The 143,770-nt window shown below is 46.6% G+C and overlaps 2 protein-coding genes across 4 annotated transcripts; one reads left to right on the top strand and one right to left on the bottom strand.

Moving 5' to 3' along the window:
• Nucleotides 1–31,884: 31,884 nt before the first annotated feature.
• On the top strand, nucleotides 31,885–90,180 carry GASK1A (golgi associated kinase 1A). Of its 3 annotated transcripts, XM_044252629.1 has the most exons (5): nucleotides 31,885–32,218; nucleotides 70,806–72,101; nucleotides 87,185–87,307; nucleotides 89,044–89,147; nucleotides 89,712–90,180. In XM_044252629.1, the coding sequence occupies exons 1-5, from the start codon at nucleotides 32,216–32,218 to the stop codon at nucleotides 89,920–89,922; spliced, it is 1,737 nt and encodes a 578-aa protein (XP_044108564.1). In that variant the 5' UTR covers nucleotides 31,885–32,215; the 3' UTR covers nucleotides 89,923–90,180. The 3 variants fall into 3 exon arrangements, with proteins under 3 accessions (XP_044108564.1, XP_044108566.1, XP_044108565.1); XM_044252631.1 differs by lacking the exon at nucleotides 89,712–90,180 and having other exon boundaries at nucleotides 89,055–89,090; XM_044252630.1 differs by lacking the exon at nucleotides 89,712–90,180 and having other exon boundaries at nucleotides 89,052–89,083.
• An 8,812-nt stretch (nucleotides 90,181–98,992) lies between these two features.
• POMGNT2 (protein O-linked mannose N-acetylglucosaminyltransferase 2 (beta 1,4-)) lies at nucleotides 98,993–121,533 on the bottom strand. The gene is made up of 2 exons (XM_044252628.1): nucleotides 121,296–121,533; nucleotides 98,993–100,928 (listed from the first exon to the last, which is right to left on the bottom strand). Exon 2 carries the CDS (start codon nucleotides 100,821–100,823, stop codon nucleotides 99,081–99,083), a length of 1,743 nt encoding a protein of 580 aa, XP_044108563.1. The 5' UTR covers nucleotides 100,824–100,928; nucleotides 121,296–121,533; the 3' UTR covers nucleotides 98,993–99,080.
• Between the last annotated feature and the right edge of the window lie 22,237 nt (nucleotides 121,534–143,770).

The following is a 143,770-nucleotide window of genomic DNA, read 5'->3' as shown; positions in this document are numbered from 1 at the left end:
GCCTTCAGCTCAAGTCATGATCCCAGCATCCTGGGACTGAGCCCCTCATCAGGCTCCTTGCTCAGTGAAGAGTCTGCTTCTCCCTCTCCCTCTGCTATACTCCCAGATCATTCTGTCTCCCTCTCTTTCTCTCAAATAAACTGATGAGTTTATACATTGTTCATATACCCCTAACCTGGAGTAGTCAAGTTATTTAATTTTTTTTTTGTTTGACATAGGATTAAATAATAGAAGTTTCACTTACTTTTATCTTAATTTTTTTCTTTCTTCTTTTTAGAAAAATGTTTAAAGTTTCTTTTATTTATGTAACTAATCTCTACATCCAACGTGGGGCTCAAACTCATGACCCCAAGATCAAGAGTCATATGTTCTTAATTGAGCCAGCCAGGTGCCCCTTCTCTTCCTTCTTAATTGTTAATCTCCTCATTAATGCATTTAATTTGTACTGCCCCCATCCCCACAGCTTGCCCAACACAGTAGCTTCTTCACTTTCCCCTTCTATTTTAGTCTTCTCAGGCTGTTCCCAGTATGAGATTTCTATTGTCAACAATGTTACCCTTTCAGACCAACCACAATTTTCTTGTGTTCTTTGCATCTCTGACCATAAGATCAGACATAGGCACCCCCCTTCCCTTTTTGGTCCCAGGACTTTTGCTAGGCTTTTTTCGTCCTTTATACTCTGTGAAACCAATTTGTAAATACACAAAAGCTGTGCATTTACTGGAAACAGTCATATCCTTGATGATTCCATTCCCTCTCTAACATTGCTAATAGGTGACATTTACATTTATTATTATTATTATTATGGTCAGCTGGTGAAATCAGAGCTGAATTTGAGCTTTTGGCCTCAAAGAAGACATTTCTGATAAATGCAAGTCCTATGGCTTAGTTTCAGGAGAACATCTAAGAGACATTTTCAGGGATATAGTTTTTAAGTCACTTACAAATCAAAAGATAAGATAGGTATTCAGGAAATCTCAGAGTGGATGGAATAAAAAAAAAAGAGAGAGAGATTCAGCAGAGAAGAGACTAAACAATGAGAAAACTCCTATGGAAAATAGATGTCATCCACATAAGAAATCAGGAAAAAAAATGAGTTTTTATCACGTAACACATCTGCAATTTTCAGGTGAAGAGATTTCCTATAAATGTGATGTGTATGGCAAATGTTTCAATTGCAGTTCAGCCTTTTTTCAACATGGAGAATCCACTCTGGAGAAAAGTCCAATGAGTAGGGATCATGGCAAAGTTTTTGCCTCCAACTCTACTTCTCTTCAGGTGCTTCACTGAAACTGGGTGTGAAGGCGGAGATGCGTCCACCTGGGACAAGCAGAGTGACCCCTGAGATGACCCACAACAGGAAAGCAGTCCTATGTGTGCAAAACATGTGACAAAGTCTTTGGCTTCAGCTCGGCACCAGCAAGCCCCCATTGGAGAGAAGCCCCTTAGATATAGGGACTGTAGCAAGGCCATCAGTCAGAAGATCACCTCTGTCCTCCATCAGAGGACATACCCTGGAGAAAAATCCTATGCAGGTAATGCATGTGGTAAAGATTTTAGTGTGAACTCACAGTTCATTCACCACCAGGTACCGCACACCAGGGAAAGATCCTGTCTTTGCAAGGAGTGTGGGAAAGACTTCACTCAGAACTTACATCTCCCCAAGTACCAGAGAAAGCTTATCCATGGAAGGATTGCAGCAAAGTCTTCAAGTAGAAAGCCAGCTCAAATCCACATCAGCGGATCCACCCCAAGGCAAAACCCCCATGAGTGGGAGAAGAGCTGCCGTAAGAGTTCATCATGAGGCAGGACCAGTGGCACCATGTTGAAGAAAAACACTATGAATGTCAGGAATGTGGGAAGTCTTCATCTGGAACTCAAATTTTATTCACCATTGGAGAATTTATCCTGGAGAGAAAATTTTAAATATAATTGTTGGTCTATGTATCCCCTGAAGACAAGTTAGCAGACCTCTTGTTGACCTGATTATCCCCAGAGCACTCACTGGGCTCCAGCCATTCTCTCTACTCACTGTCTGTGGTACTCTGTTCACTGTGTACCTCAGAGCGCTTGCCTTTTCTGCTCCCCAGGTGAACAGGTGGGAACTTTACCCACCTGTTCCCTTTCTTTTTTTTTTTTTTAATTTTTTTTTAAAAATTTATTCATTTGACAGAGAGAGATCACAAGCAGGCAGAGAGAGAGAGAGGAGGAAGCAGGCTCCCTGCCGAGCAGAGAGCCCGATGCGGGACTCAATCCCAGGACCCTGAGATCATGACCTGAGCCGAAGGTAGCGGCTTAACCCACTGAGCCACCCAGGCGCCCCACCTGTTCCCTTTCTTTGATCGTAGCTACTCTTAAGACCTTTTCAAACGTGTCAGTTTGATGCTGCCTTTCTCACCACAGCCTCCTTCATCTCTGTTTTCTTAAAGAATGCCTTATTCTATTTAAAATTTGCATGCTGGGTTTTTATTATTGTTGTTTTGTATTCTTATTCTTTATTTTACCTCCAGTTGGCTCAGTATCCTTTCCAACTCTACAGTGGTAAGATTCTTCAGAGAAGGATAGGTCAGGAAGTTGTAATATCCCCAAGGGAGATTAATGAATGGAGTTGTACAGCTGATTCTTTCGAGGACTGTATCAGTTTGTGTCCAATTAGGAGACAGAAACCAACAGAGATTTAAACAAGAAAACTAAATAAAAAGAATTATTATTATTATTTAGAGAAAGAGAGACAGACAGTGAGTGGCAAGGGACAGAAGGAGAAGGAGGGAGAGAATCTTAAGCAGAGGCTTAATCTCCTGACCCTGAGATCATGACCTGAGGTGAAACCAAGAGTCAGTTGCTTAAACAACTGAGCCACACAGGTGTCTAATAAAAAGAATTATTAAGCTATGATAAAAGAATAGCCTATAAGATGTAAGAGGATGCTATATGGTACCTGAGGGCTGATGGAGATACCAAAGGAAGCGCAAACTTGGAAGGGAGGTTTCTCCCCAAGGCTGAGGTTCAAACCTGGTTGAAGAAGGTATAGCTGTAGTCCACTAGGTGGCAGAAAATCATCTGGTATGCTCAGGCTAGAGCTGGTTTATAGTTGCTGGGCATGCAGGAAAGAATGTTCTAGGGCATAGGTAATCTATAGTCAGTGAACAGGTACACAGATGGCACACTGTATTCACATTGGGAAAGTTACTAGGAACAAAGCTGGGGTGGAGATGTTTACTGGAGACTGACATGCATATTAGTGAGTGTATGGAATTAGGATTTAATACACATAGAAATAGTTATGATCACCAGGCATATATGCAAAGAAGAAAGTGGCCATCTGGGATCCCTAAAGTTTACACTAATATTTGCCACTGATGATGGGTGTCATTAAATGAATGTTTGCCTTTCAGATTTATTTATCTGACATGTGACTTAGCCTTTAGAGATTTTCACACAGTATGAATATTCCTAAATACCAGTGAGAAAGCAGACTACTCCTACACTGTTGGTGGGAATGCAAGCTGGTGCAACCACTCTGGAAAACAGTATGGAGGTTCCTCAAAAAGTTGAATATAGAGCTACCCTACCACCCAGCAATTGCACTACTGGGTATTTACCCTAAAGATACAAATGTAGGGATCTGAAGGGGCAAGTGCCCCCCAATGTTTACAGTAGCAATGTCCACAATAGCCAAACTATGCAAGGAGCCTAGATGTCCATCAACAGATGAATGGATAAAGAAGATCTGTTTTATATATATACAATGAAATATTATGCAGACATCAAAACCCCAAAATCTTGCCATTTGCAACAACATAGATGGAACTAGAGGGTATTATGCTAAGCGAAATAGTCAATCAGAGAAAGACAATTATCATATAATCTCACTGATATGAGGAATTTGAGAAACAAGACAGAGGATCATAGGGGAAAGGAGGGAAAAATGAAAAAAGACAAAGCCAGAGAGGGAGACAGACCACAAGAGACTCTTAATCTCAGGAAAAAAACTGAGGGTTGTTGGAGGGGAGGGGAATTAGAGAGAAGGGGTGGCTGAGTGATGGTCATTGAGGCGGGTATGTGCTATGGTGAGTGCTGTGAATTGTGTAAGACTGATGAATCATAGATCTGTACCTCTGAAACAAATAATACATTATATGTTAATAATAAAAATAAGTCAGTATTTTGGGGTGGCAGGATGCTGCAATGTCATTAGTCATGATGTAGCGAGTGTTAAATAAATAGTATCAGAGAACTAAAGAGGCAAAATGATCTATATTGTTTCAGTACTATAAACTGGTGAGTTCAAGGATTTCAGGGCTGATCAAGAAAAAGACTAAAGGACAGAAAGAAAGAGAAAAGAAGACCAGGAGATGGCACTATTGTTCAACAAGCTTTATTGGGTAGTCCCTGCCCTGGGATTGAAGAAAAGGGGAAATCCTTACAGAAGGGGACTGCCCAATGGGGAAAGAAGGTAGGGGAATTCTAGGGGGTGGGGGTGGGGCGTGGGGAGCCATTAGGAAGGAGGCTTACCTGTCTAGGCAATGTCACTCAGCTGCAAGGTGGGAGTCTCTGGGTCAGAGAGCTTTCAAGGCCAGCAATGGTTTAGGATCTTTTATGGACATGGGGTTTGTCTTATCTATGGATAGCAGACGTTAGGTACAGTCTCATGGGTTATGCAAAGCAGGTAGTCTCTGACATGGCTAAAAATATGCTCATTTGGTTCATATTTAAAGCATTTGGATAGGTAAGAATTTGCAAAATGTGTAAAAGTATTTAGATATGTGTGTTCTTAAAGCTTGATATAAATTCCTTATGTTTATAGGTTATTTAGACAATTATAACTGAACATTCAAAATCATCATTCAAATTGTACTAATGTTAGGGACAGTGATGTTTTGCTGAAACTAAGTTGCTTTTCTAAAATGAATATTAAACTAATCACTACGGCATAGGTTCTTTTGATTTTGCCTTGGCATATCTACTTGTGATAACTCAGTTTCTTCTGAACAGGAAGTGAGATCCAAACCCTTGCTCTCCTGTATTAAAAGATCTTTTGGGAGTGACCAGAGGAGCTCTTATAAAGGTCTGGGGTTATGCCAACCATCAAGGACTTGAGATGAAATTACCTTGAAGAGATGTGATCTAGGTTCCACACAAGGTTCTCATCAATCCTATGGAAGTGTTGGCCTCAGTTGGACATGGCTGAGAGCTGGATGTTCCTCTGGATCCAGCCTTCTTGGCAGTGTTGTGGTTTTGTGGGAGACAATGGTTGAGAGTGAATGTGAGATAAGAGTTGTAGACTTTGAGTCCTATGTAGGGCATTACAGTAACCTAAGTAGCAGCTAGGCAAATGAGGACATCTAGTAGTGGTGAACAAAAGAAACTTGCTGAACCAATCAAGATAGTCTAAGAAAGTTAAGTGGAGCCTAGACCCACTTCGTCCCGCTCCTGACTCCCCCCGCCAGGCGTACTGTTCTTCCAGGCTCTGAAGAGACTCACCTCCAGGTGGGAAATCTACCTGGCAGGGCCCGAACCTGTCCGGACCCGGAACAGGTTGCTGCCGCCTAGGGGAAGGATGCTCTATGCGGGATCTGCTCATTGGCCTGGCTGGGCCCCGCCCTCCCATCTGATAGCCAATGGAATAGTAGCCTGCTTCCTGTTTTAGTCTTAGGCTCCGCCTCCTTCTGGAGGTCTGTAGGACAAGCTCCGTCCGGGTTCCGGGTTTAGACCCCGAGGCAGGGAAGAGGCTACCTCCTCGCTTGGCCTCTCTTTTCCTCAGATGTGTCTCTCCGGAGCTAGAAGGGGGTGACCCCGAGATGTGGGGCCCTCCGAGTTCGCTAGAGAGAGTTTCAGAGTAGGTATAGGTTGGTAGAACAGTGTGTTGTGCTGACCTTCTTTCGCGCAGCGCTTACTGGTTTGTGAGGACCTCTTAGCTAGAAAGCTACAGAGGCCAGGCTCTCAAAACATTTTACATGTCTTCGCTCCAGGACACGCCATCAATAGAGAAGAGAACTTCGCGGTCGCTCCAGCCGCCTCTTGTCCCAGCTGCGGAGATCTCAGCCCTCTGCCGCGGCCTGTGTGCATCTTAAGGCTCTTTCTGCCTTTTCAGGTGGTCCTACGCTTACTTTACTTGACTGGCCTAGTGTAAACCCAATCTGAAAGCTTATTACTGTACGTGGAGCCAAGTTTGGAGAATATTGAAATAGCTGGGTCGTTTTACCCCAGGATGGGGGCTATTTACTTAGTCCACAAATTGGAGAACTTGGAACCCTGGATTTGGATTGTCCCATATGAAAGTTTAATCTAAAAATCTCATGAGTCCTATCTACCAAGCACTTAATAGGTGTCCAAAGTTTAGTGGACAAATTCATATATACAGTGTTGAAGATACAGAGAGATTTCTTGACCTTTTCACATCCTTTGTCACTCTTCTCATTACATTCTCTAAACTTTCCATCGTTGTCATAACCTAATTGTTAGGGTTCCTAACAATCAGCTTCAAAAAACTGATCCCTGGGACGCCTGGGTGGCTCAGTTGGTTGGACGACTGCCTTCGGCTCGGGGCGTGATCCTGGAGTCCGGGTATCGAGTCCCACATCAGGCTCCCAGCTCCATGGGGAGTCTGCTTCGCTCTCTGACCTTCTCCTCGCTCATGCTCTCTCTCACTGTCTCTCTCTCTCAAATAAATAAATAAAAATCTAAAAAAAAAAAACTGATCCCTGCTGTTAGTAAAATATGTTGGACTGTGATTTGTTTTCAACTTGAGCTTGTTATCTATACCAATGCCATAGTTTTGGTTTTCCTCATAGGCGAGTAGGAGGGAGTGTTTTGCAGGGTGGTCTCGGCTGCTGTTCTATTTCCAGAGAATTTGCTTTTCACAGATTGTCACCTGTGCAGATCAGACCTTTCTGTGTCAATCCTTTTGTTTCATATGTCAATATCATTAAGTATCCACTGTAAGGGACATTTATTACAAAAACAGGATGACAGCATGCTTTAAGGGAACAGGCGCACAGAACTATAAATCCCTGCTTTTTGTTACCCTGGGACAAAAACCATCCATGAGTTTAGCAGTGTTACTTGTGTCAGTTTGCATTGTGTTTTCCTGTACACCCTGCGCTTACAACTTCTCTTTTTCCTTATTGTAATTCCTGTAATTGACAAAAGGCAGTTTTGGTCTCTCCTGACAGCTCTGTTTCTCTGAGAGCCTCAACTTCATCTATCTTCATGGATGACTTTCTGGACTGACTAAGAAGGGTCGGTGGAGGAACACAGTGTACTGAGTATCTCCAGTCTTTTTTCTGATGCTTTGTAGTTCCCTGAGACTTTCATCAAACTGCAGATATGGAGTTCAAAGGGAAGTTGTTTTTAAGATCTCTAAGCACATTCACTTTTGTGCTTGTTAAATAATTCTGATCTGATAGCAGCTATTTGAATTTCAGGTGTTACCTTTAATGTGTAACCCTTTCTGATTCATTCTACTGAATGGCAGAAGGCTTGCTTCTTTTTTTTTTTTTTTTTTAAGATTTTATTTATTTATTTGAGAGAGAGAGTGTGTGAGAGGGGAAAAAGTCAGAGGGAGAAGCAGACTCCCCATGGAGCTGGGAGCCCCACATGGGACTCAATCCTGGTACTCCGGGATCATGACCAGAGCCAAAGGCAGTGGCCCAACCCACTGAGCCACCCAGGCACCCAGAAGGCTTACTTCTTAATGATGCACTATTAACTGAGCCAGAAAAGAAATTGGAACTACTTTAGAAATAAAATTGCTTTGCTTCTCTTATACTATAATATTTAGAACTTGGAGTATTTGAGATGCGTCATGAAGTTGATGGATCATTTAATATGGTAATGTGTTTCTTCTCACCACTGGCACCAAATACTATTAAAATTGAGTGAAGTTTTTATAATTAATCTGTGCCTTTAGAGGGAAAAAGAGTAGTGGGGAGACATAAGGATATTCCTAATAAACTGTTTTCAAATTCCATTCTGACTTATTAGAAAATAAAATGGTCCTGTTCTAATATTTTAAAGAACATAAGAGGAGGGACGCCTGGGTGGCTCAGTTGGTTAAGCAGCTGCCTTCGGCTCAGGTCATGATCCCAGTGTCCTGGGATCGAGTCCCGCATCGGGCTCCTTGCTCAGCAGGGAGCCTGCTTCTCCCTCTGCCTCTGTCTGCCTGTGCTTGTGCTCTCTCTCCCTCTCTCTCTAACAAATAAATAAATAAGATCTTAAAAAAAAAAAAAAAAAGAACATAAGAGGAAAACAGACCTGGAGATCTTATGGTGTTTGATGGATTCCTTGTATATAATTCATTCCTAACTGTATTGTGTGGATTCTAGAGATCTTAACTGGAGCCCCAACTTTCTTCTTAGCCCATCACATTTTATCCACTGACCACCTGGTTTCCTTTTCTGTCCTTTCCTATGATGTCTTCTCTGGATTACTGAAAATTAAGTTTTCTTGGTCCACCTTCTCATCACACATTCTTGGGATGATTTCTGTTTCCTTTCTCTGTTCCCCTCTATGCCTGCTATTTCATCACTGTGAGATAAGAATTGCCACTGATACAAGGCAGTAACTGATGAATAGTATTACTTCACATAGCCTTAAACAGGGGAGTTGGATATTGTGTACAGGAGTTGTGGTCAGTAGGGTTGATGTTACTAATGTTTCTTTCTTTACATTCAGCTCCTGAGACTTACTTTCCCCCAAGATGGGAATAAAAGAGGTCAGAGGATGACAGTAATGTCCTTAATAGCCAGCCCCCAAGTGAGCTGGGTTTCCTCTACATGTACATGTGCATGTGTGTATGTACAAATATTTATTTATATATGCATGTATACTTCCATGTATGCATATACAAATGTACATTTAATATAAATGTACATTTATATAAGTTATATACATGAATAATGTAAGTATACATACATATATAAAAATATATGCAAAATATTTTTACATTTGCATATATAAAATATATAAATTTACTTTCTCATTGAGGTATAACTTCGTTATGACACAAATCTGAACTGCATAGCTCACTTTTTGGCTTGTATTGCCATTACTCATATTAGGGCATAGAACGTTATTGGTATCTCAAAAGACTATCTCTTGCCCCATCCTGAAGCTGACCATTACTCTGATCTGTCATCATAGATTAGTTTTATTTGTTCTTAAACACATATAAATGCAGTCATTCAACATGTTCTCTATTGTATCTGCCTTTTTTTGCTCAACATTATGTTAATGAATTTCACTCTTTACACAGAGCAAGTAGTTTTTTCTTTTTCATTGCTGAATAGTTTTCCATTATACGATTGTACCACGTTTTATTTACTCATTCATGGAATGTAGCTAGACATTTTGGTTGCCTCCAGATTTTGACCACTGTGCATAGGAATTCAGTGAACGTTTTTGTGTATGACTTTTGGTGGATGCATGCGCTCATTTGTCTTGGCTATACCCTTTGAAGTCAGATTGCTAAGGCATAGGGTACACATATTCAGTTAGTTTTAGTAGGAGCTCCCCAACAATTTTCTGAGACGGTTGTTCCAGTTTATACTTTTACCAGCAGTATACTTACACCAGCAGTTGTTCCACATCCTTGCCAACACTTCTTGCCATTCATTCTTGATAGTTCATTGGGGTTTTAAGATTTCCTTCTTTCCAGTAAGCAGTGATACAGAGCACTATTTCATGATGTTTATTGGCTACATGGATGTCCTCTTATGTGAAGTCCTTGTTCAGATATTTTCCCCATTGTTTATTACATCATGTGTCTTTTCTCTGCATTGTAGTCCTTCGTTAGGGCTGTGAGTTCTTTGTCAGTTATATGTATTATGAAATAACATCCCAGTCTGTGGCTTTTTCACTGTCTTCATGGTGTCCTTCAAAAAGCAAACTTTCTCTAGCTCATCCCAAGTAGGCAGTATTTTCCTATGCCTCTCTATCCCCACTATCTTTGCATGTGGGTGGGGAGTCATAGGCAGATCTGAGAGCCTTGTGCCCAGGGTAGTAGGACAAGGAGACAAGGATGAGGGAAGCACTGGCACAAAAGCATAACTGGGAAATGGCAGTAAAATAAACAGCCCAAATAATCATCCAAAGACATTACAAGATGGGGAGGGACTTAGAGCTAGGGCAATGGCCACATCCAATTCTATGTTAGTTGTCCTTTTATATAAGTACTTTCAGACCCAGACCTAAGCCCAGCTCCTATATGGTAATCTATTTTGAGGTCACATATGTTTGGAAGCTCATAATGGAGATGTATTTGGTTCTACGGAAAAGTGTGCTGAACTCTGCCTGGCTATCTGCCTTTTATTCTGTGTCCTCTGCCTCCAAACCTTTCAAATTTCACACAAAATCTCCTCTGGCATATGACAGACCCCATGCTAAATACCTATTATTGTAGATGCCCTTCCTATGCCTCTCAATGATGGTTTTGACCATCACCAAAGTCCTGAGATCTGAGAAAGCAGGAACTTGCCCTTTCAGGAATCAGTAACTTTTGAAGACATGGCTGAGTACTTCACCAAGAAGGAATGGGCCAGCCTGGTGCCTGCTTATAGGGCCTTGTAACAGGGGTTGATGCTGCAAGACTATGGGACCATGGTTTTCTTAGGTAAATCCTTTCTGCTACTTGTGTCTGTCTGGGCCCTCAGAGGTTAAGGGTTCTCTTGTAACTATTAGCTGACCCCAAATGGCAATGCCAACGGTTGCCAGGCAAGGAGAGGCCTCCATGACTATTTGACCTCCAAGAAAGTTTTCCTTCCTTTTTACATCATAAAAGTTGTTCTCTTTTCCTATCTTTCTTTGAGGTGATTCTCTGGATAGTAGGGCTGGAGCCAAATCTTGTTAGCTTCTCCCTAGTATTGACCTTCCAGGTTATCTTGAGAGAACTCAGCCTATTAGTCTCCCTCTGGGAGATGGCCCGCTGTGTGTCTGTTTCCCTATGGGAATTTTCTATCCTCTAACCAAGAAGGTAAGAAATTTTGTTTTTCTTTAAGTAGAAATTTGTCTCTCAGAGTGTTTCAGGCTTCCTTGGGAGCACTATTCAGACATGCCTTTCCAGAACACCTCTCTGTACCTCTTTAGGGTCCTTCTTGCTCAGTTCACCCAGGAATTAATTACTGTCCTTGTCTTGACTCGTTTTGCAGCCACTGGCTGTGATCGACCACTATGACTCTGCTCAGGATAGGATACATTTCAAAACTAACAATATTTACCTACTCATCACCTTCTTTCCTTCAAGTAGTATTACCGACTTCCACACCCAGCTTTGATCACTCAGCAGGAGCAAGGGAGAGAGCTATGTGTCACCCAGCCACAGGGACCCCGAAGCAAAAGGAGCAGGAGAGTTGGTCCCAAAAGGAAAGGTAAGCAAAGTGTGATTTTTGTAACGTTTTCTCTTCCTTTGCTCTTATTTCATCAAAATGAAAGATGTGTGCTCTCTGTGCTTAGCATTAGGGAGTATATTAGGACCTTTGATCACACTTTTTCTGACTGGTCTGTTATTCACTGCTTCCCATCCCTTTAAACCATTCAAACACAACACACAGCAACCTTTGTTGTTTACATCCCAGTTTTGTACACACTGGGGTGCTTTTGTCCCTGGGGATATGTGGAAAAATTTTTCTAAATACAGGTTATGTGTGATCACCTTTTTCCAGTTTCCCCAAGCTTTACAAAATTGATAAGCTCAGTGCAGCATTATCTTGTCCATTAACCAAAAGAACTTACAGAATTTATTTTGGCTCTTTGTGATAATTAACATGTTACTAATGTAAAATAATTTTTTATGTTGACATACTTTAAGGTAGCTTACAGATATTATGGTTTTCCTCCCCTTTAGGATACATCTCAAAAATAAGAATATTTTCCTACTTAGCTAAAATAATATTGCAAGTAACAAAATTTAAAATTCCTCAAAATCTTTAATTCTGGATAGACAGAAAAAGGCTTGATTCTTTTAAACATCAGTTTTCAAAATAAGGATTGAAGAGCCGTCACAAATGCTGTTAAATGCACATTTTCTTTTTCTATAGACTCATGGATTTCCACAGATTTAATGGTTTTTTGATTCATTAAAATTATGCACAAAACTGCTCTCATGTCCTTCTTTTAAAAATAGCTTTATTGAGGGACAACTCACAAACTATACACTTCACCAATTTAAAGAGTACAGTTCAGGACACCACCACGCTGCGGGAGCCGCTGGAGGCCCTGAGGTACTGCAATCCACTTGGAATTCTTGGCTCCTAGGAAGATCTCAGCTAACAGGTGCAAGAACCACGTCCTGACCATTGGAGTCCATACCCCATTCTTGTTTTGACAGACACGTGCAGAGGGAAGCAAAGAATGTAATTCTACTTAGTTGAAGTATACAACTAGTGGCTACCATTTTGGACAACACAGTTCTAAGGAGTTCAAAAATGAATAAATGTTGGACTTGTGGACAGATGACTTCTAATACTATGTTGAACAAGTGTGGTGCTGGGAAAACTGGGCAGCTATATGTAGAAGAATGAAACTCGACCATTCTCTTACACCGTACACAAAGATAAACTCAAAATGGATAAAAGACCTCAACGTGAGACAGAAATCCATCAGAATCCTAGAGGAGAACATAGGCAGTTATCTCTTCAATATCAGCCACAGCAACTTCTTTCAAGATATGTCTCCAAAGGCAAAGGAAACAAAAATGAAAATAAACTTTTGGGACTTCATCAAAATCAAAAGCTTCTTCTGCACAGCAAAGGAAACAGTCAAAAAAACAAAGAGGCAACCCACGGAATAGAAGATATTTGCAAATGACAGTACAGACAAAAGGTTGATATCCAGGATCTATAATGAACTCCTCAAACTCAACACACACAAAACAGGCAATCATATCAAAAAATGGGCAGAAGATATGAACAGACACTTCTCCAATGAAGACATACAAATGGCTATCAGACACATGAAAAAATGTTCAACATCACTAGCCATCAAGGAGATTCAAATTAAAACCACATTGAGATATCACCTTACACCAGTTAGAAAGGCCAAAATTAACAAGACATGAAACAACATGTGTTGGAGGGAATGTGGAGAAAGGGGAACCCTCTTCCACTGTTGGTGAGAATGCAAGTTGGTGCAGCCTCTTTGGAGAACAGTGTGGAGATTCCTCAAGAAATTAAAAAATAGAACTTCCCTATGACCCTGCAATTGCACTCCTGGGTATTTACCCCAAAGATACAGATATCGTGAAAAGAGGGACCATCTGTACTCCAATGTTTATAGCAGCAATGGCCACGGTCACCAAACTATGGAAAGAACCAAGATGTCCTTCAATGGACGATTGGAAAAGGAAAATGTGGTTCATATACACTATGGAGTATTATGCCTCCATCAGAAAGGACGAATACCCAACTTTTGTAGCAACATGAACGGGACTTGAAGAGATTATGCTGAGTGAAATAAGCCAAGCAGAGAGAGTCAATTATCATATGGTTTCACTTATTTGTGGAGCATAACAAATAGCATGGAGGACAAGGGGTGCTAGAGAGGAGAAGGGAGTTGGGGGAAATTGGAAGGAGAGGTGAATCATGAGAGACTATGGACTCTGAAAAACAGTCTGAGGGGTTTGACGTGGTGGGGGGGTGGGAGGTTGGGGTACCAGGTGGTGGGTATTATAGAGGGCACAGATTGCATGGAGCACTGGGTGTGGTGAAAAAATAATGAATAATGTTATGCTGAAAATAAATAAATTAATAATAAAAAATAAATAAATTTTTAAAAAAGAGTACAGTTCAGAATGGGAGAAGATATTTACAAATGAATATTTTCTAATGGGTCATTTTAATTCCCTTTATGACTTTTTAAACTATATTTTGAGTTATTTTTCTAGTGGATTGCTCTAAGGCTTACAATATACATCTTACCAGAATTTACTTCAGATTTATAAAAGCTTAATTCCAGTAAGATAGAAATTTTGGCGATATATTTTCTATTCCCTTCTCCCCCATGTGCAGGTTATTTGGCCCGCCACCTTTTGTCCTGGTCACACCAGTCCAGGCCTACCTCTTACGTCTTCTCAAAGGCTCCCTATGTTCCAGACAGTTCTTTCTCCCCACTCTACCCTTCACATCCTCTCACCTCCTACCTGATAGCCCTTGCTCTTTGCTCTCTCCTACTTCTCTCTCCTTTCCTTTGATCTTTCCTGGACTTTTATGGGTCCATTTAGTTTGCGACTTTGATACTACATTTTGCACTATCTTATGTGCGCCCTCCTCCATCTTGAATTGTTACCTTTTCTGTAGATGGTCACATTACACTTACTACTCAATTATATGCGGGAGGTTTTTTTCCCTCCAGATTCAGATTTTCATTTCACTGCAAACAAGTTGTCACTTTCTCAAGGACAGGAATTACATGGATAAATGAAGAAAGATCAGGAAGTTTGGATATGTTCCCACTGTAAATGAATGTATGGCATGACCACTTGAGTATGGGTTATAGAATGGAAGAAGGGAAAGCTTTCCACGGAAACCGAAGGTGTTGCTTTAAGAAGCAGAGCTGTTCGTGCCTGGACCACGTAGGAAGCTATAATCTAGCAGTAAATGGAAACTGGTCTTCAGCTGTACTTCTTCAAGGGGCGATTTTATCAGGGCCTCCCCATATAGTGGGCTACTAGCTACTTGTTTCATGGGACATTTCACTGGAAATTGATCTGTTAAACAATAAGTCAATTTGTTGTTTTTCTATGCGGTACATCTTTTCTAGGTCCAAAAGATTGTTTACTATCTGATTTCCATCTGTCTGTCTCTCTCTCTCTCCCTCCTTCCGTAACAGAGTAGAGTTAGCTTCATTATGAAAAGGTATAATCCTTTGTAAGTTGGCTGCTTCTAGGTGATATTTTTAGGAAATAGTGGGATATGTTACCTCCCTTGCCCTTGTTTACCCTTATTTGTATCTTGCAAATACTACTTTCTTTTGTTGTAACCAACGGTTATGCTTGGTTGAAAGCTGTGGTTTAGAAAAATACAAGCGAGTCAGATGTTGATGACCTTGAGCCAGGACAGTCACAACCCATTTAGAGACCATTTTATCTAACGGTAGAGAGTGTGAACTCAGAACAAGGTCCAGTAGCTGAAACCAGTTATGTCACTTAGAGAAGTGGCCTAGAGGGCAGAAACGGTGAAAGGAAAGAATGAACCTCCTAATAGAGTTTCCAGGTTTATTTTAATAGTGAAGAGGTTTGGGAATCAAAGGATAGGGAGCATTTATCCACAGACTTATCTCTGGAGGGCCAGATGGCTGCCTGGAATGTGGTACCTGTGGCCTGACTGTATTATCTGGTAACTATATCAGAAGGGGCAGGTGATGAATAATTTAATCTATACATGTTCCTAGATTTCTGTTAAGAAGGGAATTTATCCTTAATATCTGTGTATTGAGAGGGAAATAACCAGGCGAAGGAGGAGATAAAGGAGACAAGCTGTCACCTCACTCAGCCCTGTACCTTAAGCTAGCTCCACTGGGTCTGTTAATTTCATATATTTGTAATTACAAGCCTGCATGGAGATCCATGTTTGGTCCTTTGAACGTGCTAGAGAACTGAAAATGTTTAGTTTTTCAGTTCTTGAGAGTAAATGTTGAGTGATCTTGAGAGTTAATGTTGGAGGGGTGAACAGCGCCCCAAATCATTGAGAAACTGGTATGCCGTGCTAGGGAACCTGAACTTCCTGGACTGAGGAAGCAAGGTCACTTGAGGCATTGATATGGGGGGAATTAAGGCTCAGTGAAATAGGAGCCAAGAAACCTAGATAGACCAGTGCTTCCTAAATGGGAGTCTGGGGACACCTGGGTGGCTCAGTTGGTTGGTCGTCTGCTTTCTGCCTGAAGTCCTGGGATTGAGTCCTGGGATTGAGGCCTGCATCAGATTCCCAGTTCCACAGGGAGTTTGCTTCTCCCTCTGACCTTCTCCTTGCTCATGCTCTCTCTCAGTGCCTCTCTCTCAAATAAATAAATAAAATCTTTAATAAATAAATAAATAGGAGTCTGTGGAGCAGTGCAAGTCCATGACAACATTTCTACCAGTCTGCCAAGTGAGGAAAATGTAGTGGAAATCTCTGTGTGTAGGCAGAGCTGTCTATGCTCACACACGATGGCCCACAGTTCTTGGTAACTTACACTGAAGTTGTCCTTTCTCCTTTTTAGCATTAAATTGATCTCTTATGAAATAACCATGAAAACAGTAGACTTTTGGTGTAGTTCTGCTTTAATGCTCTTTATTGAAAAATAAAAAGATGGTTGTGCTGTGTTTCTTTCCTGGGCATTCATGTATTTGAAACTGTTTTCGTGAAGTCAAAGAGATAGCTAACCAGTATTATAAGCTTTTCTGGGTCAGCTCTGGAAAATTTTAGTTACAAGGTTAAACTAGTGCTTCTCAGACAACAGGTAGTAAAGGATTAGTTCTCCAGCTCCTCTGACAGTCTTACACTGACAAATCAACGTTTCTGTGGTGGCACATGACTAATGACACAACTTATGTGACATGTGGTTCATTGTATGACTTCAGATCTAGGATAAATTCTGTATGAGGTGACTGATCATATGCTTGGATGTCTTGGCTCTGTCAGATTGCTATATTCTTTTTAAAACATTTATTCTCAATTTCCGCACTTGTGGGCCTGTAAGAAACAGTTCACAGTTGGCCACCAATCCACAAACTGCCTTTTGGTTGCAAGGTGTTAGACTGTATCTTTATGGATGAAATCAGGAGCCTGTCAGGTTAGTGGGCCAAGCAGTGAGGAAAATTGTCAATCCTGTGGTCAGAATACCTTAAGGGAAAGTCATTACTTCTCCTGGGACCCTGGAGTCTAATGGGGAATCTCTGCGACCTTGGAGAGGGAAGAAGTGTGACTGGATAGAGAGTCAGGAGTTAGAAGCTGGGCCGCAGAGTACAATTTTCAGAGGGATGATTGCAACCATTAAGGGCTCCTCTTGTATAACACGTGTGCTGATTGCGATCATGTTATTGTGTTTTATTTGAGCCGTGTACTTTGCATCTCCCACATTGTCGGTAAATATATGCTCTTTTTTTTTTTTTTTAGAAATCTTTTTTTTTTTCAATTTATTTATTTTCAGAAAAACAGTATTCATTATTTTTTCACCACAAAGATATGCTCTTAAATGAGCTGTGAGTGTGTTGTGAAGGGGGTGCTGTGAAGAAAGGCTACTTTAGAGATTGAGTCAAGGCAGAGGTGGCTGGACTCGGGCTAAGTTTGGGAGCTTCCTTGGAGTGTCCCCTTTGGTTATATGGCTGACATGTCAGATGTCCATTTGTGATGGAATCAGCAACTCTGCCTGCCATTGGTAGACCTGAATATCCTTGTGGGGTGTAGTGCGTAATAGGCGAAGGGCAGGTGAGAGGACATGTTTGGGGAATGCTCAGAACAAATTGCTAGCATGCCCTACCCTTTCCTATTGAGACCCATATGATGATATGATACTTATGTGAGTAGAGGGCCTTTTCTGGAGACTAGGGCTATGCAGGAAGTCCTCTTCTCAGCAATAACTGAAATAATAATAGTTATACTTCCATTTATTGAGCACTTACGAAGAACCAGGTACTATGTTATGGATTTGTAGGCTTGATCTCAATTTTATAATTGTTCTGTGAGGTAAAGGGTTATTATTGCCACCAGTTCATAGGTGAATACATTGGGATTTATTGATAAGTCGGAATTGAAACCCAGAAAGTGAGACTCCAGAACCCTTGCATATGATCGTGGTGGTACCATCTCCTTTATTCATATACCCCTGTTTGTTCTTTGTGCCCCAAGCTAGGATCTTTGAAGTCAGGGTCCCTAAACTTCTCTCTTTTCCCTACTTCTGGACTCATGCCACTGAAAGAACTTCCTTGATCCTACAGCAGGGCCAATCACAGTTTCTGTCTACCTTCCCTGGAAGCAGCTGAAAATCTTGCTCAAGGGCCTTTCTGGTGCAGAGTTGAACAATTACAGAAAATAATGGGAGTAAGAGAAAGAAGGATTGGGGAAAGCAGCTGCAGCCTTTATCATAGCCTGGGGATGAGGAGGAAGGTTATGGAGAACAGTGTTGGTTGGAAACCGATGGTACATAAATGAAATTATATGTAAGGATCTGACTGTGTATGTAGCAAAGCCAACTGTTGAAATAGGCAAATGTGCCAAGGAGATGATAGCCAAAGTCAAAGAGATAGCTAACCCGTATTATAAGCTTTTCTGGGTCAGCTCTGGAAAATTTTAGTTAAGAGGTTAAACTAGTGCTTCTCAGACAACCTGTAGTAAAGGACTGGACTAGCTAAAAATTGCATTAGTTGTAAATGATACACTTGGGTCTCACTTCCGTTTGATTATGAGACTGTTATTATGTAGGCTGAGCCTACATAAAGGTTTGTTCATGCATTATGAGTGTTATCATAGGAGAGTTTAAAAAATTTATTTATTTTTTTCAGCGTAACAGTATTCATTGTTTTTTGCACCACACCCAGTGCTCCATGCAATCCGTGCCCTCTATAATACCCACAACCTGGTTCCCCCAACCTCCCACCCTCTACCCCTTCAAAACCCTCAGATTGTTTTCAGAGTCTATAGTCTCTCATGGTTCACCTCCCCTTCCAATTTCTCTCAACTCCCTTCTCCTCTCCATCTCCCCATGTCCTCCGTGCTATTTGTTATGCTCCACAAATAAGTGAAACCATATGATAATTGACACTCTCTGCTTGACTTATTTCACTCAGCATAATCTCTTCCAGTCCCGTCCATGTTGATACAAAAGTTGGGTATTCATCCTTTCTGGTGGAGGCATAATACTCCATAGTGTATATGGACCACATCTTCTTTATCCATTCATCTGTTGAAGGGCATCTTGGTTCTTTCCACAGTTTGGAGACCGTGGCCATTGCTGCTATAAGCATTGGAGTACAGATGGCCCTTCTTTTCACTACATCTGTATCTTTGGGGTAAATACACAGTAGTGCAATTGCAGGGTCATAGGGAAGCTCTATTTTTAATTTCTTGAGGAATCTCCACACTATTTTCCAAAGTGGCTGCACCAACTTGCATTCCCACCAACAGTGTAGGAGGGTTCCCCTTTCTCCACATCCTCTCCAACACATGTTGTTTCCTGTCTTGTTAATTTTGGCATTCTAACTTTGATTTACTTTTTAAAAATTTTATTTAAATTCAATTAGCTAACATATAGTACATCATTAGTTTCAGATGTAGAGCATACCATGACTATTATTTGTCTGTTTTGCCAGTTATCGAGAAGCATATTTTAAAATTTCATACTGTGTTTCTGGATTTGTCCATTTTTGCTTATTTGCTTACTAAATTTTGAGGCTTTATTTCCAGGTGTGTCTAGGGCCTCGTGGGTCTGGATAGGCAGTATTATGTTTAGATGGGTGGGCAGACTCCACACACTGCTGTGTTCCTGAAATAGTCCTGAAATAGTGTGCTCTGGGTCTTTTTTCCCCCTCTTAACCTGGGGCAGCAATACTTTCCTGCTGACTCTTGCTGGGATTCTGAGACTGAGGAAGGGAAAGTTGCAAGTTGGTTAAAAATTAGAGGAGGGGCGCCTGGGTGGCTCAGTGGGTTAAGCCGCTGCCTTCGGCTCAGGTCATGATCTCAGGGTCCTGGGATCGAGTCCCGCATCGGGCTCTCTGCTCAGCAGGGAGCCTGCTTCCCTCTCTCTCTCTCTGTCTGCCTCTCCATCTACTTGTGATTTCTCTCTGTCAAATAAATAAATAAAATCTTAAAAAAAAAAATCAGAAGAGATAGAGGAAGGGTCAGGAAGGCATAGCTGCCAAAAGATGGCCAGGAGGAGGAAAAGAGGCCGTTATTTTGACAATGTTTTCAAATATTCTCAATTGTAAGAAAGAAACTACTTTGGGCAGAAAGTTTTGAAGGCCTCTCCCTATCATTTCCTGCCATGCCTCCTAATGGTGCCCATGTGCAGATGGCCTTTTGTGTCCTTCAGATCCAACACACACCCTATTTTCTGCTCTGCGAAGTCCAGATCCAACCCCATGCACATCACTCAGTTCCCTTTGACAAGAATGCATCCCCTTCCCCCATTGCTCACCTGGAGAACTGCTACTCATCTAAAACACTCAGCTGGCCGCAAGCCCTGGAAGCATTAGCTCATCTATTCAAGCAGATTTAATTCTTCCTCCTCCAGGTGTCAAGAGCAGCCCGCTCATTTATTTCTGATAGCTCTAGTCATATTACTCACTTCCACACACCCTCTCTCTCCTCTGGAGATCCTCATGGACAAAGGCCATGTCACCCTGGCCCCTTACACAGTTTTTGGCACATAGGAGATACTTAATAAATATTGAATCAAGGAGTGAGTGAGTGAAGAGATTTCAGCAATCAGTAGATATGATATATATTGGACAGTTCTATCACTTTAACATTAGTTCACCCAGGAAACATTTACTAGGCTCATTCTCCGTACTAGGATTACACCTGTGAATGAGTTAGTCATGGCACCTGCCTTCATATTGCTCAGGAAAACCACAAGAAGAAAGGCAACCATCTTTGGGGGAAAGCAAGGACTCTGGTAAGAAATGTAGTTTCGTGACTCTCATACTGGAAGATTGGCTGGTGGTGATAAACAGTGGGGTGGGTCTTGCTCAGGATAAGATTTGTGAGATGCCCATGGCAAGGGGTTGGTTGAATTAGAGTCTGTTGGAAGGTAGGAGGCACCTTGAACACACAGCTACAAGTCTCCTCAGTGAAGTACAGATTGTAGGATCAGTTGTACTCATTGCCCTGTATTTGTCTGAGTTCTGTCTCCACCCTTGTGAGACTAGGATATTACACCGTAGCTAGGAAAACACCAAGACTGAACCAGGGCATAGAACAGCTTCCACATGGAAAATTGATCATAGACTAGAACTATTTTACTTCTTCAGATCCTCATTACTTAAAACATATCTCTCTTACTTTTGATTTAGGAACTAGCCTGAATGTGTCAAATCCTGCCTGCCTGCCTTGAGACTCAGTGCATTGCCTCCTTTTCATTCCTTTTGATGGGGATTGCTGTCCATGACTGATGAGAGAAATTTGGGATACCCATTACTATGAGTCCTCAGAATTCATCTTCAGATCTTAAATGGCGTGGTCAACTAAATAGTATCTCCTGAACTTGAAAGAAGTGTTGGCATTAGGAAGCATGTTGAGCTGATGCTGCCCTTCATTCATTCTCTACATTGCTGCTTGGGTGCAAGAACAAGGTAAGAGAATCATCGTTGTGTTATTGAGGGCTCTCTGAGCATGGCCTTAGTGAGTGTGGAAGAGAAGAAAGCTGTCATTGGAGGGGTGCCTGGGTGGCTCCATCAGTTAAACCAAGAGCTGGATTTCCACCCAGGTCATGATCTCAGTGTTGTGAGGTTGAGCCCAGCCTCATACTTCATTCTCAGCAGGGAGTCTGCTTGAGATTCTCTCTGTCTCTCTCTCCCTCTCCCCCTACCCCTGCTTGCATGCTCTCTCTCTTTCTAAAATAAATGAATAAATCTGGGGAAAAAAGGGAATCTGTCATTTGCTGAGCACCTATTAGGATTAAGTTCCTTCCATTCATTGTTTAAGATTGGCTAACAAACTTCACAGACAATGGGGAAGCATTATCCCCATTTGAAAGATGGGGAAACTGAGGCCAGATGGGTTCATTTTTTGGTCCAAGATTACACAGCCATCAGTAACAAAATTCAGCTTTAAACCTAGGTTTGACTATCTCCACAGGTCCAAGTTCTCTTTCTTCATGTGATTTGTGAGACAAAGTTCCCACACCTATAATATTTGTAATTTACTTAGAGAGATAAGATTTCTAAAATTATGTTTCATTAAAAAAAGGTGACAGCAACTTAAAACAGATAAAACAGAGCTACTTTTGTTGACATGCTAAGTGAGGAAAAGCAGGCTTGAGAATAGCAAGGTAATCTTCAGTGGAGACAAACCGTGAGACAGATTATGCCCACCACCCAGATTCGGATGGCACAGAGGCTGCCTTGTGGGTCTTACTGGTCAACCTCCTCCCAAGGGTTAACCATTCTAATACTTTCTATGACTTTAAGTCGGGGTTCTCTGTTCTCCATACAAATAAAATCATTTAGTATGTACTTTTTAATGTTTAGATGTCTTCACCACATTTTGTCTGTGAGATTTTATCCTTATTGCATATACCAGAGGCTTTTAAAATTGCTGAGTATTATTCAATTAACTGACTATACCACAGGTTGATGGATATTTAGGTGGTTTCAGATTTGGTGCTATTGTGAATAAACCTACTAGGAACATTGTTTTAGATGTTTTTGGTTGCCCTATTCCCTCATGTCTCTTGAATATCTATCGATCAACTGATTGATCAATATTTATATAAATTTGTATTAATTAATTAATTACTATATGGTGGGATTGTAGCCTCCTAAGTTGGGCATATGTTTAGCTTTAGTGGGTACTGCCAAAAGCTTACAAGAGTCAGAACGATTTATACTGTTTCCAGCAATGTTTGAGAGTCTTTGTTCTGTGTTCTCTTCCTCCTTAGTGTTTTAAATAGTAGCCATACACTGGTGGCAGTGTAGAGGTAGCTCGGTGGTTTTAATTTATGTTTCTCTAATGACTAATGAGGTGGAGTACGATTTTCATATGCTTATTGGCCATTTGGATATTCTTTTTTGTGTGGGGAGTAGAGTTTGGGTGAGGGTATGTAGTCCGCTTATGTTGTCCTGTTTTGCATAGAATGGACTTCTCACGGGCACCAAGTAGGGAGCCTGCAGGGTCTATAGGTCTGTCCAGGTATGGGGCAATAGGAGAAGATGAAAGGATGGGGCTTAAAAGCTGTCAGCAATCAAACATCAATAATGGAGTGATACTTGTTATTACATTCTCTCGAAGATCTGTCATGGTGAGAAGGTAATAAACCTTAATATCTGCTGAAATAATCAATACTCACCTTGTTGCATGTACCTGGAACACTAGATAAACAAGGATGAAAATGTGATACTGATGATCTTAACTCTTTGGGCTGCCATTGAGAAAGGAGACAGGAAAAGTAAAAAATATCCTATTTTATCATGGGACAGAAAGAAATGTATTGTTATTCTTTATTAAATATATGTATCTATTTAACTAGTCCTATTGCATTTATTGCATCTATGTTCTCTTAAAGTCTTACACTTATGTAGCTTAAGAATATATAATAATATAGTCTATGTAAATAGCCATAAAGATTTTAAATAAGTAGCTATGTCAAAAGAGAAAAGGAGATATATAAAATATTATTACATTTTTCTCACACATAATTTTAATTACTACAAGTTACTCTTGCTAACTAGTCCTATTATTGTTTTGTTTAAATAAAAGCATTTGTGAAGCAAAGAAAATTTAATTATTAGGCTAACCTAACAAGAAAGAATCCATTCATAGTTTGCTTTACTTGCTGGATATTCTTACCAAATTATCTAGATGAGTCTTCCATTTAATTAAAAAAAATTTTTTTTTTAAGATTTTTATTTATTTATTTGACACAGAGATCACAATTAGGCAGAGAGGCAGGCAGAGAGAGAGGAAGAAGCAGGCTCCCTGCTGAGCAGAGAGCCCGATGTGGGGCTCGATCCCAGGACCCTGAGATCATGACCCGAGCCAAAGGTGGAGGTTTTAACCCACTGAGCCACCCAGGTGCCCCTCCATTTAATTTTTTAAATTGAAGTACAGTTCACAGTGTTATATTAGCTTCAGGTGTACAACATAATGATTCAGCAATTCTATACATTAAGTGCTCCTCACGGTAAGTGTATTCTTAATCCCCTTTATACATTTTATCCATGCCCTACCTCACTCCCCTTTGGCAACCACCGATTTGTTCTCTGTATTTAAGAATCTAGTTTTTTATTTGTCTCTGTTTTCCTTTGTTTGTTTTGTTTCTTAAATTCTACATATGAGTGAAAGCAAGCATATGATATTTGTCTTTCTCAGTCTGACTTATTTCACTTAGCGTAATACCCTCTAGGTCCATCCATGTTGTTGCAAATGGCAAGATTACGTTCTTTTGTATGGCTGAGAATATTCCTGTGTGTGTGTGTATGTGTGTGTGTGTGTGTGTATACATATCTTACTTATCCATCCATCTGTGGATAGACACTTGGGTTGCTTCCATATCATGACTATTACAAATAATGCTGCAGTAAACGGAGGGGTATAGATATCTCTTTCAATCAGTGTTTTTGTTTTCTTTGGGAAGAACTTGCATTTGAAAGTCAACCGAATATTTCAGACAGTTCCTCTGGAGAGCTAGTTAATGACTACTGCAGCAATGAACTTACTCTTATACTTCTGTTTCTTGACAAAACCTCTTGAAAGACTCTCAAGAGGTTTAACAACATTCATAGAAACAGACACAATGTTTTCAGGATGGCTGGCAGAGTCATTGATACCAGGTGACACCACTGGATGTTGAGATGAGAAGCATGTTTCTTCATGAAACCAGCAAAACCAGCTGTGTTGCCAAGCATCACAGATGCTCTCTCTGAGCCCACAGTGCCAAGATTTTTATTCTGCTTGAGTTTGGCAAAGAATTCTCCACCATGTTAAAGACATTGACTGCAGATTCGAAAAGAAGTTCACAAAGCAAGCAGTTCTCTCATGATTGTAAGAGCTTGCAGACAGAGGTTGGCTTTGGCTATGCAAATTGGGCTATCATTTTTTATTGTTATATCCAAAAATGAGATATTAAATGTCAGAAAAAATAGCATTGATGAAACAAAAGTAAATGATACAGAATAATACATAATTTTTAAAGAACAACAATTTCCATATTTTTATGCTGAAGTGATAACACATTTATAATAATTTGTTATATATTTTATTATTATGGGATTTGGAGAGTATAACATGGCACTTTTTTTTTCTTTTTTTAGGGGGGGGGGCCTGGCAACCCTTTTGTCCTGGGTTGGCTCTCTAAAAGCTTAACCATCCTACCTATATCACTCAACTTTAATCACAATAATGCTCTGTAACAAACCTCTCCAAAGCTCAGTGGCTTCCAACCATAAGCATTTGTTCTCATGCCTGTGGGTTGGCTGGGCTTGGCTCCAGGCAGTGAGTGAGCCTTGGGTCTGTCCCACATGTCTTGTTCTGGGGCTCAGACTGGAGGGTAGGGGCTACCCAGGGCTTGTTCTTTATATGGTGAATCACCAGAATGAAAGCCATGTGATATTGCATACTACATACAGTGCCTCTGTTTGCTTACATTTTAGTGGTCAGAGTACGTCCATGGCCAAGGCCAGCAACACTGGAGCAAATATACATGCTCTGCTCACAGTAGAAGGAAGGGGAATGCACATTTGCTGAATAGTAACCTAAGGGACCCCATCCACTGACTTCCATTTTTTTCTCAGTGGCTGTCCCTTTCTGCAAGGGAGGATATGAAACATAATTTTGAGGGGCTGAGTACACTGCTGCCCCCTAAAAGCTAGGGATTCCATGAATGAAAAGAGAGAAGGTAAATTGGATGCTAGCATTTTCTGCTGCAAAGGAAGTTTCTCATTTATTCATTCATGGATTAAACAAATGTTTTTCAAAGTTTACCACGAGACAGGTAATGTTTGGATAACCTAACTTATGTGGACATGTTACATGGTTGCAGGAGCCCAGGAAGTGGGGCTGGACAGGGATGAGGGTCCTTATTTGTCAGAGGAGGAACCTTGAAGCCAGCAGGAGGAAGTTGCTTTCCTGAGTACCCGGGCTTTGTGAGCAGTAGCTTCAGAATTGAGCCCAGGTCTTCTCTCTTATTCTTTCATTTAGAAGCATTATTGAATAGTTACTTACTCCTAGGCAAATGGAGGCAGAAGGCCCCAGGATGGACCCTTTCTCTAGGGAGCTTAAGGTCCATGAGAGAGACTAACAAGATCGTATTTCCAATAGAGTAACTTCAGGAGTCATGCTGTATTGGGTCTTCAGGACAGAGAAGATGCAGGGGTGGGAATGAAGGGGTCACAGTTGGAGGTTTGTCAGGTCAGAAAAGGCTTTGAGAGGAGGAGACCACTTAGAAGTTTAAGAAATGTGTAAGATGCCTCTAGAGGTAATTAGGAGTCAAGCTTTGAAGGACGTTGAAAGCCATGCTGAGGAATTTGCATTCAATCCTGACAGTTATGGAACAAGCCAGTGGCAAGTCCACATTTCAGCTAGGATGTGCAGGATAGATTGGAGGAAGTAAAAGGAGAGCCTGGCACACAGGTCTAGGGGTCCCTCCAAGAGTATCATGAATGAGACAAAAGTTTGGGCCAAGAAGTAGCAGTGAGAATGGATAGAAGGAGAGAAATTCCAGGGTCATTTCGAATGGCCATTTGGACATGAGAACCAAGGAGGAGGAACTGTTAGCTTAGCAGTTCTCGGCCCTAACTGTGCTTTAGAATTAGGTATGGTGCTTTAAAACAAACAAACAAACAAACAAAAAACCCAGATTCTTAAGCCTTGGAAATTTTGATTTAGTAAGTCTGGGATAGAGCCAGACAAGGAACGAGAGTAAAGAATGAACCAGTTGGGCAACTGCCTGGGTTACAAATTTACAAGGAACCTAAAACATCATTAGGGCAAATTGGAAATCTGATTCCTTAGAACTGGTGAAGGGAAAGATAGACTCCCGTAGAAATAGTAAAATATTCCTCACTAACGCCAACCTGTCACAGCTGAATGTTTACTACTTGCCACTAACGCCAACCTGTCACAGCTGAATGTTTACTACTTGCAAAGTCCACTGTGTAATCAGAGGCCCTGCCAGCATCCTGGGAGCAGCCAACTGCCAAGGAAAAGAATAAATGAAACAAGATGGGATCAGGAGGGAGACAAAACTTAAGAGACTCTAAATCTCACAAAACAAACTGAGGGTGGCGGGGGGTAGAGGGATAAGGAGAAGGTGGTAGGGTTGTGGACATTGGGGAGGATATGTGCTATGGTGAGTGCTGTGAAGTGTGTAAACCTGGCGATTCACAGACCTGTGCCCCTGGGGCTAATAATACATTATATGTTAATTTTTAAAAATCTTAAAAAAAAAAAGAAATACCCTGTGTTTTCCTTCATCTAGGTTCTTTCCATAGTTTGGCTATTGTGGACATTGCTGCTATAAACATTCAAATGCACATGCCCCTTCGGATGTGCAGTAGTGCAATTGCTGGGTCATAGCGTAGCTCTATTTTCAACTTTTTGAGGAACCTCCATGCTGTTTTCCAAGAGTGGTTGCACCAACTTGCATTCCCACCAATAGTGTGGGAGTGTTCCCCTTTCTCTGCATCCTCGCCAGCATCAGCACAGGGTATTGCAGTCAGAGGGAATAGTAAGTGCAAAGGTCCTGAGGTGCCGTAGTGCCTGGAATATGCAAGAAATAGTAAGAAAGAGAGTGTCTCCTGGAGCATAGGCAGTGAGAGAGTGCAGGTGGTGAAGACAGACAAGAGGAGTGTGGAAGGACTTGTAAGGCTCCTGCAAGACTTGGGATTTTTTTTTACTCTGAGAGGGATGTGAAGCCTCTGGAAGATTCTGAACAGAGGACAAAATCCAATTTATGGTTATTCTCAAGCAAGCCTTCTCAAAAGTAATTTTATTCATGTGATTAGGATGGATTGAGTTATGCTATAGGAAGAGTTTTTGAATCTTGATGGTTAAACACACAAAGTTATTCTCATTCACTCTCACATCCAGTGAGGACTTGTGGAGGCTTTGCTCATCATGGTCCCCAGAGGTCCATCTGATGGAGGCTCCTTCTTTATTTTTTTAAGATTTTACTTATTTATTTGACAAAGATCACAAGTAGGCAGAGAGGCAGGCAGAGAAAGGTTCCCCACTGGGCAGAGAGCCTGATGTGGGGCTCCATCCCAGCACCCTGGAATCATGACCTGAGCCAAAGCAGAAGCTTAACCCACTGAGCCACCCAGGCACCCCTGGAGGCTCCTTCTTGACAGAAGATTTTAAGTCACTGCAGAAGAGAAGGAGCATGGCCAGTCATGGGCTGGATTTTATAGCCTCCACCCAGAAGCGATGGCTCTTCCACTTAATCTCATTGGCCAAAGCTGGTCACAAGACCCCAGCAAACCTCAAAGTGCAGGGACATACATCCTATTCATTGTCTGAAAGATGGGGTGCTAGATGCTTGTAAATAGCTCTAGTAGCTACCATAATCCAGCTTCTTCGAAACACAGCCTTGCAAAATATCCCTTTCATTAGCGAGCTCTGCATGACCAAGAGCGCCATTGGTACATACATGTGGGTACAGTGTGTGTGAGTGTGTGGAAAGAAACATTTTTATAAAATAAGGAGGTACACTTAAGTAACTTATAAATATGCAATGCACATATTGGGGAATACACTCAAAAACTTACTGCTACCGAGGCAAGTAACTTAAAATGTTTGGAGTCTTTTGGGCTAGATTGTGAGTCCTTTGAAGCTAGAGACAGGATGTGCTCTTTTTTTGTTTTTTTTTTTTTAAGTATTTATTTATTTATTTGACAGATAGAGATCACAAGTAGGCAGAGAGGCAGGCAGAGAGAGAGGAGGAAGCAGGCTCCACGCTGAGCAGAGACACCCCCCCCCCAATGTGGCGGACACCGGGATCATGACCGGAGCTGAAGGCAGAGGCTTCAACCCACTGAGCCACCCAGGCGCCCGATGTGCTCGTTTTTTGTTCCATATAGCTTTTTATTGAAGGTTAACATACATACAGAAAGGTGCACAGATCCTAAGTATATTAACAACTCAGTTTATTTTCATCTGCATTGATGAAATTGGTATTCAAATTAGTAGCCACATTGACAGACAAAACACTCACAGCACCACAAAAGCCCTCCTCGGGTCTTCTTCCCAGTCATGACTTTCCCCTGGGTAACCGTTCACCTGGCCTCTAACAGCAGAAATCAGCATGGCCTGTTTGTGCGCTGCATCTAAATGAAAGCATTAGGCCTATTTTTGTGGCTGGCTTCTCTCCCTTTACAGAATGTTCGTGTGTGGCTGTAGTTCATGAATTGCCATTTCTGTTAAACACTCCATTGTGTGAATACACCACAATCTTCTTGTTTCTACTATGAATGGATATTTGGGTTGTTTCTTATTTGTGACCATTGCAAACAATTGGCTGCAAATGAACTTCCTTGTATGTACATGGCTTTTGATATGTGTAGGTACCTCTGTTGGGTCAAGGTCTAGGATTTGCTTTTGCAGGGCACAAGTATATTTAGTTTTAGTAGAAAGCCAGACAGTTTTCCAATGCAGTGCTACCTCTTACTTGTTCTTGATATTAACACCAAACACAGAGTATGCAGCAAAAAATGCATGGAGAGTGAGGAAGCAGGGGGACAGGAAACAAAAAGGTGCATGTCAAAGATTGTGGGCCTGCACACCTGCAGACCTGTTGAGCCACAGCCATGGTCATGGCTGTATGCAAGAGGAAGCTATCAGGGAAGTCAATGTTTACATTTAAGATATTGTGGACCAGTGGTCTTAATTATAGCACTGCAGACCCAGAAGGAAGCAGGAGGTAGTAGAGAAGGGGGAGTTGCTTTCTCTAGGCAGGACTCTGTGAAGGGCAGGTGGAGTCACTGAAGATCCAGGTGTGTCCTAGTTTGACAGTTCCAGAACTGTTTTACCGGCTTACCCAGCTGCGGTCATTCCTGGAATACTGAGTGCTCACATTCAATCTGGGTTACAAAGGTGCAGTTGTTCACTTACAAATGGAGTTCCTACACTCCGGTCTGGGCACCTCCTTAGCTGAGCCGAGTATCCTGTGAACAAAATGATGCTGATCTTGGGAGTCTGGCTTCAGAACGTAGGACTTTGACTCCTGTTCTTATGGTGACAATTCAGAAACCTGGGCCAGGTCCCAGCGCAGCTTTTCTCAAGTGTGTCCTGTGAGACCCCAGAAAGAGTTCAGCACCCGGTGAACGTGGAAAAAACTGAGCACTTTCCAACTTTCTCAGGAAATAGTGCACATTAGCATTGACGTTTCTGATGAGTACTACTGCTAAAAAGAGCAGGGGAGGGACAGTCCATTTAACTGTGTTCAGTGTTCTCAGTCTTGGCCAACAGAATCCCTGTCTCTTCAATTCCTTTTATACATAACAGATAAATTCTGCAGAATACCACAAAACCCTCTGAAAACATTAATTTTAAAAAATAATATCTGCTCCACTCAACAGGGTTGTGGTTTTTCAAACCGTAGTTATTCATGGATATTACTGAAATAAACATAATGATTTGAGACCACCATTACGAATAATTAAAATGTAACAAAATAGAAGATATCAAAGTGCATTACATGTAATAATGTTTTATAAAACTTGGTTTTAGGGACATTTAGACATGTATGTTTGTGTGAAGGGTCACGGCATAAAGTGTACATCTTATGTGGGTCGCAGTCAGAAAAGTGGACCCTAAAGACCACACTGATGTCTGAATGACACAGTCTGCAGGATCACCCCCCAACCCCGTCCTCATCCAGCACTTACTCGATGATCGATGATTGATGATCGATGATCACTTGCTCAGATTCTTCTGTACTCTCTTACACCCTAATCCCAGGCAAGCTGCAATTTTTTGCACTGCATCCTGCCTCCCGTTCCTTGCTTATCAATTTCTTCCTTTTCCTCTCATGTTCTAACGAATAGGCTTTTTGTTTTGCTAAAAACTACTTACTCTCTGGCTTTAGGAAAGTCACTTCCACTCCCTATGCCTCAGTTTCCTTGTTTGTAAAATGATGGTAATAAATTTTCTCTCTTAGGATTGTTTGTAATGATGAAATGAAATCACCTGCAGAAAGCATCCAGAACATAATGACTGAAGGAATACTTTCCCTTCCCTCTGTCTCCCCATCCCCATACACACTTTAAAGAGATCTCTGGATATTTGTTCTCCTTAAGAAGTACTGTCATCAGTGACAACCTCAAAGCACTCTGTTGCAAGGTGACTCCTGAGAGATGGTTTCTGTCCATCTAGTGACAATTCTTGTTAATTTCAACCTCAGAGAGTAATTTGTCAGCCTGGTTCCCAGATTCTCTCAGGGCACCCTACTGCTGACTGCCCTCACCTCTACCTTCATGCTCATAGGCTATTAAGAATCCTGAGGGACATAGGTCTCAAAGACATCCAGGCACTGGTTGAAGGTGACTCAGCTATTAAATGTCACTCAGCTGTGAACAGAGGGGCCAGCCCCCAATTACAGGACTATAGACTCTAAGCCCAGACTTCTCTCCAGCAAGGAGCATACAGATCCTCAGGTCCTGCCTACTATGGGTGACCCAGGGGACACAGACACTCTGCATCCGTAGCAGAGGGGTCGGTATGAGCCACTTACTCCAATGACTTAAACACTGGTTAATTCTCAGTGGGGGAAAAATTGTCCATTGTTATTGACCTTAGGTGGTGAAAGGATTTTCCTCCCATATTTCCTTCCCAACCGCCCTTGGAGACAGAGCCCAAATAAGGTTAGGAGATGCCAGCGAAAAGACTTCTCTTTCTGTGGCTTTGCTTGAGAGAGCACCAGTTTTGGCGACCCTCAGCGGGCCAGCGAGGGCCCATCCTTCCCTTTCTCCATCCCTCCTCCCGCCCACGACTGCCCAGGACTCACCGAACACGCTCACACCTCGGAGGCCGGATTAGGGCGATCTGCCCAGACCCTGCTCGGCGCTGGCGGCCCAACCTCAGATCATCTCCTGGCGGGCCGGACCCATTCCTTCCTAGCACCTGGGCCCCTGCTCTAGGCGGCTCTGCCCGCCTAAGCCTGGGGCAGGGCTTTTATTGTGAAAGGAGTTCCCCCCCTCCTTCGCTTTCGGGGAAGTGGGGAGGCTGGAGGCTGGGCTGGGACACGCAGCAGGGACTTCACAAACTCTGCAGAAGTCCCTGGCTGATCGGGGAGGCTTGAGGCTGTGGGAAGGCTCTGGCAGAACTGCAGACCTTAGACACGCAGATCCCCCGTGGTCTGGAGATCTCAGACTTTCTCTAACAACCCCACCTGCAGAGCATCCCTCAGCGCACCGCACACCCGGGAATTGTGGGGCCACTTGGCCGCTGGGGAGCTGTGAACCTTGGGTCTGGGAAATCCGCGTCCAGGGAAGCCTTGGAGAGTCACGGAGCACGGGGGCAGACCCCGGGGCTGTGGGATGAGCTGGAGAGCCAGCTGAGGTCGCCGAGGAGCGGGTCCAGCCACCACAGGGGACATGGTAGGAAAATCGAGAGGGGACAGTAGGGTGGGCAGATCGGGTGGGCACCCAGACAGGTGGCCACAGAAAGTGCACGCAGCTCTGGGTGTACACAGCCTGCACAGAGCCTCCGGGAGCCAGAATTGTTCTGACAGTTTGCTTGGGGTCGCAGGGACTCTTAATTTTTGCACCTGGGACTAAGTGTGGTGGGCAAGGAGTGGTCAATCAGCTTTGCCGCTTCCCTTGGAGGAGATGACCGAGGGCGCCTTCATTATGGACCTGTACACCGTGGCTGAACCTTAATCCACGAAGAAATAAATTGGGTCTGGAAAAGGTCCAGTGCCTGGCACCATCTCCTGGACCGTCGGGCAGGTGTGGAAGCGCTGGTTGGTCTGGGACGTTCTTTAGGAAGTTGGAGAACTTGCCAACCGTTGCCTTTCTGTGGATAGAACTCAAAGACACCAACACGCAGGGAAGCTAGATCATTTGAGCACGAACCAGGCTTATATGTAGCCTCAGGAAGGGGGCTTGTCTCTGGACTGGCTGCTGCTAAGCTCTGCTTCTGGTAGAAGTTGCCTGCAGCCCTCACCCACTGTTCCTACAGTTCGCTGTCCTACGCTGGGTGGGTGGTGTAGGGGGAGGGTGTCAGACACCAGAATGAGTTTGAACTCTGAAGGAGCCGATAGGACTCTTCCATCTGCTTCTGTGACCTGCTCCCTCTCCCCACTCTGAAAGTCACGGAGGCCAGATTGGGGCTCACTGAGATTCTTCTCTGGGAGCTTAGCTGTGAGCCTGGAGATTAGAAGGATGCGTAGAGATTCTCCTGTAGGGTGGAGAGTGTCTAGGAGAATAGTTCCTTGGGCGCAAAGGTGTTCATTCTGGTCTTGTGGGGACCAGAGGTTACAAGCTGGGGGCGCGGGAAGAGTACCAAGAGGCTATGTGTGTTTCACCCTCCCCTCTTAGGACCCTCTCTCATAGTGTGTCTTTCTCAGTGCTGCTAAAAAGAAAGAAATAATGGAATCTTAGGGTTGAAAAAGGGGAGTGATCAGAGGTACAGGATGTGAAACTGAAAAGTACGGTGATTTTTTTTTTACCACAAAATTCTATGTTCAGGAGCAAGAATATTGTCAGAAGAGATTAGGGGCCAAAGCCATCAACCAGAGGGTTCTTAGTGGGTATGCATGAGTCTCCTGATTTTATTTTATTTTTTTTAAATTATGTTCAGTTAGCCAGCATATAGTACAACGTAAGTTTTTGTTGTAGTGTTCAGTGAGTCATTAGTTGCGTTTAAATCTCAGTGCTCATCCCAACACGTGCCCTCCTTAATACCCATCACCTGGTTACCCCATCCCCCACTCCCTCCCTTCTGTAGCCCTGTTTGTTTCCTGGAGTCCAGAGTCTGTCATGGTTTGTCTCCCTTTCTGATTTTTTCCCATTCTTCTCTGATTTTCCCTCTCTTCTCCTGTGGTCCTCCTCGATACTCCTTATGTTTCCACATATGAGTGAAACCATATGATAGTTGTCTTTCTCTGCTTGACTTCTTACATTCAGCATAATCCCTTAAAGTTCCATCCATGTCGAAGCAAATGGTGGGTATTCATCCTTTCTGCTGGCTGAGTATGTTCCATTGTGTATATGGACCATATCTTCTTTATACATTCATCTGTTGAAGGGCATCTCAGCTCCTTCCACACTTTGGCTATTGTGGGCACTGCTGCTATGAACATCAGGGTACAGATGGCCCTTCTTTTCACTCTTGAGTTTAAAAATGTCTCTGACGGCATCTCAGCCCTCCTGCAATAGCGATGGAGTGCACAGGGGATAAAAGTGCCTGCCTCCTGCTCTAGCAGCCTAAGGGTGTATGGATGTGTTTGCTCTGCTGCCAGTGTGGGCTTTCTGTCCTCATGAGCCTGCAGTCTCCTGGCTTCTCGTTCTCAGTCCTGGGGTGTTAGGAAGAGGACTTGAGTCAGAATTTCACTTGTGTCAGGGTCCATTTGCCAGAGAGAGGGGCAGCCTGATAAGCAACCTCTGTCAGCAAAATGGCCTTGGAGATCCGAAGGCTTCCTTTGCTTCTCCCGCTGAATGAAGGGTCCTGTGGTCCAGAGGCCTGGGGGACCCAAGGGACTGCGGGGCACTGACTGGAACCAGCATAAGAGGAGGTGGGGGGCTGGGAATCATTGAGGGCTTCAGTTTCTTCCTCTGTAAAATGAGAGATTTAACTAGATGTCCTTAGAAATTCCATTTAGCGAGCACCTGGGTGGCTCAGTGGGTTAAAGCCTCTGCCTTTGTGGCTCAGGTCATTATCTCAGGGTCCTGGGATCGAGTCCCGCATGGGGCTCTCTGCTCAGCAGGGAGCCTGCTTCCCTCTCTCTGCCTGCCTCTCTGCCTATTTGTGATCTCTCTCTCTGTCAAATAAATAAATAAGATCTTTAAAAAAACAAAAAAGTTCCATTTAGCTTCAAAAATGGATGATACATGAATGATTCTGAGGTTGGAGCCCAATCTGGTGTTGACTTCTTAGCGTGGACTCCCTCAGGATAGTGAAAGGAAGATGTGGCTCTCAACCCTGGCTCTCACTGCTCCCCAGACCAGATCCAGGCTGAGGGGTTTGTTTTTCAGGCTGCGCAGGTGATCCCAGTGTGCAGACAGGACTGAGAACCACAGGGTTAGGAGGCGGAGGGAACAGGGATTGCACTTCCCTGGATGCCCCTCAATCTGTCGAGCTGCTGTCCCCTTAGATAGTCCAAAAATAGAAAGTGTCGATGAACTTGATCTGCAAAGGATACATCCTATATGCCCCTCTTGCAGGATCATTTCACAGAGAAACCTCTCTTAATTCATTGAAATGGAGACGTGAACTTCCCCAGCTTGTCTGAATATGGTCTTCGTCCAGTAATTCCTTAACACTGTCATGTTACTGATCCGAGGCACATAAAAGGGGAAACCCGGGCTTAGAAATATAAAGCTAAAAAGTCTGGAATCCTTAGATGTCACTTTGCGAAAGTGAACACTGAGCTTCAGGACCCATGAGGGTATTTTTGATCATCCTAGAGGGGAAGTCGTTCTCTGAGAGGGCTTGGTGTGTGCGTTTCTGAAGCTAAGATTGGGACACTTGCCCATAACTTAAAATCATGGCAGGAGACTTGGTGTGTGCCAAGACTCAGAACTTGGATAAAGAGCCTGGGTGGCTCTGTCAGTTAAGAGCCTGCCTGTGGCTTGGGTCATGAGCTGAGGGTCCTGGGATGGGGCCCCATGTGGCACTCCTTGCTCAGATGGGAGCTGGCTTCTCCCTCTCCTGTGCTTCCCCCCTGCTCATTCTCTCTCTCTCTCTCTCCCCCAAACAAATAAATTTAAAAATCTTAAAAAAAAAAAAAAAAGAATATTGATAGAAGAAGTTAAGACTATTATTGCCAATTTAAAAAAAAAAAATGTTTCCTTCCTGATTCTTTAAAAAACACAAAGTTTTCTTCCTGATCGTGTATTTGGCCATACTTCCAACCTCTGTCCATAACCATGGGGTATCATTTTGGCATATCTCCTACTGTCTCTGAGTATTACTGTAAAAAGTTGATATTATACCAAACATGCAATTTTATAGTACAATTTGTTTTACTTCACTTTTTGTCAAAGTATGTTCCATGTCTGCATCTCCAAAAAATATTCATAGCCGCACTTTTCATGCTCAGTACCATGATTTTGATAATCATCTCTCCGCTTGTGGACTTTATGTGGTTCCCACTTGGGAGCTGTGTTCAGTGGCATGTGGCCAGCTTCTGATTACCCACAGAAATGAGGATTTGAGTGCCTGGCTAAGTGGAAATCAGACAAGCTCACAAGAACAAATTGCTTCAGCCCCTTTATAAAAGATTTTACTGCAGTTACCTTCGATGGCCCAAAGTGTGGGTGTGGGAGGTGTTTCCTCTTGTCTGTCTTCACTGTGTTGTGGGAATGTCAGCAGACAGGCAGACAGGGAGGGAAGGGGATCCCAGAAGAACCCACATGTGGGTCAGTTATTCTCAAAAAAACTAAGAGCTAAATTCCGGGGTAGTTAAGACAGAGGGGAATCTTGGGGAGAAGGAGCTGAAATCAGAGAAGGATGTGACCTTCTCAAGGTGACTCAGAGCTGGGTTAGAGCCCAGGTCTCCTAAGTCTTTCCACCTGCCCCACACAGGTCCCATCATAGACACTGCACCCCCTGCCCCACACAGGTCTCATCACAGACACTGTACCCATCATAGACACTGTCCTTCCTTGAGGCATTTGGTACAGCTTGGAGTGACGGAGAAGCATGGGGTTTGAAATCAGAAGGAGGTTTGTGCCAGACTAGGGTACTGCATGGCCCTGGGTAAGCACTCCAGTACTCTGAGCTTTGGACCCCTCTGTAACCTGGGGTTGTAATAATAGACCATTATCAGGAGCAAATGTCATCATGGAAGTGATAACACTTGGTACCCCAAAGTTGCTATAAGAATGGGGGCTTTGCAGAAGACCCATAAAATAAGTTTTCTTTTTGTAAGAACCTAAAACCAATGGTAAAGAAGTCACTGATGCGTTTTTTCATTCACTGCCAATGGTGGGGGTGGGGAGCTCCTGGGCCTCTCCTTGAAGTAGGGATCACATGCAGAAAGATTATATTCTAAAACGGTTCTCTTGCTCCTTTAAATCTTTCTTCTCACCAAGAAGGAAGTGCCCAGCCAGCGGGAGATAACTTGCCCTGTTTGTGTGCTCTGGGCCCCCTTGTTGAACACTGGGTGAGAAGGCAGCCCCCACTCAGTCATAGGCCCCGGAGGTCTAAAGCTGGGGTGCTCCAGCCGATCACCTTGCCCAAGTTCCTGAGGCTCAGCTGAAGAAAAGAGGTTAAACTGGTTTTGAAATCAGAACTGGGAACCACGACATCCAGTCCTTGGAGCCTGTGGGGTATTTGATACCCTCTCTCTTGTGGGCACCCCCTTGACCTGCGGCGTACAGGAGCCAGGCTCTGCATGGGGCTGGCCAGGGAGCAGAGGGTTTTTAATAATCTACTGGCCCTATCCAGCCCTAGCAGAGGTTGGTTCAAAAAAGCAGTAGGGAGGGAGTGTGAGAAATAAGCCTCACAAAGAAATGAGTTCCTTAGCTGTTTCAGGGGCTGGTGAAAGAAATGTGCTTCAGATGGGCCTCCCAAGAGGCGGACAACCCCTCAGGACAGACCTAGGAGACCCAGCCCTCTCTCCCCACCCAAAGTACCGATTTAGAAACAGAGTGCATCAGGATTCCTTGAGGCCCAGTTACTGTGAGCAACCTGGGCTATCTGCTTGGATCCCTTTTTGATGTGACTGTGGAAGTGTTTCCTTCTGGGGCATTTGGGGGCACCCCCCCTCCATATTGTCTGGGTGTGTCTACCCAGGTCTGCACCTAAGGACCATCTGGCTCACGAGTAAGGACAGAACAGTGGTCTGTGGGTGATCCCCAGGCCACCTTTCTCTGTGGGGATCCCCACCTCCAACAATCACAGACAGATACAGACACATATTCTTCAAAGTGGCCTGGGATCTGGCTATATCCCCAAGGCCCAGCCTGGTGGCCCTAGAGTTGCCTACTAATAGAAGCCAGGAGGTGTTTTGAATTCGGTGGTGGTGTTAGGAGTGAAAGGGAGGGAGGAGGGGAAGTGGTGGGTGAGCAAACATTAGGAGCCTCACACTGCCTTTAAGCACGGGGAGTTAGGGCAAGTGTGCATTTCAGAGAGCAGCTTTCCAGGGAGGGAGGCTGCAGGGAGTGGAGGGGAGCATCTGGGAAATGATGGCGCTGGGGGAATGGGCCTGGTGACTGGCCTGGCCGAAGGTGGGAGGGATGTAATTGAGCAGGAGAACCTCTAGTTCTTGGTAACCTCAGATAGGGAACCTAGGCAGGTCAAAATTGACTTGTTTCTTGTTCAGGCATGTGGGTATACAGACCTCTGTGTGTCTTCCTCTTCATTTTTATTTCTCCTACTGTATCCTTTAGTTACACTTAGAAGTAATCATGCTATAGCACTGACTTATTTAAAAATGATACCAAGGGGCGCCTGGGTGGCTCAGTGGGTTAAAGCCTCTGCCTTCGGCTCAGGTCATGATCCCAGGGTCCTGGGATGGAGCCCCACATGGGGCTCTGCTCAGCAGGGAGTCTGCTTCCTCCTCTCTGCCTGCCTCTCTGCCTCCTTGTGATCTCTATCTGTCAAATAAATAAATAAAATCTTTAAAAAAAAATGATACCAATCATTTTAATTCTATAAAATCAATTATTATTGATGAAGTTCTAGAACCTAGGTGAGGTTCGGTGGGCTGAGGTCCGGAGCCGATGACCAAGAAAGAATTCTTGAGACATCTTTGGTGCAAAATGGTGGTTTATTAAAGCACGGGGACAGGACCCGTGGGCAGGCAGAGATGCAGCCACCCCCGGTTGTGAAGGATGGCAGGTTTTGTACCCTGCAGTTGGGGGAAGGTGAGGGGAAGGGAGGTTTCAATGGAGTTTTCATATGCTAAAGGGGGCCTACAAGGTGCCAGGATGTCTGAGGCCTACCGGAGGCCTTGCCCTTGCGGCTTGATCAATGTTGTCTTTAGACCAGCTATTAACATTAAGATAGCTGGGAGACTTTTTGGTGGGAAGTCACAATCCTGCTATCAATCGCCTTTGTTAGTGAGATTTAGGACATTTGTAAGCCAAGGGAGACTAGCAGGATTGTGAGCTCTGCAAGTTAACTATTTGCTTCTTGTTCCTGGCTGTCAGGGCTGCCTGAGGGATGCTACACATATGACAGAGGGGGAGCGGATGGAGAGGGGGGTGCAAGGCGCCAGCTTTTGTTTGGTCTTCAGCCAGCCCCGTGCTCCCTCATCAATTATGTTATATTTTTAAGAGCCACAGGGAAGGGTTTGGCGTTTCTCCCTTAATCTTCTACATTGGTTTTGCCCTTATTATCATAACAATAGATTAGGGATAATCTCAAGAGGAGTAGGTGGTGGTTATGTTACCCAGCCACCTTGCCCCTGGTCGCTGGTGCACTCTGCCAGCCAGCCTGTGGTTCCCCCGGCTCTACCTCCAAGTTCCCCGCCTGCCGTGTGCTTTAGTTTGGGTTTCTGCTAAGTGGCTGCAGGAAGGGGCTGTGTCACAAGCTGTTTACTTGTGGGCAGGTTTTGTTTGGCTTTCGAGGGTGTTTGCTTGCAGTGAGCAAACAACCTCTTCCAGAACCACGTGGAGAATTCAGATCTTTCATCTTGGCTCAGGCAACAGGTTCATGGTTCTATGTCTAAGAGCCAAGTGGAGTAGGGATTTTTTCAGAAACGTTATCGGCATGGTGGAAGACGTCAGAGGGGAGAGAGAAAGGGAGAAGAGTCAGAGCCGGAGATGTACGGATGCGAGATAAGGGGACGGAGGTTCAGAGACTAAAAAGGACCGGCCCTGTGGAGGCCCTTTCCCTTGCAGGGGCACTGGCGAAGGACCAGACAGGAGCTCCTCACAGCCTGTGATCATGGCACTCGGGGGACACAGGGCTCTGGGACTAGCAGGCGCAGTGTCCCAAGCTGGGGTCAGCAGTGGGTTGCCGTCTGGCAGAGCCGTGACGTTTTCCCCTGCCACTGCCTCTCAGTGCTTCGGATGCCCTGTGTCAGCCCTGTGCTCCCGCTGAGAACAGACTCGGCTTACCCAGCGACTGGCCTTGCCTTTGTGCAGACTGGTTTTGCACCAGTGCTATGAGGTCACTTCCAATGCACCAGGCATTGCAGGATTGTCATGACGTTCTGTTTCTCCTTTCTCATTTTTTGCATTTCCTAGGAGATTGTCCATATGAATCTACTCCTTCATATAGATAAACAGCATATATCCCTTTCACTCATTTCTATGATCCATCTAAGTACTAAGACGAGCAGTGTTGTCTAGGGCCATCTTCCCATCTGGACTATAAAGGGAAGGCAGAGGCCATGCCTCTCCTCGTTGTTCTGGCAACAATTTAAACAATTGCTTTGTAGCATGCTTGGTGCCGTGCTTGAGATGGGAATGGAAGACCCAATGATAGTCAAATCTGTAATATCAGAGGGTCATAATCTCAAAAAAGATGGGACCTACAACCCCCTTCACTCTTTTCCCCAGAGGAGATGAGTGAACTCCAGCCCCAAGGATAATATGATAACCCACGACCACCCACAGGGAAGAAGCATGGTGGGGAGGGCGGGGAGGACTGAAGGGCTCAAGCTGTACCCAGTTTGGGATGGGGCTCCGGGTGGTGCTGCCTGGGATGCCTGAGCGCACTGGCGGTGGAGGCTGCAGGCAGTGTGAGGACTGGAGGCCGGGCTGCCTTCTGAATGGGCCGTCTGGGTGTCCATCCCTGTGCTCTGAGCTAGGTGGGCAGGACACACAGGCTTCTTTCTCTAGGACAGAGTGGCTCTGTTGTCTGTCCACACAGAGGCCCAGTGTGTACCTCCTGTGGGAACTGGACCCCAGCTCAGGGACTGGCTGGCGGCAGGGGTGGCCTCCTGGACAGCACGAGCCCTCCCCCTCGGCCTCCCCGTACACCTGGCCACTGTCTGCAGGCCCTGCTCCCAGTCAGCTCAGTCAGTCAGCCACCAAGTTCTGTCCCTCCCCTTCCTCCCCCCAGCTACAGCTCACTTCTCCTCGCACTCTAGAGATCCTGTTGCAATTACAAAGATGCTATTGTATTCCTTTTTTCCCCAGAAGTTCTCTCTTGAAATGCTAGTTAAAATTTCTTCATTTCCTGTTGGGGAGGGGGTGTGGATGGCTGCATGGGCAATGCCTCTGTGTGTAGTTACCTCACCAAGGGTCAGGAAAGGCTCCTGGCTCCTTGTTCACCTGCGCTCAGTCCTGGGCCACTGGTGCTCCCTCCCAGGGAGAATGGGCTTCAAGTGTAATTGTCACAGTAGCTTCCTTGGTATAGTTTTAAAGCATGAAGCATTCAAAAGGCTGTTTGGAATCAGAACTAAATTCAAACCTTGGGCAAGTCACTGAACCTTTAACCCCTCAGCCTCAGTTTCTTCCCGAAGATAACACTGTCCTCTTCTGAAGTTGTGTGCTCGATGTTTTATTGAGCATAAAGCAACTCGTACAGTAGTCATCAGCATGTGCTAAGTGTTCAGTTAATGGGAGCCGTCCCCAGACAACAGACAGGGCTATAGATGCGTCAAGGCTGAGCCTCTAAGATTGTTAGTAGGATCCTTCAGTGCATCAAGGGGAACGGGAGTTGGGGGTAGCCTTGGACCCTAGCTCCTGTGCATAAGGTGTTTTAGAATTGGAGAACATGTTCTCTAAAGGGGCTTCCATGGTATTGAAAGGGTCCGTGGACAAAAGGACGAGACTGATAGAAAGCGAAGGTCAAACAAAGCTTTAATTTCACGCCAAGCATCGAGAATGAAACTGACCGGCCAGGGCCGGCTCTTGCAAAGAGGCGACCCCTCCCAGTCTCACAGACTAACTTTTCTAGAGCAAAGGCCATGTGGTTGAGCCTGGCCACACACAGGTGGCCAATTGAATTACAATTCACCCTATAGTAGTTATTTCAACTAGCCTATCACTCTGGTCAGAATTGGTGCCCAAAAGGCAGGGCCCACAATTTTGGGTGGTTAGGGAGGTGATTTCCTGATTGGATGTCTCCACCTGACTTGGCTCATACTTGGCTCATCCTTGGCGGGAAGGGAGGTAATACGTGCGCTTTCACTGATTGGACGTTTCCACTTGGCCGGACACGTCCTTGTATCTGGGCCCAGCCTGACATGTCCTGGTATCTGTGCTCTGTTATTGGGGGCTATTTGGCCGTATTTCACCAGTTCTGTTTCTAAGTGCTTTCCTCTTGGGGGAAGGGGCAGGTTCAATCTAAGTTTACTGCATAAACAACAAAACCGCTCGCTCTGGCTAAGTAGGCCCTTACATTATCAGTCACGTGGATCCATCTGAATACTGGTGAGCTAGAGAAAAACACAGCTGAATGGTGGAGGTAAAAAGGAGCCTAGTTCAAGGGCGCTTGACCTGGAGTCCATATGTAAAATTCAGGAGAGACTTCAGCTTGGTTGAAGAAAAGTTATATCTTGATTTTCACTCATCTCATGGAAATTCGGTGTTTCTTTAATAATGAATGTAGGCAATAACCACAGTAGTGTTAGCAGGACCTGTGACTTTGTCATCAGCAAGAATCATAGATATTTCATTTAATTTTTTTTGTTTTTTATTTCTTTTCTTTTTTTTTTTTTTTTAAGATTTTCTTTATTTGTTAGTGAGAAAGGGAGCACAAGCAGGGGGAGGGGCAGAGGAAGAGGGAGAAGCAGGTTCCCCACTGATCACAAAGCCCGAAGCCAGTCTCAATCCCAGGACTCTGGGATCATGACCTGAGCTGAAAACAGACGCTTCATCGACTGAACCACCCAGGCGCCCCTCATTTTATTTTTTTAAAGATTTATTTATTTATTTCAGAGTAAAAGAGAGTGAGGGCGGTGGGGAGGAGCAGAGGGAGAAGGACAGGGAGTCTTAGGCAGACTCTGCACTGACCAAGGAACCTGATGCGGGGCTTGATTTCATGACCCCCAGATCACAACCTGAGCCGAAACCAAAACACTTAACTGACTATGCCCCCCAGGCACCCCAGGAATCACAGGTATTTTATATCATAACAATGGAAACACAGAGTTTGAAATACAGTCTTTACTCCTTCTACTTTGAGAGTCCATTTGTTATTAGAGGTGTTGTTAGATCTTATTATTTAGTGTATTAATGAAGAAACATTATTATTGTTATGCCCCAATAATGGGTCCATGATTAAAGGAGCGAGACTGATATAAAGTGAAGGTCAAGCAAAGCTTTAGTTTGCGCCAAGCATCAAGAGTATAACAGAACGTACAGGGACGAACCTCTTACAAGAGAGGGCAACCCTTCTGGTTCACAGTCTAGCTTTTTTTTTTTTTTTTTTTTTATTTATTTGGCAGAGAGAGATCACAAGTGGGCAGAGAGGCAGGCAGAGAGAGAGAGAGGAGGAAGCAGGCTCCCTGCTGAGCAGAGAGCCCGATGCGGGACTCGATCCCAGGACCCTGAGATCATGACCTGAGCCGAAGGCAGCGGCTTACCCCACTGAGCCACCCAGGTGCCCCCACAGTCTAGCTTTTAAGGGCAAAGCCATGCAGTCGGGCCTGGCCACGCACAGGTGACCAATGAGATTTTAACACACGCAGGAAACTCCACAGTGATGCTAGGGGACCGATTGAGTTACAATTTAGTAGACGTTTGACCCAGCCTATTACACCTTGATTAGGATTGGCGCCAAAAAGGCTCCCAAAGGGCGGGGGCCCATACTCCTTGGTAGCTAGGGTGACAGTATGCAACCCCCCACTGATCTGTTTCCACCTGGCCTGACCCACCCTTGTATCTGGGCTTCGTTACCTGGAGATGCTTTCCGGGACTTGTTTTTAAGTGAATCCCCTGGGGGAAGGGGAGCAGGGACAGTTTAAGGGTTAAACAACAAGGTTTTTGTTTAACCTCAGTGAAAGCCTCTTGCTAAAATATAAAAATATAAAATAGGTCCTTACAATTATTATACCATAAATTTATTTTTTAGGGTATTTTCATAACTGTATTTCAGTATATAATATATCTGATATAATACAATGTATTCAATATAATTAATTGTTTTTGAAAAGCTATGTCTTTTATTTTATACATTTTAAAAACACATCCTGAGAAGAATCCATGGCTTCACTAGGTGGCTCGAATAGTCTTTGGTACTAAAAATACCTCTGCTTCTCTGTAGGTATTCATCTCTGTGATTTGATCTTGAGAGCTTGCCAAAAGCTCTTTATCTAAAGGGTCTTTCCTCAGCCTCTACTCCAGGATCACTTAAAAAATAGTTTTCAACAAACTTCTAGTGTGTGCTGTGTGTCAGAATATAATTTCCCCTTAATATTATACCCACATGCATTTGCACCGGGCTTTGTGGCTTTCTTATCTATTACCTCATTGAATCCTTCACCCTCCACCTGTTGAGGCTAGTGTAAACCCATTTTAGAGATCAGTAATAGAGTAATTTAGAGATTACTGCTGCTGAGTGATGGCCGGGTCACACACTGATAGACATTAAGGACTTCAAGGTGGGCCCTCCTAAAAATGTTCACAACTTAGAAGTAGCCCTTTCTTTTTTTAATTATTATTTTTTAAAATTTATTTGACAGAGATCACAAGTAGGCAGAGAAGCAGGCAGAGAGAGAGAGAGAGAGGGGAAGAAGCAGGCTCCCTGCTAAGCAGAGAGCCCGATGCGGGGCTCAATCCCAGGATTCTGGGATCCTGACCTGAGCTCAAGGCAGAGGCTTAACCCACTGAACCACCCAGGCACCCCTCAACTTGACTTTCATAGTGTGTTTTGCTTAAGGAGCCTCAAAAATGTGGGACTCAGCCCCAGATATCTAAAGCAGCATCTCTGGGGCAACAGAGGGTCCCCATTTCAGGTAGCCTCTGACAGGACTGCCTGGAACTGGGCCCAGAGCACACTGTGATGGACAAGCAGAGCATTTTCTTTGTATCACAGAAACAGAGATCTGCTCCCGTTCTTGGGCCCTCAGCAGGTTCTTGTAGCAAAACTGGGCACTTCCCACTGTCTCTTGTCCTTGCCTATGGCTTTCTGCCTTGTTTGTGAACCCCTGAAAGACAGCAGCTTCCCCACAGTGTCCAGTGCAGATGCAGAGGATGAGCGCAACAGGTTTTTTTTTTTTTTTTAAATAAAGATTTTATTTATTCATTTGACAGACAGAGATCACAAGTAGGCAGAGAGGCAGGCAGAGAGAGAGAGGGAAGCAGGCTCCCACTGAGCAGAGAGCCTGATGAGGGGCTTGATCCCAGGACCCTGGGCAGAGGCTTCAACCCACAGAGCCACCCTGGCGCCCCTCAACAGGTGTTTTGACTGGCTGGTGTACTCTTGTATCTTATATTTAAATCTTCCCAGAGCTGTCTAATATAACTTTCCAAGATGATGAAAATACTCTATGTCGTGCTGTCCATCATGACAGCCACTACTCACAGGAGGCTCCTGAGCACTTGAAATGTGGCTAGTGGATCAGGAATGGAAATTTCAAATTGCCATTAATTTAAATATAAACGGTCACATGCGGACGGTGGCGCTTATATTGAATGGTACGGCTCTGGATCAAAAAGTACAAACCAGGGCACCTGGGTGGCTCAGTGGGTTAAGCTGCTGCCTTCAGCTCAGGTCATGATCTCAGGGTCCTGGGATCGAGGCCCGCATCGGGCTCTCTGCTCAACAGGGAGCCTGCTTCCTCCTCTCTCTCTGTCTGCCTCTCTGCCTGCCTGTGATCTCTCTCTCTGTCAAATAAATAAATAAAATCTTTAAAAAAAAAAAAAGTACAAACCAAAGTGTTGATGGAAACTGGGCCTTTGGCATAGTGAGTGGAGAAGCTGGATATGGTGGGGAAAGAAAAATGACGCTGTGTTTTCTCAGGTTTTGTTGAGCTGTGGTCAAAGAAATGTTTATCTTCTATGAAAAAACCATTATGCTAGTGAGATCCCAGAGGCAAATGTCTTTCCTCCTCGGCTTTGGGAGACAATAGGGAGTGCTGGGGCCTGTGGTCAACTGTAGAGAGCATGTCGTTCAGAGAGAGCTCTCCTCGAGCCATGTGACAACATGGGCCCAAGCTGTGGCTAGAACTTCTGGGTTTTTTTTTGCAGGAAGCCAGAAATCTGGATTTTTTATGCGAAATATCCTGGTTTTTAAAGATTGGCTTAAATTTATTAAAAATACTTCAGGCCAAGCAAAACACATCTGTAGGCCAGGTTTGGCCCATGATCCCAGTTTACCAACTCTCCTCTAAGCCTTATCCTAGAGAAGTCCATAAAACCTTAAGGCAAGAGTGAGGGGGACTCTTCCCTTCATGTCTTTATTGGCTCAGTTTCCCCTGTTATTACAGGTTTGGTCAGAAGAGGGGAGGAGTGTGTCTGGAAGACCAACCACCCCCTTTTCTCTGGGGTTGTGTCTTGTCCTCTGAGCGGCCAGGGAGTAGAGTGTTCTGGAAGGCTGGAACAGAATGGTCCGGAGAGAAACTTGCTGTAGTTTTTAAGCAGCAAAACCTACTCCTCTCCCACCCCAGCCCCAGTGCTAGGCTTGAGAGCCAAATATATGGCTGTTAATACAAGGGCAGCCAGAGAAAATTTCCAACAAATGACAGGGTCTCCAAAATTCCATCTGGCCCGCAGTGTTCCCACACTGGTGCTCTTGTGAACTGGAACAAAATGGTAATTCAGTGGTGGGTATAGAAAGGGCTCCTGGGGCCAGCAGGGCTGCAAAAGCCCCAATGTACCATCAGTGTAGAGAGGGCAGCAGCACAACCCGCAAGCAGGGAGGAGGAGATAAGGGACGTATGCTTAACTCCCTCCTGTCTTAGGAGTAGGAGGCCCACCGATAGGGTCTGCATTCTCAGTGCAGATTCTGGGAGCCTGACTATGGAGGTAATCCCATGGGCCTTGCTAGAAAAATATTAAGAATACTGATGCTCACTGAACGTAGCTGTGTCAGGCTCTGTTTCGAATGCTTTGCCTACAATGGCTCGTATAACTCTTGCAGTACTTAGTGGAGTGTTTTTATTTTTATAAATGACAAGTCACATTCTCCCCCCTCACCAACCCTCAGAGGGTCACCATCACAAGGGTAGTGATTTGTCTGTTTTGTTCACGAGGTAGCTCTTCTGTCTGGAGGAGTGAGCGCTTGAGTCGGGAATATCTGCTAAATGAGGCGATGAATGCTCCACCTTACGAAGGAGGTACTATTCTTACTGCCATTGTACCGATGAGGAAGTTGAGGCCCAAGTTCACACAGCAAAGACACACGGAGCTGGACTCCAGATCCAGGCAGCCTGACTCTGAGCCCACGCGTTACTCATGGGCCAGTGATGGTAGGCAAGCCTGACAGGCTGCTGCCTCCCTCTGGGCCCAGAAATGAAGCTTGTCAAACAGCTTGGGCCTAGAGAAAGGTTGTAGTGAACAGATTTGTGCTGGGGGCTGGATCTGTGGTCAGGAGCTGAGTGGGGTTCTCAGGGGCCATTTGGGTGTGCGGTGCTTAGTCCCTTACTTAGCCTATGCCTGTGGGCTGTGGCCATCCATGCTGAGCTTGAGGACTTGTGGCCTCCCTGGAGAAGGTGTGCAAATTCTGAGAAATGGTTTGTCTTGCTGGTGACAGAGAGGTGGCTCTGTCCCTAGAGCAGAGGCCTGTTGGCTATATGAGTTGGAAGCCTGTGTAGAACCACACATTCTACACTCTGTTCATTTGCTGAACAGTGAGTTGGAGCTGAGGTTGGAACTTGGGCTAGAATCCTGTCGCCTCTGGGGCCGGGGTGAAGGGCCCTGTGATGGGCAACTGCATGAGCCAGGGTTCCTTACTTGGAGCAGGAAGCACAGAAGTTTTCCTTTCTGTGAGGGACAGAAACTCCCTCCACCCTCTGAGACCAATACCGTGGGTGACACTTGCAAGTCCCCTTGGGAGAACCACAGGAAGGTGGTTTTGTATGGGATCTTCAGAAATGGGAGAAACTTCAGATTGAAAAACAAAACATTCTTTCAAAAATATACCTCCCTCGGGCTTTTCATCCATGGGCTGCTCCGACCCTGACTGTGCCGACTCTTCCCTCTCCAGCTGAACCTCACATGACATTGGCCGTGGAAACTGCCTCCTAGCTGACATTTATTGAGCATCTACTGGGAGACTGGAATCCTTGTAAGCATTTGACATTGTCTCATTTAATGGGCCTAACTGCCTTATAAGGCTGTGTCTTGGGTTGGCTTTTTCCAAAAGCAGACCTTGAGACAAGGATTCCAGTGTGAGTAATTTTTTTGGAAGTTGTCACTAGAAGACAGCAGCAGGAGGGGCTGGGGTGGGGTTGGTGGAATAGAAAGTGAGACGGAGAAGGCAGCTGATGCTAGCAGCATGCTTGAAGGAGCAGCTTTCCCTGCAGGCTGGAGCTCGTTCCTGCAGGGACCTTCCAGGGCACTATGTAGAACAAGCCTCAGAAGTGGCCTACCTGAGAGGTAAAGCAGATGGAACCTGTCTCCACTGGTTCCATGTCTGTCTGAGGTTAAGGGCTGGTGCTGGGGGTATTAACTTCCCCAGAAGGCATATGCCAGCATCAAAGAGAGCCTGAAGGCAGGGAGCCAAAGCCACCTGTGGGAGGAGTTATGGGGTGGGGCACAAACAGCCCCACCCTAGTAGGTGGGTGTGTCTCTTTTCCCTGGTTTACAGGTGAGGAAATTGAAGCACATTCTCTATTAGTGGGTCACTACCAGATTTTTTTTTAAGAGAAGGGAAAGGAAGAGAAGGAAAGAGAAGGGAGAGAGAAAACATGAGTCATTCCATCTGTTAAGGGTATCATTTCATGAAACTTTTTTAACTTCAGTTACATACACACGCACACACATCAAGTCACAATGTCAACTGCATTCCTGTGCATATTGGTCAAAAGAAAGTTTGAAAGCCAGCGGTTAAATGACATAGCTGCGGCAGTCTGGATTTGGTTAGAAGCAAAGAGGGTAAGTAACTCGCCCAGGATCACACAGCATGTAGATAGTACTGCTGGGATTTGAACCCAGGTAGCCTGACTCTAGAGATTCTGCTGAACTTCTGTGTGGTTCGTTGGCCACTTCTGAAGTCCTTTAAGTGGTTCACGTCATCTCCTGGCTGTTCAGCTGTATGGGAGGATGCCAGTTGTGAGCAAAACTCTGTAGAAGGAAAACCTGGAAGAGCAAAATGTGAGGGGTCCCTACCCCAGAATTGGCTGGATGAAGATCCAGCTTTGGACCATCCCGGGGACCTCAGGACCTCAACTTCAGAACAAGAGGAGGCTGAAGGAGAAGAAGTGGGAGTGGGGGTGGGGCGGGGCAGGGACAGCAGGGCGGGCATGCTCCGAGCAAGCCCTCCTGAAGGAGGTAATGGCTGGTACGTGGCGTCTAGGGATTGGCTCTGCAGACAGCGACTCAGCCCAGTTTGTCCTTTGTTGTAGTTCACTCTTCATGGGATAACAATAATGGCGACGACCATCGTGGTGGTGGTGGTGGTGGTGGTGTTTTTTAAGATTTTATTATCTGTTTATTTGAGAGAGAGAGCAAGCCAATGGTGGGGGGGGGGCGCAGCAGAGAGAGAGGGAGAAGCAGGCTCCCCACTGAGCGGGAGCCTGAAGCAGGGCTCCATTCCAGGATCCTAGGATCATGACCTGAGTCCAGCAGACTCGTAACTGAGCCACCGAGGCGCCCCCTCAGCTACCATCTTTATAGAATTGCTGTGTCCCTGCAACTTCTTTATGAGTTTTAAGCACATTAACTCATTAACACTCGCATCAATCCTGGGAAGTAGGTGCCATTATTTCTACCACTGTAGAAACAAGTGAAGAGCTACGGTACCTGGCCTGGAAGTCTTCCCTGTCTACCTGGGCCTGAAGGCTAGTGTTGCGGGCATGGCCCTATAGGGTAGCCCTTTTACTTATGGCTCTTCCTCTCTACCGGTTCACTACACCTGTCCGGGACCTTTGTGCTAACCTGGCGTTTGCTGGTGCGAGTTTACCTGATACCAGCAATCTGGCCATGACTGGCACTTACGTGTTCTCTGTGGCCATTGATGGTATCCAGATTTGTGGGGAGAGGACTCTTCCCTCAGTGTCAGCTTTTTTCAGGATGCACAGTCAGGGAAAAACCTCTGGTTCCTTATCAGGCCCTGACTGCCACACCTATTTCATTTAACCCACTGGCTTTCAATTGTTGTACTGACGAGCTTAGCAGTGCGTTTGGCATGACAACTCAATGTGCGTGTGCCTGTAACTCAGATAAAGCTTTCACGAAATTATACTTACCCGTATGAGGTACAGGTACTTTTCTCTTTTATTCCTTTCCTTTCCTTAAAAAATCTGAGAGTGATCCAGTCACAGCTAACGGGTTTTCAACCCACAAGGTGACAATCTGACTGAACTCTCCCCTCATTTTCATAGAGCTGTTCCCCCTTCGTGAGCTTGGTTCATTTTCCTGGGAATGAGGCCATTTTGGAGTTTTGGAGGCAATGTGCCTGTTGTTGCATTTTCAAATCACTGCCCCACCCTGCCAACATATATTCTACTTTCTGGGCTGAGTTGGGCACACTGGTGCTTCTCCATGGGCCGCTGTCCTCCCCAGCCAGCCAGCTCCAGGGTGAAGGTGCTCAGATGCCCCTGATCTTGACCAGGTGTCAGCCCCAAGGCTGCCTCCCTACTGTCCCAGCTGGGGTAGGCTTCAGGGGAGGAGGTGGTCTTTGACTCTTCTGGGCTGCCTCCACTGACTGCCCACCTTGACACACACATTCAGATTCCCAGGGTGGGGAACCCTTGCTGCCCACGGTGGGAAGACATCTAAAAGGAGGCCCTATGGCCGATCTCTGCAGCAGCCGAGGGAAGGGTTTGATTAGTTTCCTCTTGCTGCTGTCACAACCTATCACAAATTTGGTGGCTGAAAACACCAGTTGTTCTCCTACAGTTCTGGTCAGAAGTCTGAAATCAGTTTCACTGGACTAAAGGCAAGGTGTCAGCAGGGCTGGTTCCTTCTGGAGGCTCTAGGAGAGAAGCCTTTTGTAGCTTCTAGTAGCCACTGCATCTCTTGGCTTGTGGTCCCTTCCTCTAACTTCAAATAGCATCACTCCAAACTGCTTCCCTCATCACTGCACCTTCTCTTGCAGTGAGATCTCCCTCTGACTCCCTGTTATATAAAAACACTTGCCATTGTATTTAGCACCCACCAAGTAATCCAGGATAATCTCTCCATCTCAGGAGCCTTAACTTAATGACACCAGCAAAGTCCCTCTTTCTACATAAATTTCACAGCTTTGAGGGATTAGGTCCTAGATATCTTCAGAGGCCACAGGAATCATCCAGGCCCTGCTTTGAGCACCGTGAGTTACTGGCCCTCCTCAGCGAACCTAGTTCTGTGAGGTCAGGCTGGAGTTGTGTGCTCCTAAGGTTTGAGTTAGACCAGCATGACCTTTAAATGCTTCCCCACTCCCATCCAGTGAAACAAACAAATCAAGAGTTATCAATTACTTAAGAAATAACTACTGTGTTCAACCACATCCAGCGTTAGTTAGGTTTACAGCTCATCAATAAGTTCATTTAGGGTCTGTGGAAATATAGGGGGCTGCAGAATCTCATAATTGGGAGGAACTTAGAGCTCACATAAACCAGGGGTATCAAACTGGGGCCAAATCAGCTATTCTCCAGACTTGGCTTCTGATGCTAAAGAGAGAGAGGAAGGAGTCTGGGGAATCTCTCTATGCAGCTATGCATACAAGTCCATGAATTTCCGTAACTCTGTTTTGCATGTCAGAAAGTGAACATTGGTCTAACCCTTTGCATCTCTTTTGTAACATTCATCTGTAACACTTCCAGTAGGCGGATGAGCTTCAGCTTATCTGGTTCTTAGGAGTCCAGATAGGAAAAGCACATTAATACTTTGTAAATTCTAAACAAACAAACAAACAAACAAAAAAACCAACTTTGTAAATTCTACTCTTACTACTTTTGTTGTTTTACGCTGCTCCTCCCATGAGATTAACCATATCATTGTCCAAAAGTGGCTGGGGTTATGGACAATTTAGTTTTTAGTTGTACTGGGGAGCAAGATGGATAATGAAGGACACTGAAGACTACTTTCTTCTACTTCCTAGTTTTGCCTTTTTTACATTTTCTTTTTTACGTTTTCTTGAAGATGAGATTTTCATTCTTTTGGGCCTCCATAGCACCACAGTACACCCGTAGAGGTACCCACTGGATGTCTATCATGGGAGGCAAATGGAATTTACCTCCCATTTCCCTGCCTGGGCGAATTCTCTCCTTGGCTCTTCTTCCCCTTTTCCACCTCTGCTGCTCCCCTGTGGACCAGATACACCATTCCAGATGCCCCAGTATGGGGAACACCCAGCACCAGATCTTCACTTTGGCAGAACTCTAACGAGAGCACTGACATTATGGGACTAGTCCAGAAAGCCTGCCCTGGGTCCTATATAGAAAGAAGGAGCACTTCATGACATAGAAGAGAAGAAGAACTCTTCCAGCTTCTTTTCTTGGTGGAACTTGGTGATACATAGTCCAGAATAAGGAATCATTCCTTCTAACACTCTGTGCAACCTAATCCAAACAGCATGTGGTCACATCCAGCCTGGAATGGATTTGGCCCAGCCAGACCAGGGCAGGAGGCCAGAACAGAGGAAAAGGAGCCAAATGTTATGAAATATTCCTCTGTGCTCAGAGGGCTCACAAAGGCCTTAGCAAGAATGTGGACAGGGATGCAGTTCTTGCTTATTTATTCCTGAACACAAAGCAGAAGATGGGGAAATGTTGATTGGCTTGATCCCTTTCAAAAGTGAAGAACTAAGATTCAAGGTAGGGGGGCTGGCTATAGCTACTGACTTCCAGGAACACCTAATTTTGCCAAGAACCTCAGTGAGGAATTACAGGAAGTGAGGAAGGTAGGGGTGAGGGGAGGGGAGGGTGAGCTTCTTTTTTTTTTTTTTTTTTTTTAAATTTTTTTTTTAAAGATTTTATTTATTTATTTGACAGAGAGAAATTACAAGTAGATGGAGAGGCAGGCAGAGAGAGAGAGGGAAGCAGGCTCCCCACTGAGCAGAGAGCCTGATGCGGGGCTCGATCCCAGGACCCTGAGATCATGACCTGAGCCGAAGGCAGCGGCTTAACCCACTGAGCCACCCAGGCGCCCCGGGAGGGTGAGCTTCTGGAGGTATAACTAGAGCACTGGCATTGGACACCTCTGAGGCAACAATGCATGTACTTTAAAAATTTTGTGTGATGAAGGGAAGGCAATCAAACTCTTTGGAGAAAGAATTTCTGAGAGGTAGGGAGACTTCTGCTCACTGGATCCTTGACTCACTTCTTTTTCTTTTTTTTTTAGGATAATTTTCTTCTTATTATTATGTTATGTTAGTCACCATAAAGTATGTCTTTAGTTTTTGATGTACTGTTCCATGTTTCATTGTTTGCATATAACACCCAGTGCTCCATGCCATACATGTCCTCATTAATACCCATCATGGGCTCACTCATCCCCCCAGCCCTCTCCCCTCTAAAACCCTCAGTTTATTTCCTGGAGTCTACAGTCTCTCATGGTTCATCTCCCCCTCTGATTTCCCTCCCTTCATTTTTCCCTTCCTATGCTCCACAAGTAAGTGAAACCATATGATAATTGACTTTCTCTGCTTGACTTATTTCACTCAGCATAATCTCTTCCAGTCCCGTCCATGTTGCTACAAAAGTTGGGTATTCATCCTTCCTGATGGCTGAGTAATATTCCATTGTGTAAATGGACCACATCTTTATCCTAATTTGTCTGTTGAAGAGCATCCTGGGTCTTTCCACAGTTTGGCTGTTGCAGACATTGCTGCTATGAACATTGGGGTGCATATCACCCTTCTTTTCACTGTATCTATTTCTTTGGGGTAAATACTCAGTAGTGCAATTGCTGGGTCATAGGGTAGCTCCATCTTTAATTTTTTGAGGACTCTCCACACCATTTTCCAAAGTAGCTGCACCAACTTGCATTCCCTCCAACAGTGTAAGGGAGCTCCCCTTTCTCCACATCCTCTCCAACATTTGTTGTTTCTTTACCTTGTCAATTTTTGCCATTCTAACTGGTGTAAGGTGGAATCTCAATGTGGTTTTGATTTAAATTTCCCTGATGGGGGCGCCTGGGTGGCTCAGTGGGTTAAGCCGCTGCCTTCGGCTCAGGTCATGATCTCAGGGTCCTGGGATCGAGTCCCGCATCGGGCTCTCTGCTCAGCAGGGAGCCTGCTTCCTCCTCTCTCTCTGCCTGCCTCTCTGCCTACTTGTGATCTCTGTCTGTCAAATAAATAAATAAAATCTTAAAAAAAAAAAAATTTCCCTGATGGCTAATGATGATGAACGTTTTTTCAGGTGTCTATTAGCCATTTGTATGTCTTCTTTGGACAAGTGTCTGTTCATGTCTTCTGCCCATTTTTTAACTTATTTTTTTGTGGGGGTGTTGAGTTTGGGAAGTTCTTTAATCTTTGATAGCAGCCCATTGTTTGTAGTGTCAATATCTTCTCCCATTCTGTGGGTTGCCTCTTTGTTCTGTTGATTGTTTCCTTTGCTGTGCAGAAGCTTTTTATCTTAATGAAGTTTTTTCTTCCCTTACCGTGGGGGATCCAGGGATGAGGCCTGCTGCCTCTCCCCTCACCCATCCCCTTTCCCACCTGAATTGTGTTCCCTGCTGCCCTTGATGTAGCTCCCTGACCTCCTTTTCTCTTGTTACACATACCCTCCTTTCCCTTTTGGATTCTTTTTACTACTAGAAACTTTGCTGATTAGAAATCTGGTGTTAATTATAACTAATCTCCTTCTAAATGTTAATAGAGCTAGGTAGGTCTGTGTTCAAATCTTCCTTTCCCCAAATCCCTTGTTAGATGGTCTGATGGGTTTCTTCAGACGGATCAGTTTCAGAGGCTGAGTGTTCCAGAAGAATTTTACAACTGGAGACAAAAGGCAACATCTGTTCTAAGGTTGGAGGAAAAACCAATGTGTATTAGTTTCCTTCTAAAGGGATTTTCAGGGGTAATGTTGATTAAGACTTAGTTTTTTCCTAATTTGCTCTATTAGAATCTAACCTTCCTCTGTACTATAATTGTTATGCTTGACTTTGGGTTTGTTGGTGCCTTTTATCCTTTAGTATAACACTTCTCAAACGCTGTAGATTCCTGAGGTTTCAAGGATCTGTGCCTCAGTTTAGATCTGAGCCATTCAGGATGGTAGCCACCAGCCACATATTGAAACGTGGCTGGTCTGAGCTGTGATGTTCTGTATGTGTGAAATACACACTGGATTTCAAAGACTGATTACAAAAAATGTAAAATATCTCAATAATTGTTACATTAATGATGTTGAATTGATACTGCTTTGGATATATTTGGCCAAATAAAAAATATTATTAAAGTCAATTTCACCTAGATTTTTCCCCTTTTTAAAATGTGGCCTCTAGAAAATATAAAATTTCATATGTAGTCAGCATTATATTCTTATTAGTCAGTGCTGAGTTAGATAAACACTGGCTCAGATCAGAACCTCATTCTTCAGTTCTTTTATCCTTAATAGCCAAGCTCAACAATTCCCCATTTCTTGCTTCCTGACCTTTGTTCTGATTTTTGTTTCTGGACATTTGGGGACTATAGGTATTCATTAGGCTCTGATCTTCTCATTCTAATGTACCTGGACTTTATTTGATTCATTTATTTCTGAGAAGAGTCTCTAAACTGCTGACCTTAATTTTGATGATTCTCCTAATTTACAAAAGAAAATATTTATTTTATTTGGTCCCATATCCCCTTCAAATCATCTTTAGCACATTGTGGTTACCTACAATGCATTTTTTAAAAATAACATATGAGCACAAACTCTGATTACTTTTTTCCAGAGTCATTTTGTGTGTGAGGAAGCAGACTGTTTCTAAGTTAAAAGTCTGCAAAGTAGGGCTCACTGGCCTCAGAGGTACACTAGACAATCCACTGGGTTACAGTATAAAAAAAGATATTAGAACTTCTTTTTTAAAAAAAAATATTTTATTTATTTATTTGACAGAGATAGAGATCACAAGTAGGCAGAGAATCAGGCAGAGAGAGAGGGGGAAGCAACCTCCCTGCTGAGCAGAGAGCCCGATGTGGGGCTCGATCCCAGGACCCTGAGATCATGACCTGAGCTAAAGGCAGCGGCTTAATCCACTGAGCCACCCAGGCGTCCAGAGAACTTTTTTTTTTTTTTAAAGATTGTATTTATTTGAGAGAGAGAGTGAGAAAGAGAGCACAAGAGGTAGGGAGGGTCAGAGGGAGAAGCAGACTCCCTGCTGAGTGGGAAGCCAGATTTAGGGCTCCATCCTGGGACTCTGATCCTGGGATTCCAGGATCATGACCAGAGCGGAAGTCAGACTCTTAATGGACTGAGCCACTCTGTCACCCTTAGAACTTCTGTTTACATTTGTTTTACCCAATCTTTTTCTGACTCTTCGTTTCTTGTTCATGTTTTCTAATGAACATATTCATTTATAATAATTTGTAAATATTGGGAAAGATGAGGTGTAAGTATTAGAGGGATGTGCTCAAAATTTTTACTAGTAAGGGTATGTCATCAAAAGATTTTGAGACTACTGGTTCATAGAAGGTAATTTTTCCCTCCTTGTGTAAATTGACTCCCACCACTGTGTTAGTTACTCTTTTGAATATATGCAGTTCATTCATTCATTCATTCATTCACTCACTCATTCATTATTAAGGATCTACTAGGTTGTCGTTGCTTTGCTGACATTTACCTGACCTCTGGGAGCCTGTATTCGGAATCTTGTTTTCCTGCCTCATGGCTGGAAGAAGTTTCAGCAGCCTTGAGGTGTTTGGGGGTAGAAGAATGAGTGATGGTGGCCTTTTTCTTGGGCTTGCCAAGATAGCTTTTAGGACTTAGCATGTCTTCACTGAGGATGTCTCTAGATTTAACATTCTTCTCCTTATTGTTTTTTAAACTTGTATTTTCTGGGGCTCTTCTCCCTGATTCAGTTCTCTTCCTAGACTGAGAATCATCACTTTTTAAGACTTCTCAGGTCTTCATTCCCATCTCATGCACTAGTTATTGCCATTTGTTGAACCAGGAAGTTTCTGTCCCATCACAAGGTGACCACATCCCTGAAGTTAGACTATGGAAGCAATGCAGCAGAACCTGGCCAGACATTCATGGAATCATTTGCTTGGGGTAAATGAGATTAAATCTGAGCCTCAGGAGAATTTCAAATTACCCCCTGCCATGAACTTCAGTCTCCATCTCTGCCATAAATCCCCCAAGGCCAATAGCTGTAAGTGCTTTTACCTCTTCAAAATACTTGCCTTCAGATGTGCCAAGGAGAGCATTTACTTGGGCAGGTTAAGAAGGGGTGGGGGGAGGGGAATGAAAAGAGATTTTCATTTTCAAGAAGGATTTTTCTCCTTCCTTAAGAACCCATTGTGCAGACCACCATTTGCAAGAGTAAGCTGGCTTCTTGGATTTAACACCCTTTATGGTCCAACAGCACATCACATGGTCCCTTTGCCATGTTTAGCCCCTCCCTAAACTCACCTTGGTCTCTCAAGGCTTCCTTCATCATTCTGTGGTAGAGTGAAAAAGTACATGGGCTTTGGGAAAAATTCAAATCCTGCCTGCCACCGACCAGCTTTGTGACCTTGAGTAAGGTACCTTTCTAAATCCCTCTCAATGCTATAGAATAACTATAGTTGTAGAAATTGTCATCTTAGTACATACATCGTGGGGTTTTGAGACTGCCTGCCTAGCACATGCTATGTGCTTGGTAAGTAAAGTGGCTATTATTAATAGAGATCTGCTGGATCCATCTCTTAAGTCAGGTGTGTTCAATTTCCTGGCTAAAGTCTTTTATTTTTTTACTTGAAGTGTAGTTGACACACAGTGTTACATTAGTTTCAGGTGTACAACATTGTGATTCAACAAGTTTATACTTTTTTTTTTTTTAAGATTTTATTTATTTATCAGAGAGAGAGAGGGCGAGAGAGCAAGCACAGGCAGAGGGAGAAGCAGGCTCCCTGCCGAGCAAGGAGCCCGATGCGGGAGTCGATCCCAGGACGCCGGGATCACGACCTGAGCCGAAGGCAGCTGCTCAACCAACTGAGCCACCCAGACGTCCCAACAAATTTATACTTTATGCTTTATTCACCACAAGTCTATTGCTGGCTTCTCTCTCTCTCTCTTTTTTTTTTTTTTTTAAAGATTTTATTATTTATTTGACAGAGAGAGATCACAAGTAGGCAGAGAGGCAGGCAGAGAGAGAGGAGGAAGCAGGCTCCCTGCTGAGCAGAGAGCCCGATGCGGGACTCGATCCCAGGACCCTGAGCCGAAGGCAGCGGCTTAACCCACTGAGCCACCGAGGCGCCCTCCTGGCTTCTCTCTTAAGAACGCTTGAGCTAAAAGGAACGTGGGTACCATCTGGTTCTGGAAGGAGCAGGAGGCATGGCAACCTGTCTGGTTTTGAGATCAAGCCCTAGACCTAATTTGAGGATAACAGATCATAAGAAACTGCTTCTGAAGTTACCTCTCAAATATGCCCAGATTTGACTGGGTCAAATGGCAGGATTCTCTCATTGCTCTTCATTGCTCTTCTTTTATTTAATGAAGTAGGATATGAGAGAAAACAGTTATTTTCATTTTGAAAGAAAAATAAATGTAGCCCCCAAACATTTTTATTTTCCCCCAATTTTCCCCGTTACAAAAAAGGCTGCCACCTACCCTTGACCTCATGCAAGCTCCATTTTCCAGATGAACTGAGCAGTCCCAAAGAGGTAAGCCTCCTTTGAAGGCAGGGCCTCTCCCTGAGACCCAAGTGCAGTCTTTTGCCATCGGGGCTGGAGCAAGGACTTGAGGTGGCAGCCCCTTCCCAGGGTCCTGGAGCCAGACTGTCTGGGTTCATGTCTTTGTTCTGTCCTTACATTCTCTGTGCTTTGTTTCTCTTACCTGTAAAACTTAATAATAATACTAATACCTATCTTATAAGACTGGCATATAGATTAAATGAGTTAAGAGAAGTAAAATTCTTCAGACAGTCCTAAGTACACTGTATAAGTACATATATATATATACACACACTTTATATAGTATATACTTTATATAATATATATATATATACTTTATATAGTGAACACTGAATAAGTGTTAGTTATTGTTCATTAGTGTGTGTGTGTGTGTGTGTTTATTTTCCCTGGAAATTGTCTGGGTTAGAAATTACAGGGGCAAAAGTCCTTTCTTGTCTTGGGGTTGCTGACATGGAAGGAAATCACAACTCTCCAATGAAGCTGAGCAAGGGGGCCTGGCTAGGTGGTGGCTTGGGAGACAGGCAGTCTGGGATTCTGCCCACAGTGGAACAAACAGCTCCAGCCTCCTGGGACCCAACAGATCTTACTGGGAGAGGGACACTGTGTGCCTGGAAGTTACAATGGGCTGTGCCTGTTGCCTTTGCCCCCAGGCATATGTTAGACAAATTTTCCCTGCCTGGAGCCTGACTCTGGGTTCAGCCAAGGAAAGCAGAGCTTGACCAGGTCTAGCATGCAGTGTTGCTCCCAGGACTAACATGTGGTTTTAATCCAGCCCTCTGAAAATATGCTTATGTATTCCCTTTCATGCGAGTCATGGTTTTGTTATGAAAATTATTTAACTGATCTTTAAAAAATGGAACAGAAACTCTGAGTTCAAAATCTCTGCCAGCCTGAGAGTCTGAGTAGTAATGAATCCATGATCAGCCAGTGTGGATTATTCAGTTTAAAAGAGAGCAGAGGGGGTGCCTGGGTGGCTCAGTGGTTGGGCCTCTGCTCTCTGCTCAGGTCATGATCCCAGGGTCCTGGGGTCATCGGGCTCTCTCTCCGTGGGGAGCCTGCTTCTCCCTCTCTCTCTGCCTGCCTTTCTGCCTACTTGTGATCTCTGTCAAATAAATAAATAAAATCTTTTTTAAAATAAAAATAAAAATAAAAATAAAAGAGAACAGAGGTCGGGGGACAGAATGGAAGGGCCTTTGACATCTTCAGTGATGACTCCAGAACCAAGGCCAAACCTAGGTTTTGTTACACACACACACACACACACACACATCACATGGCTTCCCTCTGCCCATTCTCCTACCCAGAGAACTCCCACCAAGAAACACTTTACAAATGCTCTATAATTTTCTCTGATTTGATGGGGAGAGGAACCTGTGACCTCTGTCTTCTCTCCACCTCCCCTGCCCAGCATGTTATCCCATTATTCATGGCACGTTAGTGGAAGTCCAGGGTTTTGTCATCTCTTTCTGACAAAATTTAACTTGGGAATTGAGAAAAGATGGCTATGCCTCTGTTTCTGCCACTTGGTTCCTGCTCAGCAGCCAGTGGGAATCTCAGAGGAGGGCATTCTGGGAAGCGATCTGGGGAAGGGAGAGCTAGAGCCCAAAATTCAATCCTGGCTGGATTTTCCCGAAATAGATGAGCATTTCTTCCCCTGTGACCCTTTAGAAATGAAAAAAAGGTCTCCTGCTGGCTGTTACAATACAAACTGTATTTGAGTCCTTTCCTCCAAGTGTCCTTGTTTCTAAAATTGTCTCAGTACAAAGGCCACCAGGTTTGTGTTGGAATTCTTCAAAAAGGTCCTTTTCAAAGACCTCTCTGGTTTCCATTTAACTGAAATTTCTCTCAATGCCATCTACCCAGTTTATAAAAGTAACTTGTTCATGGGATATATTTGTGACCAGAGCCCTCTATTATTATCTTCATCATAGCCTAAGCCCATCTGTAATGACAGCACTATGCCCTTATTAGTCAAGGGAAGGACACTGTATTTCATTACTAAACTGCCTTTCTGTTATCTGACCAAGGGCACACACTAAGCCCAACAGAAACCACCATAGGATCTGTATTAATTTAGTTCTGCTGTAATAATGCTGCATAATAAACAACCTCCCAATCTCAATGGCTTATGATATTCACCAATGTCTGTGTAGGAGGGGCCCAGTGGGCGCGGCCGGTTTGGCTGCAGTCCAGGGATTGGATTCAGGTCCCTTCTAGGTGCCTCACCTCGGGCATATGCCTCTGGTGGTGGAGGAAGAGCATGCAAGGAGGCAAGTCAAACCATACAAAGCACCTTCAAAGCCTCTGGTAGGATGTGGCCTATGTGATGTCCACAAACATTCCATTGGCAGAAGCACATCACGTGGCTAAGATCAGAGACAGTGGGTGGGGAGGTATTCTCTGTCTTCAGTGAAGCCATGGCAAGGCGAGGAAGAAGGAAGAATAGTGAACAAGTAATACCACCTAACCCTGTCCTTCACTTCTTGTTGAATAGCGGTCTCCCACCCTCTATGGAGGCAGTTATAGGGAGTTTGGTGGTGGCTCCTGTCCCCAGCCCAGCCCAGGTTCCCAGGTTCTCGGTGGGCTGGGCTCTTTTCAACACTCTCGGCTTTCCTTTCCACGGTGGCTAGGGAACCCAAACCCCAGTCTTGTCAAAATCTCGGTCTTTTCCTTTAGTCCCTGCACAGATTTCCTTTCTGGCTCCTACCCTTTCTCTCCTCACCTTCCAACTTACTTCTAGGCCCAGTGATTCCTTCCTGTACCGTCCTTGATATCTTTGGATGGAACCTCTGTAGGACAAGACCTCCCCCACTGCCAAGGTGGCCTTTTCTTAGCTTACACTTGTAGTTCTATGATGAAAGAGTTTCTCATTCTGCCTCCAACTTGAGCTATATTCCCAAATATCCTGTTTTTTTACTCTGATATTACAATATGCCCAATGCAAGAAGGGGGAGGGGATTTTTCAGATCCCAAAAAGGTAAAGGTAGTTTAAAAAGAGGAGGCAGAAACATTGATCCCACTACTCATTTAAATGTACCAAACCATGTGGTAGACACTTCCCATATTTTGACTCATTTGCTTCTTATGGCAATCCTTGGAGGAAGGAATTACCTCATTCTCCCCCATTTTATGATCGAGGAAATGAGCCAGAGAGGTTGTGTAACTTGCCCATTGTCACACAGTTCAAAAGAGCAGAAGCTGATCTAGAACTCAGCTCTGTTTTCCTCAAATGCCCTTTTTCTCTAGCTACCCCCTTTTTCAGTCCTCTTCCTCTGCAGCTGTGGGTGGATGTGACTGCCAGGCCAGTGGTTATTTTCTTTGAGGATTAAGGGGAAGGAGGGCGTCTTGGAGAAAGGGTGGATGTGGGGGTTGAGGAGGGCAGGAGAAAGCGAGCAGCTGGAGAAATAGTGAAGGTCACACCAGTCCTCTTTCAACGCAGGGCAGAAAAGATAATGTGTGTGTGTTTGCTGGGAGCTCTGGGGCGGGTTCAGCTGGCAAACGTGAAGCGATGGGGTCTGTTGGGTCCCATCCCAACTTTCTAGTATATCATGCATCATTCCCCTTTCCCCTTCTCTGATGTCCTCTTTGTTATTCAGCTGAATATTTCTCTTCAGAGGATGTTTTTTCAATTTGATCAAAGCTGCTATTCTTTTCCCAAAGCTTTACTTGGGTGGCCCAAGTAAAGGACATCTTGCGGACATCTGCCCATGACTGTTTTGAACCTTTCTCTCTCTGCACAGCTGCACAATTGCCAACTTTCTCCAGGTTGTCTGAAGCCAAGTAAGACCGAGAAGAGGATCAAAACAGTCTGTCTTCTTCAAACATGTTTGAAAAGATGATTTATTTTTCCTTAGTGGTATCCAAAAGTTAGAGAATACAGATTAAAAATCCAACATGAAAACATATTTTTCTTTTTAGAAGGAAAAATAAAAACCCAACCAGGTTTCTTTTCCTATAGCCATTTCTCTTTATAGTTTTAATTCAAAATATTGGTATTCTTGCCAGCTGTGGGACCCTGGGCAATTGTTAGCACTCTGGACCTTTATGTTCTCTCAGCTGTAAAGTAGGAAGGAAATAATTTCTATTTCCCTTGTATGCATGAGGATTTAATGAGATAATAACTGATATGATGAAGTTAATATCAGTAAGGAGTGGGACCCAACGACTTCATCTCCTGGTGTCGCCTGTACAGAAATGCTCAGTTTTCCCCCAGAGCTGCATGTTCTGTGTGTTCCGTGCAGCACTGTTTGCTGTAATAAAAATTCTCCCTGTAGAGGAATGGTTAAAGAAATTATGGAATATTCACATTATGAACTATTAAGCAATAATTAAGTAACTCTATATAGACAAATAGGGAAAAAGCTTCAGGACATCTTATTATGTCCAACAAGCAAGTTGTGGAATGGTCCTCTTTTTTATGCTAAAAGTAATTACCATGTGTAGTAGATGAAAAAGTAATCCCCCAAAAGACATCCATGTATTAATCCCTGAAACCTATGGATGTTACCTTATTTGGAAAAAAATGGTCTTTGAATATCTAAGGATCTTGAGATGGGCTGCTTTCCTGGATTGTCCACAAGTGAGCCCTAAATGCCATCATGCGTGTTCTTATAAGAGGGAGACAAAGAGAGTTCTGATGCACATAGGCATTGGGGCACCTGGGTGGCTCATTAGGTTAAGCATCTGCCTTCAGCTCAGGTCATGATTCCAGGGTTCTGGGATCAAGCCCCAAGTCAGGTTCCCTGCTCAGTGGAGAGTCTGCTTCTCCCTTTGTCCCTCCCACCACTCATGCTCTCTCTCTCTCTCAAATAAATAAATAAAATCTTAAAAAATAGAGACACCTGGGTAGCTCAGTCATTAAGCCAGGGCCTTCAGCTCAGGCCGTGATCCCAGGGTCCTGGGATGGAGCCCTGCTCAGCAGGAAGCCTGCTTCTGCCTCTCCCATTCTTCCTGCTTGTACTCTCTCTCTCACTACGTCTCTGCCAAATAAACAAAAAAATCTTTCAAAAAATCTTTAAATAAATAAATACCCTAACTTAAACAGTTTAAAAAAAAAAAAAAAAAAAGGAGGCATAGTGACCACAGATTGGAGCCTCCAGTCAAGGAATGCCAGCAGCCACCAGAGCTGGAAGATTGCCCCTAGATCCTCCGCAGGGAGCTGGTACCTTGATTTTGGCTTAGTGAAACTGATATTGAACACATTTCTGTTATTTTAAGCCATCAGGTCTGTGGATGTTTATTATGGCAGTCACGGGCAATGACTACTTCATGACAGGCGTGCGTGTCTTAATGCAAAGGAAAGAAACAGGCTGACAAAGATGCATTTCCAGATTATGACTGTGGTTCCCTCCAGGGAGGGGAAAAAATTTCACATTCTGTTTGATTTTCTTAACATTATTTGGGGTTTTCACTGTGCTTATTAATACATGTAGTGTGTGTGTGTGTGTGTGTCTGTCTGTCTGTCTGTCTATCTTTTAAGTAGTAATAAAGACCAAATTAAAAATCTATCTAATCAGGACAAAATTTAGAATCTCACTTCAGGAAACAAGAGGTAAAGACATCTTATGAGGTGACAAGAATCATCTGTTTTACAGAAAAGAGGCTCATTTCCATGTCTCTCAGAATTGTCCCTCTGAAGGATCGTCACTGAGCATTTATCCATTGACTTTTGTCCCCTTTGGGCTGAGGGTTGTCACCAAGGATATTAACTTCCCCTGTGCCTCCCTGCAGAGCAGGCAAGAAAGTAAAGTGAAAAGCTGGTAGTGTGCAAGGGGACTGTCCACTGTGGGGGCTGCTGGAATCTGTTGGGGTACAAGAGGACCTCAAATTGGTTCACCAAAAGCATCTTCTATAGAGAGGAAGTTCCTGGAGCCCCAAACAGGGAAGAACCGCAGAATCAGACATGCCCTTCTTGCCAGCAGACTTGCAGTGCCCTGGGCCATGGAATGGTGTTTGTCCCTCTTCGAAAACTCCTCTTATCTTGAGGACTCATTTCATACGGAGCTTCCTGTGTGACAGGCACTGTGATAGTCCCAAGACATAACAGCAGGGGAGCCAGAGTCCCACCTGTGTGGATCAACAGGCTCTAAATGATCAAATATAGTAGAGTAGTGAAAAGCTGTGCTCAGGGAGGAGCAGCGTGTTAGGGAGCACATAGCTAGGGCATCTGGCCCATGGAGGGGCTTCCCAGGGAGGACCTAAAGAATGAGAATTGTGGGGAGAGGGATGTTCCAGACAGAGGGAACAGCATGTGTGAAGTGGAGATAGAGAGGGCGCTGATCAGGAATTTAAAGAAGTTGAGCAAGGCTCAAGCACTTCAGGCATTTAGACTTTCTCCAAAGACGCTTTGAGGGATATGATCGAGTGTGTGGAGAGTGGAATGTAGAGGAGCAGGAGTGGAGGAAGAGACCAATTAGGTGTCCTAATAAAGAAGGGGGTGCCTCAGCCCAGGTAGACACAGAGTGGCCAATGAGAAATGAACTGATGCCAGAGATATGTAGGAGGAAAATTTGCAAGTCTTGGATGTATGGGCCAGAGGGAAAGTTGGAATGGAGATTAGGCCCAGATTTCTGGCTTGGATATCTGGGTGGATGGCACTACCTTTCAGCAGATTGGAAACAGGAAGAGCACTTTAGTGCCGCTTCCAGTCGGCGATGGGAGAAGAATTAGGCACAAACAAGTCAGCTGCAAGAGACTGGGAGCAGGGACAACAGTCGGAAAGGACGGCTGCCACGAGCAACGCCACAGTCTCACTTTTATTGGATAGAAACAATAGCCAACAGAAGAACCGATGAAGGTCAAACGTTAGTCACGTCTTGCAGGCAAGCAAGGAGGAGGATAAAGTTTAGAGTTAACCAAGCACACTCAAAGGATCCATCTAACTAACGCGAGCACTTCTGGGAAGAGAAAGGAGCGATAACGGAAAAGGGAAGCAGGCGGTTTTCTTTCCACCCTGAACTGACCGGGCGTTCCCGGGTGCTGGCTTCCCTGAAGCAGGCGGCGTTCCGCCCTGGGCAGGCCAGGCGTTCCAGGCTGCCTGGCTTCTGTGAAGGAGCAGCGTTCCACCCTGAGCGAGCCGGGCATCGCCAGCTGCCCAGCTTCACGGTTGTACATCATCCTTCTCCCCAAAGACCTGTTGCCAGTATATGTATTTCTTAAGGCCATATCTAAATGTGCTTGGTAACTAGTAAAATCCTCCAGGGGTTACAGTTTAACAAATTGTTCCGAGGGGCAGCAGCACTTTAGAAGTGGGGGAGATGGTAGAAATCACATAAAGTAGGGAACATCTGGTTGACCTAGTGATCCCTTCCCCTCTCTGTGACTCCGAGAAATCTCACTGTGATAGGTGGGCCACCTCTCTTCCTGCTCCATGACACTCTTGAAGGGTGGTCTCTTGGGGGTGGTAAGTGGCCAGTGTACCTGGGGGCTGCACTCCATTCCCACAAGGCTAGTGACTAGATGTTGTGAACATGTACAGAGGGAGCCAAACTCTTGGACTTCCAGAGCTGTTTGGGTGCTGTGGCTCCGGACCACAGAAGTTGGAAGAAGTTGGTTGTTCTGTGGCCTGGCCCAGTCACTGCATTCTGTGAGGGCATATTACTTTCTTCTTAAAAATGTGCCACTAAGGCCTGTTACTATGAACATAAACTCTGCATTCTTGCCACTGTCTCCTGGAAACCATCTGAAAGCAGCAAAGAGAATGGAAGACAAAATGCACATTTCTTTTTCCTTTTTTTGAAGCAGAGGAGAGGATACATGAAGAACCTGCTCACAAGCCAGATTTGCAGGAAGTGCTCTGGTCACGATTTCAAATTCAGCTCAGGCTCCGCTATAGGAGCCTCTTTCAAATGACTCATCCAACTCATGAAAGGAATTCGACCTCCATATAGAGACACTGTGAGAAAAAAAGGGAACAATGAATAGCAAAGTTTATGAACAGATTAAGGTCACCCTGAAATAGGTGAAAATTTTGAGCAACTGCTTCATTATCAATTTTTTTTCTACCGCCCACCTCCCATTATCAATTTTTAAAGCTTAATGGAAAAATGCCCTCTATGAAGAAGCATTACAAAGAGAAATGCAAGAACTCAAGAAAAAATGGTAAGACAGTAAGATAGCAGGAAGAAGTGAAATATGAGCTGGAAAGAAATAGGAGAAAATAGAAATTAATAGGAATTTGGTAGAAATTAGAAAGTACACAAGGATGAATGAATATTGGGGAAAACACAATCAGCTAAATAGAATATAGGAACAAGAAAAATGAACAAACGGAAATGAAAATGGTTAGGATCAGAGAGAAGATGAAAGATAAACACAGGACAGACAAAGGAGGTCCGACACATATGTAATTCGAGAGCCTAAAAAAATAAAAATAAAAATAAAATAGTGGAGTGGAAAACATTTAATATTTAGTCTAAGAAAACTTCAGTGAAATAAAACATCTAAATCTGCCTTTTCTAACAAGGTATATTATGCCCAGCAAAACTGACTTAGGAAAGTCAACACTGAGATATGTTCTGTTAACACAGGGACTTCAAAGTAAACAAAAGATCACCTCACACCTGTCAGAATGGCTCTTATCAAAAAGACAAGAGATAACAAGTGTTGGCACGATGTGGGGAAGAGGGAACCCTTGTGCACTGAGGTTCCTCAGAAAACTACAAGATAGAACTATCAGATGCTCCATCAATCCCACTTGGATGTATTTATCCGAGGGACTTGAAATCAGTGTCTTTTTTTAAAATTATTTTTATTAACATATAATGTATTATTAGCCCCCGGGGTACGGGTCTGTGAATCTCCAGGTTTTACACATTTCACAGCACTCACCATAGCACATATCCTCCCCAGTGTCCATAATCCCCCCCCATCTCCCTACCCCCCACCCCCCAGCAACCCTCAGTTTGTTTTGTGAGATTAAGAGTCTCTTATGGTTTGTGTCCGTCCTGGTCCCATCTTGTTTCATTTATTCTTTTCCAACCCCCCAAGCCCCCCACGGTGCATCTCTGCTTCCTCATATCAGGAAGATCATATGATAATTGTCTTTCTCTGATTGACTTATTTCGCTCCACATAATACCCTCTAGTTCCATCCACGTCATTGCAAATGGCAAGATGAAATCAGTGCCATGAAGAGACATCTCTACTTCTATGCTCATTGCAGCATTATTCAAAATAGCCAGGATTTGGAAACAACCCGTGTCCACTGATCGATGAATGGGTAAAGAAAATGTATACATACGCAACACAGTATTATTCGGCCATAAAAGAGAGAGAGAGAGAGAGAGAGAGAGAAAAGGAAATCCTGCGTTTGTGACAACATGGATGAACTGGGAGGGCATTAGGCAAGTGAAATAAAGCAGGTGGAGAAATACTATATGGTACTATATGGAATCATTTGTATGTGGAATCTAAAAAAAAAAAAGAAAGAAAGAAAGAGTAGAACGGTGGTTGCCAGGGCCTGGGAGGGGGCAAGGGGAATGGGGAGACGTTTGTCAAAGAATACAGAGATGTTATGAGGTGAGTAAGTTCTGAGGATCTAATGACAGCAGGTGACTGTAGTTAATACCGTATTGTACACTTGAAATTTGTAGAGAGTAAATCTTGAGCATTTTCTTTTCTTTTTTTTTTTAAAGTTTAAGTTTTTTTTAAAGGTTTTATTTATTTATTTGAGAGAGAGAGACAATGAGAGAGAGCATGAGCGAGGAGAAGGTCAGAGAGCGAAGCAGACTCCCCATGGAGCTGGGAGCCCTATGTGGGACTCGATCCCGGGACTCCAGGATCACGCCCTGAGCCGAAGGCAGTCGTCCAACCAACTGCGCCACCCAGGCATCCCATTCTTGAGCATTTTCAACACCCACCCACAAAGGCAACTAGGTGAAGTGATGGGTGTGCTTCAAAACTTGATTGTGGTGATCATTTCACAATGTATATGCAGTCAAATCATCCCATTCTATACTTCAAATATATGCAGTTTTATCTGTAAATCGCACTTCAACAAAGCTGGAAAAAAATGTAAAGAAAAAGAAAGAATTCTTACAGCAACCAGGCAGGATGTGGAGCAGGACCCACAAGCTATTCAGAGAAACTGGGCCAAAATATTTTCTTTCTAGCCAAACTTTCCTTCGGGTGTGAATGCTGCAGAAAAATAGTTTTGGGAAGGCAGGAACTCAGAGAATTTTGTTCCCATGAGCACTTCTTGAGGAAATTATGGATTTTTGGCTTCTGTCAACCCAGAAATATTGAAAAACTAGGGCAAAAGGGACAAGAGTATGAAAAGAATGTACTTCACTAAAACCTGAACAAATGCGAGTATTGGACAAAAGGGATAGAATGTACAAGTTTTATATTCTAGCAACATAAAAATGATACAAGTATACCAATTTGGAAGGGGAATTAGGGAGGAAGAATAAACACGCTATTCATTAGTAAGAGCAGAGAACCAAAGAATATCATTGAAAGACCCCAAATATAGTAGAAATGTAGGCATATTTACTTATACAAAGGCAAACATTAAAATGATAATGCAGGTGGTTAATATTGAATAGCAGAAGAATGGTAGGGGGCGGGGAAGAGGAAAGGTGCTAATTTTGATTGTTCTTGTAGGGATTCAAGGTGACTGTTTTGTTTTGTTTTAAAGTGAAATACTTTATTTTTTTTTTTAAGATTTTATTTATTTATTTGACAGAGAGAGGGATCACAAGTAGACAGAGAGGCAGGCAGAGAGAGAGGAGGAAGCAGGCTCCCTGCTGAGCAGAGAGCCCGATGCGGGACTCGATCCCAGGACCCTGAGATCATGACCTGAGCCGAAGGCAGCGGCTTAACCCACTGAGCCACCCAGGCGCCCTCAAAGTGACTGTTTAAAGAGCTAGACAACTAAGGGCATACAAGCAGCAAAGTATACACCACTAAACAAAATAAAGGTAACTGAAAACAGAGTGAAAGAATTCCAAATTATAAATAGAAAAACTATGCAGTAAAATTTAATGACAAACAGACTAAACATGTCTAGCATATCAAGTAACATAAATGGGCTAAACCTACCTAGTGAAAGAACACAGAGCTGTTCTGGTGGGAGCGTGTTTGTACATATACATGTGTGTGTCTATATGTGTATATATGTGTATGCATTTGTGCGTATGTGGCGGGGGAGGGGGAGATACAGAGCACACAAAAGTCCTCTCCTAAACCTTTACTCCACCGTAGACCATGAAGGAACCCTCTGGACGAGTTGAAAACCAATGTTTGAGCGCATCTCCAGCAAGCAAAAGAGATTCCAGATGGAATCCAGGTTTGTGGGATTGAATGTGAGAATCCAGCCCACACTGATGAGGAAGATCTCCTCTAGGCTTTGTCTCCCTGCCCTGTGGCTCTGGGCCCTTGCCTGGAGAGGGAGGAAATCCGAACCCTGCCTTCCTCTGATCCCCCATTGCTATTCAGCATGCTAGCCCCCACCCTGCCCTGCCTGAAGCAGGGTGTTCAGGATTGGGACAGCCCAACCTTGGGACATAGACCCACCTGTCGGCCCCAGCAGCCTAGGCACCTCACAGTGAGATGACGAGGGGTGGGGCCTGAGAATTCGCTTTTCCAGCAGGTTTCCAGGTAATGTGGATGCTACTGGTCCAGGAACAACATGTTTAACAATCACGGCCCCAGAGTGTGTCCTTGCTGACACACAAGGAGCTGGTGCTACCACATCTGTGTGCTGAGAAAGGCCAGGGCACCCAACTTCCATGGGAGCAAGATTCCAGGCAAGGACTGAGCCACATGGCCACAGAGAGGCTGGGCAAGGTCATGTGCAGCTGGGCAGCCTCGTGCCCAGGAAAAGGGAAAAGCACATCTGGGAAACTATTAGGGATCTATGGAGTGGGCTCAAGGTCTCACCTGGAGATGAAGAGAGGGGTGAGGGACAGGTGTGAATAAGAGATGCTTAGGGCGCTTGGTGACTGGTGTCATGATGGTGGCTTCTCTGAGGTGGGAGAAGCCCGGATCCAACTGCGAGGATCAGCAAAGGCTACCCTGGAAGGCAAAGCAAGCTCAGCTTTGAAGCAGAGGCTGACTTGGCTATGGTTGCCTTTCCTCCCTTGAAGGCAATTAAGCGTACTGTGCCATCTCTTCCCTCTTCATACACCCAAGCTGTTGCATTCACTGTCCCTGTTGTGTTGTGGATTGGGTCTGACATTTTCCCAGGTCTCAAACTTTCTTCTTCTGTCCTGTCCCCCAGGCATCTTGGCTCTGGAGAAAGCTGCGTGGCAAGAGGCGGTTGGTGATGGCATTCTGCCTCTTGATGACTCTGTCTGTGGTGACTGTCACCCGCTTCCCCCCACATCATCCGGCCACTGGCCCAGATGCGGGTCCCATGGAGCCCCAGGATGTCACTGGAGCCCCTGGCCCCCACAGCTGGCAGGCTCTGAGCTCCAGCTGGAGGCAGCAGGCCAGAGACCTAGAGGTCTGGAGGGGTTGGCCCTTGCCTAGGAATTCCATCTCGGTGTGTGCTAAAGAGCAAGGCCACAGAGGGACATTGGACAGAAGCAGAAGGTTCCTGAGAGGGGATAGCAGGCATCCAGGGGGGGTCAGGAGGGACATGACTTTGGCCTCTCTAGGAGATATGAGATTCAGTAGCTCACGTCTTGTGCTCCTGAGGGACGATGAGGACAGGGGTCCAAGAGCCAAAGACTTGAGTCCCCTCTGGCATGACGATACCATCGGAGAGACCCAGAATGAGACTGGCACCCCAGCTGGCCCTGTCACAGGACACAGCATGACAGCTTTACAGGCTTGGAGAGCGGCTGCTGGACTAACCCCACGGCCCTACCCAGCGGCAGGCAGGAATCTGCCAGGAGCAAGGAACAGAGCCTTGATGGGTAGGCAACCAACAGGGCATCCCACCCCGGCTACAGGGGCTCGTCGGTGGCCTGGCTCTGTTGGGGAGCTGCAAGAATCTTTCTGGTGTGATGCCAAGACCCCTGAGCTTTGGCGCAGCTTGAGGACCAGCGGGCAGGTTCCCCCATGGCTCACAGAGCATGATGTGCAAGCGCTCCAGCTGTTGGCCCAGGGGCAGGTGGCAGGCAAAGCCACGGTCCCCGGCCACGGGCAGGTGCTGCAGGTCGGCTTCTCCAGTGAGGGTGCCCTTCCGAACATGTCCTCTGGGCTCAGCCATCTCTGCTCCCAGGGGCTCTGTGGCCTGATCAAGAGGCCAGGAGACCTGCCAGAGGTCCTGTCCTTCCACGTGGACCGGGTGCTGGGGCTGCGCCGGAGCCTACCTGCCGTGGCCCGGAGCTTCCGCAGCTCCCTGCTGCCTTACCGATACACGGATGGCAGCCCCAGGCCCGTCGTCTGGTGGGCGCCGGATGTGCAGCACCTGGGGGACCCAGACGATGACCAGAATTCTCTGTCCTTGGGCTGGCTGCAGTACCAGGCCTTGCTGGCACACGGCTGTAGCTGGCCGAACCAGGCCCCCTGCCCGCCCATCCACCACACTGAGTGGGCCCGCCTGGCGCTCTTCGACTTTCTGCTGCAGGTACGCAGGGCTGGGCAAGGTGAGGGTGGAAAGCGGGGTGGGGGTGGGGGGGTGTCAGGTAATGGGATTTGGGATGAATTGAGACCCTGGAGTTGCCCTCCTGAGGACAGTCTAGGGGACTCCCCCTCCCGTCCTTGTCTTTTGAGCACCAAGCCCCTGTCCTTGTTCTTCTCCTATTCTTCCCCTGTTCTCCCATTTTTCTGCCTCTGTGTTTATCCTTCTAGTAGTGTCCTAGAATCTACTCATGTGGGCTTCCAAGAGCCGAATGCCAGAATTTTCAGGAATTGTGTGACCTGGTTGAGAAACACAGGCTTATTAAAAGTGAGGTGATATCAAGTAATAATATAATCAGTTATATTAGAAAAAAGCTGATAAATACTCAGAACTCATTAATTCCTAATGATTTCACTATATATTACTGCTCTCTGTACTTTTTAGGTTATTTGCATCTATATAGTAAATATTATATAATGGTGAGCTGCTGCTCATGTCCCGTCAACTCCATATTCAGTTGTGTTGGTGGCTTGCAACTGGCCGGGGGTGGGAGTATTGCCACCATGGTTGCCTGTGAATGCTGCTAATCAGGACTCCCCACTACTTCTGAGAGCTAGGTGTCAAACATTTACCAGCACATCCCTGTTGATGACATGATATCCTTGAATCAACAAGGATTCAAGACTATTACCTAATTCAAAAAAGAAAGTGATTGTGGGGAGACGCAGAGACCCAGGAGGATAAAGGGGCGATTCTGGGGCAGGGAAGTACGAGAAAGAATTCTGGCCCCGCAAGGTCAGCTGAGGTCCCTGCCGTGCCAGAAGTTAACCCTGGAGTTTCTGGGGATTCTAGGGAAGGATCAGGTGGTCGGGGCACAGGGTTAATGGAGGGGTCTGCAGGCACTGGCTGTTAACCAAGGATGAACAGTGTGGCTGTGCTGGGGCTGGTCGCATGTCAGCTGTGGAGACCCATGTGCGGAAATATGTCCAGAAATTAAGACCAAGAAGAAAAAATCTCATGACAGGTGGAATTGTGTGCTAAATGCAGACTGAGCCCGCCCCCGTTTCTCCAGGGATGCCTACTGAAGAAAGACACTCACGTGAGCCCTGAGATTCACGGGCTGGGGTGAGTGGATGAGCCACACAACAGGGTTCGGGCAGCCACAGGCCCACTGTATTAGGTCCATCCGGGGTTGGTTCCCCTTGTGTTTTTAGAAAATTCTTAGACAACGTGTAATACTTTGGAGATGGCCCATAAAATTCCGACTTCCTTTAAAACGTTGGATGGTTTAGTAACATTGGGCGTCTATTCCATATGGCAGTGATGAGCCTGAGCTGAGGAGGGACGCCTGCTTCAGGGGCTGCCTTGCTCTCCTTTTGGGCATAGGCCCTACCCCTTATTTTCTGACACCTGCCTACCACCCCATCTCCGGAACCATGGATGATGCTACCTGTCGGCCGGTGGGTGTTGGTTTCCAGTCCGTGGGCTTTGCTGCTCTCCTGAGATACTTCTGGCTTCTCCAGCCTGTGTCCACAAAGGTTGCTTTGTGAACAGAGAGGAGTGTGTAGCCTCGTGGTCAGCATGGGTTTGGCATCAGACAGAGCTGGGCTCAAACCCCCCACTCGCAGACCCCTTCTGTTGGATGACCCTGAGCCGATTACTTTTCCTCGGAGATTCACTTTTCTTACATCGAAAATGGGACTGGATGCCTTGACCTCACCCCCTTGGGTCTGACCATTAAAATGTGCGGTACCTTCTAATTGCCAGCAACTGTGTCTGTGGGCTTACTAGGGGTGACAGGTGACAGGCTGGATGCTGGGGAGCTAAGGCTCTCCAGGTGGTGTGACCAAACATCCAGGTTAGGAAGAAGTTTCTTAGACCACAGGACCTACAGTCCTGGGCAAACAGGGCGGGCTGGTAGTCTGTTTCCAGGAGCAGCCTCCGGGCACTGATGGGAGCCAGGGTATAAAACCCCACCTCCCTGGTGAGGGTGGCTGTGTGCGTGCTGCGTGTCTTGCAGAATCCCTTACCAGGACTGAGCCCTGATTACTCACAGTGGTCACTGCTCACTCTCTGTGTCTCACAGCCTTGAGATTAGAGGCACCTCCTTGCAAAGCCCCAGTCTAGCTAATGTGCACAGCGAGTGCATTTTTTCTGCTCCACACAGAGCCCCTGTGTGCATCTCCCAGAGTCGCTGTGTGGACCCTTCCTCGGCTGCCAAGCCCTGTTGTGGGGACAGAAACCTCAGCAGCCAAGGCACACTCAGGTTGGGTGTGTGGTCAGATGCTACTTGGCTGGCCTTGTTCCACCTCTTCCTTGGTTTGCTGAACACCAGTCCAGTCCAACACTCCTGTCTGGCTGGGGCTGCCTTCCTAGAGGCCACTAGCAAATCAGAGAGAGGAAGTTTTCAGGATGTGGGTTTCCCAGCACAGGAACCCGAGGTGCCTTCTGACTGGGAACTGAGTACAAACTCCGTATACTGCCTGCTCATTGGTTTGGCGTTATCCCATATAAACACTCGCTTTTTTGTGTTTGTGTATCATAAATACCATTTCCCCAACAAAATACACAACCACCGCACACATCTGCATTCCTTGTACTCCCACAGATAATACTCCATGCTCTGTAAACCCCATCTAACACCTCATATTAGTGATTGCAGAGATGCTAAGAAACCTACCCAGAACTCAGTGTCTTAAGATACCAGCTCTTTATTTCCATTGAGGGAGGGTGTACAACACACACCAAAGTTGTCTCACGTGGGGGCCAGAGCTAGGTTATTTACACACTAGCTCTCAACTGTCAGCGGCTGAGACAGCTCGTAAGGGCATCGACCTCCTGGCTCCTGTGGTCTGGCCCGTGTGCTGGCCAGCCAAACCGGATCCCTCAGCCAGAAAGGGGCCATGGCAGAGAACTGCCGCCCTTGTCCTAGAAAGCCATCAGTACATACGGGAAGGGTGGGTCCCAGGGGACTAGTGGGAGGACACTCACAACATCTGAAACTCCTAATGAAAAAGTCAAGAGCAAGTTCTGGCAGGCGGTATGACCGGGACCGTGCTCTCAGCTAATCAGTGGTTTGGCTACGAGAGATGAAGGACTAGTTGTGAGTAGGTAGCAGCCCACCCACTCCAGGCTGCGTCATGCAAAGAAACAGGACCAAGAGAGAGTCCGCCACTTCTGAACAGATCAGTGCGAAGCTCGTTCAACTCAGGTGGACAAAACGGGTGGGAGCGTGTGTCGGTGTGTTCGTTGGGTGGGACTCAAGGTCGGGGGGCGTGGGGGTGCCCTGCAAGCAGAGTTGTATTCACTCTGGTAAAATGTAGAAAGGTCTTCTCCTCTTGGGCCCGTGATGATGGCACAGTCAGGCCCTGGTTAGGAAGAGCTAATGACCATCACATTCATGGTGAGCCAAATCCAACCTGAGAGGAGTTGTGCCTGGGACCCAAGGGGGCCTTTGACCCAGAGGCCAGAGTGAGGGCAGGAAGTGCTAGGGGAGTTGGGCTCATTTCTATTTTTTTCTCTTTTAAAGGGACCTCTTTTCTCACACTGTGCTTCCTCTTAGAGGGCGTGTGATTGGCTAGATGGTGGGTGAGATGTGGAGAATTCAGACTGGGAGTTGGCAATTTGGGCTCATGAGACCTTTTCTACAGCCCCTGTTGTGAAGGGGCTACAGGTCCCCAAGAGTGGAGATCCCAGGAAGCCTCACCTGCCATCATCTCGGCCCAGGTCATCATCTTTCCTTACCTGGGCTAACATGACAGCCCTCCGATGTGTCTCCCTGCCTCCACTTACGTCCCCTCCAATCCAGTCGCCTTACAGAAGTCTTCCCCAGGCAGACCCTGAGCCCAAGATTCCAGGGAGGTCCTTTATCTGTGGGACAATCTCAGGAAACGCCTGAAGGGAGGTGGGAAGTGAGATGACAGGACAGACAGCTGATAAAGGGCATGGTATCAAGCAGGCCACCACGTGGGTGACTGGAGCTTAGTTCCACAGAGAAATGGTATAAAATGCATGCTCAGAATTTGCCTACCAAGAGGTGAGGGACTCAGGTATTTTTAGCCAAATATCCCATCAATCTTTGGTTGAGGGATGCTCCTCGTGGCCTTTTTCCAAATTCTCCCTGGAATTTGGGGAAAGCCCCAGACAAAGCCATAGAGCAGCTGCAAGTTGGAGGGTGAGCTATGAAGTTCACACGGAAGCGTTCAGATGCAGAGAGCACACTTCTAAGATCATAAATCAGATCGTGTCCCACTTCCCCATTAAAACAAGGTAAGGCCTTCTCAGTGCCCTCAAGATCAGGTTTTCCAAGGCCCCATATTCTTCAAGGACCTTCAAGGATCTGTCCGCAGCCCCATCTCTTGGCACTTGGCCTTGATTAGTTTCTAAACACACCCAGCTCCTTCTGGTGCAGGGCCTCTGGCTTAGACTTGCTTCTGACTCCTCCTCCCCAGGCTTCAGCAAGTCTGATCACTCCTCATTGTTACTCTCTTTCTCTTTCATGGCATCCTGTCTAGTCCCTCTCTGATTCCCAGCACAGTATATAAGTATTTTACTTATTTGTTCATGTGTTTATCATATGTCTCTGTTTTGTTCATCACCACAGCCTCAGAACCTAGCACAGAGCCAAACTCTTGGCTCAGTCTCCTCAATAAGCACTTGTTGAATGAATGAATGAATGAATGAATGAACGGATGATGAATGAACTTCCAGGGTCTCTGTATGAATATCTGTCTAGGTGTTACCGTGTTTTGATTCCTCAAACACCACTTTTTCCTCTAGACCAAAAAGAATCCCAAAGCTTTCTATAGGTCTCTCTTATAGGGTCTGTATAGAATCATAGAGGTAGAAGACAACATTTTTCATGCTCCTGCCTTCTGGCCGTTAATTAACTTACACTTCCAGGACAGATGCCAATGCCCTTGCTCACTGTTTCAGCACTTTGCCTGTGTTAATGCATAACAGACCTTGGAGGAAGAAAATATTCTTAGCTTCATCCTACAGATGGGGAAACTGAGGTTTAAAAGAGCCAAGGAGGGGTGCCTGGGTGGCTCAGTGGGTTAAAGCCTCTGCCTTCGGCTCAGGTTATGATCCCAGGGTTCTGGGATCGAGCCCCGAGTCTGGCTCTCTGGTCAGCAGGGAGTCTGTTTCCTCCTTCCGGTCTCTCTCTCTCTCTCTCTCTCTCTGCCTGCCTCTCTGTCTACTTGTGATCTCTATCTGTCAAATAAATAAATAAATCTTTAAAAAAAAAGAATTAAAAAATATATAAAAAATAAAAGAGCCAAGTAACTTGCCCACAGTCAAAGCCTTGTTTCATCCAGTGCCACCTGGCCCCAGAGTGCATGGTCTTGCCCTCTTTGCTATACCAAACTGGCTCTAGAAAAAGTATTTATTGAGCCTCTTCTGGGTGGGACTGGCCCATTTCCTTCCCAAGGAGCCTGTTTTCAGTTATTTGTGATCCTGTGTGCATTCCTTCTGTTGAGTCCGAATCTGTGGCTTCAGTTCATGTGTATCTCCTCTGGTTTAGTCTTCCTGGGACATCAGGTATTCTGTCAGTTAGAAAGGACCTCAGATTGGTTCCGACCGCTGACGTTTCAGGCTTCCAACCAGAGACGTGACATATCAGAGTAGCCATTCATAAAGGACCTACGGCTGTCTGGCAATGTCTGACCAAACCACACACATGAACCCATTTAAGTCCGACAACAGGCAAAGAGATGGGAGCTGTGTTCCACCCCATTTCACAGATGGTGCAGCCAACTACAGAGGATGGAAACCCCTATCTGGACAAGGCTGACATTGAGTATCTACATATATTTAAAAGCAGGACCTCAACCAGGATGAGGTATGAGGGACAGACTCTAAGATGATCCTCACAGTTCCCACCCCGCTGGCATTAGCCCCTGCCCTTGAGTTTGGGTGAGACCTGTGAATATGATGGACCAGCACTTCAATGATTAGGTTACCAATCATTTAACTTTGAGTTGATCAAAGGGAAGATTTTCCTGGATGGGTCTGACCTAATCAGGGGAGTCTTTCAAAAGAGATGAAGTGTTTAAAGAGTGTCCTGCTGGCTTCAGAAAGCAAACAACCATGCTATGAACTACATGGTGGAAGGGAAGGCCTCTAGGAGGACCCTGAGATCCCCGGGACCTAGTCCTGCAACCACAAGGAATGGTCTCTGCCAACAACCTGAACAAGCTTAGGGGATGACCCTGAGCTACCATGAGACGCGGCACCTGGCCAACCCCTTGGAGTTCAATGTGGTGAGACTCTGAGTGGAGAATCTGGCAAAAATGTGGTGGACTCCTGACCCACAGAAACTGCAACATAATAAGTGGGTCCTTTGAAGCCACTAAACCCCTGGTCATTTGCAGTGCAGCAGTAGAGAATGAATTTATGAGCCCAGGGTCCAAACGTCTTAAGGAGATACAGCACCTGTCCCGCGTGACAGGGACCGTGGGCGCCTCCCCGTTTCTTCAGCCCCAGCTGAGTCCTGTCTCTGTTCGAATTTTTCTAACTTTTTTTCTTCTTTGTCTGTCCATAGTCTTTGCCCCATTATCTTTTGGGTTGTCGGCCTTTTCCTTAACGATTTCAAGAGCTTTTTATAGATAAAGGCAATTAGTCTTTCGTTTTACTATATGGTAATATTTCAGGTTCTGTTGTCATTAAACATTGTTTATAGTCTTTCTGCTATGCAGAAATGTAAAAGATGTTATGTTGTTAAAATTATCCAGCTTTTCTTTTATGACTTCTGGGTTAGTATGTATTTTAAAAGGCCATCCTCACTTCAAGGTTCTTTTTAAAACTCCCCCATGTGTTTTCATCTATCTTTGATCCATCTGGAAGTTATTTTGGAGCAAGAGATAAGATGCAAAACAACGATTTTTTTTTTTTCAGATGGCAACCCAAATGTCTCAGTACATTTGTTGAATAATCAACCTTTTCCTCCATCTGAAATGTTGCCTTTACCATATAGCCAATTTCCATATGTATGTAGGTCTATTTCTGGACTCTTTTCTGTCCCAGTAAAGGTTCTGTCTATTTTTATGCCAGAATCACAGTTTTAACTGCGCTTCGTATTTTATGTTGATAACCAAACCAGTAGGGCTTGGTCTTCCTCATTGCTCTTTCTTAGAATTTTCCTGATAGTCTTGCATACTATTCTCGTAAGAAATTTAGAGTCAGCTTGTCACTCCTTCTCCTTCGCAAGTCCTTTTGGGATTTTACTGGGATCAAATTAAATTTGTGTGGACTGTAGAGAGAATTTATATCCTAAAACATGAAGTCATTCTAGCCAAGATTTGGATATTGTTGGTTCACAACCCACTCTGGACCTTCCCAGGTGTAATCTGAAAGCGGACCCTCTACATGGAGGGCCGTGAGAGACCAAAGAGGCAGACCACTCCAGGTTGATAGGTGGTGGGTGTAATCAACAAAGAGAATTTATATACCAGCCTTGCCTTTAACAGCAGCCAGACAGAAGATCTCTGTGCCCACCTACCAAGCCTTAGAAGTTTATCGAAGGCCTTAACCAGGTTCACTCATGTACACCATGCAGGTGTTCTCAACACCACATCAACATCTCAAGGCCATGTCCTCGGAGCAGCCTCTGGGAGCAGGAAAGGCAAGCGAAGCTCACTTTCCCAGGAGGACAGTGGAGGGGGCAAGAGGCCTCCGAGTGCCCAGGTCCAGCTCTCAGGTCATGTCTCTTCAATGACGTTCTCCAGCAGCTATGTCTCTCCCTTTATTCATGTTCCTCAGAAGCATCTAGATGTCTTCTGTTCGTGTGGGGTTATTCCCAGGGAGTTCATCTTCCTGTGGCCACTGAAAATGGGATCTTTTCTTCCATTAGATGTTCTGGCCAGTAGCCTCCAGGCTGAGTGAAGGCTATTCTTTTTGTGTTTTAATGTGGCGTCTAAAATCTGCTCAGTTAATCCTCTGGGTTTTCCAAGTATCCCAGCGTTTCATCTGCAGTGAATGCCCTTGTTCTTCTCATTGCCTCTTGCCTCATTACATTCGCTGGTGGCTCCGGGGTGATTGGGAAATTTTAATGGCCTGAGAGACACAAGCTATTGCTACAGATTTGGGACAGTTTCTGTTGTTTCACCATTAAACATCACAGTAGTTTTTGACTAAAGATATAATGAGGAACTATTCATTATTCTTGCTTTATTAAGAATTTCTCTTGTCAGGAATGGATGCAAAATTTTATCAAATGTCTTCCAAGTATCTGTGGAAGAGGTCACAGCCTTTCCCTTCTGATGTGGGGACTCTCTATTATGTAGGACTCTTGTGGAAGGTGTTCTAATGGTGACTCACCCTAGCTTTCTCGGTTGGAAACTTCTTTGCTGTGGTGGATTTATCTTTTCACGGCTGTGGTGTTTGTGTTGCTGTTAGAGTTTTAGACCAATCTACATATGTCTTTTTAGATAAGATCTAGTTCTTCTCAGTGCATCTCCTCAAAGCCTGTTAGCCAGTCTGTTCACCCACATCCCAAGCGGGGGCCACAACCTCTGACCTCAGGCTTGGGACAGATGCAGCATCCAGATGTTCCTTCCCGAAGCTTCCAGGAATGATTGCCCTTTGTCAGGACACATGGGGAACACTCCAAGGTGAGTCCTCAGAGGGAAGTGGGAGCAATACCCATTAACCCACTCCTCTCCCTCTCTGACCTCCCCCAAAGAAGCCTCAAGAATTCTCTGTCCGCCCCTTGGGCAGGGTGGGGCCAGATCCTTGCCCTCTGTGGAGAGAGATGCTGCCACCTCGTGGCAATCTGATCGCCAGGCAGTGAGTCGGCCCTGCCAAGAGCCACCCTTTCCACCCAGAAAGACCCAGGCCTGTCACTACTCCCAGCCGGGGAGAAGGTCCCTGAACTGGGAGCATGGGCCAACAGGAACAGCAAGCGGTCGTCCTAGAATCCACCAGACCCAGATCAGGCACAGGCCGAGGAACTCTTCTTGGCCCAGGAGCCTGATGGGTCAGTTAGGGGACTCTGGCCACCTTACCTACCCTGTGCTGGCTCCCCCCAGACCTCCCCTCTCCCATAGCCAGACCTGCTGTCTCTTGCTGGCAGACTGCTGTGTCTTCTCTCACCCAGATGTCCTGTGTGGCGGCCACAAAGCCAGGCCTCCCGCCGGACACTTCTGGTGTTGGCATCTTGGCCAGAATGGTAGACTTTAAGTGATCATAGTCCCCGTGTTGTCAGCCAGCCACGCATGTCATTCACTCACTCTTTCACTCAGAAAAACCTCAGCTAAGGCTCTGGTTGTAAAAACAAGTGTGGGTGCTGGGGACAGGACCAAACCATGTCTTCATCTTTGCCAGCAGGGAACTTGGAAGCTCTGGTGCCACAAAGCACGTGTGGCCACACCCCACTCCCCCTTACCGGTCAGAGACGGACCACTCGGGTTCGAGTCCCGGCACCTCCACTTCCTTGCCGTGAGACTTCGGCACATCACCGGGACTCAGTTTCCACCTCTTTGAAGTGGGAATAATAATGGCATTTACCCCTTGGCTACCGGGAAGGAGTAAATGGGTTGTCGCATGGAAAGCACTGAGTGAGCTTTCCAATGGCTTAAGTAAATGTGAACAGACTTCAGTCCCCGTCATGGGCATGCAACGTTGCTGGGTGGGTCAGAAAAGCAACACTGCAAAGGTTTATCATTTTTTCTTGGTAACTGCTCATTTTTTCAAAACAGGGAAAAAAAATTAAATCCTGAAGGAATGTGAGAATGAAACTTAATCTTGGTCCCATTTGGCTGCTAGCCCACTGCTGTTGAAATTGAATTTCTCTTCGGTGGAAAAAAAATAACCAGACGATATGGCAAAATAATCAAACTGGCAACGGGGCCTGGCCAGACCCTTCCCGTTAAACATTCAGATGGGTACTGAGTTGAGAAGCCAGGAATATTGGATGGGCCCATGTTCCTTGTGGCTTCCTCTGGAAATAGATACTATAAATTGAGATCCGCACAGAATGGCCAGGAAACGGGGCTGGGAAGGGCTTGGCGGGAGAAAGGGGGCTTGGCTGGCTGGGCATTAGGCATAATATGAAATCCAGAGCAGTTACCGTGTCAGTCTTGCCAAAACTGCCCTGGCTTTTACTCTCCCAGCCAAAGAGAACCCAGCAGGTGGTGTGTGTTGGACAGATCGGTCCAGAAACTGGGTGTACCCACAAGAGCGTGGCTACCCTGTTGTAACTTACTTTATTTCAGATTCTGGTTCTCTGGTCTGTAGCACTGGGTGAAGCTGGGGCTTCCTGGTGTGTGTGTGGGGGGGGTGTTTGGGGGAGACCCCTGAGATCCCTGGAGGTCTTTGGGCCTGTCACTCCCAGGACAGACACAACAGAAGGCTCTTCCTCAACAACCACCCCCTGCCTCACAGGTATCATTATTGGATGTGAGCCTCAGGGCAGGTCCATGGGAGGGGAGTATTGCTTCCCCCATTTTGTTGATGATAAAACTGAGGGCTATCAAATTTAAATAACTTCCTCAGGTCATATAGTGAGAACACAGCAGAAGGGAACATGATACAGGCTTCAAGTGGCTTTAAAGCTACCTGGGAGGTGGGGTGGTCTGGAGGCAAGCTGCAGGGCTCTGTCCTCAGCCCTGTCCTGGTCAATGCATTTATTAGTAGCCTGAGTGAGGACACTGCAGCTAAAGTAGACTTTCACACAGAGCCCTGATGTGATTCACCTTCTGCCCATTCCCAGGTCTGGGGATCAGTGCATCGCCATCTTCCACTGGCCACCCTTGGTCAGGGATGTGTGTGACCCGATTTGGTTCAGTCAGGTTAAAGGGAAGGTTGTTGGAAGAGAGGTTCCTTTCCCTTCTGTCTGTCACTCTGTCTCTGTTTCTCTCATTTGTCCTCTCCTTCTCTCTGGACATGAACAAGGAAGCACATGCCCACAGCGGCCACCTGCAGGCTTCCAGAGACAACACTGTGATGTGAACCTCGTGGGTGGGGAGTGGAGAGCAGGAAGAGTCCTGACCACGACAATAAGGAGCAGCCGTACCTCTAGCCTGCCCGATCTAGGGGCTGATCACTGACATTGAAGATCTTAATTTTCCTTACGGTTAAAACCATTTTGAATTAAGTTTGTCTGTGACTTGTGGCTGTCGTTATCCAAAGCCCAGGCAGCCAAAGCAGTGATGGCCCATGTCAGGGGTCTTGTTAATGGGCTCACTTCATGCCACGCTGGACCCACTGGACCAGTCCTCTGAGCAGCGCCTGTGGGTGTCTTTGGCCCACCGCCCCTAGAAACACTCCCTAATGGGCCCTCACAGAATTGCCCTCAGCCTGTTTGGATGACTGGTCTAGGCCCCGACGTGCGACTTCTCCATGCTGAACTATTGCAGAACAGAACATGTTTTGAGACAGGAGTTGGGACTCTAACGCTCTCATTCCTGGACGTCTAGTTTTGTGACATTGATTGAACCATAGTTATGTTGTTTGTGTTGGAGGAGATCGATTCTGCATTTTTTCAGAACATAACGTGAGTTTTCCTGTCCAGGGATATGGAAACGAAGCAAGACCTTTGACTGGCCAGAGCTGAGCCGGGCTGAGTGGACTGGGCGGTAGCTTTGAGGAGTACTGCCTTTCAGAGGTGACAGACTGTCCCCCCTCTGCCCCATTTGTGGAGAGGGGTGGCTGTGCCAGTGGGCAGAGGGAGGCAGGATGGTAGTGCTGGCCTGGGTTGGTCACCCCCAGTGATCACAGATGAGAGACATGGGCTGTCCGAACCCCACCATGCCCGCGGCTGCCTCAGTTGCTGTCATGGAGGATGACAGGCTCTGTGTTTTCTCATTCTTCCCCTTCCTCCTTCATAGTTTTGAAAGCTCTTCTGTAGCCTTAATTAGCAAGGGTGAGACCATATTAATTAATTAATCTCATGAAGAGTAATGATGGAGACCTCATTTGACCTCTGTAACTGGCTCCCATTTCCTGATTTTCAGGGAGGCAGGGCAGGATAATGCCAAGATCTGGCCTTCTAGCCAGGCAGACCTTGGCTCAAATCCTAGCTATGTGACTTTTACATTTATGACCTTGGGTATGTCTGGGGTCAGTGTCCCCATATGTAAAATGGGCTCATAGCATCTCCGTAGCACAGCTGCAGTGAGGAGTGAAGGAGCTGGGGATGGATGGTGGTTTTCATGGTGGTGGTCACCAGAACGATGTTTTGGTTTTGTTTTTGTTGTTGTTGTTGTTTTTAAAGATTTTATTTATTGATTTGACAGAGACCTCAAGTAGGCAGAGAGGCAGGCAGAGAGAGTGGAAGGAAAGCAGGCTCCCCGCTGAGCAGAGAGCCCGATGTGGGACTCGATCTCAGGACCCTGGGATCATGACCTGAGCCGAAGGCAGAGGCCTCAACCCACTGAGCCACCCAGGCACACTAATGTTTTGTTTTGACATCAATTCTCCACCACCAACTGGTGTCCCACAATGCAATTCAATTCTGACACAGTCCACCTGGATACCATGTCAGATCCCAGACAAGCTAAGGGGCTCAGTCCTACAACACTGTCCCACTTCAGATCCCAGTCAAAAGTCCTGGGCTACCCACACTTCTGACCAACTGGCTATAAACCAAGGGTTCTCATGACAGCCCTCTGCCCCAGGTTGGATAGTTTGATAGAATGGCACAACAGAGCTCAGGATAACACTTTACTTACATTTACAGGTTTATTATAAAGGATACATACAAATGAATGTCCTGATGAAGAGGTATATTGGGTGAGTCCAGAAGGGTCCCATGCCCAGGAGCTTTATGTCCCTGTGGAGCTGGGATGCCACCCTCCTGACTCATGGAGCACTTCCAACCCGGAAATGGTTGGAAGTGCTCCAAATCTCATTGTTCAAGTTTTTATAACCCCATCTCCAGCTCTTCTACTCTTCCTGGGGGTTGAAGTATGGGGCTAAATGTTCCTATCCTCTCTTCACTTGTCTTTCCAGTGACCAGCTCCCGTTCTGAAGTTATCTGGGGTTCCCCTGCATCATCTCATCAGCATAAACACAGATGTGTTCAAAGGGGCTCTTTATGAATCTCTCAGGAAATTCCAAAGGTTTTAGGAGCTCTGCACCAGGATCAGGGGACTGTGACCAAATATGTTTCTTACTAGACCACATCATCATCATCTCGGAGGGAGACCCTGTCATTGCTGTGTCAGATTAAAATGCCCCCTGCATTTGCTGTAAACCTGTGACTGTCCTGCACCGTCACCACCACCACGGGGAGGCAGGTGCCCCAGATTCCCCCAAGAGCTAAACCATGTGGGAGAGCAGAATCACAGAAGGTTCCCGAGGACTGAGAGAGGAAGCAAACCCTTTCTCTCTGTGGGGTTCATTACCCGATTGCTGCCCTCTGGCTTCCTGCTTCCCTCTCCCTCTCACTCACCTTCACCCTGACTCTGTCCCCTCTGTGCCCTTGGCCTGGACAGTTGCCCCAACCAGAGTATGTTACCTGGAGCTGATTTCTAGATTCCCAGGCTGGCACCTGCCTCTCCAGGGGTGTTCCCAGGCTTCCTGCACTAGACCAGCCATTCTGCAAAGTGGGATCTGGGTCTCACTGCTGGGTCTTGCACACACCAGGCTCTCTCAGGAACTGCATTTCCTTCTCATCCTGAGAGTTAGCTCCTGTGTGATTCCCCATCCTCCTTGGGGGGTCCCGGAGTCCTCCCTCTTCTGTGACCCTGACACTATGTGGGCACTTAAGATCACTCAAACCCCGGGCCCCACAACCCAGGAGGATCTGGTAGACCTTCCTAGGATTTGGGCAAATCCCAGGCAGCTGACTGCTGCTTCGCCTGCCTCTATTTACCCCACACTAGACCTGAACTCAGAGCTTAGCCCTTTCCTCAAGGCCAGCAAGCATTTCACAAGGGTGGCCACTTGGCTGGGGGGAGGAGGGGTCAGGGAGGGCACATCTCACACCCTCAGCCTCCTGCTGCTGCCTGCTTCACTTCTCTCTTCCTCTCCTCTCTCTCCTCCCCCTCCCACAGCAACAAATGGATTTTTCCTCTTGCCCCAAGCAAAGCAAGTCCTCCCACACCCAGACCTCTGGAGATCTCACCTTCTGTCGTTAGCACTCCTCAAGGTATTGTATCAAACCAAATTCCTCCCTATGAGGAAAAAAGGTGCATCTCCTCCAGCTCACCCACCCTGTGACAGGCACTCCCTGCTATCCCCAACCTCACCCTCTCTCATCCACTTCCTAGCACACCCCAACCTTTTCCACACCACCTCCCCCTTTCCTGTCTCTCTCCCTACAGCGAGACCCTCCCTCTCCCACCCAAGAGGACTCTGCCACTTCTCTTTTTAGGCCTCTCCGTTCTGGACCTCTTTGCGTTTGCTGCCCATGGCAGATAACTTCTTCAAGTAGGTCAGGGCGGGGGCGGATCCCTGTTTCTGTTTAATTCCTGACTTGCAGGCTGCAGCTCATTCCTTCTGAAGAGAACTCCTGGAAGCAGGTGAGTGGGATTATTATGAGAATCCTGTGACACTCTGAAATGTCATTTACACGTGTGTACGTAGGGGGTGGGAGGCAGAGCTCCTCAGAATTGACCCCACATCACGCTTGAGAATTCCCACTCGAGGCATCCAGTGGAAATTAAGCCTGTGAGGGGAATGCCCTCCTCCCCCCTTGATTTTGATTCCGGCCTCCCCGCGGAGTGGGAGAGGTGTCCACTCCAGAGCTGTCTAGATGGTCACTAAAGCACATTTAGCTCCACGGAAGGGAGGGAGCCCTGCTGCACCACTGGCTGCTTAAACAAGGAGTGGAGTCCCATGAGGATTTCCCCAAGTACACGGATTGTCAGCGCTGGGAAGCCCAGTGGCCTCAGGCCAGAGTTTGGTGGAAAGCTGTGCTGGCCTGAGGTGTGAGCCAGCAGCTCCTGGGGTGCAGGGCGAGCTGGCTAGAGGAGCAGAGCAGAAGCTCCCTCTCTGGCCAGGGGCCAGCAATGGGCTGACGGGCACTGGCGGCCACCAAGGACTGCCCCCAGCACAAGGTCCCCTGGGCCAGGCCGCCTAAGTGCTGGGCCCTCGGGGCAGGCAGACCCTGAGCCGCACCCCTCACAGGCTGGGTGTCCTCGCAGGTGCACGACCGCCTAGACCGCTACTGCTGCGGCTTTGAGCCCGAGCCGTCGGACCCCTGTGTGGAAGAGAGGCTCCGAGAGAAGTGCCGGAACCCAGAGGAGCTGCGGTTGGTCCACATCCTGGTACGCCCCCTGTCACCCCGACTCCTGTCTTCCGGTCTCCTTTGGAAGATTCGGCTCCTGAGTTGCGGAGATCACATGACACGGGACGTTCCCAACACTGCTCTTTTCAGCAGCAGGAGCCTTTGAGCAATGTTTCTTGGAAGCCACCCTACGTAAAACTGACCCCAGTGGGCCTTTGCCGATACGGCTGAGATGGGACCACTCCACCATCCTCTCGAGAGACTACAGGGGAATTCGAGGGCCCCTGGAAGCAGGTGTGGGAACTGTGTGTCTGGAGAGCCGCCCCCACCCTCCCAGCCAATGTAGGAACTGTGGCATGGAAAAGGGAGGGCAGTTTCCAAGGGCAGTTTCCAAGGCCGCAGGGCTGGGCAGTGGCAGTGCTCACAGGCTCGTGACAATCTGAGGAACCCTGGGCTGCCTCCTGTGAAGAGCAGAGCCCAGGGTGGGAAGTGGTGTGCCGAGGCCTTCAGAGACAGGGACAGGAATGGCAGAGCAGCCACTTCTGCCCAAGGAGCAAGGGGCCACCCTAAGGAAGGGCTACTCTGTCTTTCGTCCTTGATGTCTTCCCCTGGCCAGCTGTTTGCGGAGGGTTGTCAGCATGGTGTCCAGGCTGAGCATCAGGGAGGCCACACCAGCCGGAGGCTTGGGCTGCCTCATGAAACCGCGGGGTGGTAGGAAGTCTCCAGCTCTTGTCCTTAGAGCCCGCTCCCCTCTTCCCTGGTAAAAGGCACTCACACGGGGAGAGGTAAGGCTTTTATAACTATCATTCACACTCCGGGAGGCAGCCATTTCACAGATCCCCTAGGACAGCAGATTTTGGAGAAAGGAGTCATCAGGCTTCAAAAAATAGATGATCCCTGATGTACAGAGAGGGGCGAGGGGGAAGAGACAGAGGGAGGGAAAGCTAGGGTCCTGGAGGCAAAAGTTCGTAAGTTAAGCCGAGGGTGATAGGGAGAATTATGGGAAAATACCATGGAATCCTGGAGAATGTCTAGGAATGGGGCGGATGAGGGTGGGAGAAGGGAAGACCTGGCCTCTCATTCCGAGCCACACCATAACACCATATTTTTTAAAGTGCTAAGGTATTCCTTTTGCTGGTTTTAGTTTTCAAGGGGAGTAGGAGTTGCTAAACTCCTCTCTGGGGATAGAGGGAGTATGGCGCCCAAGGCTGGAAGGTGTGTGCGTTCTTGGTGACACTCAGGGGAACACGCAGGCACAGAGCAGCCACCAGTGGCCCAGAACGGGTGAGGGTGTGTGAGCATGCGCATACGCAATATGCCCTGAAGCCACAACCTGATGGTGGGCTCCCTCCACACCTGCCGGTTCTCACCCATGCTCCTCACCCCCTCAGCTACCAGAGCAGGAATCAGTCCCTCTGCCTTGCAGTTTCTCAGGGTGTGTCTTCACAGTACTGGTTCAGGTTGGACCTAACCAGCTACTTAGCTGTGTGACTGTGTGCAAATTACTTAACTTCTCTGTGCCCCTGATTCTGTAAAATAGAGCTGATGCTAAAGGCTCCCTTCTAAGGTTGCTGGGAGGGTTCACTGAAACGGTGCCTGGAAGCACTGAGCACAGCACTACCATAAAGTCAGATTACAGCTCAGTGCAGGGGAACCTTCCGGGCAGGTAGCAGGGTGCATTGTGGGATTGTCAGACCCTGAACACTGACAGAAGCCATGGTACGAGCTAGGCTGCAACCTCACCCACCCCTGTCCCTGTCTGTCTTCTTCCCTGAGGTCCGAAGCAGTGAGCCATCCCATCTGGTTTACATCGATAATGCTGGCAACCTTCAGCATCCTGAGGACAAGCTGAACTTCCGGCTGCTGGAGGGCATCGCTGGGTGAGGGTCTGCGGGATTGGTTGGAAGTTTGGAGGCGGAGGCCCAATAGCCCTATTGTGGACTGTGGGACCTTGACCCATGGTCCTGAGTGCTCTGCAGCCTATTAGACAAAAGCTGCTGGATCTGAGCCCAGGAGGAGGTGGGGAGCTGGGAGGACACAGTCAGCAGGCACCCCCATTTCCAGAGGGCCTCCTTGTCCCAGAGGAGGAGCCCGCCTTCCCTGCTCACTCACTGCAGGCGGCTAAGCCTTCTTCGGGCTTCTCTTGGCACTTGCCAAGCACAGCAGCTGGCATTCACCTGGGATAGCAGAGCTGGTTTCCCCAGCTTCTCTGTGGGATGGGGGACCCATCCAGAAGCCCTGTCCCCTGCCTGTTTTCACAGCAGAGTTGGTAGGAGGGTTCTCTGAGGACGAGTCAGCAGGCGGGCCCCAGGCATTCTGCAGGACACCTGTGTCAGGCTGGCCAGCCGTGCAATTCCTGGCCAACTGGCTTCACCGGTTCCGGATATTTTCTGAGATCACTTTTGCTTTTCCTTTCTGTCCTGGCCCGGGGCACCTGCCTCCAGGTTTCCTGAGTCGGCCGTGCAGGTTCTTGCCTCAGGATGTCTGCAGAAGCTGCTGCTCCTGTCCCTGCGGATGGACCCTGTGTTCTGGGAGAGTCAGGGTGGGAGGCAGGGGCTGAAGCGGGTGCTCCAGACCCTGGAGCGGCGAGGCCAGGTGCTGCTGGAGCACATCCGGAAACATAACCTGACGCTCTTCAGGGACGAGGCCCCGTGAGCTTCCCCGCTGCCCAGGCAAGGCTCTTGTCCCGCTGGCAGCACCCCCTGACCGGATGAGCTTCCATCCTCGTGGCCACGTTCTCTTGGTTTCCCCCAACCTGAAGACAAATTGGAAAAGCCTGAAGAAACCAGGGGATACCGTGGGTGTCCCAGATGTCCCACCTGCTCGGGCCGGTGAAGGTGGTGCAGGGTGGGAGGGTTTCTATCTTACCGCCTTCCTTTCAGCCTTTTCTGCTCTGGCTGTTTACTCCCTTGCACCAATAAATATGTTCAAGAATGTTCTAATAACTGCTCCAGATACTATAAAATTGTGCCTCCCACATGCATATGGAGGGTGGACGCATGCGCGCGTGTGTGCGTGTGAAGTTTCCCTCTAAAGATACCGAGCCAGAAGCTTGTCAGTAGGCAAGACCTGAAGCTGCCAGCAAGCCCTTCTATGTTCTGATGTGAAGAGGTGTGCTCAGCACAAAAAGGCAAACGTATAAACAGTGTGTGACCCTGCCCGGCTTGCCCAGTGCACATCGACCACCCAGGGCACGGCGGGCACACAGGGTCCAGAGCTCTTCTCAGCCCACTCAGCGGAGACCCGTCTCCAGTGCAGCCCTCAGCACGGGCCTCTTCCTCCCTTAGGGGTGGTAGAGGGTCGAGGGAGGCTCCAAGCCCAGTTCGCCTGCCTCCTCTGAACTCCAGGGCTGGGCCTCCTACCTCCCAGGCTGCTTCTCAGTCAAGAGTGGCTCTGGCCAGGGGCGCAGGTCTCTTCGAGGTGCTGTTCCTCCATGGGTAGCCCTGCCCTCCCACCCTTCCGCCTCTGAAGACCTTTTGAAATGTAGGCACCCTTAAGGTTTTTTTCTCTTTTGATTTTCAGAGAACTGGACTTGAATGAGGGAGCTCTGGGTTCAGATCTGGCTGGGGCCACTTCACGGCTGGCAAAAGACAAAGGTTTATTGGGCACCAGCCGTAATGACTAGTAACATTTCCTGGGCAATGACTGTGCACCAGGCACTGTGACCGTGGTTTACTGATGGGTACGTGTGATTATTAGCATCTCTGCTGTACAGATGAGGCACAGAAGGGTTAAGGAATTTGTTCAAGGGTACCCAGCTCGGAGTTGGAAGGGTCAGAATTTGAACCCAGGCAGGACTTGTCTTGAGCCCATAATCACGAAAGCGCTCCCCTGCCCTGCCCGATCACTGGGACAGCATCTCCTCTAGTCCTTTTGGATTCAGCACCGCTGATGAGGCGAGGCTGATTGCCTGGAATATGAAGCTGCACACTTCGACCCCTGGGCCAAGCATGGTCACAGGCATCTGGCTCCCTAACCATTGCTCTTTGCTCCTTAATGTCGGTTCAGGCTCTGAACTGTATCTTTCCTGCGAACCTGAGGCTTCGGCCACTTTGCATCCTTTCCAGAGAATACTCTCAGCCACATGGTGCCCCGCATGCCCTCTGCCTCCCCCAGCCCTTGCCTCTGGAATAAGAAGGATGTGCCCAGCGAAGCAAACAGCTAAGGCTTCGGGAGGGGAGAGCCATGAGGGGGCTGCGGTGTGGGGGGTCTGCTCACCTGCACAGCAGTCCTTGAGAAACCAGCCGGCCACAGGGTCTGGTAAGGCCATCCCAGTCACCTCACCCCAGGCCCGACCCTGTTTCTTTGTACTTCATTCCAGAAGGGTTGTTCCAAGGAGAATGATAGTGTTTCCAAAGGGGAGCGGCTGGTGATAGTAACAGAGGTTCATAGCTCTCTAAATGCAATTCCCAATTCCTTGGGGATTCCCAAGCCCTGAAAATCAGAATCCTTTTCCTATGTCCAGGGCCAAAACTCATGTCCCGCTCAGCTTGAATATTCACACACTATTCCTATACCGTAGAAATCCACTGTGCTTGGTCATCGTGTTTTGGAACCTCAGACTCCACCGAGAGTGTAGCATAAAACACAAATAGGTACCATGTTACCTCTCTATAGCTGAAAAATCCAGAATTCGGAATGACTTCTGGCCTCCAAGGTTTGGCTATGGAATTCCAGACCTGTAATAACTTATTTATTACAAATCAGGCATGGTGCTGAGGGTTTCTACAGGTGATTTCGTGAATGTCTTATGAAAATCCCAGCTGCATGATTGTCACTCTACAGGTAAAGAATGTCAACTGGGGAGGGAGGGCATTGCCGTACAGCTGCCCTGATCCTGGGGAGCACCACCTCGCATGAGGTGAATGCAGAAGGTGGCCCACACTGTGCCTCGAGCTTTACTATGTTCCTCATCGCAAACCTTTGGAGTAACTCCAGGAGGAGGGCATTACTGCTCCCATTCAGCTGAACAGGAAACAGAGGCCCAGAGAGGTTGAGTCACTTGCCCAAGGTCACAGAGCAGGAAGCTAGTGGAGCTGGGATTTGAACCCAGGCCCCTTTAACTCCAGAGCGCCTGCCCCCTCTCCCACTATAGCATCCTTCCTTCTTCATTCGTTCAGATGTTCCACACAGAATATAGAATTTGGAAAGAGTCCGCGTGTGCGGCACATTGTGGTGGCCATGTGTCCCAGATGTTTGGAGATAATGTTGTCAGGCCATCAAGCATGTGTCCTGGCATTCTGCTGGGTGAGCAAGGTCCCCATGGCTGAGGATATAGGAAGATTCGGGGCAGCATGTGGGCAAGAGGGGCTCGCAGAGCTCTGCCTGAGGGTGTGGGGGGCAGCACAAGGAGATGCGGGAGGCGAGACCTTTGTGAATATTTCGAGATGGTTCCCCCTCATCCAGGGCCTTCAGATGAGTGGGCAGGTCCCCCCAAAACCTCTGAGGCTCACCCGCCAGCTCCCGCAAGACACTTCCTGCACTGCCACTCCTGGGCCGCCTGGGGTTCTGGTTACCACGGCTCAGGGGATGCCTTTTTGGGGAGTGGGGTCTGGCAGGGCATTGGGGTATTATAGGGGCTGGAGGCCTTTGGGGCAAGAGGTGGGGTGACCTCTGCCACCCCTGGCATTGTCCAACCGAGGAGAGGAGTCACTGAACCTCCAAGGAAGCAGACCAGAGCAGAAGGCATCTCGATGTAGAAGGTCGGATTCCATGCAGTTCACACAACAGCAGAGGCTGAGTTTGGTAGGAAAATAGCATGGGGAGTCGTGGGTCAGTCTGGAGACATGGCAGGTGATGGGCTAGGGCATGCTGGATGGCAGGTCCACTGGGAGAGGCCTCAGGGGGGAGGAGGCAGCACCCAGCCAGGAGACACAGAAACGAAAGCCCTGGGCATCGAGCCACAGAGGTGGTGGGCTTTGATCATAGGATTGCAGGGGGCCCTGGAGAAGCCGGGCCTCCAGGGTGAACCAGGCTTGTCAGTAGGGAAGGCAGCCCACGTGAAGTATGATCTGAGGAATGCTTCTGTTAGTGTCTACAGTTCCACAGCACAACTTAGCTCCTACTGGAAGATTTCTCGGGAGCATCTGGCTTTCTGAGGGGCGGCCGTCAGGAGCAACACACCCCACCCCAGAGGGCAGGCAGAGGTAGGGTGATCTCTGGAGGGTTCCCAGTGCAGGCTGTGAAGGAAGTACAGGTCAAGGGCACCGGCTGGTGGGAGGCCCAGGAGACAAGATGAGTGAAGTAACTTTTTTCAAGCTGATAGGTGTGAGAATAGGGATTTTTGTCAAGTTTCTTGTGTGTCTGTCTCCCCAGTGAAGGATCATTTGCCAAAGGATCATTTCTACAGACCCTGCATATGCCTGGGGGAGGGACTCTGACCATGACCCTGGAGGCTAGTGCATAAGGCAGATCCAGCGGTGACTGCTTTCTGTGCATCAGATTGCCTTGTTCTGGTGATAACTGCCTTCGTGGAAAACACATGCAGGGTCGGTGGGACCCCAGGCACCTCGCGGACTCTCGTGCTGAGAAGGACTGGAGGCATTCCTTCCTTCCCTGCCCTGCACACCTGGAAGCTCTGGCGCCCCACAAAGACATGTTTAGTCCTGGTGGGTGTTAGGGTGGGTGCAGGATTGGGGCAGGGTCGTCTGACTTCCGCCCACCCACCTACGAAGCTTCCTGCAGGACCCAAGCGGGAAAGCTGCAGCTGCCATTACCCAGACTCCCTCGAGGCCCAGCTGGGCTCAGTACGCAAATTAGATTCCAAGATATAGGTGCACTCAAGGGTCACTTGGAAGGAGTGAGGTGGAGGACGTCTTGCACCTCTCAGCTATTCTCAGTTACCAGCTCTGTGATGGTGGTTGTTAACAGTGGCAGGAACTATGACAGTGACCGTGACACATCGTGAGCCTGGAGCCCGGACCTCTCATCCTCCCAAGGATTATTTTTTTTTTCTCAACTTTTCATTATGACATAATTATGAATTCATAGTAGTTGCAAAGACAGTACTGGGAGGTCCTGCGTACTCTTCACCCAGTTTCCCCCAGGGGTTGCGCCTTCCGTAAGACGTTGGTGTACTGTGTCTCATTTGAGCACCCATGGATTCATTAACCACCACGGCAATCAAGACACAGAACTGCCCCAGCATGGGGATGCTTTCCTTCCTGCCACCCCTCCCGCCGCACCCACCCCTTCACTCCCACCCTCATCCGCGGCAGCTGCACATCTGGTCTCCACCTCTACAATTTTTATCATTTTGAGAATGGTATCTAAATGGAATTGCACAGCATGTAAATTTTTGAGAGTTGCTTTTTTCTCTTCCCTCCGCACAACGCCCCTGAGATCCAGCCAAATTGTTGCTTTTACCAATATTCTGTTCCTTATTTATTCCTGTTCCTTTTTATTAGTTAGTCCCCCGTGGTCCAGAAAGACCACAGTTTGTTTAGTGTTTACTGAAGGACATCTGGGTCATTTCTCATTTTTGGCTAATACAATGAAAGCTGCTCTGAACATTCTTGTACTTGTTTTTGTGTGAACAGAATATTCTTTTTTTTCTTTCTTTTTTTTTTTTTTTTCTGGGGCAAATGCCCAGGAGTACAGTTTCATAGTAATATGTTTAATTTCTTAAGAAACTGCCCAACTATTCCCAGGCTACCATTTCACTCTTCTCAGCAATGTAGATGAGAGATCTGGTTTCCCTGCATCTTTTCAGGCATTTGGTATCGTTCCTATTTCTTATTGTAGCTGAGGCAGGAGTGAGGCCTCCCTCCCACCAGCGCCTCTGCATTTCCACTGGGAAAATGGGAGTACGAGGGATTATTAACCTCGTGGTTATACAACAAACCTCCCCACCTCACATTTTCCACTAGTGGGAAAAAGGTAGTGTTGCCAAACACAGCACGAGATTATAGCAATACAGCAAATACAGCACCCAAAAACCTGTTACATGAAATTCAAGTTGGAGTGTTTTTCTAAAGCTTAGCAATCCTAGAAGGCTGCCCTACCTGAACCTGGGAAGTCCCAATAGTACAACATTCCAAAAGAGATTATTGGATTATTTCCACTAGATGTAAGTGGCCAGAAAGCAACTACATCTTTTTGTGCTTTTTATTCCCCAAACAGGGGTACATGCTGTTGGGTAGCGCCTGGGGTGGGGGCAGTACTCCCGGAGCGCCTGACTACACAGGGATGGCCAAGCGGGGTGGACAGAGGCTACACAGCTGAGGACTGAGGGACACCTCTGAGGGGTTTGCTTTGGGCTGGGGGGTCCGTGTGTGCTCCCTTCCCAAGCCTTGCACTGGCCCGCTGCCCCCCCACCCACGGCCGATGAGATGCTCTCAGAACTGACGCGTGGGGTGCAGAGGTTGCCACTGTCTATTGGGATGCATTTCTGTCGGAGATGCTCCTGGGCACCCTAGATCCCAGCTCCCGGGGTCTCCTGCCATCATTGTCCCCCTGATTCTTTGATGCAGCTGTGTGAGGACACTAATTTAAAACAAACAGTACCAACAAAATGGCATACCCTTAATGTTAAATGCAGCTCTTAATGTTAAATGTAACCCCTCTATGATAACAAAAAATAATTCTTGCCTGCTAAATTTCCAAAAGGCAAAAAACTGCAAATATGGGGATAATAGCAATAATGTACACCTTGCAAGGATCTGGGGTACGAAGAAGTATGTATGCATGAAACCCATGAGACTGTACAGTGAAGATCTGTGCAAGTCACTAGAAATTAACTAAACATCAATAAAAGAAACATGGTAACAAAGCAGCAGCAAAAGCAGAAACAGGTGTCAAAGGGCCTGAGCTGGGCTGCTGGCTGTGGATCCAGGCTCCTGCCCCTTAACAAATGCTGTGACCTGGGGAAAAGGGTAGCAACTTCTTTGTGAGCCCATGCAGTGGAATGTTCTACAGTCAGCTAGAATCTTGTTTTCAAAGAATAACTTTCAGTGACACGGTAAAGCGTTCATGTTACAATGTTAAGAGGAAAAAACAAAACAAAACCAAAAAAACCAGGACAAAGTTTCAAAGGATCACAAATTTGCAAAAGCAATATGGACACAGGCAGAAATCCATTGTTTGATGAACAAAAGAAGCATTCGCAGAGCTCCTTGGCATCAGGGTCCACACACACAAACACCCATGTTGAGCCTCTAGCCGGTGGGCAAACCCTTGTGGGAGCACAGTACCTTCTAGAACACGACAGGGCAGCAGAGCTGGGGTTTGGGGGATGCGGCAGGCCTCATGACTGGGGAGCTGGAGAAGACACACACTGCTTTCCAGAAGAGTTGCCCCTTGGACCGAGTTTTTGTTTCTGTTTAACTGAGGTCAATAGTGACGTACATAAAGGGCACTGATCTCAAGTGTAAGCAGATGCCTGTGACATGGATGGTCGCCGTGCAACCACCAGCCAGATCAAGACATCCTCGGCCCGAGTTTCCTCCTGTCCAGCTCAGTCTTGACCCTTCCCAGGAGCGATTCGGACGTCTCCCGCCACAGGTTGGTTTACTTATTCCAGCGCTTTGTGTAAATGGAATCGTACAGTATATATTGTCACTCAGTATATATTTAATACTCCGTGAGATTTATGGTTGTGTGTACCCATATTTTATTCCTTTTTTTTTTTAAATTGTTATGTCCTGGGGCGCCTGGGTGGCTCAGCTGATTAAGCATCCGACTCTTGCTTTCAGCTCAGGTCATGCTGTCAGGGTCATGAGATTGAGCCCCGTGTGGGACTCTGAGCACAGAGTCTGCTTGGGATTCCCCCCCCCCCCACTATTTCATGCTCTCTAAAAAAATAAAATCTTAAAAAAAAAAGTTGTGTCTTTTGCATGAATATACCTGTTGGTGGAAACTGGTCTGGTTTCGCTTCTGGCTATTTAGAGCTGTATTTGATACATGTCTTTCAACAGCATTGGCACTTCTTTCTCTGGGGTATACATTTAGCAGTGGAATCGCTAAGACCCAGGGCAGCTGTGTTCAGCCTTAGTAAAAACCACCAAGGGGTTTCCAAGTAGTTTTACCCTCACATCTCAGTGTTAGAGACTTCCAACTGAACTGAATCTTCACATGTGCATCAATGTGACAGTCTGAGAAGGCGGTCGATGGAGAGTACAGTTAGGGACAAAGATATTCTGGGTAAAGGTAAGGTCACAGAGGCCCCTGGTGACCAAGAAAACATGCCACTCAGGTCTCCTGCTCTGAATCCACCACCGACAGGCACCGAGGCCATTCTTCCCAGACTGCCCTAGCCAGGGACCTGCTACTCATCTAACAGACCACTTCAGCTTGGGAACTGTCTAGCTTGGTGCGACAACCTTCTAGCTGAGCTACAGCCAGTGGCTCTCCCTCCTGGACCCCCTTTCCTGCTCTCCTTCCCAGGAATCAGACTTGGAGCAGGGTCCCTGCTGATCTTGGATTAACGTTCTAGCTGTTTCTGCAGAAGCCAGAGAACATTGGAATGACAGATGTGCCATTCAGCAAAGTTAACAGTACAAATGACCTACAACAGATGAGCTATGTCCACACTGGAAGCGCTCTGCAGGTACTAGTGTCTGGGCAGGCACCAGAGCAGCAGGCTCCACTGAGCGCAGTGTCGGGGGTGGAAAGGGTTAGGGGGTTGGGGGGTTGGGGGTTGGGGGGGTGGGCTGGGAACCATGTCTATTGTTTGGAAGACAATGGCTCCCATGGGGCTTCTAAGCTACTGACAGTGGTCTTTCCTCCTCACCCTCGAGCAGCAATTCGCAAAACAGGGGGAGAATGGTCCCCGGGCTGCCGTGAAAATCCTCCTGCTGAAGAAGAGTGCTCCGTGCTATCTTGCTGAATTCCCTGCCCTCCTCCTAAGCCAACAGGATGCCAGTTTGGTCGGCTGTGGTCTTGGCTGGATGGCCTCTTTAGCATAAGAGCGCCCCCTGGTGGGCAGTGCTCTTCTTCACCGAAGACCCGACCCTAGGCTTCCAAACTTGGACCCCACTTAGACTGGAAATGTGACATTCAGCTGGCAAGTTGCAAGACGCAATGCAACCAGCCTGCCCACTTCGCGGTCCTCGCCACTTGCCCATCGCCACATCTCCTCGGTTGATAGCTAGGATGAAAGAGCACACGGGCACCGACTACCAGCCCTGCTTCCAACTACCCAATAATAAAAAGACTTGCCCAAGGTGTGCCTAGATAGGTCAGTCGGTTAAGCATCGGCCTTCCACTCAGGTCATGACCCCAGGGTCCTCGGATTGAGTCCAGCACCGGGCTCCCTGCTCATGCTCTCTCTTGCTCTCTCGCTCTCTCTCTAAACATAAATAAATAAAATATTAAAAAAAAAAAAAAGACTTGACCAAGACGTTTATAATCATTTAATGAATGTTCCAAACACACCTTCACTGTGCTACAGGTGAATTTCATGATGATGGAAGCTGATGAACCACCCACCCAGGCAACCACATGATTTACTCACAGTTTCCAGACATTTGGATATCAACCAGAGAGATTCAGTAGGGTACAGCAGGATCTCTCAGCCAGGGGCTCCTTAGGATTTTCACTTTCCTTCTCTCTCCTCCCACTGAGGACCTTCTCCAGGGTACGAAGGCTCAGGACAGGAGAAGGGGGTTGGGAGGGTCCCACTAACCCGTGCAAAAAGTGCTGGGAATGTCACACTCTAGACCCAGTAAGAAGACACGGAGGCACACGCCTGGGGCAGGCCTGCTCGATAAATAAATAAACCCCAGAAGCCACCGCAGGGCACAAGTGGGCCCCGGGACACTGCGCCGGGGGAGCCATCCCCGCTCCCCAACCACCGCCTGGCCACAGCACGCTCGCTACGTGTTGCACACCAGCACATCTGCAAAGGGTCCTAAGAGGATCTTGTTGAAGATGCAGCGGACCCACACCAGGTAGGTCGTGAAGGGCTTGATGTTCTCGGTGAAGGTGTGGTTCTGCAGGGCCAGGATATAAGGCACGTAAGTGTTCTCCCCCTGCTCCTGGAGCCACACCTCGTACTTCACCTCCCTCACCTTCAGGTACTTGAGGTTCCAGGGGATCTGCCAGGAGACTGTGAGGCGGGCCTCGGAGGCGCCCTGCACAGACGCCTGGCACCGCGCCTCCCGAACCTTGCCTGGGTAGAGGCCGACGGTCCACTTCTGCTTCCGCGGCCCAGGCCGGCCCTTCACCACACGCCGCACGGTTTGGATGAGGGACGGGATATCCACCTTGGTGTCCTGGTAGATGCGGAAGAGCCACTCGGGGTTCCGGCAACAGAGATGCCGCGGGACCTCACGGCTCTGGAGTATACGGGCCTGCTCAGCCTGGTCCAGGTGGGTGATGCCCCCCTGATCCCAGGGCCGCTCGGGGTGCGTGACCGTGTTCTCTAGCATCGTGTTCCGCCAGGCTACGTACTGGAGGTCCATGCCGGGCAGCGTGGCCAGCGTCTTATAGGGGGTGTAGTGGTCCGGATTGACCGCATAGGGGAAGAGCTCGACCACGGTTGCCCCGCGGGGCAGGAAGAGGGCAGTGACCAGCTGGGCCCCGTGCATGCTGACCAGCATGGAGGCATTGCTGACCAGCCGCACAACGTCGGCGAAGGAATGGTCCTCTAGGGACACCGTCACCGTCTTCATCTGGAACTCCTGGGCCAGCGCCAGCAGCAGCTCTGCCTCATTCAGGATGAGTCTGTTCTGGGTGCGGCTGAAAACCAAAATGTACTCTTCGCCCAGGGGCGCCCCCGCGTGGCTCACGTTCAGCTTTTCCATCATGAACCGGGCAAACTGCCGGATCTCATTGCCGGACACGAGGATGTTGGCCTTGGGGCCCTGGGGCTGGACGAAGCCGTACTGGTACCAGGTGGTGATCTTAGAGAGACCCACGAACGCGTGGGAGAAGCACAGCAGCCGGCCCAGCGCCTTCAGCTGCGCCCGCAGGAGCGGCTGCTTGGGACTGAGCAGCCTGTACAGGTCAAAGTGAGCGCCCTCGCTCCAGCCCTCCATGAAGAAAAGCCGTGCCTCGTGCGCCAGCCCTGGGAACTGCCTCAGGGTGTAGAAGAGGGGTAGTAGGTCGTCGTGGAAGACGTGCATCAGGTTGTCGGGGTTGAAGCGGTTGGCGATGAGGGCCACGTCGGGCACGAACACAGGCTTGGGCATGAAGCGCAGGGCGGCGGCCGGCAGCTCCACGAAGTTGAAGTACTGGGTGTTGTGGTCCTCCACGGTGGACAGGTCGAGGAGCGCCGGCTGGAAGCGCCGGGACCCCAGGTTGGGCAGCATGACCGAGGCGTTGCCGTGGAAGAAGATGAACTCCTCGGCCTCGTTGGAGTAGCAGAGCCACTTGAAGCGGCACACACGGTCGGTGTGCGTGCGGCCGCTGCACACCATTTGCGTGCCGCCCTCCGCCAGGAGCTGCAGGGCCTTGGGGTAGTCGATCCTGGGCGTGGGGGCGGGCTCTGGGGCGGGGCGGCCGGCGGCCAGCTCCTCCTCCAGCACCGCCGCATGCTCGCGCAGCCGCACGTGCTTCCACAGCACCGCCGCCAGCACCGACACCAGGAGCGCGTTGAACACGGCCGACAGGTGCATCCTAACGCCGTGGTGGGGCCCTAGCGCCAGCACAGCCCCCGGGCGGCGCCACTGGCCTGGCGGGCTCTACCCATCCCCGCGGGTGCCCTTAGCGCCAACACAAGCCTGCGGGAGACAAGGAAAGGGAAAGGTGTTGGCCCCATCTGTCCATCCGTCCATCCGCAGCCACGTTGGGCTCCTGTCGGGCGCGGTGCCCGTACCGTCCCTGCTTATTCTCGCCCTCTCTTCCCCACCGCTCCCGTGGGGGCGGTATACATCGCTGCGCCCTGCCTTGGTACTTGACCACATCACTTGCTTTGGCCAGTGAAATGTCAGCAGGGAAAACAAGATCAGACGCTTGAAGAGAGCTTGTGGGACTGGCCCGGCCTCCTTCATACCTAGGACGTTGCTGAGGGGAGAATGTGCGCCGCCTAACTTCCTGGTTCCAGGACGAGCGACAGGAGAGCAGTGCGGAGCTACTGCAGCCAAGCCCAGTCTAACCCAGCTGACCCCTGGTTGGCCAGTGACCCTGACACGCAAACAGCTGGGCTGGGTGAGTGCTCACTGTTGGATGTCACTGAAATCCTGTGGCTGTTTGGTATGAGGCACTGCTACTGCGGTAAGAGCTAACCAATGGGGCATCTGTGACCAGAGCCACAGGGTCTCCTCCAGGGGCCCGGCATTCCTGGTCCTGTGAGGTAAGGACTCTTCCTTACATGGGCACAGAGGCCAGGCTGTACACCAGGAGCCCGGTGTCCCCTTCTTAGTACCCATGGCACATATGCCCAGGGGATGTGGGGGATCATCTGCTCTTGCTTAAAGCTACTGTTTGGAAATCATGCCTGCTGTCTTTTAGATTCCCATGGAAGGATGGGTAGATATTTGCCCCATCCCTGGTCCAGTAAAGGAACTATATCTGGATGGCACCACTGACACGCAGGCCTGCAGAGAGGCCTGGCTGGGCTGGTGGCATTTGCTCCATTTTCCTGCACTAGCAGGAAAGCTAATATTCTTGCTCTGAAGCCCAGGACTGCTCAGATTTGAGGGGTCTCACCCTGTGCCCTCATAGGAGCTGCCCAGGGAATCCCCGGTGACTGGCCAGCACTGCCCTGGGGTGGGACTGGAACCACCCCTTTATTCCCTTGGGGTGAGTTGGACTCTTGGGGTCTTGTAACTTCTCTTTCCCTGCAATCACAAAAATCAAAGTGCAATCCTGCCCAGAAAGAGACAGGGGCTTAGACTAGTTTCCCTCAGAAGCAGAATCGGAGACAAGGATTTGAGCCAAAATAATTTCCAAAGAAATCCCTGTACCAAAGAAATCCCTGTAGGAGAGTGGGAGGGAGGAGTGACGCCAATACAGGCACATTAATGAGCAGGTCACTATTCTGAAGAGGCCGGGCTATTCGCCTTCCTATTCCTCTCCGGCACTAGCTGAAGGCCATTCCTGGAGGCACCATCTCTTCCAGCGGCCCTCATCTAACGGTTCAGCATGCACACATTCATCATACGCACACGTCATACTGCACCCCCAAAAGTTCATGAAGAATTACTCTGACTGGCTATAATGTACTCCAGTGTTTCCTTTTCTAGTCCAGTATATTAACTTTGTTCTAAAAAGGTGGGGGGGGGGGCATGTTCCTCTTAACTGAATTTACAACCAAAAGGGTTGGCAATTTGCTGTTAAAAAAAATAAAGGTCTAAATTATCATATGATCTCCCTGGTATGAGGAAGTTGAGGCAACGTAGGGGGCTTGGGGGGGTAGGAAAGGAATAAATGGAACAAGATGAGGTCAGGAGGGAGACAAACCATAAGAGACTCTTAATCTCACAAAACAAACTGAGGGTTGCGGGGGCGGGGAGGGAGAGGGTGGTTGGATTATGGACATCGGGGAGGGTGTGTGCTATGCTGAGTGAAGTGTGTAAACCTGGCCATTCACAGACCTGTACTCCTGGGGCTAATAATACATTACATGTTAATAAAAAATATATTTAAAAAATTTTTTTAAAAAGGTCTAGGGGCGCCTGGGTGGCTTAGTCAGTTAAGCATCTGACTCTTGATTTCAACTCAGGTCATAAGGGGTCGTGAGGTCAAGTCCCACATTGGGCTCCAAGCTGAGCATGAAGAAGATTCTCCCTCTCCCCCCTGCTCCTCCCAGCTGCCCCCCTACCCCCACACACGTGCTCACTCACTCTCTCTAAAACAAAAACAAAAGTAAAAACTGGTCTAGACCACAGATTCTCAAACCTGGCTGGTTCCTGAAATCCCCAGAGGCCCTTGCTAAAACCAGATACTGGCAGGCAGGAATCCTGTAGGTTCTGACTCAGTAGGAGGTCTGGAGTACGGTTTAGGCATCTGCATCTTTTGTTCCTCTGTTTCATTTTCTCTTCTTCTTGCAGATTATCTGAATTCAATTTTTAGGTACAGTGTTTCTGAGTGTATTTCTCGGTGCAGATGTTTTAGTGGTTTCTTTAGGCACCATACAATGTATATGCAACTTAGCAGCGTCTACTGGTAGTGACAGTCTACCTCTTTACTGAGGACAGACACCTGATCTTCATCTGGGCTCTTTTACCCTCCTCCCTTATAATATAATTATCTTCAGTGTTTCCTCTACATGCATCAAAATCCGCCTCAGACAGTGCTCTAATTTTTGTTTCAACTGTCAAGTGTAATCTCCTCAAGAGGGAAAGGAGAGTTCATTATATTTACCCACATTTTTACTCTTCCCGTTCTTTGTCCCTGATGTCCCAGGTTTTCTTCTGTTATCACTTCTCCGGTGAACTTCCTTTGGTCATCATTTGAGGGAAATTTGCAGAGAGCAAATTCTCCTGGTGTTCCTTCAGGTGAAGAAAATGTCTTGATTTCACCTTCTTTCCTACAGGATATTTTCAGGGACAGAACTTCGGCAGGACAGTGCTTTCTCTTAGCAGACAAACGCTTAGGCTGGGCAGCCTCCCTCTAGCCGCCATGTTTCTGAGGAGGAATCTACTGTACGTGAAGCGCCTTTCCCCTGGATGTAGTATGTCCTTCCTCTCGCATGGCCCTGAAGAGAGTTCTTTTGTCTACTTTTCAGAAGCTTGATCATCAGGCCTTTAGGTCCACGAATGCTAAATTTTAAAAAAGTATTGTCCTAGAGATGTCTAAGGCTCCACTCAATTTGTTTTCCCAGTCTCTGCAGAGTTTAAATTGGATAATTTCTACTGTTTGTTTTCATGTTCACCGGTTCTTTCTTCTGTCATCTCCATTCTTCTACTGGGCCCACCAGTGATTTTTTTTTTTTTTTTGTTACTACATTCTTAAGTTCTCAAATCTCCATTTAGTTCCTTCTATCTTCTCTTTCTTTGCTGAGGCTTATCCTGGAGCTTATATTAGGTTTTCCATTTCAGCAGGTTTTTGCAAGAACCATGCTGGTGGGGAAGGGAGAGTGCTGACTCTATTGTTGGGTAGGGGGAAATCCACGCTTCCTTGCTTGGCCTCCAGCAGCAGCACTCTGGCAGGGAAAGTGAGAGATGCGGCATAACCGCTGAGAAGGGGTGGAAATCTAGGCTCCTCAGCTGGCCTCAGTAACGGTGTCTCATCACCACTGGGTGGGGGTCCAAGTCTAGGCTCCGGTGAAACCTCAAGGGGACCGTGGTGGCAGGGAAGGGGGTAAAAAGGGATCTTTTTACCTTTGGGTTGTGGTAAAAGTCCAGGCTTCTCATCCAGACCCATGGTCGGGGGGAGGTGGTGCTTTGCTAAAAATGGGAGGTACCTGGTTGGTTACTGCAAAGCAAGGATGGATGTCTGTCTATTCAGCCTTTACTAAAGCTGGAAGGGAGGGGAGAAGCAGTTTTCCCTGGTGTTTTATGGGAATAGGGTACTATTGTCAAAAAGGTATTGTAAGGCTGCTCCTCTTCTAGTCCTTTGATGAGTGACAGTGAGCTTTCCCTGGGGCTTTTTCTGGTCTATGCTCACTGACATTTCTGGGTTGGTTTCTTTAGCATACAGTCTAGGATACACAGGAGGCAAAAAGAAAACCCAATGAACTGACCACTGTGTTGTTCCACATTCTTCTACCTTTCAGTATTCTCATGTTTTATACCTAATGTCCTGTGTTTTTAGTCCTGTGTTTTAGTGCATGGATAGGGATACATGTGTCCCCTCCATTTTGACCAGAACCCAAAGTCTCATTGGTATCTGCTTTTTTACCAAGCTCCCAGGTGATTCTGAGGTATAGCCACATTTGAGAAAAACCAAGAAGAGACTCTTAACCAAAGAACCAGGCCATGAGTCTCCATAGCCCCCAAAGTCTTAACTCATTCCAGCATCAATTCAAAATTCTAAGTCTAAAGTCTCATCACCATGGGATATGGTGAACTAGGGTTTCTGGAACCTTGGGTACCTAGTGGCTTGCAGACCTGATTCTTGGAGGCTGCCAAGGCTGGTGGTAGCCAACATGGACATGAGGCCAGGGTCTTGGGCCTCCATTTACCTCCAAACAAAACCAAGCACCTTTAATTTCTTATATTTAGGGGTACTATAGTGGGTTGAATAATGCCCCCCAAATTCATGTCTACCCCGAGCCTCAGAATACGATGTTATATGGAAATAGGGTCTTTATGCATATAGTAAGTTAAGGATTTTGAGACGAGATCGTAATCTAAATGAGGCTCTAAATCTAATGAAAGTGTCCCTGTAAGAGGCAGAAAAAGTCACTGAGGAACAGAGAAGATGGCCACATGAGGGCAAAGACAAGAGACTCAAATGACGTAGCTATGAACCAAAGACTGCTCGGGATTACCAGGAGCCACCAGACACTAAGAAGATGCAAGAAAGGATTCTCTCCCAGAGTTTTCAGAGGGACGTGGCCCTGTCAATAACTTTATCTTAGACTTCTAGCCTCCAGAACTGTGCAAGAATAAATTTCTGGCCTTTTAAGCCACCACATCTAGGGTTAAATGTGTTGCAGCAGCTCTAGGAAACTCATAGGAGTGCCACAAAAGTGTATTTAAAAATGGGGTTCTTCACTAACAGGAAGGAATTCCACTGTCAGGTTAACAACCACTAAGCAAGTCCTCATTTTAGAGAGGTGAAGAATTTTCCCCAAATCACCCAGCAAGTCTGTGACGCAGCCAGGATTAAAAATGGAGGCGTCCTAATGAGCTGGTGAGCGCTGCCTCCTGAAGACAGGCTGGGGAGAGCCAATGGGCAGGTGCAGGCCTGGCTGGGCAGCTTCTGAGCTCAGGGTCTAATGAAGGTAGACCCTTCTTGTGCAGCCCAGCCTCTCCGCGTCTCCACCCCACCGCCTCCCTCTAGGGCCAGGCCATATCTGATATGGATGAGCTGCTCTGAAGTTCCTTGGGCACAGCTCTGCTCAGGAGGGCAGGCCCACAACATCCCCTGCACCCTCCTCTGCCCAAGGAAACTCCTGTGGAGTCCACCCCTTGCCAACGCTGCCACACCTTCTGCTAACTCTCCCTAGAACGGGGAGACAGGTAGTCCACATGCCTTGGACTTAGGGCATCAACTCCATCTTACTCCCGTAAGTCTGACTGACTGGTTTGCTCTTCTGGAGACACCCGATCACCAGGAGATCTCACATCACACCCCAGACCAACCTGGCTCTGAGTGCCCGCTGCATTACTGGTGGTCGGTAGTTCCTGGGAGAGGATGTGCGCTGTCTAGGAAAGTTTAAGGAAAAGGCCAAAAGTCTCAGGTTCAAACCCCAGCTCCCTGACTTGACCGTGTGGCCTTTCTGAAGGCAGGTTCCCCATCAGCAAAGGTGAATGTGCAGCCCCCACTACACAGGGTGGTGGAGAGGGTCAGAAATCAGGTGTTAGTTGAACCTCATGAATACCGAGAGCTGACTACTTCTGCAACTGCGTGCAACTGCGCACGATTAGGTTCAAACTAATGAGTGTCTAGCAGAGGGGAAAAGAAAAAAAAATTGGGGCATCAGATGGTTAATGAAGGGCCATGGGGATGCACGATAAGGTCTGGCATTTTAAAACCTTCTGGACATACTTGGCTGCCTTCATCTGACTTGAAGCAAAAGCTGACCGCCGCCGAGGCGGGATCTGTCACTTTGCATTACAGTCATTTGAAACAAAGCGTTTTAAATCTAAGAAGATTCCTCCCAAAGATGGAGACCAAGACAAGATATGCTGTCACCTGTTGGTACCTTGGGCCAGACGGGTCACCAGCTCTGCTCCTTGGGCTCCCAAGTCAAGTGTATTAATAAGTGACAGAGGGGACATTGTTTCTACCCAGGCTTCCCACCCCTTTACCCTGCCTAATAAAATTCCAGGTTTGGCCAGGAGCCAGCCCTTTCCTTGATACCCACCAGGTGCAAACAAAGCCAAGATCGACCTCCCACTACCAGAAAGCATGCTTCTGGAGCCAGTTACTGGCCCAGGGGAGGCCACTGCCGGAGTAGAACTGAACAGAGCAAAGGGGGAGGAGTCACAGTCCATGTTCCCACCCACCGGAAAGGAAAGGAGGAGCTATCCCAGGGCTGCCGCCTGCCATCTGCTGACCAGCTGGACGGTGAAGCCAGGATGCCAAGGACAGCATGATGGAGGAGAGAGACAAAGGACCCCACTGATGTCTCGGAGCCCTACTTGCCTGGACTTCCGGCTGTGAGCTTTCCTGATTATCAAGCTCAGTTTTGGTTTCTCCAAACCAAGAAAACCTGAGGAGAACGTCTTTACAAGCTGTTGTGCAGGAAGCAAACGCATGGGGGTCTGGCCTGTGCCTTCTGCTTCTGAGCTCTGCTCTAACCTAGTGGGGCTATTTGGCATCAGTTTCCCCACAACCCTTCTGACTTTGGTAAACAAAGCCCTCCGAGAAACTCTTGTATTAGCAATTAGAAAACAAGCATATTCATTGTGGGCCGAAGTGGAGCTACAACTTTCCACATGGGTTCCATGGGGTAGGGAATGTGAACTAAGGTAACCTTAGTGTCACAGCATAGGCAGTACGTGGGGCTCTGGTCAGCCCTGCAGGCTTCCTCTGAGGAAGAAATGAATCCTTCTGGTTTGGCCATTCCCTGGAGCTTTCAGAGGAACCAGAAATGTCATCTCCAGGGTAGAAAGAAAGAAGGTGGTGGGGAGTGGGCATCCAAAGATGCAGGAGACCACACAGTCTGGTCTGGTTAGGTAGATGGTTCACACAGAGGAAAAGCAGAAGAGAGACTTGGGAAAATCAGCTAAGGCCCGAATGTCAATGGCCTTGATGCTGGGTCAAGAAATCTGAACTCTACCCTCTAGGCAAAGGGGAAATACTGAAGGTCTCTGAGCAGAGTAGCGTGGAAATGGGGGGAGAACAGAGGTAGAAAACCCAGTGACAAGCTCTCAGCCTCGGTGTCTCTTCACTCCTGTGGGAGAGAAGAAGGGGTTCCCCAGAGAGGGAGTTCTGCATGAAGTGGTACAAGGAACATGTTCCTTATCACAAGTCAAGTCCCAAAGTCTGCAGACGACTTATATGAAATAAATTCCCGTGAACTCAAAGCTAGTCCTTTAACAGAACTCTCACTCACCCAGTCCCATTGGGTCTTCTTGGCCTGCAGGGAAGAGGATAAAGTCACAGCTATCCTGAGAGCCCATGAACCCCATGTCCTTCATGCAGGTCTTTAAGGCCTTCACAGAACAAGAGCAGAGAACTTCTGGTCCAGCCCCAGAATCAGAGGAGAGGGTGCAGGTGGCTGCCTTCCTGGCTGGGGTTTGCCTGTGTTCCCATCAGCCCTGTTAATCTCCAGGGGAAGGTCTTTGCAAGCCCAGAACCTAAAGCCAAGAAATGTGCTTAAACATCGTGTTTCCCTGTCTTTTCAAACCTAAGGGCCCATTGATAAAAAAGAGAAACTCTTTCATGTTCCATACCAACCTGTAAAGCCCAACATCCCCTTCCCCAAGCATGCCTCATTCATAAGAAATTTTCTGCAAGCTCCACTCCCAAGATTGAAAGATTTCATCAACCACTACCTTCTGAAGTTGGTATCTATACCAACTTGTTGTATCTATATCTGCATATGTAAAATCATATGGCTGCATATATGTTTACAAAAACATATGCCCCCCCCACCCCTTGGAATTCTCCAGGCAGCCCCAGCGAAGATCTACTTCCCTATTAGGTTGAATCATGGTACATTACTGATACCTGACCAATTCTGACCATGTCCCATGGTTCCACCACGGGTGCCAACTATCCTCACCACAACCACGGTACGGACAATACAAGACTGCTCAGAAGGGAACACCTGCATCCTGACCGTGACATGACCACAGCTGTGGGTTCTGACGAGAAACAAAAAGACACAGAAAGAAGCCCGGGGATGGTGGGGAGGGAGAGTTCATTCATCCTCAAGGTCAGGAGAGGCCAGAAGGTCAGCATGTCTCACTGGGAAGCCGGGGAGGCTACCCTGGAGACCTTAGCTCAGATCTGGGCCAGGGAACTGAGGAAGGACCCAGGCTGACATGACAGGAGGAGTGTGGGCAGGAGGAAGAGCTGTGGGGGCGGGGGGAGTGAGGCGTGCACACACATACATACAGCTCCTAGTTCTGACCCATGGGAGCACCTGGGAGCAGGGACATCATACCTGGTATAAAGGTCTTGCATTCTAACATTGGCCCCTCTCATGAAGCAGGACTCTGTGGAAAAATCACTGTTTCCATGGCACAGGCAGGGAAAATACAAGAGTTGTTGGGAACATCTTGTACTACCAGAATGTAAGTTCTCAAAAAGTGATGAGGACATATCAAGAAGGCACAGGAGCTAACCTGAAGGAGCTAAATTTGGGGCAATGTAATGAAATTAAAAAGCAATAGTTATGGATTATAACCCACAGAATAAAATAAGCATGCATGAGTCAATATTGATATGAATAAATAAGGAAGAAGGAACAGATCTTTCTTACAGTAGAACTCCAATTAATACATGCAGAAGCAATGATGGAAATAGAAAATCACCGTTTGGCAAGCATCACAGTAATAATGGTCTCAGGCAAGATCCACTACTGGATGCTAAAATTAGTGGGTGGAAGTTTGAGAGATAGGATATTTGCATCCTCTCGACAATCTCCCTGGGAGATACATATCTGTTACAAAGGCAAAAACAGAAAGTTTATGGTACCGAAAAAAAAAAAGAAAGAAAGAAAAAAGAAAGGATAAAACTTCATGATACAGAGGCCTGGCAGACAGCCCCTCAACAAAGTAACTGATGTTAATATCACCGGGAACAATTTCCTGGCACCATGTACCCCTTGATATGGTGCCCTAAGAAGGGCACCTGACTTCTGTGATTTTCTTACCTGAAATACACAACCTCAGTCTGTATGTCCAAAAGGGGGAAAAGGGGTCTAGCACCCCTGCTAGTTCTGAATACAGTGTATAGATAAGTTAGTAGAGAAAACATTAAACCCAAATAGAAGGACATTCTACAAATTACCTGACCAGGACTCTTCAAGAGTTAAGGTTGCGGAAGACCAGGAATGACTGAGAAGCTGTCCCAGACTGAAGAAGTCTAAGGAGACACAACAACGAAACATAATGTGGCAATTTGGACCCAGAAAAGAATGTCAGTGCATAACTGGCAGGATCTGAGTAAGGTCTGTGGTTTAGGTAGTGGTGCTGTGTTAATTTTCCGCTTTTGATCATGGCACTGTGGTTATGTAAGATTTAACATCAGGGGAAGCTGAGTGAAGCACTTATGGTAACTTTTCTGTAAGTCTAAAATTATTTCAAAATAAAAAGTCACAACAAAATAGGTAACAGGCGCCTGAACAGCTCAGTTAAGTGTCTGACTCTTTTTTTTTTTTAAGGTTTTATTTATTTATCAGAGAGAGAGAGAGGGAGAGAGAGCGAGCACAGGCAGACAGAATGGCAGGCAGAATGGCAGGCAGAGGCAGAAGCAGGCTCCCTGCTGAGCAAGGAGCCCGCTGTGGGACTCGATCCCAGGACGCTGGGATCATGACCTGAGCCGAAGGCAGCTGCTTAACCAACTGAGCCACCCAGGCGTCCCAAGTGTCTGACTCTTGATTTCAACTCAGGTCATGACCTGATCTCGGGGTCCTGGGATGGAGCCCTGCGTTGAGCTGTCTGCTCAGCAGGGAGTCTGCTGCTCCCTCTCCTCCTGCTTTTCCCCTGCCAACCCTCCTCAACCCTGCTCGTACTCTCTCGCACCCTCTCTCAGATATGTAAAATCTTTAAAAAATTTAGATAACTTAAGAAAGAAGAAAGAAGAGATTAAGAGTGGTTATAGGTAAAATGACACATACATGGTTTGTCCAAAGATACTCTAGCAAAGGGGCTCCTGGCTGGCGCAGTCAGAAGAGCATGCAAGGGGTGCCTGGGTGGCTCAGTGGGTTGAGCCGTTGCCTTCGGCTCGGGTCGTGGTCTCAGGGTCCTGGGATCGAGTCCCGCATCGGGCTCTCTGCTCGGCGGGGAGCCTGCTTCCTCCTCTCTCTGCCTGACTCTCTGCCTACTTGTGATCTCTCTCTGTCAAATAAATAAATAAAATCTTAAAAAAAAAAAAAAAAAAGAAGAGCATGCAACGCTTGATCTTAGGGTCGTGAGTTCAAGCCCCGCATTATGTTAGGCACGGAGCCTACTCTAAATAAATAAATAAATAAATAAAGATATTTCAGCAAAAAAAGGATGGAAGCAGATGGAACAAGACAATAGCAAATAGATCACTGTGAAAAATGGTGATGGGGGCCTTTCTAAGATCCTTTCTTGTGTCTGTTTAACGTTTTCCATAATAAAAAGTCAAAAGGTTAAGGATAAAGAAGCAAACAAATCCCTATTTACAAATGGCAGAGTTCCAGAGAGCGGCTGAGTAATAAATGAATATTTAGACAATATAAGATAAATGGCCGTCCCCAGAGAGAGGAAAGGCAGACGAGCAGGGCCTGAGCAGATGCATGTTCTGCTCCCATCACAGACAGAAATGCTTCCAGCAGCAGCTAAAGCCACAACAGCCACACCCAGGGGACATCACAAAGCAAGACCTGCAGGGAAATGAGCAAAAGGGAGAGGAAAGACCAACCTCTGACCTGAGTGGGCACCTCTCTGATGAGCATTCTCCCACCTGCCCCTCTCCTAGGCCTCCCTGTGCTGGAATATAAGCTTGGCAGCAGGCAGGTGAGGGTGTGGTGTGGGGCCACAGCAGGAAGGGGCCAGGCCTCTCCTCTGGACCTGGGGGACCGTGTGTGCAGTAGCCAATCTCCAGGCAAGCTCGGAGTAGAGCTGGGGTTGGGGGTGGGGAGTGGAGCCAAGCTTACGGGAACCAGGAAACATGGGGCTGGGGCACTGTGGGGCAACTAGGCAACCAGGCAGAGGCCAGCCTTTGAGCCTGAGCCTGGGGAGTTGGGGGGTGGGACACTGTTTCTAGTTAGATGCTAAGTTACCAACCCCTCCCCAGGACAGCCAGAAGAATGCAGACAGAAAGCAGGACAGATACAGACTGGCTCACAGGGCCCTTGAGGCTCTCAAGTTGCCTTCCAAGGGGGAAAATGGGAAGGGAATTTTTCTGGGGTTGGACAGAGCATTTCACTAGAAATCGTGTGGTGGTTGAAGCATGGGGCCCAGAGGAGGGACCGCCTGGGTTTCTAACTTTACCATGTACCAGCCAGGCAACCTGAACCAACGTCGGGTGGGAACAGTTACCCTCCCATGGAACAGCTGAATCACTTACAACACTGCAGGTTCACTCTCCTGGTACTGAAATATAAGTGTGTGAGTAAATGAATGAATGAATGAATACCCCATTCCCATGCTGTCCAGGTTGGAGAGTTCTGAGGCATGTTCTACACTGGCTCCAGAGCTCCCTAACAGATGGGGTGACTGCCCGGAGTGGGCACTGGCCTGATGCATGCCCCCTCTTCCCCATCTCTGGTCTCAGTTCTTCAGTCCCTTAATCATGTCTGTTAGGAAGGAGTGCTAATAATCTCCTGTACTTGCATCTCTGTCTCAGGATTTACTTCTGGAGGAAAGTGAACTAACATAGTCATAACTGTATTTTGCCACATGGAGACAGGTGAAAAACCACCTTGCATTTTCCCTTGCCGTGAAGTAGCCAAAGTGCAACAGGAAAAAGCCAACAGGTACTTGGGCAACCAGTGGTAATTATAAAGTCCTTTCAGTCTATTTCCTGTACTCCCCCTTCCCCTGACCCCCGACTGCACTGCAGCAGCTGTGTAAGCCAGCAGAGCTCAAGGATCAGGCAAAACGTTCAGAAGAGTTTTCAAAAGATACGGATGGAGGCAAAGAGCTCATTAATCAGACCACTAGCACTGAAGAAGATGAAAGCGGCCTTTTCCATCACTGTTTCAAAATATTTCTGAATAATGAACTCTAGGAGGAAGTTCAAAATGGTGAAGAATAATGGGGCCACGATGCTTCCTGGACAAAGGATCCCATGATGTCCCCTTTCTCCAGGCCAATTTTCAGTGCTCCTGGAGAGGCCACCAGTCTTGGTGACAGTAGGGCAGTGGTAGGGAGATGGGGTGTTAAGGGAGAACTCAGGTCTCCATTCCTGGCCCGGGAGACTAGAAGAAACACTCAGCCAAGCTGCTACCTTCTGCAGGACTGCGGCCTGTGTGGCTGATAGGACAGCTGTGTCCAGTCCTGAGGTCTGACCCACTGCTTAGTGCCTCTCCATGCACTTGAAGGACCCAACAATCTCGGGCCTTGCGTGCTTGTTTTTCCTTTAGAAAGCAGAGAAAATGAAACTTGGAAAAACCATCGCTGCCCATGACCCCTCTCACTCCTGCCCTGAATAAACATGATGAGACTTCTCCATCACCCCGGGATCCCCAGCCAGACATCCCGTGGTGTGCCTCCAGTTCCAACACCCTACCTGCACTTGAAACGGATCCCCAGATGACTGCCAACTATCAAATATACACCGCTCTGACCTCCAGACATATAATAAAGACCATGCAGAAGAAAAATCTACTGCCCATGCAAACGGGCACCCCAACTCAAGCCAACTTCTCTTTAAGCTTATCTTCCTAGAAGAAGAGATGGGTCGTTCTAGTGCCCCAGAGTCTCCTGAGTCCTGTTGCCATCTGAGAGGATACAACTTTTCCACACAAGGCACAAGGCTGCTGGAACAAACCAAAGGCCAACCCAAACCTTGATTCTACTCCTCAACAGAAATTACCTCCATGGCTCCTTTTCCACTTGTGTGGCCAACGCCTGATTGTTAATCTGTGTTCTTTGGAAATAAACTTGTTACGTGGACAAGGCAGTCCCTGTTGGACTCTGAAGGTTCTGCACCAACAGCCTACATCCCGCTGCTTCCAGCAAGCCTACTCCCTGGCAGGGAGGCCCCGAGGAGGGTATTATGGACAGACCACCCTTGTCTCAAATTACCTGTCAATCACTCTGCCCCAGCCGAAGCCTGGTCGGGTGCAGTGGGCCCCCCAGGAGAGTAAGGAGCAGGAAGAGAAGGCAGGGAAGGTTGCACATGTTCACACAGAACAAGGCTCTGGGACAACATAGGGACAGGGGCACTGGCCCCGAGCTCCCATCTTCTGGCTGACTCAAGCTCTGAAGAGATCCCCAAAGGAAACTCCTCCTGGAAACATCTGCCGAGGCCTGGATCCCTGGCCCACAGTGGAAAGCTGTGCCCTGGAGTCATTCTTGGTGGAGGCTCTTAGACTCCTTCCTTCATTCTCTCAAAAACAGGCTTGGGGCGCCTGGGTGGCTCAGTGGGATAAGCAGCTGCCTTCGGCTGGGGTCATGATCTCAGGGTCCTGGGATCAAGCCCTGCATTGGGATCTCTGCTCAGCAGTGAGCCTGCTTCCCTCTCTCTCTCTCTGCCTGCCTCTCTGCCTACTTGTGATCTCTCCCTCTCTGTCAAATAAATAAATAAATAAAAATCTTAAAACACACACACACACACACACACACACAAAAACAGGCTTTGCTTAGACATGGACAGGCATGACGTGGAACTTAGTTAACAACCAATAGGGCAGAGTCACTGACCAAGCAAGAGGGCTGCCACCGCCCCCCCACCCCGCCTGCCCCCTAGCCCCACCCCCGCACGGGGGCGCCCTGGCCCTCCTTAGCTTCCCGCTGACTCCGCCTGAGCGAAGGTACCAGGTACCACAGGAGAGAAATGATCTGTATGCATCTCCTCCAGTCGTATGTGTATTTACTCATGAACCTCGGTCCCAAGTCTTAAGAGGGCATGAAGAGAATGGGGGAGTGAGGCTTTGCATCAGCCCAAATTAAGGTATGTGCAAAAGACACAAACTTGAAAAAAAAAAAAATGTCCTCAAGGCCCCCACTGTGGCCGAGGGAGATCAAGAGACTGTTGTTCAAACCCGATGGGCCACAACTGCTGTGGCAGAAGGGCATGTGTGCTTCCTTGCCGGGGCTGGGGTGGGGTGTCACCGCAAGATGACCTCCTCCCAGCCCAGGAATGTCGGGGAAGCCTGGGATGCACTATGCGCACACCACAGCCCTTCCTGGGTCCGGCAGACCCAAATCCCCGTCTGATCACTCCCTGCACCATCCCAATGCACGGTCACTTAACCTTACCTAAAAACCCCTGCCTTCACCGGTCTTGCCAGAAGGGCTCCCAAGAGGAAGAGCGCTGTCAGGTGGGTAACAGGAGGATCTGCTTGGGAAGCCAGAAAGGCCTGGCTGATCTCCCACCCACGTCAGCGCACTCGATCTGGGCTAAGTGCAGGCACGCGGGCACACAAGATCACTGAGGAGATTTCAACCCTCTTCCCTGATGGTCGTGGCCAAGAATTCTTCCTGGGCCACCCGGCTCACACTCACTTTCCTTCAGACCCTAGGTATGAAGCCATTTTAACACCTCAAGCCTCAATGCCCTTATCTGTGAAATGGGAATAATAACCTCCATTGGGTGCTGTGAGAATGGGGTAATACATGGAAAGTACCTGAATAGACCTCAAAACACATCAGCTGCCAGAATCACATTTCAACAGGGTTCCTCAAATTAATAATGAATGACACACAGGTACCAGGCCAGCCATACAGCCCCAAATCATTCCTAAAGGGACTGAATCCCCCAATGGCTTTGGGGTACATTCACCATCCCTCCCAGGTTCGCTCAGTCTTCCTAATGACTTGCCTCCCTTCCCCTGGGAAGAGAGCCTCCAAGCAGCCAGTCCCCAGCATGAAATTAACCACTTCAGCCATGGCTACCTTCAAGACAGTATGTTGGCAGTGTACTAGAAACTGTTGTACATCTCCTCATTTCATCCTCAAGCCAACCCTAGGGGGCTAGCCTAGCACTGTCACGTATTCCCCATCTGCACGTCAGGACACAGAGGCCAGGGAGAGCTAAGTACATGAGTCCCAAGGGCCTCAGGCTGTGTGGAGTGAAGTCAGGATCTGAACACCGAGCATGTCAACACTGCCTATGCCAACAGCCCAGGCACCATTTGGCCCTCATCTCCCTGGCCTGCCAGGGCACAGAAACTCAGCGGATGCAATTATCACCGCCTTTATTGTTCTCTGCCTTCTCTATGTTGGGCACCAGATTTTAGGACCCAGCTGGTGTGGGGCACAGAGCACATAGTGACTCAGCCACAAAAAGCGTGACAAAGCACAGTGAGAAGGCAGCCATCTGCAAACCAAGACGAGGGGCCTCAGGAGAATCCACACCTGCCAGCACCTCGAGCTCGGATTTCTGTCCTCCAGACCCAGAAGACATAAATGTCTGCTGCTTGTCACCCCAGCGGCGGCACGTTGGTATGGCAGCCGGAGCTGGCCGAGACGAGGAGGTAGCACCAAGCCACTTTCCTGCCAGGACTTCCTCAGCTTGAGCTTTCATCTGGCATCTGGCCTCCCAGTCCCAGGGCCAATGCCCCATTCGCTCGCCCCATGCGCTCTTAGCTCCAGTGAGTGTGGGAGTTCGTGCCTCCTGACCTAGACCTTCTTAGACCCCAAGCTCTAATGAATGGCTTTTCAGGGCCTAGGTCTGGAACTGGCCAGAGCCCCCCAGAAGCAGACCCTGCACCCAGTGCTGGGTGACCAGCCACAGAAGATGAGCCAGCGTGGCTGGCAGCCTCTCGTCCAGCTGCCCAGCTCTGAGCCTGCGGGTGTGGCAGCACCATGGACACCTGTGTCCAACACTTGTTGGAATGGAGGGGGTCCTAGAAAGGAGGGAGCACTAAGGCCATGGGGTTCTAATAATATTTGGCTGCTCCAGGAGCTGAAAACTGCCAGAAGCAGTTTTCAGGGGCAAATTGGCAGCACCCTTCTATCTGCCTCAGTTTCTAAAGGGCCTTTTTTTTTTTTTTTTAATCTCTTGTTTATTTCTTTTTTCCCTTTTCTTTGAAAATAATTGGGCACAGGCCTTCCTGATAATTGCAATAATAATGGTAATAGAGGCAATTCAGCAGACCAAAGGCTCCAACCTCTCCCTGATGCTTGGCTCAAGGCTGAGTACCCAGTGTCCAGCCTGGAAGGGGCCCTGTGTTATGCTTTCAAAATGGGGAAAAGAGACAACTCTTAGCATTAAGATCGTACTGATGGTAGGATACCAATGGCAGTGAAAGGTCTGATTCTCTGACAGAGGTCAGGCCCTGAACAGGCAGCAGTGAGGACATGGGAAGCCAGACAAAAATAGAAGGATCCATCAGTGTCCTGGCTAGCTCAGGAAAAGAGGGTGTTGGCTTCTGGGCAGGGGGTGGCAGTTAATGCTACCACCAGCTTCCTTTATTGAGCACCTCCTGTGTAACAGGCACCATCCTAAGCCCCTTTCCTGCCCCTTTTCCATTAAGGCTCACAAAAGCCCTCCAATGTAGGTACTAGAACTAGCTTTGTTTTCTTTTAATATGAAAAAAAAAACACAAAGTTTGGTGAGATTAAGATGCTTGCTCCAGGTCTTAGAGCTCAAGCAGGGGCCCCAGGATACAAACCCATGTCTGACTACCAGGGGTCTTATTCACCGTGCTTCAGACTCGGCAGTAGAGTCAGTGACAGAGGAGCAAGGCAGACGTCAAGGCAATGAGTTTTTGTCACTCAAGGGCAGAGCAGGTGTGGATGACTGCGGAAACGCAGACCCACAGGCCCACCACTGTAACTTAGCAACGCACTGCTGCCTTGTGTAATTCCTCCCCACTGGGCCAGGCAGAGACACCCGTGCTGGCAGGCAGCTCAAGGGAGCTGTGGCCATTCTCTTGCCCCAAGGGAAGTCTGGGTAACACAGGGGGGTAATAATTATCCCACCTGCCCTGTTGCTGGGCTGGGAGTCCACTAATTTAAAGTGACAAAACCTTCTATTTTTAGAGCTGAAAGAGCCGTTAGAAATGATCTGCTCCATCTCTTTACTTTATAAAAGAGGTTGAGAGAGGCAGCGGCCAGGGCAGCTGAGCTCTCAAAGGCTGCCAAGATTCAAACAGCAGGTGCTCTCAGTCCAGAGCTCCTTGTCCTCACACCCATGGCTCTTGGGTGGCTCTCCTCGCAAAGGCAGAGATCAGGCCCAGAGAAGAACTCTTCCTGGCCCTTAAACAAGATCACTTCTTCTCAGAATCAAGCTCTCCAGGCTTCACCCAGATGACGCCCTCCACCAGCCCTGCGGTCCAGGGGCCATAGGGCCGCACTTCTTCCTAACACCTCATCCCCCAGGCTCACTCACTGGATGTGGCCTCCAGCCTCATCCAACCTCAGGCATGGAGAGGAAGCACAAACAGCCAGACTGTAGGGTCCCCACCTTGAAGACCCCCTGCTGCGATGCTGGAGGCTGCCCTCTGGCTGCCCGGCCCGGCCCCCACCCCTTCCGGTCACAGCCAGGCCTCAAGAACTGGGAGGACCACAGGCTGCAGAGAAGTAAATGGCACTGGTTCTCCAGCTGAAAGGCCAGAAGTGAGCTCCTGTCCCGTCACTTAGCAGCTGCATGATCCTAGACCAATTCTTCTTCATCTTCTTCTTCATATTCTTCTTTTTGACAGACAAAAAGTTGTACATAATTAACGTGTAAAACTTGATGTTCAGAAGCAGGTATACACCTGTGAAACCATCGCAATAATCTATGCCATAAACCTGTCCATCACCTCCAAAAGTTTCCTCCCACCCTCTTATTATTTTTTGTGATAAAAATATTTAACATAAGACCTACCATCTTAGCAAATTTTAGAGTATAATAGTAAAGTCATATTAACCACAGGCACTACGCTGTACAGTAGGTCTTTGGGACTTAGTCGTCTTGTATACCTGAAACTTTATAGCCTTGACTAATGCCTCCCTGTTCCACCTCATCCCAGTCCCTGGCAACCACCATTCCACTCTCTGATTCTATGAGTCCGGCTATTTTAGATTCAACTCATTAGTGATAGCATGTATTATTTGTCTTTCTGTGGCTGCCTGGGCTAATTCTTAACCCTTGCAAGTCTCCTTTTCCTGGTGTGAAAAACCAACACAATTATACCTACTTTATAGGCAAAACAATGCCTATAGTATTTATAGTATTATTATTATTATAACGCTCTACTGCCCATTCAGTGGCTCTTACTCTATGCCAGAAATAGCGCTAAGTGCTTTAGATGAACAACCTCATTTATTCCCTCCTACAAATCTAAAATAAGTGCTATCGATTTCATCCCACATTTGAGGAAGTACATCCATTGTTGTTAAGTGAATTGCCTACCATCACACAGCTGTGAAGTGGTGGGGTTGGGATTCGAACCCACGTCTCACTCCAAAGCCTATGCTGACATTTGTGGGCTATGCCTTTCATGTTCATTATTTTACCCAATTTAAAAACACCTATCAGGGGCACCTGGGTGGCTCAGTGGGTTAAGCCTCTGCCTTCCGCTCAGGTTATGATCTCAGGGCCCTGGGATCAAGCCCTGCATCAGGCTCTCTGCTCAGCAGGGAGCCTGCTTCCCCCTCTCTCTCTGCCTGCCTCTCTGCCTACCTGTGATCTCTGTCAAATAAATAAATAAAATCTTTAAAAAAAAATAAAAATAAAAACACCTATCAGGTGTTAGGCAGGTCCTGGGGGAAAGTATCCACTGACAACCAAAGACTGCCACAGACCCTTGGGGAATGGAACATTTGGTAATTTAATTTTCCAATTAGCTCCATATGCACTAGAAGCCTTTGTTTGTTGCTCAATATTTTCTAAAGCCTGGCTCAGAGCAAGAACTCGCCAACCAGAAGGAAACTTTGAACACTGCTGCAGCTGCTCTGTCACTGACACTTCCAGGCCACCAGGATGCTCACGTGGCCAGAGGGTGGCCTGGGGGAACTCTGTCACCAGCACCCCATCCTCCTCTTTGCTGAAGATCTCCACTCTGTGCTTCTCTCCTCACCCTCCTGGGGCCCAAGGCTGGCCATCCCTGGGGAAAACGGGACCCGTGTCCTTTTCTGGCTCTAGCACTAACTGGGACTCAGATGCTTCTTCTGTAATGTGAAAAGGATAAACTGGAAGATCTCCAAGATCCATGAGAGGCAGAGAGAGCAGCTAGTTCCAGTACAAAGACGGACCTGGGTTCCAGCCTCACCTCTAACATTTGCTATCTCAGCAACCACAAGTGCTACCATCTGCTGCACAACCACTGTGTACCAACACTGGACTGAGAGAACTTGCACAGCATTATCTCATGTAATCGTCATAGCAAGCCTGTCATGAAGGTACTTTCATTCCAATTTTGCAGAGGAAGAAACAGAGGCTCAGAAAGGATAAGTAACTTGCTCAAGGGCACTTATTAGCTCAAGCTAATAAATGAGAGCCAGGATTTGAATGCCCAGCACATGTAACAGTAAACATTTGGTGAATAAACTCTTTTCTGTCTGTGTTCTTAGCCACTACGTCCTATCAAGCTCACCCAGTAACCTTTCCTGTGCTGGACCTTGCTTCCCCCGAGAGTACTCTCTGAGAGTAAGTAAGCAGACCCTAGCCGCCCACCACCAGGTGCAGGGCTCTGGCCTGAGGACCCTAGATCTTAGCAGAGGATTCTCATCAGTGACCAGGAGATGGGGTCTACCACAGGCAAGGGGGCAGGAGTCCAAGTGGGTCCCTCCAAAGGCTACCCTGGCACTGTCAAGCAAGTCGTGGCAGGCTCTTATCACCGGGCCCTTATCACCCCAAAGAGCCCAGGGATCAGCGGCAGGCCTGCCCAGTTATACTGCCTTCCAAGGGAGCTCCAGGGGCCCAAGCCCCTTCGCGCACGTCGCTGGCTCCCAGCCAATCGTGCTATTCCATTCCCAAGCTGAAGGGCGTGAGGACCTGCTGCCAGTGCCAGCCAAGAGCTAAGGGATTCAACGGGCGTGCCTGCGGGGCGCCTCCCGGACCCCGCGGCAGCGAGACCCCGAGGGGCCACCTATCCTCACCCCCCGCCCCCATCCCGCGCCTCTGTCAGTCCGCATCATCCGTCACTTCTTGGTTCTGCAAACTTCCCTGGGCTCCTCTTTACCCCAGGGCTCGGCGCTCCCGCTGATCCCTCCCGCGGGAGGTCCGGGGCCGATCCCTCAACTCCAAGCCCAGGGGTGTCGCGGAGCCCCGGCTAACCCCAGCGCGCGTCTCACCTGCAGCCCGCAGGCCGGGCTCCGCTGGGCTCAAGCGTCCAGGTGGGCCCTCGGCGGACCCGGCTTTGGCCCAAACAGCTGCCGCCGCCTCCCCCTGTTCCCGCTACAAGACCGAGAGGCCCAGGCATGCAGGGCAGGTCCCGAGGCGCCGTCCCGTCCGCGGCCGCAGGGCTCGCGGGTGCCCGCCTTGCGCCAGCTCAGCTGGCGAGCCCTACGCGGCAGCCTTTGCAAGAGCGCACGCTTGCGGACTCAGCGGCCCCAACCCTTGGCCAGAACCACCCCCTTGGCTAGCGGGATTCTGGGAATTGTAGTTTGTCTCCGAAAACACCCCACCGCTTCAACCCACGGAATCCTGGAAGTTGTAGTCTCCTCCCGTGAGAGTCACAGTTTACTTGGTGTTAGATTTTTACAATTATAGGAGTCTTGATAATAAATGTAAATTCAAGTTAAACCAACAGTCAAATATCATTTACAAAATCAAAATACACCACGTTTTTAAAAATATATATTACTATAAAAACAAATAAATACAAAAGCCATATCCAGTTCCCCATCCCATCCCATCCCATACCTCTCAGACCTTCCTAAAATGGGCAAACATTCCCAACTCTTATGGTTGCTGCGTAAGAGTGCCGCCCACTCTGAAAATACACATATGACCCTATTTCTGGATTTATGAATTTTAGACCTCATGGCTTTTTACTAGGATAAAGGAGAATTTAACTCATTTAAATATGTTCACCAACCATTACTACCTGCACCCCCACTGAGTTATGAGACATTTTTTTCTTTCTCCAAATTTTTATTTAAATTCTAGTTAGTTAACATACAGTGTAATAATACACAGTGTAATCCTGCTTGTGTCTTCAGGAGTAGAATTTAGGGATACATCACTTACATACAACACCCAGTGCTCATCACAAGTGTCCTCCTTGATACCTGACACCTATTTAACCCATCTCCCCACCCAATCCCTGAGTACTGCTCAGTTTATTCTTTATAGTTCTGTTTCTTGGTTTTCCTCTCTTTTTCGCCTCCATGTTCATCTGTTTTCTTTCTTAAATTCCACATATGAGTGAAATCATTTGGTATTTGTCTTTCTCTGACTGACTTACTTTGCTTAGCATAATAGTTTCTAGTTCTAACCACATCACTGCAAAAGACAAGATTTCCTTCTTTGTTATGGCAGAGAAACATTTCACTGTATAGATAGATAGATGATAGATAGATATATCTACACACACACACACACACACACCACGTCTTCTTTATCCGTTCATCAGTTGATGGATATTTGGGTTTTTTCAAACATAATTTGGCTATTGTTAAACTTGCTATAAATAAACATTAGGGTGTATGTATCCCTTCCAATCAGTATTTTTTTTAATCCTTTGGGTAAATACCTAGTAGTGCAGTTGCTGGATCCTAGGGCAGTTCTATTTTCAACTTTTTGAGGAACCTCCACACAGTTTTCCAGAGTAGCTGTGTCAGTTTGCATTCCCACCAACAGTGTAAGAGAGTTTCCCCTTTCTCTGCATCCTTGCCAACACCTGCTGTTTTCTGTTGTTAATTTTAGCCATTCTAACTGCTGTTAGGTGATACCTCATTGTAGTTTTGATTTGTATTCCCCTGATGATAAGTGATGTTGAGAATCTTTTCATGCGTCTCTTAGCCATGTATGTCTTCTTAGGGAAGATGTCTATTCATGTCTTCTGTCCATTTTTTAATTGGATTATTTATATTTTGGGTGCTAAGTTGTATAAGTTTTTTATGTGTTTAGGATACTAATCCTTTATCAGATGTGTCATTTGCAAATAACTTCTCCCATTCTATAGGTTGCCTTTTAATTTTCTTGTTTCCTTTGCTGTGCAGAAACTTGTTATTTTGATGAAGTCTCAATAGTTTATTTTTGCTTTTGTTTCCCTTGCCTCAGGAGACATATCTAGTAAGAAATTGCTATGGCTGATGTCAAAGAGGTTCCTGCTTGTGTTCTCCTCTAGGACTTTGATGGTTTCCTATCTCACATTTAGGTCTTTCAACCATTTTGAACTTATTTTTGTGCATGATGTAAGAAAGTGGTCTGGGGCACCAGGGTGGCTCAGCGGGTTAAGCCTCTGCCTTCGGCTCAGGTCATGATCTCAGGTCCTGGGATCAAGCCCTGCATGAGGCTCTCTGCTCAGCAGGGGGCCTGTTTCCCCCTCTCTGTCTGCCTCTCTGCCTACTTGTGGTCTCTCTCTCTGTGTCTAATAAATAAATAAATAAATAAATAATCTTTAAAAAAAAAAAAGTGGTCAAGTTTCATTCTTTTGCATGTTGCTGTCCAGGTTTCCCAACACCATTTGTTGAAGAGACTGTTTCTCTGCCCCCACTGGATATTCTTTCCTGCTTTGTCACAGATTAGTTGGCTATATAGTTGGGGGTTTGTTTCTGGGTTTTCTATTTTACTCCATTGATCTGTGTGTCTGTTTTTGTACCAGTACCATACTGTCTTAACAATTACAACTTTGTAATACAGCTTGAAGTCAAGAATTGTGACACCTTCAGCTTTGGTTTTCTTTTTCAACATTACTTTGGCTATTCAGGGTCTTTTCTGGTTTCATATAAATTTTAGGGTGGTTTGTTCCAGCTCTGTGAAAAGCGCTGGTGGTATTTTGATAGGGATTGCATTAAATGTGTAGACTGCTTTGGGCAGCAGAGACATTTTAACAACATTTGTTCTTCTAATCCATGAACATGGAATGTTTTTCCATTTATTTGTGTCATCTTCAATTTCTTCCATCAGTGGTTTGCAGTTTATGAGACATTTCTATTGTAATTGGTTAAACCTTGTCTTTCATTTATAGTTATTTTAAATGATAATGCCCAGTGTTTAGGCAGTAAAACTTAGTAAATTTATGCAGGGCAATTTGACAATATAGTCATAAGCCTTTAAAGACATGCAGACTTTGGGGGTAACTGGGTGGCTCAGTTAAGTGTAGGACTTTTGGTTTTGACTCATACCATGATCTCACAGTCTTAAGTTCAAGCACCATGTGAGCCTCCACACTCAGCTTGAGGTACTTTCCCCCTCCCTTAACCTCCCTCCAGTCTTCCCTCCAGTCCCACCACTTGCTTATACACACTTATACACGCACTCTCTCTCTAAAATAAAAAGATAACTAAAGTCTTTTTAAAAAACAAGCAGACTTTTAACCAAGAAATTCTCATAATTGTAGATGAGTACAAAGGCTGAACAGTGTTGTTTGTAATATAATAAAAGGCTGGAGTGGCTATATTAATTTCGGATAAAGTAAAGAAAAATTACTAGGGAGAAAAAGGGGGTATTATGTAACCACAAAAGGATCAATTCACCAACAAGACACAGTAATCCTAAATGTGAATGTACCAATAACATAGCCTTAAAGTAAATGGATCAAATACTGATAGAACTAAAGGCAGAAATAGACAAATCTGCAATGTTAGGTGGAAAATTCAACATTCTTCTGTCAAAAATTGACAGAAAAACTAAACAGAAAGTCAGCAAGGATATAGAAAAACTCAACAACTTTGTAACAGTTGGTTAAGGGACCAACTCTTAGTTTCAGCTCAGGTCCTGATCTCAGGGTCATGAAATCGAGCCCTGCGTCAGGCTCTATGCTCAGCAAGGAGTCTGCTGAAGTTTCTCTCTCTCCCTCTCCCTCTACCCCTCTACCCCACCCCCCCAAAACAAATAAATAAATCTTAAAAAAAAGAAATAAAAGAAATGTCTCAAAAACAGCAAAATCCATTGGAACTAATCAACATTTACATAACACTCCACTAAACAACAACAGAATACACATTCTTTTTGAACACCCAGAGTATATGCATTAAAAAAAACTATATCCTGGGCCATAAATTTCAAAATTGGCAAGATATGAACAGATATTTTACTGAAAGGCATATATATACATAAAAAACAAACACATGAAAAGATGTTCAACATCACTAGCCATTAGGGAAATGCAAATTAGATACTACTACACCCCTATGAGAATAAATTTTAAAATAATGACAATACCATGGTTAGCATACAAAGAACTGGATCTCATACATTGCTGGTGAAAATAGTTTGATAGTTTCTTAAAAACTAAACTCGCACTTGCCATATGACTCAACAATTGCTCTCCTTGGTATTTATCCCAGAGAAATGAAAACTCATGTCCACACAGAAACTTGAATCCATTGTTCATAGATGTTTTATTTGTAGTACCCCAAAACTTGAAAGGAAAAAAGTCCCTCAAAAGGTAAATGGTTAAACAAGATGAATGGATGAATAGCATATCCATATCATAGAATACAATGAAAAGGAATGATATATTCAACAACTTGGGTGGGTATCCAAATCATTACAAGAAGTGAAAAGAAGTCAGTCACAAAAGGTTACATGCTATAATTCCATTTACTTAATGTTCTTGAAATGACAAAACTATGGAGATGAAGAATAGATTAGTGATTGCCAGGAGTTCAGGATGGGGTGGAGAGGACAGTGGCATGTACACTGTACAAGGGTAGCAAGCTGAAGACCTTTGAGGGGATGCAATAGTTCTGTATCTTGTATGTGGTGGTGGTTACATGAACCTACATGTGTTGGGAGGATAGAGAACTATGCACCAATTTATACCAGTGTCAAATACCTGGTTTTGATAATGTACTATTACTATAATCATGAAAGACATACCATCAAGGGAAACAGGATGACTTCTATGTACCATCTTTGCATCTTCCTGTGAATCTATAATTATTCCAAAATAAAAATGCTCAAAAGAAGAAACAAACAAAAACAGGGAAACTGCTTAATTCCTTAGCCATACAGAATTGGTTAAATAAAGCCATGGACCATCTTAAAAAATCACTAAGAGGATGTTGCAAAATAATACTTAATGCTGTGAAAGATATTTCACACTATATCATTTACGTTTTCTAAAGATTTTATTTGTTTATTTGAAAGAGAGAGAGTGAATGAGAGAGAGAGCATGAGCAGGGGGAGGGGAGAAGAAGACTCCCCTGCTGAGCAGGGAGCCTGAAGTGGGGCTCCAAACCAGGACTCTGGAATCATAACCTGAGCTGAAGGCAGTTGCCTAACTGAGCCACTCAGGCGCTCACACTATTATCATTTAATGAGAAAAATACCAAAATAGTCAATATAATCCCTTTTAAAAAAGAGTATATTTGTGCATAGAAAGGATATTTAGCATAGACTCTGTGTGGTAAGATTATGGATGCCTTTTATTTTCACAATAAGTGTAATCGCCATCTATCACCATACAATGTTATTACAACATTATGAACTATATTCCCTATGCTGTACTTTTCATCTTCATGACTTACTTTATAACTGGAAATCTGTACCTCTTAATCCTGTTTATCTATTTTGCCCATCACCCTCTCCCCCATCTCCCCTCTGGCAACCATCACGTTGACCTCTGTATTTAAGAGTCTGTTGTTTGTTTGTTCACTTGTTTTCTTTTTAGATTCTACATGTAAGTGAAATCATATGGAATTTGCCTTTCTCTCTCTGACATATTTCACCTAGCATAGTACCCTCCAGATCCATCCATGTTGTCATAAATGGTAAGATCTCGTTCTTTTTTTATGGCTGAGTAATATTCTGTGTGTGTGTGTGTGTGTATAATGTATGTATGTAAAATAGATATATAGGTTGAATAATACTACATATATATAAATCTCTCATATATATGTATATGTATATTATGTGTGTGATTTTGTGTGTGTGTGTGTGTGTGTGTATGTGTATTTATGACATATCTTTATCCATTCATCCCCGGATGTGCATATTTGGGTTACTTCCATACCTTGACTATTATATATATATTATATATATATATAATAATTCTGCAATAAACAGGGGTACATGTGTCTTTTTGAATTAGTGTTTTCATTTTCTTTGGGCAAATACCCAGTAGTAGAATTATTGAATTATACAGTATTTCTTTTTTTTTTTTAGAGAGAATCTTTTTTTTTTTTTAAAGATTTTATTTATTTATTTGACAGAGAGATCACAAGTAGGCAGAGAGGCAGGCAGAGAGAGAGAGAGGAGGAAGCAGGCTTCCCGCTGAGCAGAGAGCCCGATGTGGGACTCGATCCCAGGACCCTGAGATCATGACCTGAGCCGAAGGCAGCGGTTTAACCCACTGAGCCACCCAGGCGCCCCGAATTATACAGTATTTCTATTTTTAATTTTTTTGAGGAATCTTCACACTGTTTTCCACAGTAGTTGCCTCAATTACATTTCTACATTTCTAACAAGGATTTCTTTTTCTCCACATCATCACCAGCACTTGTTGTTTCTTGTCTTTTTGACACTGGCCACTCAGACTGGTGTTAGGTGACACCTCACTGCGATTTTGATTTGCATTTCCCTGATGATTAGTGATTTTGAACATCTTTCCGTGTATCTGTGGGCCACCTATATGTCTTCCTTGCAAAAATGTCTATTGAGGTCCTCCACCCATTTTTAAAAAATTTTAATCCCAGTGTAGTTAACATACAGTGTTATATTAATTTCAAGTGTACAATATAATGATTTGACAATTCTATAGTTACTCAGAACTCATCAGAACTCATTAAAGAGTACATCATGTGTACTCTTTAATCCCCAACACATATTTTACCCATCCCTCCCACCCACCTGCCTTCTAGTAACCATATTTGTTCTCTATAGTTAAGAGTCTGTTTCTTGGTTTGTCTCTCTTATTCTCCCTCTTTTTTCCTTTGTTCATTTGTTTTCTTAAATTCCACATGAGGTGTAAGGACTGTTTCCTCAGGGCCAACTCCTTAAAACAAGGAATTCCCAAACAAAGTATGCACCACGCCCTGTGCCTGGAAACTCTGCAGGCTGGAAGTGTCCATTAAGTATCTTGTCCTAGGCCATGGAGCTAGCAAATGGAAAGATGAAACCTAGCTTGAGGTGACTCCATACCAGCCTTTCTATTCTCTCCCAGACCACTTTCACCCCTTCTGCTCCCTCTCTTTTCTCAAGTTGTATAAATTCCTGCAGTGGTTATCCTCCTTACCCCCATCCTCTTCTAACCTTGCTTCCGCTGTCCTCATTCAGGGCGGTCCTCCAGAAACCTAGTATAACTACTTGGTTTGAAACCTATGCACTTGGGGCACCTGGATGGCTCAGGCGTTAAGTGTCTGCCTTCGGCTCAGGTCATGATCCCAGAGTCCCAGGATTGAGTCCCACATTGGGCTCCCCGGTCAGCAGGAAGCCTGCTTCTCTCTCCTACTACCTCTGCTTGTGTTCCCTCTCTTGCTGTATCTTTTGCTGTCAAGTAAATGAATAGAATCTTAAAAAGAAAGAAAGAAAGAGCCCTATGCATTTATTAGCATCTTCAAAAGGAATCCTCAGACTCAACGCAAATGGAGAAACAGGAAGCCAGATAATCTCAGTGACCTCTGTGCCCAGACCAGAAAATGAGGCAAGGCCCAGAAGAGCTGAGTTGAGAGAAGAGGCGGAGAATGAGAGCCCTTCTGGCCTGCCATCAGACCAGGGCTGCCTTCCCCAGATATGCCAATGGAATGAAGTTTTGAAGGGCTTTAAAAATATGCTTTCTAAAACTTAATAATTATGTTTAAGAAAATTTAATGTCTGTAAGACTTTATTGTCTGTTTTTAATTCAAGGTTATATTTGTCCATCTTCCTGTTGGTGTGATAGGCAGTTTTGCTAACATTTGCGCTTACCACGTCTGTTTGCCATGGGGGTGCTCCCTTTTTCCTCCTGTGGTGAGCACTCAGAGCCAGCTTAAGCAGGAGATGTCATCAGGGCTTTCTTAAGGCTCCCCACTATGCACTGGCTTGTATAGATAACTAAATGCTACCTAGGGAAAAGGATAGTTATAAAAGACACATTCATTTCCTGAAACTGAAGCTTAAATGATCGCATTGTCTTTAACAAACCTTAATTTTTGGAGGAGGGATTAAAACTTACATAATTCAAAGTCACCCCATTCCTTATCTCCTCACCCCAACACTGTCCTTTCCCTTTTCTCCTGCCAGGGACCGTTATTTGGCTTGTCCTGCCTATGCAGACTTGTGGAAGATGATTTCACTCTAAATGTGAGAGAAAAGTAAGGCACATCTTTTAATGGAAGTGCTCAAGTTACATCGAAAAAAAAATAGTGCATATGGTACACATACCTGGGAAATATATCACGGAAAACACTGACCTGGGCTCCCCAGACCCTGCAGGACCATGTTCTGTCCCTTGCTTCTCTATCTCTGTTGGTTCTCTTACTCAAATAGATGCAGCTACCTCCTGAATACAGCTGCTTCTGAAATCTCCAGTTCAGTAATTTGTTTCACTTTCTGCAGCCTCACATCTTGAATTTCTTGGTCAAAAATGGAGTACAATGGCCAAGTGAAGTAGGTTAAAAAGAGAAAGACAAATACTGTATGATCTCATATCTATGGAGGAAAAAATCATATGTAAAAAAAAAAATCATAGGTACAGAGAACAGGTTGGTGGTTGCCGGAGGCTGGGAGTAGGGAGTGGGCAAATGGGTGGAGTCCAAAAGGCACAGACTTCCAGTTATAAAATAAATAAGTCACTGTATGTAATGTACAGCACATTGACTATAGTTCATAATACCGTATTACATATTGAAAGTGGCTAAGAGAGCAGATCTCAAAAGTTCTCATTGCAAGAAAAAATTCTGTAGCTATGCATAGTGATGGATATTAACTAGACTTATTGTGATTGTTTCATAATATCTATAAACATCGAATCATGTACACATGAATGCTATATGTCAGTTATACCTCAATAAAAAATAAATGCTAAAAAACATAAGATACTTTGTGATATGTAATGCTGATAAGAATATTAGGGGAAAGGTGCTATTGGTGAGAATGTGGATTAGTGTGAATGGAGGACTGTGTTGGACTATTAGCATCAGAAGGCTGCCTAAAGTAGCTTAGATCAATTAGGACTTTGTTTGCTCCTGTCTGAGAAATAGCCCAGAGCTGTTTGAAAGCTCTAAGAGGACTTTCAATGGCCCAGACTTAACTGGCCTTCCTGCTCCCCTCTCCTTAGTGCATGGCTTTCATCCTCCAGGTCACAATAAGGCTGCTGCAGCGCTTGCCATACAACAGAGACCCATGTAGGAAGTGGAGGAAGGACTGGAAATTTCCTGGAAGTCCCACTCAGAACTTCCACTTATGTCTTGTTGGCCACCCGTATCTGCCAGGGAGTTGCAGAAATGAAGCTTTTTCATTATTGAGAGAGTAAGGGAATAATAAATATTGGGTAGATTACTAACACCCTCTGCCATGAAGTTCACGCTTCTTGGAGGACAATTCAGAAATAGCTATCAAAAGTTAAAAATTCTTTTTTTAAATTTATTTATTTATTTATTTGACAGAGAGAGAGAGATGACAAGTAGGCAGAGAGGCAGGCAGAGAGAGAGAGAGAGAGAGGAGGAAGCAGGCTCCCCGCTGAGCAGAGAGCCCGATGTAGGACTCGATCCCAGGACCCTGAGATCACGACCTGAGCCAAAGGCAGTGGCCCAGCCCACTGAGCCACCCAGGCGTCCCATGCAAGAGTGCCTGGGTGGTTCAATCATTAAGCGTTTGCCTTCAGCTCAAGTCATGATCCCAGGGTTCTGGGATCAAGCCCGCATCAGGTTCCCTGCTTGGTGGGAAGTTTCTTCTCCCTCTCCTACTCCCTCTGCTTGTGTTTCTCTCTCTCTCTCTCTCTCTTACTGTCTCTTTCTCTCTTAAACAAATAAAAAATCTTTTTTAAAAATTTAAATGCAAGTACCTCTTGACTCAAATCCCCCTGCTAGTAATTTATCCTAGAGATGTGTTCTCACATACAAGCATTTGCTTACACACTACAAGCCGTTACTTGCAGCAGGAAGCAATTCATGGAAATGCATTTTCACTGAGTGCAGTGCCTCAGGTAATGTCAGGCTCTGACCCATTCAATTCCCAAGGAGGAAGTGGGTAGAGACAGGGAGCAGGAGTCTGGGCGGAGGTCTCTAAAGCCAAGGAACAAAAGTGGGGAGATGAGCGAAGATGTCTCCCTGCAACGCCCCAATGTAACCACTTCACAGGGAATAAGAGGGTAGGCAGATCATCTCTGAGACTAAAAAGGGTTGGTTCAGTGTCTGTAAATAACTGTCTTTCTTTTGTGCTCTTCTGGGTAGAGGAAGCAGGGGAAGCAAGGCTCAGAAGGCGACTCTTAACATCCAAGACTCTTGAAGACAGTCGAGTCCGCTCTTCATCTTCAGAGGAGGAAGCTGAGATCGAGGGAGGTGCAGGGCCACTGGGGGTGCAATTCTTCTGGGTCTGCTTTTTGGTGATCATCTGCTTTACAGTAGGTTCTCAGACACTTGGAGGCCATCACAGCTACTCCACGGAGAGCAGTCATCACTTAGCATCACACTCCACACTCAGAGGGGCAGCTGGTGGGCATTTCATGAATGGGGGTGCTCAGCCCTCCAGAAACTTGGGCTGAGTCTTGAAGGGCCCCTGCCCAAATGTAAAGACACAGCAGTAGTAGCTCAAGGCAAAGGGCTTGCCTGGTGGCTCCCTTCACCAAAGGCTCCTTCTAAGCAAAAACCTGAAAAGACCCTTGGAAAGAGTTGATGGAGATTTGCATGAGAACAGCTCCATCTACATGGAGGAATAAGGCTTGAGTTATAATCTAACTACAGCTTTGTATTTTCTCCAAACTAAAAAGGCATTTGAAGAAGAGGGGCTCAAAGTGGGATACTATAGATACAGTAGGAGGGAAGGACGGGAGGACAGGAATGGTCATTTTTATAGCCCTGACTGTTCAAACAGCCACTGTAGGGTGGACATTTTCATTGGAGAGTCTTCCTATAAAGTACTGTTAATCCATACTATGCTATGCATAGGGGCAGGGAACACACATGCTGAAAATAACTCGTGCTTCCCCCACCCTCCTCTCTCTCCATGGAAACCTCCAAGGCCTCAGCAGGTGGGGGAGAACTTCACCACCTGGGACATCTTTCCACCTTACCTTTTCACCTGACTCTCAGACAGAACCCACTCTGACCTCTCCCTCCACCTACCCTAGGGCCTGGCTCTGGACTATTTTTCAGCTGATGCATGCACTTTACAAGGAAGCAGGGATGGTTTGGAAATCTTTTGGCATGTATTACTGTGAGGAATTTGAACAACTTGGAAGAAACAGAGCCAAGTGAAATTCCCACACAGATGGTTCTGTCAGACGAATCTAGGGGCTTTTCTCCTGGTGGTATCGGGGACAACACTGTGGGGTTGTTCTGGGTCCACTCCATCTATGCAAAAGTGCTTGCTGCCCTCTCCGCTTCCCTACCACGGACACTGTCCGAACGCCGTATCTTGTGCCAGGCACTGTGCTCAACACTGGGGATAAAAATGAGGGAAGGCTAGGTAGGTCTGGCCAGCAAACCCTGGATTGTCCCCAGCAGAGCTATGGCCTGGAGAGTTCTGCGGAGAAAGGCTGCGAGCATTTAGAGAGACTCCAACAGAACACTGGAGCAATGGTTTGAACAGGGTATGTGGTAAGGGAGAAGAGAAGACTGGGTGTGGAGAGGGCAGTAAAGGCAGAACAGCGAGCATTTCTTGTTTTAGCCCACCTAGCATCCACTCTCTCTCTGAATATGCTCCTTGGAGATCTTATGGAAAAATATCCTTCTGGAAACTCAGTTCATGGGGTTCCAGTCGGTTGGCTTTGTCCTGGGTGCCAAGGGCGGCACTCACATGAACAGTCCTAACAGTCTAACCTTGACCACAGGACTGGGTTCAGAAGTGAGCACGGAGCCTCATTTACAGGACTTGGGCTATAATCTCCTGGGAAAGAGAAGCCCTTTCCTCTGAGGTCAATAAGGGGGAAAGCCTGGATATGGCAATAGGTACCTTGGGGAAACGCTACTGGAGACAAAAAGGATGGAGCAAAGAAATGAGGGAAAAAATGAAAGAAAGTAAGTCTTTCCAGGTCTGACCACCTGGGCCAGACTTGAAACTCCAAGTCCTGAGCTTTTCAGAAACATGAACCGATCAATTTCCTCCTTTTTTTTTCTTTTTTGCTTCATCCAGTTAGGGTAAGGCTTCCTTTATGGTTAGAAATGGTCCATAAAGAAGTAATCCATAAAGATGGGATACTGGAAAAGGACTGAAAGGTACTTTCTCTCCTTTCCCAGCCTTTAAATTCACAAAAGATTAAGAAGCTGCCTTCAAAGGGCTCTAGGGAGCAAAGAACACAGCCAAGGGTGTGACTCGGGCCATAATGTTGCTGGTAGGTTCTGCAAGAACCAGGAGAGACCCCACATCTGAGGACCAAGAGAAAATGAGACGGGAGATCAGGGAGCCATATCAGAGTGTGCTCGAAGGCCAGGGAAACCAGCTCGGAGAGAATCTTCAACTCTGCGGAGCCTCCTGTGGGGACTGCTGGTCACAGGGGCTCTTCCTCTCAGGGAGCATCGCTGGCTTGGTGTTTACCCTGTGCTCCCTCCCGGTGCTCTCATTCAGCTTGGTGGTGATCTGGCAGCTGTTTATGCACGGAGTTGTTGGAAGGCAATGGCTGGTGTTCAGGCTTTGAAATCAGACAGGCCCAACCATGAACACTGGCTTGTTATGTGACCGAGGGACTTGCGCCCTCGTGAGTCAGTCCAAATTAGGAATTTCACCCCTTCCCTAGTGCTCTTCATAACACCTCACGTAAAGCATTTGTAAGCATAACAGAGGAATGGACTTTCCTGAAGAAGCAGAACTAGGAGTGAGGACGCACCAGAGCACCTGGGTGGCATAGTCGGTTGAGCCTCTGATTCTTGTTTTGGGCTCAGGTCACGATGTTCGGGTCCTGTGATAGAGGGACACCTTGCTCACGGCTGAGTCTGCTGAAGTTGCTCTCTCTGTTTCCCTCTGCCCCAACCGCACTTGCTCGCGCACTCTCTCTCTCTCTAAAATCAATCAATCTTTAAAAAAGAAAAAAAAAGAATAAAAGAGGATGTGCCACACACCACATCCAAACAAAACCCAAAGAAGATGCTCTTGGACTGCAACCACCAGGGGGCCTCTCTTGGCTTTTCTTCTCCTGCCCCAGTTGCCGCCAGTCCACCTGCCTCTTCTCCCCTCCCCTCTTCCTTTTCTCCTCCTCCTCCACCCCTGCCCTGGACTTCTAAGCAGTCATTTCTTCTCTTTGCCTTACTCAAGGGAGTCACTGCTCCTCTCTGAAGCCTCAGCACTGGTTAGCAACCAGGACCTGGAGGTCACAACTTCTGTCCTGTATCAGAAGTGTTCCTAGTAACAGACTCTTCATTATAGAGAACAAACTGATGATTACCAGAGGGGAGGGAGAGGGCACTTGTAATGAACACCAAAGTGTTGAATCACCGTACTGTAACCCGAAACTAATATCACACTGTGTGTTAAACACCTTCGAATTGAAATAAAAACTTTTTAAAAAGAAAGGTTCTTGGTTGCAGACTTTGAAATCCACTCTGGCTGGCTTTGGCAGAATGGGATTGATTGATTAATTGATTGATTTTTAAGATTTTATTTATTTTAGAGAGAGGGAGAGAGCACAAGCACAGGGAGCAGCAGGCAGAGGGAGAGGGAGAAGCAAGCTCCCAGCAGAGAGGGATCCTGACGCAGGTGACTTGATCCCAGGACCCTAGAATCATGACCTGAGCCAAAGGCAGACACTTAACCTACTGAGCCACACAGACACCCCCAGAATGGGATTTGTTAAAGGATATTGGATGACTCACAGATTTGCTGGGATGATGGAGGGACTCTGAACTGGGCTCCTAGGAGCAATGCCCACAACCACCGTGGCTGAGAACCGAATGGCCAAGGGAACTGCTGCGTCCTCACCTCCAGGATCATGCTGCCTGCCATGAGCCAGAACCTACCAATGTCCTGGCCAACCACAGAGAGCCACACTCCTCTGCCGCCATTTCCCCATGCAGGGGTACAACCTCATGGACTGCCCTTCCTTCTTCCAAGGTTTTTTTGATGGACCCCAGGTCCCACATGGATCCCTAGCTCCTAAGCATGTGGGAGATGGCGTTTATAATTCTCTATAGCCAGTGTGGACCCTGTGGGAGAAGGGGACTGGAGCAATGCTGAAGGAGATGTTGGCTGATGAGTGTGGTCTTCAGTCTGTGGTCTGCTACCTTCACCTAGCACCTCATGTAGTTGCTTTCAAGACAGTCCCTTTTATAAGAGGAATTCTACTGGCAGGTTTTTAAGACCTCTTTCTCTGTCTTGCTACATGACAATGTGAAAATGAATAGAATAAGGCAGAAGTTATTAGCACAGTATCACAGTCACGTAGTAGGTGTTCAGTGTGTGTTAACTACTAACCAGTAAGGAGACACCTTTCCAGTTGGCCCTTCAAGGTTTGTGGGGGGAGGAGTTGCAACTCACGGTGCTTAAGAAGATCAGGCAAAAAGGCTGGGATGGGGGGAAGATCCATTAATGAAAATACTGATCTTGACATTTTTTTCTTCCTATAGCCCATCCCACTTCTTCCAGAATGTCTTTTCATTCTGTTAGAATAAGAACTTCACTCAGCATCAACTCTATCTGTTGAAACCTCTGAACAGCCGTCCCTTCACAAGACCCCAGAGTTGTCTGTAGTCCCTGGCTTGGTTTCTGCCATGTATTTCCATCAGCCTTCACCAGCTTTTGGTCTCTTGTCCAGAGGCAACATGACTAGAGAATACATTGCATCCAGGTGAAACCTCTGAGAGTTAGCAAGATGGATAATGTCCCTGCCTTCCATGATGCCCTGAATGAGCTTGGGAGATAATAATGTATACTTCGTTATTTAGTTGCCCAACGAGACCTATTTTTTCACACAGCCTAAACAATCTGCTGGGTACCACTTACAACATCTAGCAAGAGAACATCTGCTGATGAGGGTATTAGTTTGTGGAGGCCCAGCTGTGGGCCAGTTGACGTTCCCCCAGATGTTGTGTGGGACAGTGGTGCCCACTGCTAGAAGTCTCCCACTGAAGTCAAGAGGAAGCCCTGGGCTTCTACTTCACAGGGGAAACACTGTTGCTTCAACAGCTTCCTTCATTCAGCAAACCCTCCTTGCAATATATCATTTGGGGGTATTTTATCAGTATTTTGAGGGATCTTCAATGTATATTTTCAGCCTACATAACTTCAGAGAAGGCATTTGGGCCTAATTACATCATCAAAGACAAGACTGAAGGCTTGCTGGCTTTGCTTCCTTTATTTTGGAAAAACTCTTCTCGTCTGATTGAGTCTACCTGGTTCACAGCCAAGCTGAATGGAGGCAATCATCTGACAGACATTCTAGATGATTCTAGAGGAAAAAGACATCTCCTGTTGGTCCTACTCTCATCAGACTGTCATCACCCCTTTGCTAGTCACGGGAAAAATTGCCAGCCCTTGGCCTGACTTTGAGGAGTGCGGGAGGAAGCCACACTCTTGAACTTGCTGTGTCCCGTATTTTGTTCTTTGATCCTGGCTTATGAAAGAGACATTTTGTAAAAGCAGAAATAGTAATAAGGCTGACTTGGGTGACGTGACCTAAAGTGCAAATGATTTCACTGGCACATTAAGATTCACCAGCTCAGAAGAAGAGCATTATTCCTGAAGATGAGGGAGGAAATTCTTAAACCAAAAACAGCCTGTTAGAGCAGAAAAGTCATCCCTTCCCTGGGGCAGGGATGGAAGTCCCATACAGATTGCTCACTTTCCATACCTGCCCTTTGAAGATCTGCACATAGCATTTCCTCCATATTCCTCCCCCATTTCCAGGTTTCCAAAGCCTGATTAACACGCTAGATGCTGCACAAACACCACTCAGTTCATCTGTACCTACAGGGATCTGTCACCTGTCTGTGACTCCCATTTATTGTATCGTTCTCTTAAGCTGGGTATCTCCAAAACAAGAATCTGAGGGCAAGCTGTTTATTTCAGAGGTGGTCCTGGGCAGGCAAGAACATTTCCATTCCAGAGAATGGAAAAGTAAGACAGGGGAGGGAAAGAAGCCAATATAGGGCAAATTGAGAAACAGTGGCTCAGTCACACTGGGGAAATCTGGGGACTGCATAGAACATTCCTCAGAGTTATAGTCCCCAAATTGGGGAGAAACAGGGGATTTCAAGCTCTAGCTCTTATCCACTGTGGCAGGAGGTATTTCTCTTTTTTCCTTTTTTAAAATGATTTTATTTATTTATTAGAGATAGAGAGTGCATGATGGGGGTGCTGGGTGCAGAGAAGGAGAGGGACAAACAGTGCTGAGCACAGAGCCCAGTGCTAGGCTAGATCCCACAACCCTGAGATCATGATCTGAGCTAAAATCAAGAGTTGGGAGGATTAATCAACTGAGCCATCCAGGTGCCCCGGCAGGAACTATTTCCAAGAGTCTCATCTTCTGCCCCACACCTGTGCAGAAAGCCATCAGATGGAGAAGCCCAGATACTTTTTTTAGGAAGCCTTTATTGTGCAAAGGAATTAGGGGGAACTAGGGGAATAGGAGTCAGCACCACAGACTCTGCTCTAGTCTCCCTCCTTTATCCACCATTCATCACTCTGTATGAAGCCCTAAGCCAGATACTGTCGCTGCACTGGAGAACAACACAGACACTACCTGTGATCTTCTGGAGCCTAAAATCTAGCAAAGAAGTCCAATGTTAAGTAAATAAGCATGACAGTATATAATAAAGCCAGGGAGCATATAAGGTGCAAGAAAAAAACTGAGAACTCTGAAAGATGATGGCAGGAAAACATACTCTAGTTTAAGGAATTATGTTGGGCTTGTTTGAGGAAGATGTGGAAGATACATAAGTAGTGCTTCGGGGGATAAGGGAAGAGAGAAGAAATAGTATGAGCAAAGGCCCTGGGGAACCAGGGGCCATAGTCATGAAATTGGAGATCAGAGAGCAAGAGGGAGATTTGGAGCTAAATAAGGTTAAAGAGGTAAGCATGAAGTAGAGTGTACAGTCCTTGGAAGTATACTTAAGGTTTTGGGTTCTAAGAGCAATGGAGCCCATCAAAGAATGTTTAGCTAGGAAGTGATAGAGTTAACATTTTTAAAAGATTTTTTTTTTTTTTTTTTAGGAAGAAAAGATAGCTGTTGGGCAGAGAATGGGTCAGAGCGGGTAAGAGTGGAAGAAGAGTTAATGGTGGCATTTCTGTTCTGGCCAAAACAGAGTAACAGGAACTTGATTTATTCTTTAGCCTAAAATATGATTGGACAAAGCACATGAAACAAGTGTTTTTAAGACATTGGACATCAGTCAGTAAAACAGAGTGATCCCTGAGAGAGAGTAAACAAATGAGACAGAGTTTACAGTTACCCCAGCTTACTGCATAGGGAGAGCTTCTAGGCCGCAGTTCATGGGGAGGGAAACCAGTCAGAGAGCTGAGTTGAGAAGATGAGGCTGGAAGACTTGGAAAGCCAGGGCAGCGAGAGTTCAAAGGACAGAAGACTAGAAAAGAGGGATCTCAGTCAGAGATGGGAGTGTGGCTCCTAGAACACTGCATAAGGTCCCTCTCAAGTTTTCAGTTGAGTATTGGTTGGCGTATGAGGAAACTCAGAGGTCAAAGAAAAAACCATGTGAAAGGATTAGAGGAGAGAGTGCCCAGAGCTCACACAGGGCAGAGAGATCACAAACCTCTATCTGAATAATTAATAAGACAAGTGGACAGAAAATCAGTAAAGATACAGAAGACTTAAATAACCCTACCAACCTGACCTAATTGATATTTTTCAAATACCCTGCCCAACTATAGTATAAGTTTAATCTTTTTCAAGTGCACATGGAGCACTTACCAAAACAATCTTATGGTACATAAAACACGATTCAATAAACCTAAAAGGATTCAAATTAAAAGTAGGTTCTCTGGGCAATTAAATCAGAAATCAATGATGGAAACATACCTAGAAAGTCCCCCAATTTTTTGAAACTAAATAAGGTCCTTCTAAGTAACTCATGGATCAAAAAGGAAATCAGAAAATATTAAGTGAATGAAACCAAAAACCCAGCATACTAAATTTGTGAGATGTCACTAATATAATTCTTAGAGGGAAATTTGGGCACTAAAAGCACTATTTTTAAAAAGGAAAGATTTCGGGTCACCTGGGTGGCTCAGTGCATTAAGTCTCTGCCTTCGTCTCAGGTCATAATCTCAAGGTCCTGGGATCGAGCCCCACATCGGGCTCTCTGCTCAGCAGGGAGCCTTCTTCCCCCAATACCCCCCCCACCTGCCTCTCGGCCTACTTGTGATCTCTGTCAAATAAATAAATAAAATCTTAAAAAAAGAGAAAGATTTCAAATTGATGGCTTCAGATGCAGTTGGCAGAGGTCTGGGCAGGCAAGAACAGCTTGGACACAAGTCCCCAGGAAACCCAATGTGCTTATGCGGGAGCTCTGCTGATAGCTTCGCATCTGTGACCCAGACTCCTTCCATGAGGCTTATACTCCTTTGGATGTGCAAGTTTGGAAGTAAAAGGTTTTTTGTGAAAGTTTTTGTATTTCCTTTATTGAAGCCATAACGTGTTCACTGCAGGCAAAACTGAAAACCACTATAAGGTGAAACAATGCAATTTAAATTACCCTTAATTTGAGTTCGCCTTGTGTTTTATCTCTTTCCAAACTGTTTTCTCTGTGTGAGTATGTCAGCATGCAAGGTGAAGTCCTACTGTACACACTGTTTCGTGACCTCCCTTTTTCACTTGCTAGTAGGTCATGAGCATGTCTCGATAAGAGGAGTCTTTGGGAAATGACAGCAATTCTCACAGGAATCTCTGAGGTTGCTGACTCATCTGCCTTGGCCCAAATCATCTTCCTTTAAGTGTCTTAAAGATTAATGCAGACATTTTTAAATTAAAATGTTCTATTTTTAATAAGCTTATGATTTTCTTTGTTTCCATGGGTACATGCTTTTACTTAATGTATTGGATTCCATTGGGCTGAATCTAATTTTGCCAGTAATGGGACCTAATTGCTCACTCTTTCAGATCTTAGAGAAATTATTATTTTATAGAGGTTAAAGTAAAGAAACTCTAGCAATGATTTAGTCTAACCCCCTTATCTTATGGGTCCGAAAATTGAGGTGTGAGGCGAACGTGATAACCACTACACTATGGAAACCGAAAATTGAGGTTCAAGATAGATGGAACTGGATTTGGTTCATGAGTCTGGAAAATGACACATCTTAAGACCCTAGAAATGGCTTGTACAGTTTTCAAATGCTTTCATCTCATGGGAATAGTATAACCAGAAAGATCTAAGGGTGTTGTAACACTGTGACAAGATAAAGACCCCTGATGTGAACATCCATTTAAGGCCCCCTCCCCAGCTGTAACCTTCTTCCCTTGACAGGAAGCCATCCAACCCCAATGGAAACTCTGGTCATGGAGGCTGATGACAGATTGGGACCCCTGAGGCTGGAGGCGGGGTGGGCGGGTGGGGGGCTGGTGAGGTAAGACTAGAGGAAGGGGCAGGAGGAGGATGAATATAAAACCACTTCCAGGAGGTTGCAGTGAGGGGGAAAATGGAGAAGTCAAATGATTGTTGGGTCCAGGGATAAGCCAGTGGTCAGGAGCTTGTAACCACAGAAACCGTGGAAGATGAGGAACAAGGCAAGGCCAAGGGGACAGGTACCAGATGCTGGAAGTATTTTTCTGTAGCAGGGATTCTCGATGAGGTGTCCCTGACCAGGAGCATCAGTACAACCTGAGTCCTTGGGGGCCATCCCAGAGTTACTGAATCTAAAGCGGTGATCAACAGCAATCTAATTTTTTTACCCAGCCCAGTGGATGATTCTGATGCACGTTTACATGTGAGGACCTGTGGTCTAGCGCAGTGGTTGTCAACCTCTGGAGTTGTACATTCTAAAATACCCATATCTGGGCCCTACCCCCAAATATCAATTTAACTGTTTTGGGGTGGGATCACAGGTGTCATTTTCCCTGCCAAAGTTCCCAGGTGATTCTAATGTGCTGCTAGAGGAGACCACTAACATAGGTAATTGAAAAAAGGTTGGATGGTGGTGATGCAACATGGGGGCTTAAGTGGGTAGGAGAAGAATCCATGAAACAAGATGGGATAGGGAGGGAGACAAACCATAAGTGACTCTTAATCTCACGAAACAAACTGTGGGTTGCTGGGGGGAGGGGGGTTGGAAGAAGGGGGGAAGGTTATGGACATTGGGGAGGGTATGTGCTTTTGGGTAAATTGGAAGGGGAGATGAACCATGAGAGACTATGGACTCTGAAAAACAGTCTGAGGGGTTTGAAGTGGCGGGGGGGTGGGAGGTTGGGGTACCAGGTGGTGGGTATTATAGAGGGCACAGCTTGCATGGAGCACTGGGTGTGGTGAAAAAATAATGAATACTGTTTTTCTGAAAATAAATAAATTGGAAAAAAAAAAAGTAACAAAAAAAAAAAAAAAAAGGTTGGATGGCCTTTGCTGGGTTTCCACTCTGGTTTCTCTCAGGTAACTTTCAGCTGATACCACAAGGGACAGATGGGTGCTACGGAGAGGAATTGCTGGTCCAGTAGCTCTTACCTGAAATTTTTGGCTTTTCCCTTGACTTCTTTCCTCCAGTCTACCCTCCACAGAGCAGCACAGGACATTTTTTTTTCTTTTTTAGCACAGGACATTTTTAAAGAGGACAATTTCTCCTTACAACCAAGGAAGATATTATTTCTTATCTTTCATCTAACGAGAATTCCTGGGAATGGCTCATGGTTTCTTCATTTGGAGAGCTGCAGGCACGTGGTGATTCTCCCTGGTTCCTCATGCGTGGGCAGAAGAAAGCATGGGGAAATGGTGTGATATGTCCTTGGACACTGCTCTGGCTGATGGAGGGAAACATTTATATGAAGAGGCCCGTGGCTATGCCTTTCCTTAACATGCATACATCTGCAGGCTACACCTTGCTGGGAAATTTCACTAATTCTCACTATGTTTCTAGCCTGGACAAGAAGACAAATGGATGTGTCTTTAAGACCTGTAGCTCAGGGAACTCAGAGCCCAGGCGGTCACAGCTCACTTTCAGGTTCACCTGTAACCATGACAACTTCACTGATGCAAGTTGCCATGGAACATAATTCAATCTGGATCAGATTTTTTTTTTTTTTTTAAAGAAAGAATGGAAAAACACTCAGCTTTGTCTCAGGAGACTTTCAGAGATAGAATCGCTGGTGATCGGCTTTAACTAGCATACTCATTTAATTGTGTTAGTTGTGATTTCCCTGGGGAGGTGTGTCTGTCAGGAGTAACTTCCTGGAAAGGCTGAGGAGTGTTTGCCTGGAAATGGTTGGTGTTAAGGAATCCAATTGCTCACAGGACCTTGAGCTGTCCTGAGGTGGGAAGATTTTCACCATCCCTACAAGTCCATCTTATTTCCACTATGTTAGTTCTAATGGGGGAAAATATCAGACTCCTCATTTCAGAGCTGGAAGGTGTTCAGATGGGAAAGTAAAATGAGGGACGTAAGAGATAAATCTGAACCTACTAGGGGTTTAGGTCTTGGGTGTATAAAACCAAAGTGGGGGGAGGGTACAGAAAAAAACTAGGAGGGCATGAGAAGAAAGAGATACAGTCAAAGAAATAATGGAAAAATCCTATAATCTTACATTTAAATAGGAAATATCAATAACTTGTTATTTCTTATGTTTCTTTCTAAAAAGAAGTTTTTCCCAGCTGTTTGCTGAAAATGTCTAGTAGCAATGAATTTTAGTCTCTAATACCATTTCCCACTCAAAGAAATTGGGGCTCCTTGAGAAATGGCTGAATCCACACCTGAAGCTGAGATGCCTAAATTATAACCATAACCGCTATTTCTGCTTCTGTACCTTCACTTGCTAACCCACGAGGAGATGGAAAATTACCAGCAAACTTTCTATAGGCACTCTGTAACCACACAACCCCTGCCCAGAATCGAACCTAGCAGAGTGGCCGCTCCCAGACCCCCATCTGGCTCTGGGCCGAGAGATAACAGCCATCTGGCGCCAGGGAAACCCCCAACCAGAATTGGATGTGACAAAGTGACTGCCCCTGGACCCCCCACCCAGCTTTGGGTACGGGAGATAATAACCATCTGGCTCCCCGTGGCTTGACAGGGAAACCCCGGCCAATCCTGAGGTGACACATACCCTAGCGGTGCCAACCAAGCAGTTTGAAGAATGACAGCACTTTGACCTAAACAATAATCTGTTCCCAGCCTTTTCCTGCTCTGTAGCGCTCCAGTCATATTATAGAGTTGCTGTTTGATTTTCCCGCGGTATGTAGTGATTTGTTACGAGATACTATGATGTATGCTAAGTCCCTGCCTCCCCAAAACAGAGTATAAAAAGTGCTGTGATCCTGACCTCAGGACCTCTTAGCGTCACCGGCAACGAGTGCGCGGAGGTCCAGGTTCGAACTCGTAATAAACGACTCTTGCTGTTTGGCTTTGACTCTGGACTCTGGTGGTCGTTTTTGGG

The sequence above is a fragment of the Neovison vison genome, chromosome 6, assembly GCF_020171115.1.
Source record: "Neovison vison isolate M4711 chromosome 6, ASM_NN_V1, whole genome shotgun sequence".
NCBI classification, from domain to species: Eukaryota; Metazoa; Chordata; class Mammalia; order Carnivora; family Mustelidae; genus Neogale; species Neogale vison.
This window is presented reverse-complemented; position numbering and strand designations above follow the sequence as displayed.

Bases quoted from the DNA above. Each gene is read 5' to 3' on its own strand.
- GASK1A (XM_044252629.1), top strand. The intron at 72,102-87,184 runs GTACGCAGGGCT...GTGTCCTCGCAG, and splicing joins TCTTCGACTTTCTGCTGCAG to GTGCACGACCGCCTAGACCG. The intron at 87,308-89,043 runs GTACGCCCCCTG...TTCTTCCCTGAG, and splicing joins TGCGGTTGGTCCACATCCTG to GTCCGAAGCAGTGAGCCATC.
- POMGNT2 (XM_044252628.1), bottom strand. From the start codon at position 100,823: ATGCACCTGTCGGCCGTGTTCAACGCGCTCCTGGTGTCGGTGCTGGCG.